Source organism: Asterias rubens, chromosome 11 (assembly GCF_902459465.1).
Source record: "Asterias rubens chromosome 11, eAstRub1.3, whole genome shotgun sequence".
Classification (NCBI taxonomy): Eukaryota; Metazoa; Echinodermata; class Asteroidea; order Forcipulatida; family Asteriidae; genus Asterias; species Asterias rubens.
In genome coordinates, this window is record NC_047072.1 from 13,103,055 (window position 1) to 13,247,233 (window position 144,179).

Below are 144,179 nucleotides of genomic sequence, written 5' to 3' on the forward strand. Positions count from 1 at the left end.
TGCAGTTATAAAGCACTAATATTTGTTGTTTTCCAAGATCAACTTGTAAATTTCAGTGAATAGAATCCCACACGAGTAATATGCCTGTGATATTTATTCACAGGACTCGGGAAAGTACTGAGTATACAGTTCTAACACACATCAGTGTATGGGTAAAAACCCAAAATTAATATTCTTTATCCCCGATGCAACTTTAACATCTATTAAATAGTATTCAGGTTATCCATTGGTAAATAACACAATTTTTTTTGACAGCTATGGCCGTCTCGGAGTTGGTGGCTACAACTACGGCTAGATTTCTGGGCAATACGTGTTGAGGTATAGCACACCCTTAGCAACACCCTGAGCCATAGCCGTAGCTGTAGACGTCGATTTGAATACGGCTTGTTACCAAAACACTTTTGGAGACCATATCTGAACTCAAATGAACAAACTTAATTAAATATATTTACAATGATAGAGAATAATTTAAGAGTACCGGGATTGACTGCATGTTGTCATACGACTAGATTTTAGTAATTGGAACATGATTAGCACACAGATGAAGAATATTAAACGACTAAAAGGCAGGTAGAACCAATGGTAAGACAACAAGTAAACTGCATTATAAGCTATGTTACTGTAACTAGTCTTGGTGCAAGACGTTTACATTTCATGGACAGTGCGACCGACCCTCTCATTCAACTCACTTAGCCCACACACTGCCCCCTGTCAATGTCAGGTTAGTGTATAGGGACGGTTTGTGCGCTACACTATGGAGCTTTAATACACAGGCTGGTGGTGGGCGCTATTGGCGAGTTAAATGAGCGAGTCGGTCATGCTAAGGGTGAAAGGTAAATGAGAAACGTCTTGTACCAAGACTATACTGTAAAAACATGACCTACATGTTTCATGGCTCTGCTTATGATCATCATTCCAAAAATTTCCCACTTAACCTGTGAAAATACACTTGATTGAGTAAGCGCGGAATTTCCTGCTTGTCAATTTTTTTTTTTTACAGTAAGCAGAGCCCCGAGTGCAGACAACCACTGCTATCAATGATATAATAAAAAAAGGTTGCTTACCAAAATGCCACCCAGGCCATACTTCATGTTCAAAACAAAAGATAGAGCTACAGTTGCAGCGTTATACAACCATCAGTCTGCTTGCACAGTAAGCGGAGAACAGTGGCATCTTATAGCACTTATACATGTATGTCCATCACTCAGTAACGCTCAATGCGCTTCAACTTTCAGTATTTTCCTTCTAGGATGTGGAAATATCTTTGAATTGTGAGACATACATGTCCTCCTTTTTACAAGCACCGTGTAATGGTTTACAAGGTGCTTTGGAGCAATATGCTGCCAATCAAACCAGGAAACACAGGGTGAACCTCTTCTCTTTACGATGAGTGCACTGGGTTCTTTTACGTGCATTTACACAACACACAGGACCAATGGCTTAACCACCCATCCGAAAGACCAAGCATCGTGGTTAAGTGTCTCGCTTAAGGACACAGGTGTTATGACCGGGACCCGAACCCATACTCTGCTGATCAGAAACACCCGAGTTTGATTCCGGTGCTCTTAAAGGCAGTGGACACTATTGGTAATTGTCAAAGACTAGCCTTCACATTTGGTGTATCTCAACATATGCATAAAATAACAAACCTGTGAAAATTTGAGCTTAATCGGTCATCGAAGTTGCGAGATAATAATACAAGAAAAACAACCCTTGCAACAACGAAGTTGCGTGCGTTTAGATGGTTGATTTCGAGACCTCAAGTTCTAAACTTGAGGTCTCGAAATCAAATTCGTCGAAAATTACTTCTTTCTCGAAAACTATGGCACTTCAGAGGGAGCCGTTTCTCACAATGTTTTATACCATCAACCTCTCCCCATTACTCGATATCAAAAAAGGTTTTATGCCAATAATTATTTTGAGTAATTACCAATAGTGTCCACTGCCTTTAACCGCTAGGCCACGACACCCCACAATGGTGATCATAAGCACAGAGCCATCAAATTGGGGCTTGAATTGAAATGAAGCCCTTATAGCCCATGAAGTTCCTGCCATTGACTTTGTCAAGAAAAGTATTGCAATTAAAAAGGAAAAATCAAAATTAAATCAATTATTACAAGTCTAAACAACAACCAGCTCTTATTGAATGGTGTAGATAAACAATGACTTTATACATCTGTTAAATTATTTGTCTAAAACATCATAAGTCACACACATAGCCATACATAAATCTAGCTAAAAAAATCCCCTTTAATAAGTCAAAATTAGCTTCATGTTTTTTCAGAATAACATTTTTTACATCTTAAAACTAATACATGTAACAACAAACAGTTAGCAAAGAATGCCTGGTCAGCAAAGACTTCTTTGTTAACATGAACACAAACATGCGTAAAAGCAAAAATTTCTTGCTAACATGTGAAATATGCTTAAACTGTTTCTGCATTTGTAAGCGCCAATTTTTCACATACTGTTAGCATCGCAATGAAATTAACAGAACCTGCACTAAAAATAAAGCTACAATACAACTAAAAAAACACACACAAAATAGAAATGTTCAATTAAGGCATGTAGTTTTTTTCTAGAATATCTCTCCTTATTCACAGTAATGTAGCAAATATCACAAATACATTGTTATCAATAACTTACTTTTTAAATTCTAATTTATTTTTATTTATTTTTTTACAAGCATGTACAATATGAATACAAGTCGCCATAATCAAATATTAAACAACTACATTTAATACAATTCAGTTTCACCAAAAGATCGAGTGGAATATGTAAAAAAAAAAATCGAGCACTGCTTCATCCAGTGTCAAAAGACGCCGAATGCCAAGCCATATATTGTACACAGATTATGCGCTTTGTTTTCTGAATTCCGCAAATATGCATGATAACAAATTGATCTTAAAGTAAACTTGACGCGCAGCCAGAGCAAAACACGAAGTTAGAGCAGCGCAATACGTACCGGTGTGATATGGATCATATACAAAATGTAGCACATGGATCAACCATTCGGAATCCATGATTCAAATGTGCTTAAAGATAGCGAGTATCAAAAGAGTTACTTTTAAATATAACATCAAATCACACAAATCACCGATGAATAAATCACACTACCAACGTAAATAAATTATTAGAAACTGCTATTCTGGAAGTTAAGGGCTTCATTGGACATGAGGCCCCCCCCAAAAAAAAAAAAAAAAAAAAAAAAACATGTTTAAGGTCCCTGCCCGCTTCCTTTTAAGAGGCATCCTCCTCCCCCCTCCCTTTTTTTTCTATAAAAAAAGGATAAATTTTACAATCGCAGACACAAATAGTTAGTTTGAAAAATAGCCCAGGCAGTTTTCTTTAAAAATATATTTCAGGCAGCCATTTTGAAAAAGAAAAAATTGCCTATTCTTCCTTGATTTGGGGTTCTTGGTTTTTTTTTGTTTTTGCGTTATGGGTACCAGCGAGGATAGAGGTTGATATGGCCATGGAGCGCTTGGAGCGCCACACCAGCTTAGGGCTGTATACTCCTCAGGGACCTGAGAAAGATTACAGGAATGTTATTGGCCCATTGAACAGCACAGTAATTATCGTTATGAGCACTGACAAAATATTGTATCAGTGAGAGACTCTGCTTCGGTCGTAACATCAACCCTTGGTCCTTTTGGTTTGTTAGTTGTTTGCAACAGCTAATTCTATTTGCTCAAAAATATTGAGTAAATAAACACGTGTAGTCGTTTTATTATTTTTAACAAGTTTTATCATATTTGCTATTAGGAACTAAATGTATCAACTCTATAATCACTTTGTATTGGTTTGCATTTTAGTTTTATTTATTTTAGTTCTGTTTATTTTTGTATTTCTTATATATTTTGGTTCCTACTACACACATGACATCATGCCCTGAGCCCACCTTCGCTCAACAAAAATTCTAAACAAAAAATAGCATGGAACCATTTAGAACTACAACAAGATAAAATAGGAATTTCTGTTTGTTACCTGATATTCCTGTGCATAGCTAGAAACAACCCTTACATCACTGCTGTTATTACCACAAAATTAAACAGCGCCTTAATTTACACTTATGCCAAGCGCCCCCCCCCCCCAAGTAGAAAAAAGTTACATTTTGTATGATGTACGGCATGAACCATGTACAGTAAAGTCTTCATACATTCTGTCCCATGCCTTTGCAAATGTGTTCCCGTGCATCCATAAATGAAATTTACTGTTAAAATAAACGTTTAAAAACTTTTTAATTTCAGAGAAAACATGGAAGCTCTGGAGCGATATTCTTTGTCAAAATTTAAAAAGTAATTGCATTTCACACATTCTTCTTCAAGATATACATTGCTTTGGTTAGACTCAAACAAACTTGCGCAATACACGAACAGCTTGAATTGCGTTGTATATTGCTAGCATTTGGTGCGTCCTTAGTATCCTAAAGTAGGCTAAGCATTGAAGATAATTCTGACCCAAAAGGGTTTCGGTACTTTTTACACGACGACGACACAAAACACAAGTTCCACAGTTTTACATTTAACTTACACGGTTTAAAGATAATGATGGTAGTAGAAGGCTTCCCTTTGAATATTACTTGCTGAGTTGCTGACACTAGTGCTATATTAGGGCCTATAATGTAAGTAATGTAACGTACATACATTGAGATATTTTAAGTTATCACACAAGCGCGAGTGGAATACGGAATACAAGCAAACTTGGCCCGTAACCATAGTATACAAATATTGACTGCTTCGAGTGCCATGGTTAAAACTATGACTCCCGAGGTGATCCCCGGAGCGTTCTATTTTCCCGAGGCTAAGCCGAAGGAAAATAGAACGCTACGGGGATAACCAAGGGAGTCATAGTTTTAACCATTGCACGAGTAAAAGCAGTCAATATTTTTTTTATAACACCCCAAACATTTCTAAATATTGTACTACTATTATTAAGTTACAGACCTGAATGCTACAATCCACGGACGGCGCGAATACAAAAACTGTTACTGTGCTGCATGTAGTAGTGTCGTGCAATCCGAAATGGTTACAGACTATTAATTTATCATCCTCGTACACGCAACGGACGTCTGGGTACTGCATGCCGTGTGCTAGTCTTCGGACTAGCGCACGGCAAACCGACGCACTATCACACGGCCGTCGTCTAGCAAAACTAAGACATGTCATGTGACGCGCTCTAAACCAATGAGCAGGCAGAATACTTGTAAGGGGTGTTATAAAACACACAAGACGCAGGTAGTGATATTAGCTGTGCAGTATAGGTTTTTATCACCACTCCATTCTGCAAATCTGATTGGAGGATTAGCGCGTACTTGAAGATAACGTGGAATATCCCAAGCGAATATGTCCATGCAGGAAGAATAATCCCTCATAAAATACACAATCTGAGAAGCGTTTCAACGACGCCCTCAGATTCAAATTTTGGCATAAAAACTGTTATCTTATTACGTAATCACATTACTTCGAAATGTAATTCCAAAATGCTTTATAATGCTTTATACTATCGAAAACTGCTGTAGGTTTCTTGTTTTTATTGCCATTATTTTTTTCAAGTGTAAATACCAAACATTTACCTTCCCTTTAAGTTAGTGTTTTGCACTCAACCCATCATCATTCCCATCAGTATCCTTATCATCTTCAATTTATTCCAGCTGCTAGCCGCTTCTCCATCCTACACTCAAACCTGAGGGCATCCTACGTCCTACAACCCCCCACCCCCTCCGAACAACCCACCTACCCTCATGGTGGTGGTGGTGGTTTACATGGCCAACAGGGCAACACAGCTACTATTCAAATAAGATGCAACCTACCCCTAACATCGCAAGACACACTATAAGACAAATCAATCCATAATGGTGCCAGCCCTGCTTATCCCTAACACATATCGGTGTTCCCGCCAGATGAGATGACTGCGGAGTTTAAAAACAAGAAGACTAGCTCCACTTTCCAAGGATATGCAAAGAACAAGAACGAGCAAAGAACGGGACAGGCATATAGAAATGAGGCGAGCCTGTGGATGTAGAAATATCCAGGTTTCGCATTCGATATTAGACACTTTGGACCGATCAAGATATTGGACACTGCGGGGATAAATGTTACCGAATGCCCGGGCTAGTCTTGATGCTTTGATTGTTAAAGGGTTCGCAGATTTTTTTTGTAGGACACAAAACACAATGTCCACGGATATACATTAAACTACACGGTTTGATGATGAAGGTTATAGAAAGATTCCCTCAAAATATTACTTGCTATAAAGGTGCTTTGGTTTTTGAGAAACAAGTACATGTTCAACAATTTCTCGAAAATAATTTTCGTCTCAGGGGAGGAAAAATATCTCAGCATGTACAGCATATTTACCAGTACTGCAGCCGATTTCACAAAACTTTATGCAACTGTGTAACTGATATATTTTTCCTTAACCACATTACTTCAAAGTGCAATGAATCTCAAAATGCCTTCTACTGTTGAGACCTGATTTACTTCTAACGTTAATATTGACATTGTTTTTAGAGTGATTACCAAACGCATACATTCCCTTTAAATATGTAGCAACCAAATGGCTACTAACTTACTTCTGACAAAAGAACAACTCTCATGATGATAATTTCAGATGGTTTGAAGAGAAAATCTGGAGACGGCCTTTAGGGAGACCACGGACCTGGGGTAGCGGCTGGAAGCCGAACAGTCGACCAATGTATGAAATATAATGAATGATTCGAAGCTTCATCAGAAAGGATCAAGATTGGATCGGGGGGGGGGGGGGCTTCAAGCCAACGGTGTCCGTATCAAAAAAGATGGCAGAGCGGGAAAATGAACACATCACAACGACTGATCAAATCAATTAATCCTAAAAATAGGCCAGTTTTCCAGGCCGGCGACCGCGGCAATTTGAATAAAGGATCTTGGCGGCCGGGAATAAGATGGAATTAAGAAGGGATGCTGAGCGGTGGATGAGACGAGTGATTTGAGGATATACATGAGGTGAGGATGAATGAAATTAAGAAGAGAAGAGAAGAGGTAAAAAGGGAAAACAAATTCAGGGCAAGATGAGGACAGAGGAATCTGATTATAGGATTCGGGTACTTTTTCAAAACTTACAGGGTTTGAAGATAATGATAGTGGAAAGCTTCCCTTCAAATATTACTAACTAAGGTTGTGTAGTTTTTGAGAAATGAGTAAAACAAGTCACAAAATAATTTTGGTCTCATGAGACCAAAATTATTTTAGCATGTAAAATCCCTTTAGCCAGTGATGATATTATACCAAAACCATAGCATAACTGGTTAATACGTTTTTACATGCTAAAACTGAGATGAAAAATATTACTTCTTACTCATTTCTCAAAAACTACAGCACAGTAAGTAACATTTCAAGGGAAGCTTTCTACTATCATAACCTTCAAACTGTGTAAGTTTAATGTAAATCTGTGGACATTGTGTTTTTTGTTAGGAAAAAGTACATAATATCCCCACCCGAGTAACATGCCTGTGATATTTTTTCACAGGACTCGGGAAAGTACTGAGTATACAGTGCTAACACACATCGGTGTATGGGAAAAAAACCAAAATTAATATTCTTTATCCCCGATGCAAATTTAACATCTATTATACAAAAAAGAAACTTGTCTTGCTGTGATCAGAAATATCTTCTCGGGTTTTAGGGGGATGATCAAACATAATGAAATTGGTCATCCAAGTTGCAAGAGAACAATGAAAGAAAAAACACCCTTGTAGCACGAATGTGTGTGCTTTCAGACGCATAATAAACGACTTCAGCTGAAGTCTTTTATTATTTGAGTAAGAAATTACCTCTTTCTTATCAACGTTACTTCAGAGTTGGTTATTCCCCCATAAATATAGCTCTCCGTTGCTCCTACCATGCAAATCTTTTTGCAAACAATTATTTTAAATAATAACCAAGTGTCCAGTGCCTTTAATAATAAAAAAAAAGTCTGAGGGCCAACAAATAAAATTTGAAATCAGAGTGAAGTAGGATGAACACTATGCCTGTGTGTCTTCAACCGTATGTGAAGTAACCCGTATAATTTACGTAGTCTAATTTTTTAGTAGTTGCTCTATATTTGGACCGACATGACCTGCTTTGCAGAATCTCTATCTGATGAAGTTGTACCAGAAGTAAAAACTGATCCTAGTAAACTTGTGACAGTCCTGTCAGACAAGCAGACGTCAATTTATTGGACAATTTGTTTTTCTTAGTCTAGATCGAAATTGATGGAGCTGTAAAAGCATAAAATGTTCCTGATAACAAATTTGTTTGCATGGTATATTCTAATACCACAGAGTTTTCGGATTATTCGGGAGACATCTCAATTCAGAAAAGAATGTGTTTTTGTTTCCATTTGGCAATGCATGATATGTGAGAATCCAGTCCGCTAACTCCCCAGCAAACAGAACCCATCAAGAATGAGTCTAAGCTGAGACGAGAGATGCATGATGGATGACCTCAGATCTCATGCTCTACTTTCTCTACATTCCAGCAAAATGTGTCAGTGGGTTTTGTCTTCTTCTTTTTATGAGTCACGGGGGAGTGATTGGTCCATTTAATTTTCCGGGTTATTAATGTACATTGTTCATGGTCTAGTTATTTAGTTATAATTATCAATTTAGTATACTTTGATTTGCTGACCTTTCTATGTACTGAGAAATTCTTGAATTATTTTCCAAAAAAGAGTATAGAATAAACGTCATATTAAATTGAATTTTATCAAACTTAATGGAAAAACCTTGTAAAAAAGTATACAAGTGTTCCTAACGATTATTATAGTGTCCTACAGAAACTGTGATATGTGTTAGAGCGCCCTCTTGCAGCAAATACTATCACTAATAGCTTATTGAACTGAGACTACTACATTAGTTTCATCCAGAAAACTGACAGAAAAATTGTCACTAATACTATACCAATGATTCATGTGCATTGTTTTTTCTTCATGCAAATTAGCTCATCAGTTCAGATGTGTACAAAATCTTCAAATTCATCTCAGGTTCACCGATGTCCCTAAATCAGACTTTAGTTTTGGTTCCTCTGGTAGCCTGCCCGTGGGTCCCCTGCAAACATATTGATGCAATATGAGCTGGGCCGACACCATGGGCTTTTGACTTTTTGGCCCTAGTCATCAATATCTAGGATTGGATTATTGTGCTGAGTTACCGGCCGACTACAACAAGCTAATCCAAAGGGCATGGTACGAGTCGTTTTACCCTCTACTCTTTTTATTTTTGTCCTCGGGTCGGGTGTGCCGTGTTTTGGCAGAGTTTATTCAAAAAGGCAGGATTGTTTTTGAATGCGAGCGCTGACAAAATTCAACAGGGGTCTTTTTCAATTAAATTCTTGCATTCCTTCGGTTTGTTTATGAAGGAGGTATTTCCACAAACACTGGGGTTCGGCAAGTGGTGAACTTAAATTATCTGCAAATGCAACATAAAATTCCTACAAATCTTAAAATCTCAACAACAAAAACATGCTCCCCAATAGAAACTTAATCGTAGTTTCTTTAACAATCAAATGTACTTAAAGGCACTTGACACTACTGGTAATTACTCTTTAAATAATTGGTAGCATACAATTAACTTACTTGGTGATGAGCAACGGAGAGCTGTTGATAGTATAAAACATTGTGAGAAACTGCTCCCCCTGAAGTAACATAATTTTGAGAAAGAGGTTAACTTCTCACTCAAATATTAAAAGACTTCAGGCCTGAAGCCTTTAATTATGCATCTGACTGAAAACACACAAATTTTATTGTAACTTCGTTGACCAATTGAGTCAACTTTTCACAGATTTTTTATTTTACAAATATGTTTGGATAAACCAAGTGAGATTATTTATCTTTGACAATTACCAAACGTGTCCAGGGGTCGATTTCACAAAGAGTAAGGACTAGTCCTAAGGACTAGTCCTAACTTAGGACTAGTCCTAAGAGATATTAAAAACTTAAGTTAGGACGAGTAACCTGTCCAAACTCGGCATTAGACTAGTCTTAACTCTTTCTGAAATCCATCCCTGTGCCTTTAATGATTACTCTTGATACATTTTTTCTTCTTTCGTCCACCTCCAATATCAGGCAATTCCCCTGCAAACCCGACTTTAGCGTGGGAGCTGGGATGACAGTGCAAGATGGTGAGAAGAGTCCGATCATGATTTTAACCCGCAACTGAACCGCGGAGCGCCATGATTTAAAATAAACCTTGGGTTCATTTACCAACAAAATGCACATATTCATGGAGGCATCGCATGGAGCCATTTGCCGGTACTCTTGAAAAACAACTCTTAGCCAGTGTGTCGTCGGGAGCCTCCAGGTCACAGCTGAATTGATGATATGTCTTGAGGGAGAAAAGGTTTGAGGAAAATAGGGGGGGGGGGGGAGAGAAGAAGAGGAAGAGAGAAAAAAAATCCAAGGACGGGAACTTTTTGCTGCTGAATGTCAATGAGGAATGAAATGTCACTGTTTACAGTTGGACAGAATGATTGTGCTGCAGAGAATGTTTTAAAGGAAGAAAGAAAAAAAAAACTTAAATAAAGGAAGACCCCATTGGCAAACTTGAGAAGTTATAAGACTGGAAATGTAAAATGATGATCGATGGTTGTTTTAAATGGTTCTGATGTCTTTTGTAGATTTTGGCCATGACATGAATCCCTACTCACTGTGAATAAAGATGTATGTAATATAATTTACTTGTAGAAGTTTCATTAGTCGTCAAGTTTTTGAGAAAAAAAAGAAGGAAAAAAAAGTGAAAACAGAGCAATATTTTCGGGGGAGTTTGGTAACTACGTTGTACATTGCTAAAATAGTCTTCGTCTCACTGAGACAGAAATGATTTTTGTGACTTGTTTTACTCATTTCTCAAAAACTACAGCACCTCAGCAAGTAATATTCCAAGGGAAGCTTTCTACTATCATTATCTTCAAACCGTGTAAGTTTAATGTAAATCTGTGGACATTGTGTTTTGTGTGCAACGAAAAGTACCGTCACCCTTTAAACGCCGTACAAGTACATAGAAAGAACACCTCTTCAGAATATCAAACTCATCAGGGGACACAAAAATAGGAATGTAAAAAATAACCTGCATTTACAATTGTAACAATGTGCAGGACAGCCAACTCCATCAGTATAGATGTAAAACTCATTATAAGCTTAAGAGTCATTAGATACCACAAAAACCTTCGCTGCATATGTAAAAGTAATCACTCCTCACAACTACAACTCAGTGGAGACCACAAAACCCTTCGGTGTACCCCTATCAATGCTAGTCAGTGGGGACCACAAAACCTCTCGGTGTACCCCTATCAATGCTAGTCAGTGGGGACCACAAAACCCTTCAGTGTACCCCTATCAATGCTAGTCAGTGGAGACCACAAAACCCTTCAGTGTACCCCTATCAATGCTAGTCAGTGGAGACCACAGAACCCTTCGGTGTACCCCTATCAATGCTAGTCAGTGGGGACCACAAAACCCTTCAGTGTACCCCTATCAATGCTAGTCAGTGGGGACCACAAAACCCTTCAGTGTACCCCTATCAATGCTAGTCAGTGGGGACCACAAAACCCTTCGGTGTACCCCTATCAATGCTAGTCAGTGGGGACCACAAAACCCTTCGGTGTACCCCTATCAATGCTAGTCAGTGGGGACCACAAAACCCTTAGGTGTACCCCTATCAATGCTAGTCAGTGGGGACCACAGAACCCTTCGGTGTACCCCTATCAATGCTAGTCAGTGGAGACCACAAAACCCTTCGGTGTACCCCTATCAATGCTAGTCAGTGGAGACCACAAAACCCTTCAGTGTACGTACCCCTATCGATGCTAGTCAGTGGGGACCACAAAACCCTTCGGTATACCCCTATCAATGCTAGTCAGTGGAGACCACAAAACCCTTCGGTGTACCCCTATCAATGCTAGTCAGTGGGGACCACAAAACCCTTCGGTGTACCCCTATCAATGCTAGTCAGTGGGGACCACAAAACCCTTCGGTGTACCCCTATCAATGCTAGTCAGTGGGGACCACAAAACCCTTCGGTGTACCCCTATCAATGCTAGTCAGTGGGGACCACAAAACCCTTCGGTGTACCCCTATCAATGCTAGTCAGTGGAGACCACAAAACCCTTCGGTGTACCCCTATCAATGCTAGTCAGTGGGGACCACAAAACCCTTCGGTGTACCCCTATCAATGCTAGTCAGTGGGGACCATAAAACCCTATTGTGTACCACTATCAATGCTACGGCTGCCAAGAGCCACCTGTACTTAATGGGGTTTTAGCTTACCATCAAGGGGGTCTGTCCCAAAACAGTCTGCAGCTGTCACTTCAGATGGATTATAGATATAGTGACACGATGCAAGGGAGAGAAAGAGATTCTTAAGCCATTGGGAGGCAACTCGAGAAGGTTAAAGGCACTGGACACTATTGGTAATTATTCAAAACAATTGTTGGCATAAAAACTTTCTTTGGTAATGAGCAATGGAGAGCTGATAGTATAAAACATTGTGAGAAACGGCTCCTTCCAAGTAAATTTTTTTCGAGAAAGAGGTAATTTCTCACTCAAATAATAAAATACTTCAGGCATGACACCTTTAATTAGGCATCTGAAAGCACACAGATGAGTGCAACAAGGATGTTTTTACTTTTATTATTATCTTGCAACTTCAATGACCAATTGTGCCCAAATTTTAAAAGTTTTTTTATGCAATATATTGGGATACACCATGTGAGAATAATGGTCTTTGACAATTACTATACGTGTCCAGTGCCTTCATAGGTTTCTTCTTAGAATGTGTTGTTTTTAAGTTGTCAAATTTCAAGCCGTGTGTAACTATGGAAGCATATCAATCTCTTTTAATATACTGATATCTGAATTTTCTTAAAGGTACCCTTTCCACATATCAAACCGGACTATATTCACTCAATAAAAGAGATTTGGCGAATGTGGTTACTCCTGAACTGAGTTGCAGGCTTGGTTTCTCCCCTTATTCTAGACCCGGAACTTTTGAGCTGTTACAATTCAGAAAGTTTACAGACCCTGTGCATCACCAGAAAGACAAAACTACAGATTTTGACAGAATGTGGACTACCTATCCATGACAAACTGATATTCACTAAATAACTGGGATAAGATTTGACAAAATGTGAACATTCCTGAAAAACATTCTGGCGGCCTGGGTTTCACCTCTCTCCTAGATGTTACAATTTAGGCTGTTTATCTGAACATCACCAATAACACAAAACAAAAGGTTTGGATGAATCTGGACTATTCTACCTTCTTCAGTCAGGGTCAAGGGTCAGGGGTTAAGGATCCTGAATTCACAATTCTGTATTCACAAGCTGGAAATACAGAACAAAACAAAAAACAAAAAGCTTCTAGACAAATTCGCCTTCGAAAGATAGACATTGTCACTGCTAGCTCCATTAATACTTTGTAATTTCATACTTCGTAATGCCTCCCCAGAGTAACTACATAATATTGGTCATATCTTTAAAGGTGTTGTCTTTGCACATTCTCCCCACCTCACCCCAACCAATCAAATTTAACCTTTGACCTTCACATAGTGAGGGTCAAAACATTGGGATAAAAGCACCATATCCAAAGCCCCGAATGTCAAGCTCTATATTGATAACCAGAATCTGTTTAATCTGAGCGGTTTGGAGAAACAAATCTGACGGACTTAAACACAAACCAGGCAGCTCCTTTAAGCTCCGAACAGCAGATCCCACCACATAATAGCTGTGGATTTATCAAGTTATACTACAGACTGGATACAGTTACTAACGACATGGAGCCAGACAACAAGCATTGGAATTCTCCTCTGGCGATAGCAAACACCAAGGGAAATAAGGAAGTTTAGTAGCTTCAATTTAAAGATAGAAAGAAAAGGAAATAAAACACCTGTGCAGCAGCAATACTTGAGACTTACATGTGAGCCAATATCTATAAAAGCACTTGAGCAGTCTGTGTAGAAACCATTAACGTTTTATTGCGGAGCTAAATAAGGGTGTATAATCCTTAGTGAATTTAGTTATTATTATAAGGGGGGGCGGGGGACTGGAGCCCCCTACTCAGAACCATAGCCCCTCCCCCAAATGGCATCAAGCAATCAAGGTAGAAACCATATATCAGAGGAATCGTTCCTCCATGGTAGAAACCATTGGTATTTTTTTTTAGGAGCACATGTGGAAGCCAAAGCAATAGCCATACATGTAGCCATAGCCGCCAATTGCGGCAGCAGGGCCTTGCATTTATGAATTTTGTATCGAAGAGGATAGTGTGAAGCTGAACAGTAGCTACAGCTGTAGTCGTAGCTGCCAATACTGGAGGGATCTTGCACTGAATTTGTAACAAAGAGAAAAGTTTGAAGCTGCAGCAGAAGCCGTATCGGTAGGGTCTTGTGTTTATTTGCCTCAATGAGGAGAATTTGAAGCAGCAGCCATAGCTGTAGCCCTAGCCGTCAACAGTGACAGGGCCCTGCAATTTAATCAATTTGCCTCAATGAGGTGAATTTGAAGCAGCAGCCATAGCTGTATAGCCCTAGCCGTCAACAGTGACAGGGCCCTGCAATTTATTCAAGTTGTCTCAAAGAGGTGAATTTGAAGCAGCAGCCATAGCTGTAGCCCTAGCCGTCAACAGTGACAGGGCTTTGCAATTTATTAAAGTTGTCTCAATGAGGAGAATTTGAAGCAGCAGCCGTAGCTGTAGCCCTAGCCGTCAACAGTGACAGAGCCTTGCAATTTATTCAAATTGTCTCAAAGAGGAAAGTGCTCCACATGAATAATACAAGATTCTTTTTGCATAAATTTACTTCCAAATGAAAAAGGCGGCGGCTTTGTGTTTCCACTTCATATCTGCAACGGTGTACTTCAAACTTTAAAATGTGGTTTTTTTTTTTTTTGGGGGGGGGGGTGTATTTCATGTTATCAAGGGGAGCTGGAAACCTGTTTATTGTAAAAAAAAGTTTTCATCCATTAAAAAATTCAAGAAGAATTTGAAACGTTTCGGATTCAGCCTGGAGGCAGAGTATAGATTTGTAATAAATCTTTGGCTCAAAAGCTTTCTGCAGCAGAAATGTCATTTTTTACATGCTTGTAGTTCAGTGGATTCTTAAGAACACAGGATAAGGTTGGGCAATTTGTCATGGCTGACATTTTGTGCCTGAAAAGATGAAAATCAATCAAATCCTTGGGTTGCATTGAATGTATGTGTAACTGCAGTTTAAAGGCAATGGACACCTTTGGTAATTGTCAAAGACCAGTCTTCTCACTTGGTGTATCTCAATATAACAAACCTGTGAAAATTTGGACTCAATTGGTCGTCAAAGTTGCGAGAGAATAATGTCACACAATCTCACACAAATTATGTGCTTTCAGATGCCTTGATTTCGAGACCTCAGCTGAGGTTTCGAGTTTGATTCAAATATTATAGTGAGAAATTACTTCTTTCTCAAAAACTACGTTACTTTAGAGGGAGCCGTTTCTCACAATGTTTTATACTATCAACAACTCTCCATTGACCGTTACCAAGTGGTTTTCATGCTAACAATTATTTTGAGTAATTACCAATAGTGACCAGTGCCTTTAAGTTTAAACTTCTAGTTAAAGGTAGGTTCATTGATTTTTTGGTGGAAGTATAAACAATAAAAGACGCATTTGAAATCTCAGTGTCAACTTGTTGAGAGAACAGCAAAAAAAAAAACGAAAAGGAAAATAGTTTTATTACTTTCTCATCAAATATGACATTTCAGACAGAAATATTTTCAAGGGATAATTTCTACTCTCATCATCATTAGACTGTGTAAGTTTTATGTAAATCTGTGATCTTGGACTTTTCTTACCAATTCTGTCATGTTCCTTTAATAAAAGAAATGTTTATGTGTAAACAAGCACTTTAGAATCCAAAAGATCTATAAAAAGTCTACACTTGGAAATAATTTGTTGTTTATGACAGTGAGGTTTAAGTATTTAAATAAAAAAAAGACTTGATAGCTGGAATGTTTTCTCGTTCGATGCTAAAATCACCGGCCTCGGGCGGTTCAGTGTTAATCTCAAGCCCTGTGGGTTCTGAATACATATACATGTACAAGTGTACATATTTTTAAAAGATTGTGAGAAACGGCTCCCTCTGAAGTAACTTAGATTTGAGAAAGAGGTAATTTCTCACTCACATAACAAAATACCTCAGCTGAAGCCTTTTGTTGTGCATCTGAACATGCTGAAAGTACACAATGTAATGCAACAAGGGTGTTTTTTTCTGTCGTTATTCACTTGCAACTTGCATGATAAATTGAGCTCAAATTTTCACAGGTTTGTTATTTTATGCATATCTTGGGATACACCAAGAGAAAACACTGGTCTTTGACAATTAACAAATGTATCCAGTGTCTGTAAACTCTGTCTATCATTGCGGAAGTGTGCGCTTTCAGTGCTGAGCTTTCACTACATTAGGCGGAGCCTAAGCCAGCCAAAGCCTAAGGCTCCTTGATTTGGTTTAAATAAGGGTGAATGAAAGAAAACGAACGATAAAGGCATCAACAGTCAGTATGCGGTCGTGCAAACCAGTAAACTTGGGTTAGGATATGAGCCCAGTTTCTTAAGTTGGTAAACAAATATCCTATTATGAAGGAAATCTTGCTTAACAGAATTAGTTACCAGTCCAAATGCAATAGAGCATTTAGAATGAACATTTCTGCGGCTAGTGCCCCCCCGCTTTTGTTTATGTATTGTTATTGTTCCTTTAGCACAGGTCAAGTGCAGTACAGTAGCAAGCCCCAAAACACACAGTACATATAAGACATCTGCTTTCCCATTACACCAACACAATGTGTTATTTATATACTAGGCCTGCTAATGCATTCGCAGTTAAGGGTGCGTGGGCATCGTACGGACCCCCCCCCCCCCCCCCCCCTTCTGCCACGGTTATTTCTCTTCTGTGCTTAAGCTACTCAACATTGACTGAAAGGCTCGTGGTATGACGAGAGGGCAATTTGCTGTGAAAACAAACGCACGGTTGACATATATATCAAATAAAGATCTTCTGAACAACAACACAGTTTACTGGATTTTATTTTTTCGTAAAGGCGGCTACATCCCTGCAGTTGTTTTGTCACACTTGACTCATCTTTCATGCATGTATTGAGTTTTGCTTTTGTTGTCATTGATCAAACAATTATTACAGTGATCTCACTCTTAAAAGATTTGCATGAAAGCCTAAGAAAACAGCGATGGGAGACAGGTTTGTATGTTTAAAGCCTGGGCAACTAGTGCGACTAGTGTCGCAGTGGCGACTGTTGGTTGCTTAGTCGAGTCGAAACTAATGTTTTTTTGCAACTACTCCGTTAATCATGCCGCCACGACTACTACCAAAAAAGTCGCGACTACCTGTTTGGTGAACCAACTGTGTTGCTCACGACTATTCACAACAACATAATTTACTTTAAAAACACAATCAGACATCAGTGACACAATCCTTTCGTCATGAATTTTACTATATTGCGCCTGCAGCAAACAATATGCCGGATGCAGAAATTGATGCAGAAAATGATGCATTGAGAAATGAGTAAAACAATGTCACAACAAAATTTTTTGTCTCAGTTTTAGCATGTAAAAACGTGTTAGCCAGTTATGGTATGTAATGGTATAATACCAACTGGTTAATACATTGTTACATGCTAAAATAATTTTTGAGTCACTGAGACGGAAATTATTTTGTGACTTGTTTTCATTTCTCAAAAACTACAGCACCTCAGTAAGTAATATTTGAAGGGAAGCTTTCTACTATCATTATCTTCAAACTGCGTAAGTCTAATGTAAATATGTGGACATTTTGAAAAAGTACCTGAATCTTTAACTGACAATTATGACATAAAGAGTGAGGTTGTCCAACTACTTGTACCATAAGTTATAGGAAAAAAACTTGCTTTACTCAATAGAGGCATTCTCTTAAATTTTGTATTTTGTTTTTATCCATTAATATAAAAGAAAGTGTTGCTAATGGCTCCCAAATGTTGTCTCTGTATTTAAATAAATATTCACAGATGCATTAAAACTCTTAAAATATATCCTAGAGGGATTGCCGCATTCTCCAAAAAGGCGAAAAAATACAAAATTTGAATACTTAAAATTGTACTACATGAAAAAAAAAAAAAAAAGTAATACATCATTAAAAAATACGAACATATGCAAGAATGGGATCACGTAGAATTAAAACAACTCTTTTGAATCCCTCTTGCAAAAAAGAAAACCACACAACAAAAAGTAACACCAGACAAATAGTAAAACTACACCAAAAAGTGATAATAATAATATAAAAAGTAACACCCATTTCAGACAGGTGCGCCAGAGTCGCGCCGAACCAAATAGATTAGGAGCGACTCCAGGTCGACCCAAATCAGTTTTGATTTCAGACAGGCAAACTTAACAAAACAATTACATTGGCTCGGCTCCTGACAAGATCGACGCCTGAAACCACGGCGCTCCAGAGTCGTTTTCAGACTGCTAACTATTTTAGACGTGAAATTTTTCATGAACTTGATTCAGAATTTGGGTCGCCGTGACTCTGGAGCGCCTGTCTGAAACAGGTATTACACAACTTAAAAATGTAATCTATTCACCCATGATCATTCTACTCCCACGCAGCTCCGTCGTGCTCATTCTCGCCATCCACCGCAGAATGAACCACTGCCATACTCTTGAGGGCGATCTTCATGCTGTCCAGCAAGGACCCCAGGCCGCTCTTTCCGGCGGTGGTCAGCGAAGGCATGGACGAGGCACTCAGCTTTCGGTGTTCCTGGCTAGTCTCCAGCTCTGACACGGCTTCTTGCCTGGAGTCTCTCCTTGCTCCCCTCCTCCTGATGTCCTCCATCAGGTCATTGCGAGACAGGACGGAGTCAGAAGCCGACTCTGTCAGATGCCGCGGCTTGGTGTTTAGAATCCCTGGACCGTTCTTAGGTGGTGGTGTTTTGCTCTTAAGCTCACTGGGTTTGGTGACTTTCTTGGATGTACTTGCCTGTGAGTCAACCGAATTGTTACTATTTACATTGTTGGATGCTTCTGCGGTACAAAGAGTTCCTGAACTGTTTGACATACTTTCATTCTTTGGTCTTTCATGCGGAGAATCAGGAGCTGTTTTAGCCGCTGATCTTTTCTGTTCTCTGTTTGCTTCTGGATTTGCCAACTTGTCAGCACAAGGAACAACTGACAAATCCCCATTTGAAAGCCTTGTCGGGCCTGATGATGCTTTACTCGAGTCGCCATCAGAAACTGCATCTGAGAAATCCAGCTTAAATTTGACTCCTTGATCTTGTCTACTGAGGCTTCCGCTTGGACTTGTTGCTGGACTGCTTCTCATGTTCCGGTTCTGAGCTTGCAGCTCCTCGTACGGTAGACCCAGATCCCCCGTGACGGAGTTAGTAGCAGGATTGGCCATAGCTGTCCTCAAGTCCTTCAAAGTGACAATTGTCCGAGATGGTGCACTTCCTTGTTTAGGTGCTTCCTGTTTGTTGCTTGTGCTCATGGACCCTGAGTAAAGCAACTGCGCATTGTTCTGAACACGGTGAGGTCTGGGCTGAACATTGAGGGCACTGCAGGCTGACTGCCCTCTCCTCGACCCCGAGTGTTGCTGGAGAAGCATCTTAAAGTCGTCCATTGGGGTTTGTGGCTTTCCAGACACGAGGCATATTTTGACGGGTGTATGCTCAACGTCTACCATATCAGAGAAAGTGATACTCCTAACAGAGTTCAAAGAGCTGACGGAATCTGTTGGACTCATAGCCAAGCTGGTGTGCCTGCCTAAAGACCAATGCCTTGTCCCGTTGCTCTTGGCCTCGTTCAGGGATGTCTCTCCCTTCCGCCTCACTTTTAGGATTGAACTCTTTGGTCTTTTGTTTGGGTCATAGACGTAGCTGTCGTCCATGAGCATCGAGGGGACATGACTGAAGGAATTCCCACACATCTCCGTGTCATAAAATGAATGATAAGCTATGCTGTTCCTAGAGAAGGGGGTGGAATTTGGCAACCATATGTTAGTATCCTCAGACTTGGACGGGGCCGACACGGCAGGCATGTTGTACTTCTGTCTCTTTTGTAGGAGCTGCCGCTCCATCTCCTCAGCAGCACGAATAATGGCCAGATCAGGGTCAAGGTTATCGGCTTCAATACCTAAATGGTATGAGTTCCTGAAAGAGGTTTCTTTGTCCATGTCCTCAATGAGTTTCTGCTGCTGTCCCGTCTGATCAGGAAAGACAACATTCTCATTGATCTTAGTCAACTCATGCCTTTGGTGATCCTCCGGGCCTTTACTGCTGGGCTCTGTCAGTGTTGGAGAGCTGCATGAAGCTGCTTTGTTGTTCTTTGATTTTCGCATCATGTTTAAGATCTCCTCTCTCTGCTCTCTGGTCATGGCCTGGGAACCGTTTCCAACCACCGGATCTTTCACACTGTTGATAGCATTATAGTTCTGAGGTGCTTGGTTCTGAACACTGCTGACGTAACCCTGAAAGCGCTGTTTCCGTTGGAGGGTGTCCAGCCCCTTCTTAGCGGCAACCGTCAATCTCTCAGACTGCTCATTTAACTGTTCTTCGGACACAGACAAAGGAGTGCTGCTGCTGTGATCCAACGCCTGATCTAAGTTCTGCTTGACCAGGGCTTCTGTTTCATGCCTCGGTCGTCGCTTCAAAGTGTTATAATTCTCAGGGTACACCCCAAGAGGAGAAACAACACAATCTCTATCTGAGCCGTCCTGCTCCAAAGTTTCTCCACCGTCTTGAGGTAGAGAATCAGTATCTTCGTTCTCAGCTCTTGATATACCGAAAAACCTATCCCGGGCGTTCATGATCTTCACTTTACCTTCATGGGTCGGGGAGGAGGATTGTGAGGAAGTAGGTGATGGTAACAAAAGAGGCTCAGCTTTGGATCCCGCCGGAAGGACTGAACTGGAAGGTTGGATGACATGGGTGGTGAAGGTTGGCACTGATTCCTGGACAGGGGCAGTCCTGACAGAGGTACTCCCTGAAGAAGTCAAACTATTTGAAGACACCACCTGTTTTTGATTTCCAGACGCCTTACTCCTTCGGTTTGCCTCCAGAATATCCGGCTGCTGTTTTGTCGAAAAGTTCTGCGAGACCTCCGAGGTCCAGGCATCCACCCTGGAAGCTGGACGGCTTCCCCCTTGGATGCCGCTCAACTGACTGTCAAGGCTCTCTAGGGATTTGGAGCTGCCGCTGAAGCAGAGTTTATACATGGCTGGGTCTGTAGGCGTCTGAACAGGAGTGAGGGTTGGGGTTGTTGTTGTGTCACTGCTGATTGTGCTGGTTTCGGAGGCAGTGTCGGTGAGGGAGGATGGAGAGATGCTACGGTTGTCTTCGGAGAGGATTAAGGGCAGCAGATGATGACCTCCTGATGAGACACAAACAAATCAACATTTTCTCTGTGAGAATTTAACATAAAATGTTTAATATGACAATACAATTGTTAAAACAATTTTGGGAGTAGAACTTTGAAGTTTGTCACAAGGCCCAAATTCAGAGAGCTGTTCGGAAGAAAAAGAAGCACAACAAAATAAACATGCATATCAGAATACTGTTACCAGCCAAATTGGCATGTAAACATATGTGACTGGTATCCAGCATATTTTTCGCCTAGCAGAATTTTTTGAAGCAGTTTCTCCTGCTTAAGAAGCTCTATGACATTGGGCCCAGGGCCTGCTTAAGTAGAAAACATTTCTGAACAATTTTCTGCTTAGCAGAAATGAGCAGGATACCAGTTGATATTATACATGTGACATGGTATTTCGGCTGGCAACCCTGTTCTGGTAAGCATAATTTTGTTATACTTTTTTTGTGCTTAAGAAGCACAATATGCCCATATATGTCTTCACTGTACACTTACCTGCTTTGTTCTGATTCACAGGTGTGTTCGGAGTACTGCTCAATTCGTCTGCAACCACAGACTCCACTCTGATTGGTGGAGGAGGCGGCCTCCTTTGATTGGACGATTTGGGCATAACAGGTGGCGCAACAGCCAATGACGTCCTTTTGTGTTTAGACAGGACTGCGGGTGGATCTTTACCCTGGTTTAAGTTAACAGACAGCGGCTCTTTTGTGAGACTCGACCTGCGTTTTTTACTAAGGCGACGGCTTGGAAGGCCACAGTCAGAGTGCATGGACGTCCAGTATCCCTCATGGTCGACTGAGTGACCTGATGTGCTGTCAGAGTCGATGTAGTCACTGTTGATGTCTGCGAGGTAGACTTCCAGGTCGATGCTACCGTTATCGGAGAATGCTGTTGAGCTGGCGGGGTTCTCAGACGACGATGACGAATCAGATAAGTTATCTGAGGTGAAGATCACTTCGCAGTGGCCTTCCGGAGATTTCCTTACCAGGGACACATTCCCGGCCTCTGGTGGCATTCGACGATCGGTGGCCGCCCCGACGCTCTGCAGCCACGAGTCTGTGTCCATCTGAGTGAAACCGCTCAGTACGTTGTTTGGACTGTTCGTCGGGGTCGAGGAACCGCTGCTGGAATCCCCCGTCGAAGCGTAGGACAGACTGCTGGGGCGATCCGATTTCCCACGGCTATGCTTCCGATCCAGGCTCCTCAAACCGCCGTTGAACTTGGGGAAACTTAAATTCTCACTCGACAGAGAAACTGCCGAATCTGATGGTGATGTTGTCGTCGAGCTCAAAAATTCATACGAAAGGGCGTTTCCGAGGTCAGAGTTCATGGAGGTCCTTGCACTGTCTGTTCCACTCCAGTTGCCAGAACTGGACTGACGTTCTTCCTTTCTTGCCGATGACTTGGAGTTTCGTAACCGGACCTTCGTTGTTGGGAAGTTTCTCTGTAGCGTGTTTATCGGGAGACCAGTCTCTGCGTCCCCGCTACTATTGTTCGCTGTCCGTGTGTTTATAGTGACCGTAGTGGCACTGGATGAGATGACAGCATTCGGTACTTGCTTGTTTGAGGAGACGTAGACAGTTTTGTTGGAGGCTTGGGCTGGGGATAGGGGAACCAACGAAGCGATTTGGGATTGGGGAAGGGATCCCGGTGGAATGGCTAATGAATGTGGTCGTCTTCGGGGTGGTCCAGGCCAGATTATATCAGAACTTGAGGAATAACCTGCAAAAAAAACATAAAAAAAACACATTATTTACAGATGTCTTTAAATTTGTATAACCATGAAATAAATTAAGTAGGGGATTAAGGAGTTTTGGGTTTGGTCCAAACCAGACTGGTTTTTTTTTCATATCTATTTTTTCAAAAACAATTTATGAGAGAACACTTAACATCACAAGGCCTGACGACCACTTCATAGTGAGGGTTACGCTTAACTAATTTGGGCTATCCACCCAAATCAACTGCTACCAGGGGCACGTTGCCACCTACTCCTGGGGATGAAACAGGGTTACCCCTTCACAGTCTGTAAGGATGTAGACATGGATATCATAGGAGCCTGGCTGGTAGAGCAAAATGCACTACTTGACCTTCCCAACTGTTTACAAAGCAATTATGGTTAAGTGCCTTGCTTAGGGGCACAAGGGTCATGACAGGTTATTGAACCCACACTCTGCTGCTGACAACAACAGAGCTTTGGTTGGGTGAACTCCATGTAGAACACTCGTCCACCACACTCCACTTACATGGAACGATAACTGTACCAAGGAAACTGACCACGGCCTAGACTTACATAGAAACAAAACCCTCTGTTGCCCTCGCTTGGCCATGATGCCCCTACAAAAGTTTCCAAAAACTTAAAGATTTTCCAATGGAAGTGCCCTTTGCAAAATGAAAATGGCCTTGTCAATTCAAAGATACAATTCCAGGGCTGTGACTGCCAGAGAGTACATGTGGAAATTACATGTACCCCAAGTTTCTTAACCCACAAATTTTGCTTTGAAGCGTCCAGTATCCATTCATCAGAATCATTCATCAATACATGAACATAAAATCTTTTTGAGTTGGTGGGGGAGGGGGGGGGGTTCTGTAAATAACAGTGGTGTAACAACTTTTTTCTATTCAGAACCCTCACAACTTGTGGAAAGATTATTTACTCAGATACGTAGATGGTGTTACTGCAAACCTTACTGATTGTATCTCTATCATGCAATTTGCCAAATCCTCCTAAAAGGCACTGGACACTGTTGGTAATTACTATATAAAAAAAGACCGAAGTCTTTTATTATGCATCTGAAAGCGCAACAAGGGTGTTTTTTCTTTCATTATTGCTTTTCAAACTTTGGTGACCAATTGAGCCCAAATTTTCACAGTTTTGTTTAGTTATGCATATGTTGGGATACACCAAGTGAGAATACTGGTCTTTGACAGTTACCAAAGGTGTCCAGTGCCTTTAACAAAAATGTGGACTCTGATAAAACCTGGCGGGACTTCATGGATTTGTCATACCTTGACTTGGACTTGGCGTTGGGACAGAGTCCTGCAGAGGTAAAGCCACCGAGTGTCGATTCCTCCCAGCTAACTTTTCCTGTGCCTTCTTCTCCTGATGCTTCATGTGGCTCTCTCTCCACTGCTGGAGACCGGGGAAGATGATGGGACCAGGAAGCCGCAGCGACTTCGGCCTCCGTCGAGTCCTGACAGGTTGAATCACGGCGATGCCCGCCGGCGACTCTTTAGGCTTGACCTGCCGGAATGCCCGCCGGTCAAGACTAAGCGTCTTCAGTTCCTCAAAGTTGCTCTCCGGGTCGGTGGAGCGTTCGTCCCCTGAGGCGGACTCGACCTGGAGCTCCGCTTGAACCTCGTCCGGAATCCCAGACACCGTTCTCCGCCAGCGTTTCTTCTTCGCCTTCTCCAGTTTGCGACCCATCGCCGTGAGGGATCGACGGAAAGTCTGCATCCGCTCAAAACCTGTCCCCGAGGTGTCCACACTGACAACAGACGACTGGGCGATGTTCTTACGCATGACTTCCTCCGGTGTCGGGAGGGTGCCGCGGTTTGGAGGGATGTAGTCATCGAGGAGGTCACCTTCCGACCGGGGCCTGGATGGTAGCTTAGAGTACGGGAGGAGTGGTTTGCGTCGTCTCTTCTCAAGCGAATCCTAATAACGGAAATAACGACGGAAACAGGTGTTTAGTCAAATAGTTTGGGTTTCCAATCCATTTCCATTATTCCCAATCCAGTGAGAAAAACAGGAACGTTAGGTATCAGAAGCTCAAACTGGACCCCATTGAAAAGAAAATTCACACAATTTATCACATTTTTGCAACATACTAGTCCCCATTTAGAAGAAAATTTACATACAATGTAATTGAACAATTTCTTACAACATACAAAACCCAAACAAAAAGAAAAATCACATTATTAAAACATTTCTTGCAACCACAAAGAAAGGGTTTTAAAGTTGTTCACAGCAACAGTTTTATACATATGTCATTATTGGAAAGATTGAACAAACACAAAAACATGTGTTAATAAGGGGGAGGGGATGAGTCGGTCAAACATTTTGAAAAAGAAAAGTGCAACAATCAATTCAGGTGAAACGTTAAAGATTACACATAAATTTTAACACAACCACAACGGAAATTCTCACATAATGCACAAACAGGATCAGCGTTTATTTATGAGACGCTTTTCGAACAAATTTGTGTTAATGAACTGACAAACAAGCCCCCCCGGTGATCTATAGTTCTGCAGTCACTAACATGCAGTTGGAAAAACAACTTCGCTTTGTTTTTTTGGGGGTTGATTTTTGTATTCTGTTTTTGTCCTCGACTTGAAGTTCTTTTTCTCCTGAAATGCCTGATTCAGTCAAGAAGCAGCCTGTGGCAGTAACCCATGGCAACTAGTTCTTTAACCAACATCGTACGGCCACGAAGGGTAAAAAATGTGGTACTCAAATGGATATTACCGAATTGGTAAGAAAAAAATTAGTGAAGATCACAGATTTACATCAGCCTTTACACGGTCTAATGATGATGATAGTAGAATACATCTCTAGAAATATGTCAGATTTGATGAGAAATAAATTATCTTATTTCGCGTTTGGTGTTTATCGCTCAGTTCATTTATTCATTTTTTTTTTTTTTTTTTTTTTTTTTTTTTTTTTTTTTTCAGTCAACATTTTTTGTTTAGTTCCAACATTCACATGGCTGCAATTGCAGTTTTGCAATTTTGTTCCCCGAAGTACATATATATGTACATGTACATTTACGGGGGGAGCCCTTTTGCAAAATGTTCTACAGCGTAACATTGATCGGTAAGGCAAATTGGACAAGAGGACTTCTTGAAAATTGCTCTAAAGATTGTTCGTCTCCCTTTTCCACTTTCTTGTTGAAGTAGGCATAATTGTTGTGTTGTACAGTGGATCACAGTGCATAAATTGTTGACACAGAACATCCGGAAAAAAAAGTCTTTGGCTGACCATTTTTTATTTTGAATATTCCATCACAAAATAAACTCAACATCTGGATTTGTTAAGATTTTTATTTTATTTTTTCCCCTCTGTGTTTTTTTCTTCAAAGGAATGTGTTACATGAAACATTGTTTTTCTTTCTCCTGACAAACTGACACCATAAGATGTAAAGACGTAGCGCCGTCAGCATTCTAGTCGACAAGGAGAGGCCCAAGATGTCAACATCTCACTTGATAACCTTATACTACACTGACATGTTCTCAGGCATCTTCCACATATAAAACCACTCTTGTCTTCGTGCTCCGAATCAAGCAGCCCCCCCCCCCCCCCCGACCATCCCGCATGGACGCTGCTTTCGGAAAGACGCAACATTTTCATTTCCAAAACTAGCTCTTGGCTAAGGTTGTGGCTTTTGAAGAGATATATGTACTTGTCAGTTGTAACCTTTCTGTAACTTGCATAAGCCCCCAAAGATAATAAACATTTTGCAATGACTATGCTTCCCGAAAGATGCAACATTTTCATTTTCAAAACAGCTCTTTGCTAAGGTTGTGGCTTTTGATGAGAAACTTGTGAGTTGTACCCTTTTTCCATGTGATACACAGGGTGTTTTCAACACTATGCCACGGGTTATAGAGAAGTAAAGTTGAATGTGCCCTGTGCCCTGTGCCCTGTGCCACAGAATGTCTCAAAAAATATGGGTGAATCACACTTCGTGTGGTTACAGATACTGTATCTGTATCATACAAGAAAAACAAATCTGTTAGCCGTTTCGTATTGCCGAACACCTTGTGCCTCTTTGCTTCTTCGTCTTGCCTTTTTCTCCTTCTTAAAATCTACTTTTCCTTTTTTTTTCTTCTTCCCCTTTCTTGTTTACAGTCAGTGGACACTATCGGTAATTACTCAAAACAATTATCAGCATAAAACCTTACTTGGTAACGACGAGTAATGAGAAGCTACATGTATTGATAGAAACGGCTCCTTCTGAAGGAGTGATTTTCCACCAATTTGATTTTGAGACCTGAAGTTTAGAATTTGAGGTCTCGGAATCAAGCATCTGAAAAAGCACACAACTTCATGTGACAAGGGTGTTTTTTCCACAGGCTTGTTATTTTATGCATATGTTGAGATACACCAAGTGAGAAGACTGGTCTTTGACAATTACCAATAGTGTCCAGTGTCTTTAACTATTTTCATATGTTCTTTTCACATTTTCTTATCCCTTTTTTTATTTCCCTATCTTTAAAGAAATATTTGATTTGTTATTTTTTTCCATTTTTTTTTTTGGGGGGGGGACATTGTCAGCTTTTCATCTTCAACTATTCTATTTTCCCAAAAGCTTGAGCAAGTCTACTCCCGTCTTAAAAAAAACACAATTCTGTCCAAATTAGCGTCCCAAAATATTGAGGAATCACAATCATTTATTAAATACAGATTCTCAAACACCATACATACCATTGAAACCAACAAGTGTTGTGAGTGCATGATGAACACAGGAATGATGAAACATCGCCATGGAATCATGCGAGTTTGAGGAAAAAGATGAAATACAAACTTGGGTTAGCAACATGCAGGGTCAGTTAATTTGTTTGAAAGGCAGTGGACATTATTGGTAATTACTCCAAATAATTATTAGCATTAAACCTTTCTTGATTACGAGTAATGGGGAGAGGTTGATAGTATAAAACATTGTGAGAAATAGTTCTCTCTGAAGAGATGAATTATGTTTCCACGAATTTGCCTTCGAGACCTCAGATTTAGAATTTGAGGTCTCAAAATCAAGCATCTGAAAGCACACAACTTCGTGTGACCATGGTTGCGACAAGGGCGTTTTTTTTTGTGTTTTTTTTCATCCGATACGACCAATTGAGCTCAAATTTTCACAGGTTTGTTATTTTATGAAGACTAGTGAAGACTGTGAAGACTAGTCTTTGACAACTACCAATAGTGTCCAGTGTCTTTAATAAAAGAAAAAGATGGAGAAAACTTTCAGTCAAGAGGATTTACTGCAATGGAAAAAAATAGCAGCACACCACATAATTAATACTGTTAGGGAACAAGGTTATTTGACAAAAACACTGCCACAATCTCAACAAAAGAAACACGTGTGACAAACGCGTAGGAGTAAGCTTCAAATATAATATTAAACATTGACCAATATTGAGTAACGAATACACTGTGAAAATGTGCAGAAATATAAGGGCGTGTCCAAAACGGTAACTTCGGCTACAGCTATGGCTAGATCAGTGCGTCTGCCAGTGTTGAAGAATAGGCAGACGTGCGGAATCTAGCCGTAGCTGTAGCCAAAGTTGCTGTTTCGTACACGGCCTAAAACATTCGTACTTTCCCGAGTTCTGTATTTATAAAAAAGAAATTAAAAACTGAAAAAAAACACAGGCATTACTTGGGTGGGATTCAAAACCAGTTCTAGATTAGGCACTTTTAAACACTTTATCAAACTTAGTACCGAAGCAGCTTGCAGCTAAATGAGTGCACAGGTTTCCGGTCATTAACATAGACAATCTCTACCCTCATAAAAACCCATTTACTCCTTGGGGCGAGAAGCAATTATAGTTAAGTGTCTTGCCCAAGAACACAAGTGTCATGCCCGCGATTCGAGCCCGGGATTCGAGCCCGGGACTCGAGACCGGGTTTCGAACACCGGGATTCGAACCCCGGGATTGGAGCCCGGGATTGGAGCCCGGGATTGGAGCCCGGGATTGGAGCCCGGGATTGGAGCCCGGGATTCGAACCCTGGGATTGGAGCCCGGGATTGGAGCCCAGGATTCGAACCCTGGGATTCACCCGGGATTCGAACCCTGGGATTGGAGCCCGGGATTCGAGCCCGGGATTCGAACCCTGGGATTGGAGCCCGGGATTCAAGCCCTCCCTCTGAGGACTCAGTCAGTAGAACTTGAGTTTGATGCTCTACAGATCTTTGGCAATGCCACATTCACCATTTGCAGGATGCATACCTTCACGGATGCAAAACTCAAGTGTGCTACCAAGACTTTTCCCGGAAACTTCAAGTTGGACGAAGCTTGAGGAAGGTACTTCGCGTATACAATCAATCAATTGCGCATAAAAATATGGAAATATGAGTCTGCTACAATGGAAAACTCATAAAAGAGAAAACTCCTGACAGAGAAAACACCCAACAGAGAAAGCTCTCAACATGGAACAGTCCCCCCAACGGAGGAAACACATTGTATAACAATCAGGGAGATACTTGGAATAATATTTAAAATTAAAAGTAAAAAAAAAAAAAAGGTCTCAATATTTGGGGGGGGGGGGGGGGTTCAAAATTATTCATCAGAAAATCGAAGGATTGGTCTATTTTCAGTGAACTTTCTGCAGAATCAGAGAGAGTATGCAGCTCTGCCAACACAATAAACAGGGGCACCCCAGGGGAACCCCAGGGCCACCCCAGGGGCACCGCAGGGGCAGCAGAGGCAATTGCTTCCATTGGCATCGTGAAGTACCAAGCCTTAATAAACCCAGCAAACTTGCCATGCTGCCCACATTGCCACACCTACAGCTACTACGTTGTGATGTGCTCAGAGAAAGTTATCACCCAGTCCACAGTCTCTGAGGTGCTCGAAGAAAATTATCGCCCAGCGCACAGTCTGCGACAACTCTGCAGTCAATTCATACACCAACTACAATGTCAAAACCCGGCAAAGGGTCCAACTGCACTAATGTCAAAAACCTAACCACAGGCGGTAAATTTCAAAGAAACAACCACTTTCCCCTTACACTTTTTGTTCTTGTTGTTCAATCCGATTAACAGTGATTAAAGAGGTTTTCAATATAGATTCTACATAACCACCTCCCATGGGTTGGGACTCTCTGGAGTAGAAACTGACTGTGACAAATAACACTTGACAAATCTGACCTCACTCATCAGTCCACAAAATCCACTTAATATTGGCTACATAAATCCTGTAAATATAGAGGAGGGTTGGTTTACAGAATCAGTTATAACCCGATTTGTAAATTCAGTTAGTGGTCCCTAGCTCATTGGGTGTGACAAATAAGTATAAGTACATTTTTACTACACTTTGATCCTATTTTAAATGTACCGAGAAAGAATTTGACAGAAAGGTTTAAGTATCTCTCGTACAAGGATGTCAAAAAGACTAAGGCTTTAATCTGCTATAAGGCAAGAACTATGTGCATGACATCACAACTCTGCCAAGATAAGATTTTCTTCAATACGAACAATTTTTTTAAAATTATAAACATATCGAAATTGATAAATATTTACAGGCTAGAACTGCCTTAAAGGAACACGTTGCCTTCGATCGGACGAGTTGGTCTTTAAAAAGCGTTTGTAAACATTTGTTATACAGTCGGCCATTTATGGGAGTTGACTCAACAAAATGGCCGACCGTGTTAGCCGACGAGGTAAAAGGAAAACCCCCCATTTTTGAGGCATATTTGTGTGCATCATTGTATTCTACTGTAAAAACTTTTTTCCAACCGTATGCATTTTATAACAAACGGTTACGAACACTTTTCAAAGACCAACTCGTCCGATCGAAGGCAACGTGTTCCTTTAAAGCAGGCCTGGAATTACACGGAGTAGTGAGGCAGTGGCTTCTGTTGCCCTGGTCTTGTTCGTTGTGCGAGGTTGAAAAACCTGTCGACCCCACAGTAAACCGTTTATCCAGTACTATACATGTTAGTATGCAGTACCAAGTAGTTCATCGTCCATTGAGTTATTCATGCTACCTGGGCCCAATTTCATAGAGATGCTAAGCACAGAAATTTGTTGTTACAACTGACATCAGCTGCTAGGCTTACACGTACATCTGTTAAAACTTGTTCTTAGGTCTTTAATTAACATGTTTCCAAAACAGTTTTCTCAAATATGACTCCGTTTCAGAGGGAAATTTTTCACATAAAAAAATGGTTCTTTATAACCAGTAAGAGAGAACTTTATAACCAGTAAGATTTCAGACTAAAAATTAAACATAATACTACCTTTACTGGCTTCTTATTTCTCTTGAGAATTTTTCAGCTCAAATTCTAACATGGCCAAGCTGAGAGGAGTGGGGGGGGGGGGGGGGGGGGGGTAGACGACCATGACACAGATTTCCATAAAGGATCTCCACACTGACTCTAATGATTTACAGCTAACACTTAAATGGTGCAAAGCAGAAGGTTTAGATTTACGATGGTTTTAGCCTGGTGAGTTGCCAGGGTTCAAGGGCCCCTCAGAATCGAAACCAGCCGATTAATTATCAAACAAAACTATAAGGAAACTTCCTGCAGGACAACTAAAATAACTCACTTGTTGGTTCAACCTTAGGGGTTTTCTCAAATATTTGTTGGGTTTTTTTCCCTCCAAAACTCCTGTCCTAGTCCCAATTTCATAAAGCCTGTAAGACACAAATTTGCTTAGCATGAAATTTCTTCCTTGATAAAAACAGGATTACCAACCAAACTACCACATGATTTTCAGGATAAGCAAACAACAGCTGAATACTGATGGTAAATCTGTGGATATTGTGTTTTGTGTTACAAAAAGTACCCAGACCCTTTAACTACTAATACCAGTAACAAAACAATGTAGCGGAAGATTGAATAGTTTATAGGAGTTGACCCTCACAAAGACCTCCATGCTCACACCCAACAAAACCTAACAATTCCTGTGTAGTTTCGATTGCCATTCAGTCTATATATATATTGCATGCCTTCCTCCACAGTCCGTCTTTATTTTCCACACATCAAGGCATTAGACACTAGTGGTAATTACTCACTAACTTACTTGGTAATGAGCAATGAAGAGCTGTTGTTGATAGTATAAAACATTGTGAGAAACAGCTCCCTCTGAAGTAAGGTAGTTTTTTAGAAAGAGGTAATTTCTCCCTCAAATAATAAAAGACTTTGCAGCTGAAGCCATTTATTATGCATCTGAAAGCACACAAAGTTGTGCAACAAGGGTGTTTTTCTCTACAATATTCCCTTGCACATTCAGTGACAAATTGAGTCCGAATTTTCACAGGTTTGATTTTAGGCATATGTTGGAATACACCATGTGAGGATACTGGTCTTTGACAATTAGCAAAGGTGTCCAGTGCCTTTAATATAATGTTTCTATTGGTGGTTGGTTGAATTACAGTTTATCTGGCCTGTTTTTGCTTTGTTTTTGAAAGGGCATCAAGGCAGTTTCTCCTTGGTAAAGGGTACCCTCCAGACGAAAAAGAAAATGTCACTCTAGCATTTCAAAGGCACCAAGGCAATGATTACGACCATACCTTTCACAAAAAGGTTTTAGTGAAACTCAATTTTTCATGTAGTTGTTTAAAAGTAAGTGAAGACTTTCACGAATAAGTAGTAGTTTCAGCAAGTATGAATGTTGTAGAAGATAAGGCCGAGTAAAAAAAAAGAAGATGTTTCACGTCCGGGTTTTTCAAAAAAAGGAGGAAGAGGGGCTTTTTATTTTTTATTTTTTATTTCAAGATGGCCGCCATTCTTTGTTAAAATGTCAAATATCCATTGTTTTTTCTACTGCTGAAATCCACAAAACATAAATGAAACAATTTAGTCGAGGCATTCAGACAAGACATTCAGAATGTTTTTGCTGAGATCATTTAAAATAACCCTATTTAAGATTTAAAAAAAAAAAAAAAAAATGTGCATAAAAAAATAAAATAAAAAATAAAATAAAAAAGGAGGCGGCCTGTAAAAAGGAAGCGGGCGGGGACGCGAAACATCGAAGAAGTGCCGACTCTACTTTTCATGATACGCAGTTCTTTCAGTAAATTACTACTCTATCTTTTTCACAGATACCTAGTTGTTTTAGTTAATTATAACTCTGCCTTTCACATTATACATAACGGTTTCAGCAAATTACCCCTCTACTTTTCACGAATACGTAATTGTTTCAGCAAATTGGCGACTCAACCTTTCACAACTACGAGTATACTGCACATGAACGCTTTGCCAGTGCACACTGGACATGTACAGTACTCCAACGATACATGGAGTGGGAAACTTAATTGGTAATTTTTCTTAAAACCTGATCTCCTGGTGTGAGAGTAATTCTTTAATGTGTAAGGCTGCTGTGCAAGCTGCGTGGGGTGTTTCCTTCATGATCCAATACTTCCTACATCTGTGCACCAGGGCTGTAATTCAGCTCAAGAGTCGACGACGATAAAAATGTGGCACTGCTGTTTAAAGGAATATTACAGAATTGGTTTTGCTAACAAAACAGTTCCTGGCAGTGTAAGCACTTTATGTAATCCACCATATACATAAACTGACAAACTTGTAGAAGAAGTTTGAGATCAATCGGCCGCCTTGGTCACAAGAAAATAGTGAAAAGCTGATAGCACATTTTGCGTGACATTGATGGGAAAAAATGAATAAAACGCTCACTGAGCGATAAATTCCAAACGCAAAGTTAAATTATTTATTTCTCATCAAATATGACATTTCAGGCAGAAATATTTCAGGGGGTGTTTTCTACCATTATTAGACCGTGTAAGTTTGATGTAAATCTGTGATCTCCACGATTTTTATTTCTTACCAATTCTGTAACGTAAGTTCCTTTAAGCACAAAAATAACCTATGTATACATGTACAGACAATTATCTTTACCAGAATAAGGTTACCAGCCAAAACACAGTCACATGTACCATTTGTGACTGGTATTCTGCCTATTTTTTGCTAAGCAAGATATCATTAAGCAATATTTTTTTTTGCTTAAAGACAACTTCCTGTAGAGGATTCTGAGGGATTTGGCGGAGGGCTCTGATGAAAAGATTTGGCATGTGGACTTTACAATATTATCAGCAAACGTTCAGATTCAAAGTAACCATTTGCAATTTGAAAGTTATAAACCCTGTACTTGTGTCACAAAAAAGTAAAACTGAAAGGGGTGCCTTGATGGAAAATTGAAGCATCACTTTTATAGCCTACGGAAACTTTTCTAACATGAGTACGATTTCACTGATCAACCCTAGTTCAACTTGCCGCACAACATCAGAACTGCTCCAAACGAGAACATTTTCGAGCATCTACTGAAAACTTACCTGTTTAATCATTCATTTTTGTTAAGCGCTTCAGGACTGTTGTGTGAAGCGCTATATAAGTGCCGTTCATTAATATTACTATTATTATTAAAGGCAGTGGACACTATTGGTGATTACTCAAAATAATTATTAGCATAAAACCGTTCTTGGTGATGACTAATGGGGAGAGGTTGATGGTATAAAACATTGTGAGAAACAGCTCCCTCTGAAGTGCCATAGTTTTCGAGAAAGAAGTAATTTTCAAGCATTTGATTTCGAGACCTCAAGTTTAGAACTTGAGGTCTCGAAATCAACCATCTTATAGCACACAACTTCGTGTGACAAGGGTGTTTTCTTCTTTCATTATTATCTCTCAACTTTGATGACCGATTGAGCTCAAATTTTCACAGGTTTGTTATTTAATGCATATGTTGAGATACACCAACTGTGAAGGCTTGTCTTTGACAATTAACAATAGTGTCCACTGCCTTTAAAACATATTATATATGCTGTGCACAAATTCACCCGCTGCGTGTACTCATTCCACAGCCCTTGATCAGGAGACTTCTATCCAAGCCCACTGGTACACCCAAACAAACAAAACAATTTGGGGTGTTTTTGCGTGCCGGCAAATTGCCCTATAAATTTGACCCACTCAATAAGTACAGGCACACCTTAGTATTGACACAAGCTTCAGTCGACAAGTCAGTTCTCATTTCGTCACAACGGACAATGGTTTTCAAGCACAGTCAAGGAAAAGAAAACAGCCAGAGCCCATTTCTGTTTTCTGTCTCTTTTGTAGCTTTGCATAGCCCACATTTTTATAAAGACCACTTGTTAAATATTAACAGAACGTAAACATGGCATTACAAATGGCCTCTCTGCAAACAGACTTTTTATGATCGTCAAGGCTTCACCCATGTCATTGCAGTATCTCAGTGTATATGGGTTATGAAGCATTCAAAAAGGCAAAATTTAATAGATTTGCTGGTAGGGGAAGAGAGTGGCTGGTTTACCTTCATAGAAAGGCAGAGTTAACCCACGAATGGTTGAATTCTTTGTAGTCCATGTTCTCCTCAAAAATCACGGTTCTGCCAAGGACTTCTTTAGAAAATGTTTCCCTGGAAACCGTTGTGATATAGATGAGTTACATGGTAGATCATATAAACAAAACTAAAACCAAAGAAGTGCTCAAAATTAATGGCTTTTGGATACCGTTTTATTGGTAAATAGTATTAAATACCCAATTTTACATTTCGTTGAAACCTTGAAAGGAAATTGCAAGTATAATATTAAAAATTTAGAAAATGTGCGGTGGTAGAATTCAGAGGAAATTCTTGCAGTGGTGGTTGGGGAATCATGAGTGCCAGGAGGGTTTTCCGGCACCGACCACTGTGGACAGAACCCAGATAATCAGTCCTGATTTGCCAAGATGAATTTTTTTTTTTTTAAGTACTAATATTTTTTTTGTAAAACACACGTACATTTGTATCTGGGAAAATGTTAAAATGGGTATTTAAAGGGAAGGTATGGCTTGGTAATCACTCTTAAAGGAACACGTTGCCTTGGATCGGTCGAGTTGGTCTTTGAAAAGCGTTTTGTAACCGTTTGTTATTAAGTGCATATGGTTGGAAAGATGTTGTAAAAGTAGAATACAATGATCTACACAAATATGCCTCGAAATTGCGTGGTTTTCTTTATATCTCGTCCAATAACACGGTCGGCCATTTATGGGAGTCAAAATTTTGACTCCCATAAATGGCCGACCGTGATAGTTCGCGACGTAAAAAGAAAACCGTACAGTTTTGAGTGATACTTGTGTGGATCATTATATTCTACTTTTAAAACATTTTTCTAACCATATGCATTTCATAACAAACGGTTTCAAACGCTTTTTATAGACCAACTCATCCGATCCAAGGCAACGTGTTCCTTTAACACTACCGGTAATGGCAATACAAAGTTATTGGTTTAGAAGCACACAGCAGCCTTCGATTGTTCAGGAATTCAATTTATCAAGTAACATGTTTTACTAACAGGGGAAACGTTTTTAAGAATATTTATAATTATATTTCTTATTTTTTAATTTGTCCATACAATTGAACTTGCTTCGTGTTTTTACTAGTGCCATGTGTTCTTCAGTGCCCTAGAGCAAGTCAACATGACTAAAGGCGCTATGTAAGTGTTGGTATTATTTTATTAGATAAAACATTTTGAAAGACATTTGTTTTCACTTTGAAGTACTATGGTTATGGAAAAAAGATACGTTTTTTATAAATTTATAAATTTTAATCTGAATTTGAACCTGAAAAAAAAATATTACTGTCAGATACATTTCTCAGATTGTGTATTAATGAAATTGATTGGTATTTTTTCTCTAGCTACCATGTAATCTTTGTGGTGGTAAGACACTGCTCTAGAATTGCAAGGGTCGTGGGTTCGAATCCAACCCGAGTAACATGCCTGTGATATTTTTTCACAGAACTCGGGAAAGTACTGAGTATACAGTGCTAACACACATCGGTGTATAAGGGTTAAACCAAAATGGTATTCTTTATCCCGATGCAGATTTTATTAAATTGTTGCAGTACCCGCTGCTAAAACGTTTTACGTACAATATACATATGTAGTCTACTTAAAAGGTCAAAAAATAGTTATATTTTCTGCAGTTTGTACAGCTGTTCTGTTAAGGGCAACCTACACAGTTCATAAAATGTCAGCAACCCATGAAAGTGCACGTACAATAGGAGGTTAGGATGCTCAGTCACGATCCAATCAGAGCTGAGAGTTAAAGTGTGCAGATCACGAGGAGGGCTGAACAGAAATGTTGAAACATTTAACCACAAACAATTTTTTTAAAAATATAAACTCAGTGCAACAGCTGATAGGGATAAAAAATGATTCTAACTTTTACATAAATGTGCCGTATGTTACAAGAAAACTCAAAATAACCAATAATTAAATGTTGATTTTTTTTTCTTCAAGCTTGTGACAAAAGAATGAAATTTGCAATGAGGCATGGAGGCAATTGCCTGTGTTGCCTGTAAGTATCAAAGCCCATTTTCATGGCTCTGCTTACCATCGAATTCTGCGCTTACGATCACCATTCTCCGCTTACGCAATGTAAGCATAGAACACCTAATACAGTGGAGTACGCACGCGCACAAGCCAAAATTCCCCGCTAACCTGTGAAATATCTTGACGTAAGCACAGAATTCCCTGCTTCTGTAAGCGTTGATTTTGTGCTTACGGTAAGCAGAGCCATGAAATCTGGTCCTGGCATGCTGACAGTGACACAGTATGCAACATCGTTAGTCCATCCTCCAAACAAAAGTACATGTTATGGAACTCCATTTGATTCAACCCACATACAATGTGCTCTATGCTGGCCTTAAAACAATACAGTAAGAAACTGTGTGAAAAAACATGGTCTGGGTAGAAACCGAAATCACAAGCATGGGCATATATCATATTCACCCCGTACCCCTTCCCTACCCTTTTTATTTCAGAGCTGCCAACATTTGCATCTTGCAATCAGGGAGATTCATATTGAGCACACTTTTGCACAACAGTCAAATTGCGCAAAAGTGATGGCGCCCTCTGTTGCTCAGTCACGCTAAGGAATGAAGACAGTCAACTCAATATGCTGTACAGCAATCAGAGAAAAAGTTTCCATACTCGGGGAGAGTTGGCAGTTCTGCCAAATATACAGTAAAAACAATCCCCTCTTGAACTTAAAGGCAGTGGACACTATTGGTAATTACTCAAAATAATTATTGGCATAAAACCTATCTTGCTAACGAGTAATGGGGAGAGCTTGATAATATAAAACATTGTGAGAAACAGCTCCCTCTGAAGTACCATAGTTTTCGAGAAAGAAGTAATTTTCCACAAATTTGATTTCGAGACCTCAGATTTAGAATTTGAGGTCTTGAAATCAAGCATCTGAAAGCACACAACTTCATGTGACAAGGGTGTTTTTTCTTTCATTATTATCTCGCAACTTCGACGACCGATTGAGCTCAAATTTTCACAGGTCTGTTATTTTATGCATGTGTTGAGATACACCAACTGTGAAGACTAGTCTTTGACAATTACCAATAGTGTCCACTATCTTTAAATGATGAGGAAATGCCTAAATGATGAGGAAACAAACTGCATGTAAATGCAATGGCTTTTGCTTTCATTCACTTTGATGAGGAAATATAAACTAATTATTTTATCTTCAAAATGATAACAAATCTAACAACAACAATATTTCTTGAGGAGATCTGATATCATCTTCAAATTGTTGATCAAGTCGTGAAAGGAATTCAAACAGAAATATACAAAACAAAGTACAAATTGTTCTACGTTGTTACGCTTTGTAACATAAGGAATACTGAATGGAAATAAGAGAGAGAAGTGACTCGGTCTTAATTTGCCGTTTAACGGGAACGAACACCTATTGGTTTGTCAAACCATTTGATTGTTTTAATCTTCGATGAAGACATTAAGAATAAAACTAACCCTAAATTCAGACAAGCAACTTTCTAATTGCGAACAAAAATCAGAGGAAATTAATAGCCGATAACTTTTGTACAGCGTTTTTTTTTTTTTTTTTTTTTTTTTTTTTTTATGGCACTGTTTTGAAACGAGGAAATCAGCTGATCAGCAGCGTTTTTTTTTTATTTATAGTTTTTTATGGCACTGTTTTGAAACGAGGAAATCAGCTGATCAGCTGCCTGTAAATTACATCATGTTGTTTGGAAGAGGATGTGAAGAAGTGTAATGTGCACTGACAATGAGTTGGCAAGTATCGCACTGATTGCCGACACTGTTTGAATCGTGTCATCAGTTTGTTTCAACATAAAGGTTTTGGGTACAATGTACTTTTTGTAGGACACAAAACACAATGTCCACAGATTTTACAAGATAGCGATGGTTGAAAGCTTCCCTTCAAATATTTCTTACTGAGGTGCTGTAGCTGTACTTGTGCTGTGGTCTCAGTGAGACGTAAATTATTTTGGCATACAAGGTATTTACGCAACTCTCCTGAAAACATTGCTCTGTGATTTTCACTTTTTTTTCTCCCAACTTGATGATAAATGAGGCTGAAACTTTTACAGATACATTAACTTACATACATTGTACATCTTCATTCACAGTGAGTAGGGATTGTGTGATGGCCATAAACTTGATCTACAAAAGGTATCAAACCCTTTAGAGACAGCGAACACTATTGGTAATTGTCAAAGACCAGTCTTCTCACTTGGTGTATCTCAACAATATGCATAAAATAACAAACCTGTGAAAAGTTGAGCTCAATTGGTTGTCGAAGTTGCAAGATAACTATAAAAAAAAAACCACCCTTGTGAATTGTCAAATTCTAAATCTGAGGTCTCGAAATCAAACTCGTGGAAAACTACTTCTATCTCGAAAACTACCTCACTGCAACGACAAGGGTGTTTTTTTCTTTCATTATTATCTCGCAACTTTGACGACCGATTGAGCTTAAATTTTCACAGGTTTGTTATTTCATGCATATGATGAGATACACTTAAGTGAGAAGACTGGTCTTTGACAATTACCAATAGTGTCCAGTGTCTTTAAAAAAAAACATTGTTTTATCAAAACTACCAAATCTGTATAACACCTTTAAATTGAACTATAAAGGACTCCCATGATTGGAGTGTATTTTAAACGTTCTGAACAGACGCAGAAACTATTCCCTCCATCCATAAAAACATCGTTTTTATTAAGACCTCATTCCCAAACATTCTAAGCATTCAATCACAAATAAACAGCCCTCAGGCGCAGCCTCTTCTATCTGGCGCATGATCCCACATTTTTATAAACAACGCCTGTCCGGTAACTATCGGGAACGTGTCTTTTGATCTCCGCTACTGCAGACCTAGAGTGTAATACGCCAACCATTATTTGATATGAGTGTGTTTGACACATGAAGGTTGGTTTAAATTATTCCCAGTTGAGATTAATTTCATTTATGACGGATCTGTTTAAGCTCTAACAACAACAGCTAAAAAAAAGGATGCTGAAAAAAATCTCTCTTGCTTAAAGGCACTGGACGCTGTTGGTAAATACTCAACAAAATTGTTAGCATAACAAAATTACTTGGTAACGAGCAATGGAGAGCTGTTGATGGTATCAAACATTGTGAGAAACGGCTCCCTCTGCAGTAGTTTAGTTTTTGAGAAAGAGGTAAATTTTCACTTGAATAATAAAACAATTCAGACCATGGCATTCAAGTATGCATCTGAAAGCACAACAAATTGTCCAACAAGGGTGTTTTTGATTCTTTTATTATTCTCTTGCAACTTTGATGACCAATTTAGTCCAAACTGTTTGGTATTGCAACATATACATTACTACACACCAATGTTTTCCCTGACAAGCCATACATAGACATACAACTTTCTTATTAAAAAACAAAAAGAGGAAATGGCCAATCACACTCAACTCTTGTACCAAAGTTTTCAGTTTTCTTATGGCAAAAGAAAGAGGAAATCAGCTGATCAGCTAAAAAAGTTGCATGCCTGGGATATGACTGGACATTAATCAACTGAAAGTAAAACTAACTTCAACTCTGAAGGAAAATACAGCTCTATGATGTCAGGCCAAGATGTACTGACTTCTAAAAGGTTCAAGCTCTTTATCAATGACATGGGGCTTTACATTTGCAATACGCATGACTTATACGCATGACGGTGATGATGTGTGGACAGTGAATTGCACTGAACTCAGTTCAGGTCTGCATCGAAAGTGTAACCTTGACAGAGTATGTGTACATGTGTGTAAACTGAAAAACTGAAACAACTATTTAAGTATCCTGTTAGTACAAGTCATTGCGTCAAATGTTTGCGTATCTGCTTCACGCCCACGGTTTTTGCTACTTCCGGCTCCGGAGCTGCCACACATTTGCTTGAAATTTTGTCTTGAATCGTTTCATCATTCAAAAGTATTTCTTATACGACAGAAACTTTTAGTTCCGAGAAGACCCTGAAGGATTGGGGTATTTTTTGTAACACATTTAACACAATGTGCCCAGATTTACATTAAACTTACAGTTTGAAGATAATGATACTGGTAGAAAGCTTCCCTTAAAATATTACTTGCTGAGCTGCTGAAGTAAAACACATCAAAAACTCCCGCCTTAATCAAATCTGGCGTCATGATACGCACATCAGACACAACCATCAAATTCTAGTCGTTACATCATTACTATTCGTTGATCAATAAGACATGGCAGCCTCCTGGGCTGATCTGCTCACAACAAATTCAGACAATCTCGGAGGTCTAGTTGGTGAGACACTGCTCTAGAATTGCAAAGGTCATGGGTTCGAATCCCACCCAAGTAAAAGGCCTGTGAGGTGTTTTTTTCACAGAACTCGTGGAAAATACTGAGTATACAATGCTAACACACATCGGTGTATTTGGGTAAATTGGCTTAATACCCCTGATGCCAATTTAACATCTATTAATCTCAGAAAAGTTAATGGAATAGTTATTGAGCCTTCAACCAAAAGAGAGAGGAAAGGTATGCAGGGGTGTGGGGAGGGATGGGGAATGAACAGAGCTGCCAACATTTACATCTTGCAATTAGGAAGATTCTGTTTGTACAACAATCAACAGGCCTCGACATAACCCACTGCACCGGGAGCAATTGCCGCGGTGCCCTGTGCTTTTGCTGTGGTGCATTGTGTACACAATTTACATTTTCCCCGTAGAAGTGCCCCGGTACCAGAGGGCAATTGCTGTGCCCCTTCAAGGGCAAAGCCCAAGCCCTGAATCCGGGAAATATTTAGAATTACACAAGTATGTACACAGACCAGGGCCCAATTTCATAGAGCTGCTAAGCACACAAATTTGCTTAGCATGAAAATTTTGCCTTCATAAAAACAGGATTACCGACCAAATTTTCACGTGATTTTCAGGATAAGCAAACGACAGCTGAATACCTGTAACAAGCAATTACGCAACAAATGGAAATTTGGTTGGTACATGTAGTCCTGTTTTTATCAAGGAGGAAATTTCGAGCTAAGCAATTTTTTTTGCTAAGCAACTCTATGAAATTGGGCCCTGATACTTCACTGAGGCAATGGAGGTGATTGCCTCCATGCCCCCTGGTCATTGCCTTGGTGCCCTTGAAATGCTCCAGTAGAAATTTACTATTTCCTCATAGGGTGCCCTTGACCAAGGAGAAAATGCCTTGGTGCCTTTGCCCTTTTAAAAATGAAGCATATAGGCTTGATGTACATTCAACAGAATACACTGTAGGTAAAAAAAAAGGTTCCATACTCGGGGAGATTTTCAAATTTGCTCCTCAAAACATTGAAAATTTTGTGTAGTTTCAAGAAAACTTTTTGCAAAGAATCAAGGAGAGTTGGCAGCTCTGAACTGAGGGGAAACTCGGACAAGACAAAGAAGACGATACTCACTCTCGGAAACTCAATGTCATACTCGGAGGAGTCCGTGTCACAGTTGAGTCTGGAGAGACTGATGCTCTGGCAGAGATTGGAGACGGTGACTTCATCTTCATGGTACTCCTTCAACTTCTCAAAGATGTCCTGAGCAAGGTTCAAGATTTTAATTTATTTTTTAAACTGTTGAACTAGGGTTAACATTGTGTTAAAATCATTTTTAAAACAAATGAACAAAGAACAGCATCTTCCCTTTAGTTAAAAAAAAAAACATACACCCTCAGCATTAATTAATTGAGAAATTGAGAATTTCTTTTTTAAAAATGTTTACATCCTGGGAAACCCAAACCGCCCACAAGTCCTTTTTAAAAAAATCCATCGTTTGTCCAGCCAAAGTTTGTCCGGTGAAGTTCCTGCTGCAAAGACAGGCTCAATCTATGGTTGACTCGAGGTCAAACCAATATTATCAGCGTCCATGTGTACAGGTTTGGCAGTTGGGAAACTGTGGTATACTATTGCATTTTTATGGATTTTTTTAATGCGTTTTTATGGATTCCTTTATACAATTTCAAAACCAATCAATTGCTGGTAACCATAAACAAAGTTTATTATTTTAACCAGCCCCCCCCCCCCACACTTAAAAAAAAAAGGAGATTTGTGACTCTCTGCTTAATTAGGTGATTAATTAGATTGCTTTAAAGACACACTTCTTTAACGTATAATTCATGCATTTTTGTTTGATACCTAGTACATCTCGAATCTTATATTTGTTTTCTGATGTGTTTTTTCTCTACAGCGAATAGGGACATGTTTAATCTCTAGTGGGATATGCGCTATATAAAAGTGGTAAAAAGCCATTGGACACTTTCCGAACCGAATTTTTTTTTAAAGTTCACGGATTTACAATTAACTTACAGGGTTTACAGAAGGTAATGGTAAAAGACTTCTCTTGAAATCATATTCCATGAAATGCGTCACTTTTTGAGAAAACATTAAAACAATATAAATTCTCGATATTGAGATTTACGGATTTATTTAAAACACAGGAGATACAGCAAGTGAGAAGACTGGTCTTTGGCAATTACCAATAGTGTCCATGTCTTAAATTATTATTATTTATTATTATTAGGTGTTTTTTTTTCTTCAAACTGGTAAACACCTATTAATATTGTTCTCTTGGTTTTGGAGGTATGTTTTGCCTTATTTATTTGTTTTTATTTTATTTCATTCAACATCCAACAGCTCAAGCGCCAATTAAAGGATGTATTTTTGTCATTTTATTCTAGTTACAGACTGTGTTTTTGTAAGATTTTACTAAAAATGCTTTAATCTATACTGTCCATAGAGCGGTTAAGAGCACCGAATTCAAACTCTGGTAATTAAGATCAGCAGAGTGTGGGTTCGAGTCCCGGTCATGACACCTAACCATGATGCTTCGTCCTGTGGATGGGATGTAAAGCCATTGGTGCTGTGTGTTGTGTTAAAGACAATGGACACTATTGGTAATGTCAAAAGACCAGTCTGCTTACTTGGTGTATCTCAACATACACATAAAATAACAAACCTGTGAAAAATTTGAGCTTGATTGGTCATCAAAGTTGCGAGATAAATATGAAAGAAAAAAACACCCTTGTCACACAAAGTTGTGTGCTTTCAGATGCTTGATTTCGAGACCTCAAATTCTAAACTTGAGGTCTCGAAATCAAATTCGTGGAAAATTACTTCTTTCTCAAAAACTACGTCACTTCAGAGGGAGCCGTTTCTCACAATGTTTTATACTACCAACCTCTCCCCATTACTTATTACCAAGTGAGGTTTTTTGCTGATAATTATTTTGAGTAATTACCAATAGTGTCCACTGCCTTTAAGGGACAGGGACACTGCTCCCATGGCGGACCACAAAACACCCATTTGAACACCTTTGAGCTGGACCTCTGGCCTGGGACGGGAAGAGCTGCGTACAGCATTGGAGGACCATCATCCAATGCTCCACGTCGACTGAATGAATGAGTTCTTACCTTCAAATCAGTGCTTGCTTGGCTGTATTGGACCTGGATGCATTGACTCCTAGAGGCCGGGGTAATGAGATTGTTCTGCACTGGTGTACGGTAACGGTAATGATCTCTGAGGGTCTTAAAATCACACAGGGTGGACACAGCTAGACAAAAAAAGAGAAAGACAAAAATGAAAAACAATGGTTAGTTTTATTACTAGATCTCTTATTCATTTAAAAAAAATTAAATACAGTTTTGCCGTAGACCATAGAGGAAATAGAGGGCGCACAAGCCTACTTATGCAGCTTGGCGTGCAGCCATTTTGTAAGTTCTTATATTAAACTCTATGCTGTAGTTTGTGGTAAGGCCAAATAAAAATTAAAACATGTTTAGCGTCCCCACCCGCTTCCATTTTAGAGGCACCTCTTTTTGTAATTTTTCTGTTTTGTTTTCAACAACAACAAAAAAATGATTTTTGTTAACAATCTCTGAGGACAAAAAAAATATATTGAAAAAAGGCCTAGGCGGTTGTCTTTAAAAATGTGTCAGTTTGGAGCATTTTATATGTGCACGGTGTTTACAACAATCAAACGAAGTCCAAAAGCCAGAAACAGTAACCATGGAGCCTACATACAGTACATGTAGGCTCCGTCAAGGTTTGGAAGCAGCCCCTGGACTATTTCCCAGCCCTCATGACGTCAAGAACGTGCTCATGCAAGTTTGATTTTGTGTTTAACATCACCAGATGCCGCTAACTGCATTCAAGTACATTACATGTAGACATTGAAGTACATGTAGATCCATACAGGTTGCTGGCCTTCATTTAAATCGCACATTCACTTCATGTGTGTGGCTCGTTCGGCAAATAATGAGCTTCAAACCAGTTATTGTATATTATACAACTTCCAACTGAACACAAACAGTAAGGTATAATTAAACAGCAAGGCTCAGGCCAAATAAAAACAAATTCCAGTTGATCGTCCCCGCCCGCATCCTTCTTTTGGGGCGCATCATTTTTTTTATTTTATTTTTTTATGTTTTTATAATGAAAAAAATAATAATAATAAAAAGGTTTTTTTTTGTTTTTTGTTTTTTTTTCTATCCTTTCAAAAAGACTGGCCTAGAGGCTTTTTCCTGATTCTAACGTGATGCTCTCGAACACGTGTAACCGTCTGTTTCATTTAACAAAATTAGTGAACGCCTATTTAGCAAATCTTTTTAGTGTAATAATTGTCCCTGTTGACCTGGGTCCTCATGCAACAAATCGATATAAAATAAGTTTGCGGTGGGTTCAATCTGAAGAATTGTTGCCCTGTTTGATTTGAAATACTAAGCGGCCATCTTGTAGAAAAAATAATAAATTTTTTTTTAAAAAAGGCCCTCATCCTCCCTTTAAAAAGTAAATAACAAGCACACAAAGAAATATACACAAATGTACAATGAACAAGTACGAAAGCCAGTCATCTCGCCCACTGGAAAGCTCACCCCGACAAAGTCTCCCCAAAACAAGCTTGCCATAGTAGCATTCTCGCCCCTAGAAAATGAAGCGTCATGTATATAAAAACCGACTATTGTTATTATTAAACTATGTACACTTTGTACATAGTTTACTCCACATCATAGCTACATGAATGAACACCACATCAAGGTCCCTATCACATTAGGTGTAATCGGTAACATACAATGATGCAAGTGTCAGTTGCGGAATATTGCATCGTGAATCAAAAATCCCTTGTGTATATTTCTGTCCTTTTAATCTGTATGATCATGTTGTGATCATTTGTCTTTAACTAATCATCGTTTTATTGTTATGTGCATGTGAAAATGAAAACTAACTTTCTGTATATTTATGATGCGGATGTAGTAGGGGTAGAAAATCCAAACCCTACTACACAGACAATAAAACTCTAGTTTACAGATTTTTTTTAATTTTAACTATAACATGCAAATTGGGCCCCTGTTGCACTTCATCCTACCATGGATTCTAATTTATTCCTCCATGATCCTACATAGCTTGATTCTTACCTGTACTTTAACATTTACATTGGGCATCATTACACATGGTCTATTGGCCCATAGAGCAAGGACCATGGTTGGCCACATCCTACCAACCACAATACAGTATCCCCATTACAAGGTCAACCACCATAAATAAATAGAACCATTAGCAACAGTTTATGGTCTCAATTTAACTCAATTTAACCACTGGATATCTTAAATTACACAGGATTAGCTATTGGGGACCCAATTTCAGGGCCCAATTTCATAGAGCTGCTAAGCACACAAAATTGCTTAGCATGGAATGTTTGCCTTGATAAAAACTGGATTACCAACCAAATTTCCATGTGATTTTCAGGATAAGCAAAACAGCTGAATAACAAGCAATATATAACAAATGGAAATTTGGTTGGTAAACTTGTTTTTATCAAGGCAGAAACTGTATGCTAAGCAAATTTGTGTGCTTAGCAGCTCTATGAAATTGGGCACAGGTGTGATCCCTTATCAGGGTCTGGATCTAATGTGTTAACGCGAGGTTTACCTTAAAGGATTTCTGGATGGGTAGCTATGGAGCTATCTACAAGGTCCGGACCTGGACAAAATGGAGCGAAGGAGACTGCCATGCCCCCTGTTCATTGCCTTGGTGCCCTTAAAATGCTCAAGTAGAACTTTACAATTTCCTCAAAGGGTAGGGTGCCCTTTAGCAAGGAGAAAATGCCCTGGTGCCCTTGCCCTTTCAAAAACGAAGCATACAGAACAGACCTGTATCTATTCATTCAATATTGTTTTATGCCTCTGAAGAAGGTCCGGTTTGGATCGAAAGCTTATAAGGCCATCTACCCTATTTATTATTCATTCAACATTGTATATTTCTGAAATTAATCCATGATTCCACAGAGGTGAAAGACACGGAGAGAAAAGTACATTGTGTGCATGTTTTTGTATGGTTTAAACTATCAGTAGGACAAAAGTGATGTACATAATATTCAATGGAAATGGAAAAGGTGTATGACAAAGCAATTCAGCAAAACGTGGATAAACAAGTATTGTGCAATGTGTGTTTGACAATTAACAATACATGTAGACCACAAACATCTGGTCCGTGATATTTTTGGGCAAAGCCAGGATTTGTGAAGAATGCATGAGCTCTGAGCGAGTGTAATTCACTGAGGCAAATAATAATAAAAACATGTTTAGTAACCAGCCTTTTTGAAAAAAGGAAGGTGAGGTTTTTTTTTCTTCTTCAAAATGGCTGCCAGACACATTTTTTAAGACAAACGGTTGGGATGTTTATGAGATCGTTTAAATATTATTTTAATTTTTTTTCTCTGTTATTTTAAAAAGGAGGTGGCCTCTAAAAAAGAAGCGGACAGGGTTGCTTAACATGTTTTTGTTTTTTGGGGGCCTAAAGTACAAATTTAAAACCCACATGCTGTGAAAAATACAAGCAGCAAGAATCCTTCAATCAACATGTGGCATTGTGTGCATTTTCAATGCAGAGAAGAAGAAGAAAACCATATAATTTTAATCGCTTGTTCAATTGAATATAACTCGAAGGTATAAATTGCCCTTGAATGCTGCCTTGAAGTAATCCATTAAGAATAGGGGCTGTTGCATTAAAGGAACACATTGCCTTGGATCGGGCGACTTGGTCTTTGAAAAGCATTTGCAACTGTTTGTTACGAAATGCATATTGTTAGAAAGGTGTTTTAAAAGTAGAATATAACGATCCACACAAATATTCGTGGTTTTCCTTTTACTTTGCGAACTAACACCAACACGGTCTGCCATTTTGTGGAGTCAAAAATTTGACTACACAAATGGGTATGCCAGGTCATGACGCATAAGAAAAACCGTGCAATTTGAGGCACATTTGTGTGGATCATTTTAAACTTTTTAAACATAACTTTTTTACCAATGCATTTTATAACGTATCCCTTTAAAGACACTGGCGCTATTGGAAATTGTCAAAGACTGTAGTCTTCACACTTGGTGTATCTCAACATATGTATAAAATAACAAAACTTTGAAAATTTTAGCTCAATTGGTTGTCGAAGTTGCGAGATAACTATGAAAGAAACAACACCCTTGTCAGACGGTGTTGTGTGCTTTCAGATGCTTGGTTTCGAGACCTCAAATTCTAAATCTGAGGTCTGGAAATCAAATTCGTGGAAAATTACTTTTTTCTCAAAAACTACGCCACTTCAGAGGAAGCTGTTTCCCACAATGTTTTATACTATCAACCTCTACCCATTACTCGTAATCAAGAAAAGTTTTATGATAGCAATTATTTTGAGGAACTACCAATAGTGTCCACTGCCTTTAAGAATCAGAATGAAATTGTTGTGAATTTGTAGCACTGTGTGTAAGACCTTGCTGTAGGTTGTGGATATAAGGAAGGACATATCATACTGACTCTCAAGCACAATCCATGACTGACCATCAATATGTATTCTCGAAGCCATAAAATTCTGCAAGGTAACTTCAATAAATGAATGTTTGTACGACAGCTACAAACTGGCCATTGAATTTAATACTATTGATCCATGACTGACGTGATTGACATGACAGAAATAAACCAGCGGAGATCAAAAAAACTTTTTAAAATATCACACTTGAGGAATATTCAGGGAATTTCCTAGAAACATTTGGTTGAGCTTTAAATCACACTTGAAGGGAAGGCACTGGTAATCACTCTCTTAAAATATGTGCCAACAGAAGCCTCACTCACATGAGCTTTCGATAAAGCATTTACCTCAAAGTAATTTGAGCCATTACCTGGTTACTGTGGAACATGAACCCATTTCCCGGGTACTATGGTCACCACTTCATGGGGGACTACTGTGATAATGTTCCCCTTTTCCTGGGCACTACAGAACCTATTTCCTAGTTATTATAATACGCATTTCCCAGGCACTATAATACCCATTTCCCGGGTACTATGGTACCCATTTTGCAAGTGCTATGGTACCTATTTTCTAGGTACTACGATTATTTCACACACACACACACACACTATGATCTTCATTGGAACTATGGTACCCATTTCCCAGGTATTGTAATACCTATTTCCCAGGCACTATAATACCCATTTCCCGGGTACTAAACTATGGTACCCATTTTGCAAGTGCTATGGTACCTATTTTCTAGGTACTACGATTATTTCACACACACACTATGATCATCATTGGAACTATGGTACCCATTTCCCAGGCACTGTTGCCGCCCTTCCCTCTGGATGTATGGATTTATTCTTAGAAAACCTTGAAGCAAAACACCGCTGGGTGAAGCAAAACACCGCTGGGTGAAGCAAAACGAACAATGACACCTCCTGTGGAACGTGCTTTATAATTATTATAATAACTATTTTAAATCTTTATTATTATTAAAATAGTTTGATGAAGGTCCTGAAACTAAGACTACTGGCGCCTGTAAACAAAAGCCACAGGGGATACGGAACTGACACAAGTTATTGGACATTGGAGAGGTTGATCACCAGATGCGATAGTTGTGATGCGTTTAACCTTCATACATTGCACTGGCCGATCAATACACAGGAAGGTGCTGCAGAGTTCAAGTTTGGCTGGCAGTTTATTAAACATGGTAAAACAGTAGCCTACATGTGTGAACTCTAACAAGGTAACCAAAGTACGTGAAGTAATATATTTTGTAGTATACACAAATATCTCTAGGGATAATTCTAGCAACAAAAATGTATCTAGGGCCTAACATTAATCACGCTTTTTATTTGTTTATTTAAATTTTATGTAAAAACAAAAATTACTCTACCCTTGAAGCTTTTTTTAGGCATCTGACAGCACAGGAATTTTAGTGTTTTTCGTTCATTTTTCTCATGCAACTTTGATGAAAATTGAGTCAAAAATTTCACTAAATTTGTTCTACATGTGTCTATCTATAGTCAAGGATTTTATAAGGAGAGCCTGGCTGGCTTTTGAGCATTAAATTATTTTTCACATGATGCAATACACATGTGATGTGTGCATCCAAATAAACGCGTCATGATTTAAACAAGAATGTCATGTCAATAATAATATTAAGCGCCTACAGAATGTGGGCGCTCTGGTTAAACGCCAAACAGCTAAACCCGTTAAAGGTCAACCCCGCCACAAACGTAATATACACATCTCATAACGCCGCAGCTCAGCAAAAAGCACTTCGTATTTTATTCTACAAATGCCCTCAACCAAATCACGTCGAGCCAAAGAATCTGGGACAAAAAAAAATAGAAATGTCAACAACAAAAAAAAACAAAAAAAAAAAAACAGGCTTTGAAGAAAGAAAGAAAGAATGGGTTTCGGATTTTTCCCACAAACATTGAGTGAGACTCTTGAAATGGTCTCATAGGTAGAGCACACTGAACTCAACAATGGGAACAGGGGAAAGAGTTGATATTTAAATTGCTGTCAATAAGACAGGAGAATGGCCCCTGCAGCAGGGGACCCATCCCCTGGGTGTTTGCTTAGTGGGAAGTCAGAGCTATTTCAGGGGTCTTGGGGTAAGGCCAAAACAAACGAAAAACATGTTTAGCATTCTCCCTTTTTGAAAAGAGGAAGCACTGAGGGTTTGATTTTTTTTATTTATTTTTCAAAATGGCTTCCAAACACTTTTTTTTTTAGACAAGTTAAAACAATAAAACATTTCTGCTGAGATTGTCCAAACATGGAGAAAAAAAACTTGATATAAACAAAATTCAAGGTACTTTTTGTAAAATAAAACACAATGTCCACAGATTTACATTAAACTCACACAGTTTGAAGATAATGATAGTAGAAAGCTTCCCTTAAAATAGCAGTTGCTGAGGTGCTGTAGTATATGAGAAATGAGTAAATATAGTTTAAATGTTAAACATGTTTTAAATGCTGAAATAATTTTCGTCTCAATGACACAAACAATGAGACAAACATTATTTTTGTGACTTGTTTTACTCATTTCTCAAAAACAAGAAACATTTTCAGGGAAGCTTTTTACCGTCATTATTTTCAAACTGTGTAAGTTTAATGTAAATCTGTGGACCAAAAAATTGTGTTTTGTCTCCAACAAAAAGTTCCCAGACCCTTTAAAAAGGAAGCAGGCAGGGGCGCTAATCTTGTTTTAATTTTTGTTTGGCCTTAGGGGTTGGTTGGTGATGGAATATTGTATCATGGTGTGGTGAGGGAGTACATGTACATGTATAGAGTGCAAATATTGGACGGGTTTATACAGTAACACTGTAAAGGTTTAGGGGAACGGAATATATGTGCGAGAAAAAATAAATTAAAACCCAGTTCACTGTTGGGCTTGTGTGCTTAAACTGTGCGCCTCATGGTGGAGGAAATAGACCTTCATATAAAGGAAAATTACAGAATTGGTTTTTACAAACAAAACAGTTGCTGGCAGTGTAAGCACTTGATGTAATCCACCATTATGAATCAACCATGTACAAACAAAAACTGGCAAACCTGTAGGAGTTTGAGATTGATCAGCCATCTGGGTCACGAGAAAATAGTGGGGGGGAAGACGATTAGGCCTAAACATGTTACATCCATTTTTTTTGTAAGCTCACTGGATGATAAACTCCAAACAGGAAATTAGTCTCATTTATTCCTCATAAAATAAGACATTTTAGAGAGAAATATTTCAAGGGATGTTTTCTACATGTATACATTTATCATCATCATCATCTTAAAACCATGTTTTTTTATGTAAATCTGTGATCTTAGACAAGTTTTTTTTCCGTACCAATTCTAATTTTCCTTAGAGATTCTGGACACTATTGTTAATTGTCAAAGACCAGTCTTCTCACTTGGTGTATCTCAACATGTGCATAAAATAACAAACCTGTGAAAATTTGAGCTCAATTGGACGTCGAAGTTGCAAGATAACTATGAAAGAAAAAAACACCCTTGTCACACCATGATGGACACACCACGAAGTTGTGTGTCTTCAGATGCTTGATTTCTTAACCTCAAAATCTCATTCTGAGGTCTCGAAATCAAATTTGTGGAAAATTACTTCTTTCTTGAAAACTATGTTACTTCAGAGGGATCCGTTTCTCACAATGTTTTATACTATCAACAGCTCCCCATTACTCATTACCAAGTAAGGTTTTATGCTATAATTATTTTGAGTAATTACCAATAGTGTCCACTGCCTTTAAGGCTCACAAAATGAATCCAAGCCCTGTGATCTAATAATAATAATAACAAATTCTTATATAGCGCATTTCACAATAACTGTATCAATGCGCTTTACATAGTGCCCTGGTCATAGGGCCAATAACATCGCTGTAATGTTTCTCAGCTCCCTGGGGAGTATACAGCCCTGAGCTGCCTGTAATGCGCTTGTGGCTTTTTCATACACAATATCAACCTCTACCCTCGCAGGTACCCATTTATACCCCTGGGTGAAGAGAAGCAATTATACATAGTAAAGTATCTTGCTCAAGGACACAAGTGTCACGACCGGGATTCGAACCCACACTCCTGTGAATCAGCACCAGAATTTGAATTTGATGCTCTTAGCCATGACACTCTAGTGGGTATTCCCCAAAATATGTATATACTACAAATAATATTGCAAAGTAATCAAAACATGTGACCCCTCTTCATACTACAGAGCCATTTCCTGGGAAATGAACTCCCGGGAAAATCCTGTTTTTTTTTTAACCCCACCGCCACCCCAGCAATCGTTCTCACCATCCCAATTTAGTAATTCCCGGGAGTACTACTTCCAAGAAATATGCACAGAAAAACGTCTCACAGAAAAACGTTTTACCCGGGGCTAACTCCCTTAAACCTACGCCTGAGCGGGGTTAACTATTTCCTGGGAATAAGTTATTTCCTGGGAAATTCCTGGGAGTATTTTTTTAGTGTGAAAAGATCGACCAAAAGTTTCCAGGAATCTCCCGGGTAATAACTATAGTTTAAAAAGGGCTAAAGTAGTCCTACATGTAGGAAAAGGGCATCTAAGGTATTCTAATTAACATCGCTTGAGATGATGGTTCAGGCAGATTGAAAACTAGTCAATGAAGTATTTTCCAATTACAAATGACATTCATAGAGTCAAAAGTATTCGTAGACCACTGATTTAAAATCAAGATGCTGTGACAAAGTTACCTGAAGTCAGTGTTAAGAGATTTAAATTTACACTACGGTTGTACATGTACCTGCCATTGAACTTCTTTTATACATGAATCAAAACCGTGTGCATCTTCAAATATCACTTGTCTACAGTGTGTAGTAGTTCAGTTTTAAAGGCACTGGACACAAGGAATGTGGTAATTGTCAAATCTTTGTGTCAATGGGAGACTTTCTGGGACGATAGAGGGCAGCAGACTTACCGGGTAAATCCATTGTTCTCAGAATTATGCGCATGTTCAGAACTACGTAAACAATGGAAATTTACCCGGTATGTCTGCTGCCACCTAGTGTTGGAAAGTCTCCCATTGTCAAATCTTTGTGTATCTCAACATATGCATCAAATAACAAACCTGTGAAAATTATGACTCAATTGGTGGTCGAAGTTGCGAGAGAATAATGGAAGAAAAAGTAACTTTGTCAAACAAGTTCTGTGCTTTCAGATGCCTTGAATTCGTGACTTAATTCAAATATTTCAGTCAGAAATCACTTCTTTCTCGAAAAACTAAGTTACTTCAGAGCATGGAGCTGTTTTTTACAATGTTTTATACTATCAACAGCTCTCCATTGCTCGTTACCAAGTAAGGTTTTAAGATAACAATTATTTTGAGTTATTACCATTAGTGTCCAGTGCCTTTAAAAAGCATCCTTATTTGATAATGTGAAATCGGCATCGCGAAAAAGCCGGCAGCCTAATAAAATGACAAGCTAACTCTATTTGTAGTACCGCTGGCAAATCACTGAAGTATAGTTCAGGGTAATCCCTACACACATACAAGACAATAAGCCCCAACTGTGAGATCTCATTAGCCAGGTAAAGTGCACTGACCTCTTGCCAAACCAAGCCATCCTAATTCCTACAGCGCTGCCCTCCTACAGTTGAGACCAAACAGGCTCTCCTATCCGAGAGTCGGTATCACAGAACAAATAGCCCAACCCCGCCTCACGCACACATTACACAGAAATAGGCAATCATTACTGAGGATCGGCAGCCATTTCGTCGGCCCTCAATCAACCGGCGTGCCTTTGATTAAAAAGGAAGAGATGATGGGGAAAAAAAAACACGAGTGTGTCTGTAGGATTTCATTAAAAGCTATGCCGCGGGGGTCAGATGCTGGATCTGTTCTCCTGCTCTCCCCTTAGACCCGTGGAATCCAAGGGAGAAGTCTTGGGGGGGGGGGGAACTGTGACGGCGGCTTGAGGAACACTGATAACCAGGCAGCTGGAAATGACTGGATCAGGGGGAGGATCTGTAGTCTAATTTCTATGGATTGATGCGGTTTTAGAGCAATTCAGACATGTAGTGAGATGAATCGTGTTGCGCTTTGTATAGTACTTATAGATCATGATCTTTATGTACTGGCATTTCGTTATCGTATCCAATCAGATTCAGACCTCCTATGAAGAGGAATACATCAAATAAACCATATTTAGGAGGATGGGTTTATGTATTACATGCACGTACAGAATTGGTAATGAAGTGAAGATGTAAGAATGTGTACAATGAACAATCAGGGGTTTTCATCATATTTTTCCTTTTTTCTATTGTAATGCTTTTAATATTATTTTTGGGGTTGAACAAAGAATTGACTAGAGTGGGATTCGAACCAACGACCTCCGGATTAACGTGCCGGCGCTCTACCAACTGAGCTATCTAGCCCTATATTGGCGGTGTCCCTATTTTGTCAATATCTTTGTTCGGGGGTGCCAGTCAGAAGCCATACAACCGTTAACTGCCGTGTAGCCAGGGATCACACCCAAATTACGATACAACCTGGGAAGCGGCAGCTAGGGGATCACCTTAAGGGGATGCGACTTATTGTTTCAGATATCAATATAAACCACAAGGGAAACTGACTGGGTAAATTTGTAAATGATTTTTGGGGTTGAACAAAGAATTGACTAGAGTGGGATTCGAACCAATGACCTCCGGATTAACGTGCCGGCGCTCTACCAACTGAGCTATCTAGCCCTATATTGGCGGTGTCCCTATTTTATCAATATCTTTTAATATTAATAACTTCTGTCATATTTTTAACGATTGTGAATTATGTCGCAATTCAGCAGGAAGCTGCGATGACATTTAAAAAAGAAATAATAAACCATAGTTAATTATGAAAGACATACATGTATGTCCAACTTGGACAGTACATACATTTTGTCATAAATCAGACTGGATTAGTAAGAATATCATTTCTGAATCAAACAATTCACACTTGCCTTTAATGTTTTTGATACAATAAAAACCAGATATGATTGCCCCAAATCCTTTTTTTTTATTTTATTTTTTTATTATAGGCAGTACCCAAATTTAATATTGTAAATTTTGATATCATAAATCCATTTTATAACTTTCATTCAGTCCATCCAACAAAGGAAAGTTAACACTGACATCTGGATTTAAAAAAACCCAATCATATGACAGTCAACGGATCTTTCCAATTATCTCTAAAATGTGATGATCTGGAACTGGAACCATGGGTTATTCAAGGTTTTGGTTCCAACTGACGAATCATCCAGATCCAAACTATTGACGAGCCTTCCTCACAATGAATCCAAATGAACCATTGACTTTTTATTATAACTTAATCACAATGAAGTTATGGCGAGACTTTGCCTGCACAATTAGTAGAGGTTGACATAAAAACTTGCGTGTGAAACAAAATTTGCGTAGCGAATTTTTTTTTTTTTTACACACTAGTACACAACATTTCTTCATGTTTGCAAAAAGTTTAAAAGGAATGGTGGACATGTTTTCTGCTACAGTAAGCACAAAAATTTGCTTACCGTTCAGCAGCGCTATGAAATTGGGCCCAGGTGAAGGGTCAAGATAAGAACTTATTATTAGTATTATTATTATTATTATTATTATTATTATTATGGGTACACAATCACTCATTGTGTGATGACACAATCACTCATTGTGTGATGAGGTGTAATCTACAATTAGCATTATGCCACATACAAATTAATAATTAACCAGGATCTGTACCAGGACGTTCACATAAAATAAATATGAATCATGTTATGTGTATAAAGGATCGTTAAACCATTTCATTACACAGTTTAAAACTGAGGAATGCAATACTTTATTGCAAGGCATTTTAATTTTGAATGGATTAATACTATTAATCTGCAGTATATTAGTTCACAGATGAACTAGGTATCGACTTCACAAAGATATAGTCCCAACTTAGGACTAGTCCTAGGACTCTTCAGGAGTTAGTAAAAACTTGCTCTCTTAATGTAAAAGAGTGAAAAACCACTTGTTTTGTTCGCCATACCACTCTTGCAAAGAGCCATATGGCGAGCAACTCTTTTTAGAGTGAAAGACGGGTACTTTCAACTCTATTTAGAGTGAAATTCGTTCCAATTTCACTTAAAAAGAGTGACACAGATTGACTTTCACTCTCAAAAGAGCAAAACTTACACCACTCAGACAACAGAATGAAAGTTTCACTCGTTTACATTAAAAGAGTAAGGCTAGTCATAAGTTAGGACAAGAAACCTGCCTAACTCTTTGTGAAATCCACCCCTGGGAGGAGGATTGGAAGAGGAGGACGGACGGATGGGAGGTGGGTGGTGGGTATAAGGAAGACCAAAAGTGGACAACCCATTTTCCCAAAGATCTGGTGGAGTAAAACAAGAATTTCTGTTCAAATACAGGACCTTTTCAAAATTTTCATTTATTTTCTGCCATCAGACATTTGAATTTTTACACTTCATTATACACCAGCCGTCTGAAAGTGAACAATGAATAAATTTCCAAATTGGTGGTCAAAGTTGCAAGATAATAATGAAAGAAAAAACACCCTTGTCACACGAAGTTGTGTGCTTTCAGATGCTTGATTTCAAGACCTCAAAATCTAATTCTGAGGTCTTGAACTCAAATTCGTGGAAAATTACTTCTTTCTCGAAAACTATATTACTTCAGAGGGAGCCATTTCTGACAAGGTTTTATACTATCAACAGCTCTCCATTGCTTGTAAACAAGTATGGTTTTATGCTAATAATTATTTTGGATAATTACCAATAGTGTCCACTGTCTTTAAAATACAAAAAAAACAACAGCAGCTAGTTTATTACATTTTTTTGTCATTGGGTAATGATTGATACAGCGAGTGATTCACACACACACACTCTCTTAGCCCTTTTCCCCTATTACTTTTTATTTTAATCACATGAAGTGTTTAGTAATCAACTCTCTGATGGCAAAATAGATCAATACTGCACGCATGTTAACGCGGTCTTTGTGTACACTCTAGTATTGGACGTGTCCTTTGCAGGGAATGTGCACGTGCAATTGTGAGTGTTTCTTCTTTATCAACGTACGGTTCATGTTAGTTCGGCACTTATACAACAAAGAAATCATCCACCATTAGACGTCTTTGTGCTTTACAATGTGTATATATCAGCCATTGGCTGATGGAAATAAGAGGGGAATTGTGTTGAGTACACAGGCTGGCGTCCAAATTCATAGCCATAGGTTTTTCCAAGCAAGAGCTGCCAACATTTGCATCTTGCAATCAGGGGGGATTTAGTCCAAGGCGCACACGTAATTATAAAAAAAGTATGAATTCAGATAAAAAGGTCTCAAAGTCTCAATCCAGTGACACTTCATTCTTGTTGGGTTGGGGCAGGGCTGTTTTTTCTTGTACATGTACATCTCTATTAGGAACATTTAAAGGGGCACCAAGGCACTGATCAGGACAACATTTTGGAGCTGCTTAAAGCACAAAAAATGATAAAGCGCAACATAAGCACCAGAATAAGGTTCTAGGCAAACTATCATGTCCTGCATTATATATGGTGGCAACTATGCATTTTTTGGTACTGCGTCATGTCCAACGAGGGTCTGTTCCGCAGGAAATTACGGTACATAAAAAATACATGACAAATTCAACACCAATAGCGTGTATAAACATTGTTGTACATTGCACCCACAGGAGACTACACTTGGATTCCTACGAGTTGTACAATCCCATGAAGGCAAATTTGTAAAAAAGCTACCGACTGTAAAAGCGTTTTTTTTTTTCTTTTTCTGTGACTTCTTTGTCAGATGCCAGCACAAAACTGTTCCACCTAATGATCAATGAGCCCTGCTCTCAACAAAGTCCTTTGTTGAGTGTACCATCATGGCCTGTGTAGGAAATTATTTGTTGATGTACAGAGTTCGTGGACCATAAATTGGTGAGAAAGTCACCATTGTGAGAGTTCTAGTGAAAGGTTGCTGCACAGGATTACCACAAAAATAAAATATTTGTGATGCGTGACGTGTTTTGCTTTTTACAGTTGAACAGAATATATTAAAAAAACTGAGAAAAAAAACATTTTCAAAAGACACCAAATACATAAATACATCTATATACACCACACACTAACAGTCAACAGATCATTTGTCCGCTGCACCTTTTCCAATATTTCCAAAGTTCTCCACCTGTTTCCTTTTTGAATCCTTTCAAGCAAGCCTGGAATTTCATCTTTGAGATGGCAAGGCAATTTTCATTTTGCAAAAGGCACTTCCATTAAAGTCAATAGGAAACTTTTGAAGGGGCACCAAGGCCAAGACATGGGCAACGGAGGCCATGGCCACGGTGAAAGTCCAGGCTTTGGTGATGACCCCGACAAAACGTTTGTGTAATTCATTTTTCTGAAAGCATTCTTGTTATAAAGATAGTTTTGGTAGTAAGTACATGTACATCCCGCAGAATTATTTTCAATCGAAATGCACTGTCCGTTGAATTCGGGGGAAAAATAAAGAACCTTAAAAATTTGAATCTCCAGTTTGAGGTTAGGAGAATATTTCTGTGTTGTCCGTTTGTGAATGCTTCGGCCAGAGATGCGTTTGGTACCCTCTGTCACCTCGCTAAAAGACCCTTCCTATGAAATATGTAAATTGAACATAGCGCGTGCGCACTAACGTTTTGGTTGGCAAAATGAGGGAACATCGCGCTGTTTTGTACACCGCTAATGAGTGCGTGACGCAGACGCGATTGCGCGTCTGCTTAGTGCACAACTCTATGGCATTTGCCAACCAACAGGGTCTGTACGCATGCGTGAATGTGATTAGCATATTTCATGGGAAGGGTCCATTGTGGATGGATCAGCATTCTTGATGAAAATATCGGGTTTTTTTTTGCTGTTTTCTCAACAAGAGTCAGGTACAGCTAAAACTTTCACATGTGACTTTCATTTAATTTTTCTTGATAATTTTGACGATAAATCAGCATCACCAAACGATGACCCTAGATAAACCCTTTACAGGCAAAGTAAACATTTGGTTTGTGGCAACGATCGTTGTTTTCTAAAGAAATGTAAAACTAACATCTGAAAATTTCATGTCAAAAAGTGGTGACGTTTTTGAGATATTGCCAACAATCCGGAGACAAATATTTCCACTAAGGAAGAATAATCCAGAATACACAATCTACATGTAAGAAGCGTTTTGTGGTAACACTTCTCATATTCAAATTTGGGGCATAAAATCTGTGTTAGCAAAACCACATTACTTTGTACTGAAATGTTTCTCAAAATGCTTTATACATACATGCTGCTATAGGCTCCTAACCAAACTTTTGTGTTGCCAATAGTTTTAAAAGAGTGATTACCAAATGTATACCTTCACTTTAAAATTCCTTTATTTATTTAGGGAATTGACACTGGCAAAGCCAACCACACAGCTGTACTGCATGTCACTTCCCTGATCCTCCCCCCCCCCCCCAAACACACTACGGAACATTCCCATCATCTTATTAAAATACCGATCATTCATTCCGATCCGATATCGCTGCCTGGGCTCGAATTCGAAAGAACTCAAATTCATTGTAAGATAAATTGTCAGTTCTACCATAGTGGTTTGTATTGTGACATCACACTTTACTTAGCAACTACGATTAACTTGCAGTTAACATCGGTCTTAGCACTTTGTGAAATCGGCCCCCTGGTCATCTCCTTTTTTTTTTTTTTCTTTTTTTTTTTTTCTTTTTTAAGTGATCAAAGATCCGTAAATACCTGCTCTTCATACCTGCCCCGAGGACGTTACACTGAGAACATCTTTTACGAATCCTTTATTCAGAAGTTCCACCATTTTGATGATTTTTGGGGTGTCGACTTGCTTCTGATTCCTGGGGTGGATTTCACAAAGAGTTAGGACTCGTCTTATCTCAAGTTAGGACGAGTAACTTGTCCTAACTTGAGATTAGTCTTAAGGTCTGCACGCTACAGTGCAGGGTTGGGACTTGTCCTAAGTCCTAAGATTAGTGTAAAGTTAGGAAGAATTTTGTGAAACCACCGGCTGATCGCCTAAATGCTCATTCATGTATCATCATAGACACTTTTCAGATATATCTCGTTGTCTGCAACCCTTGACAAAAAGAGATTTCAGCATCTTTTTGATTTGAGTTCTCACCCCAGGGCAATTGCAACGATCATGCAGGTAGCTGTCAATCAGAACTACATGGGGTAAGTGGCATTCTATACCTGTACAAGATGCCAAGTAGCAAGTAAACTAGCATTTGTTGCCTCCATGAAGTAGGCCTGTACTCTCTTAGTATCTCTGTGACCAGTCTGTTTCACAACAGAGAAGCAGGTCACATTTCTTGGTGGGGTGGTTTTTTTTTAGGACAATGATCAGACTGTGAATACAACTCCCAAAGGGAGTGCTTCCAAGGGGCCACAAGGTGCAACAACTTGATCCATGAACCATGCAAGGTCAACAATGAGCTTGGGTACACCACGGAGAAAACACACTGATTATTTACATTTTACAGACACTATTTTGGTCTGTGTGTTTTTAAGTAATTCGAACACAGAACTTTCTTTTTACAAAAGAAGCTTAGCACAACGTAAGCACAACTAAGCACTATGCTTACAAGTAAGGTTGCCAACCAAAATACCACACCCTACATATGATGTACATGTGTGCCCTCTATGACTGGTATCCAGCTCATTCTTGCTTAGCAGCAATGCTTATTATGTCAAAAAGCAGTACACCAATGTGTAGGCCCAACAGCGGTTTTTCTTCCTAGTTGTTGACACTAAAAATAAAATGTTACACGAGATTTGTAACGTTTGTACATGTAGGACTACACTGCAACTCCATAGACCTTTTCGCAAATACTGGGGCGCGCGCGTAAAGCTTGTAATTGGACCTTGTAATTAGGTGCATTATGGTCCAGCTGGTATCCAAATTTGATCCATATCTATCCCACAATGCACCTCATTCAACAGTCTGCGCTTGCGCAATGGTATTTGCGAAAAGGTCTATGAGTAACTATAAATCGCAACCAACGAAGATCCCTTCAGATTCAGGCACACAAATATAACATACCTTGATGGCCCATGTTTATATTGCACAATGAACACAGTGCACTAGAATGTACCCATTGTAAACAGTACAGTGTACAGTATTGACAACAAGAAGTAATCCAGCTAGTGCTGATTTATTCCACAACCAAGGTCTTCTAATGTGATTCCCAAGTTGTAAATATCAGCCTTTTTTTCTCCCGTCAACAATAAGATGGGGCTAAGCCGACCCTGTACAATGACTGACATTTGTAAGGACGAGTCAAAAAAGAAACATGTTTAGCGTTCGGGTTCAACAAAAAAGGAAGGAGGAGGGGCTTTTTATTTTTTATTGTCAAGATGGCCACAATTCTTTTTAAATTTTCAAGTAGCCATTGTTTTGTTTTACTGTTCAAACACACATTCATAAATGCAACATGTCGGACAACAACATTGAGATTTTTTTGCTGCGGTTGTTACAAAAATCTTTTTAACAAAAATTTTTTTTTAAAAGGAGGCGGCTTCGAAGAAGGAAGCTAAACATGTTTCTTTTTTCACTCGGCCTAAAGCCCTGTTGAGCAGAGCTCTACTTCGCCCCCGCTTCTCGCTGCGACAAGTCCGTCAAGGTTACCTGTTTTACAACATTCTGAGCTTGCGCTTGCGTCAATAGAAAGTGTGAAAGAGGTTGGGGAAAAAAACTGGGCTTCAAGATTAAGGTGGTTTTGAATATTTGAGTATATTTGACAAGGATGTGAGAGAATAGTTACAAAATTGCATACATGTACAATTACAAATGGGTAATTCTTTACCATTATCACGTACTTCTTCCGTTTGTAAAAGACAATTTCAAAAGAAAGGAGTCTGTGATTAGGGCTAGGTAATAAGCGTGTTAGATTAGAATATCATAAATACCTAAGACATTTTATCCATTCTGATTGGTCGAGAGGGCATCACGAGGGGTTGTTTGATCGGATGATTAAACACCAGTAAAACGTGTTGAAACATGGGCGTGACACGCGAGCTTGCACCTGCTGCGCTTATAAGACAGTTTCGTCATTCCTATTGGTCGAGAGCAACGGCTGGAACAGTTGTGCCACATCACGCGATACCCGTGACGCGCACAGCAATATCCTTATTAGGAGTTGTTTACCCGAGGGCCTTACCATTTCATAGCTAGAGGGGTATAGACCGATCCAGTAGGCTCCGCCCACAACGCACGTGTGAGCAAGCACAGGTGGGGCTCTCCAATGCCTTTCTGCACAACTCTGCAGCGCGCGCCAAGATACACGCACGCATGTCGGACCTTATATGTCGAAACTTCGTTGCGCTGTGATTGGTCAATTCGCAATGGGCGGAGCTTAGTGGATCGGTCTATTGTCATGAACCACGCACTACAGAGGCTGTTGGGCAAAGAAACCCTAAAGCCAAGACTGCCGAGAGTCGACTGAAATAGCACACAAGTAACAGTCACTGCAAGCCTGGAAGTAAATTCAGGCTACAGACGCCATGGACTCCGCTGCCCCTGGTCTTGGCCTTAGTGCCCCTTCAAAAAATTTACTAAGATTTTCTAATGGAAATGCCCTTTGCAAAATGAAAATGGCCTTGCCCTCTCAAAGATGAAATTCCAGGCCTGTCACTGCACTGAGATTTCAAAGGCAGGCCACTACACTTGGGTTTTTTTTTCTTTTTTTTTGGGGGGGGGGGGGGGCCATTTTACACAACTTATGAGACTCTGACTTTGCAAAGTCACTCAACCCGGCGGTGTCCATTTATTAGGAGCAAGTCATCATCGTGGGAGTTACATTACTGAAAACACAAGGTTCAATCACCTGAAGCTGACAACGCACCAAAAAGCAGGCAGACCCCGCTGGGTCAGCTCTCGTAGTTGGCATCGGCTGAGACAGATTTATGATCGACGAACTAATTCCAGACGCTAACAGGTCCGCTAATGGCTTGCCAGTTTACCGAGTAATTCACCCTCCCTAGTTTCTAGTATCTAAGGTAGAGATATAAGGCACCAAGTGAGTGAAGCTACACTACAACATGCTTTGGGTGTCTGGCGACTTGCATAAAAAGAAGAACAAATTCAACGTTCTCAGTTTTAGCGGAGGGCCCTGGAGGATGCAGTATCCTCGGCAAGAAACATCTGCAGTGTCAGCTTTGTATAAAAAAAACTTGGTTGCGCTGAAATCTGAGAGCTGAGTAGGTGCTTAAGTACCACGTAGCAGGCTCCCCACTAGGGGGATTCATGTTATGATGGTTATTTGTGAGGAACCTACGGCACTCAATATTATGCAGATTGTGCTATTTCATCCATTATGGATTAGTAGAGGGGCCTAGAGCGGTTTACAACCTGGACAGGGTTTATGCTCGTAACATGACGAGTGAAGATACTCAGTGCACGCTACGCCAATTTGGGCTATACGGCTTATTTTAATAAAGGGTTGTGTACAGCGTGAATTAATGCAGCACACCAGGCTGGGGCAAATTTTGATGCGCTTTACAGTGCATAAATTATTAACGTTTGAAATCAATTTGTGATTTAATTAGCAAGCAGTGTCAATGAAAATTCCCACACTGTGTACATTATCCACTATTGTACATGTTCACTGTAACTGAGCATCATGCAGGCCTGTATGCTTAGTTCTTGAAAGGGCAAGGGCACCAAGGCATGTTCACTGTAACTGAGCATCATGCAGGCCTGTATGCTTAGTTCTTGAAAGGGCAAGGGCACCAAGGCATGTTCACTGTAACTGAGCATCATGCAGGCCTGTATGCTTAGTTCTTGAAAGGGCAAGGGCACCAAGGCATGTTCACTGTAACTGAGCATCATGCAGGCCTGTATGCTTAGTTCTTGAAAGGGCAAGGGCACCAAGGCATGTTCACTGTAACTGAGCATCATGCAGGCCTGTATGCTTAGTTCTTGAAAGGGCAAGGGCACCAAGGCATGTTCACTGTAACTGAGCATCATGCAGGCCTGTATGCTTAGTTCTTGAAAGGGCAAGGGCACCGAAGCATGTTCACTGTAACTGAGCATCATGCAGGCCTGCATGCTTAGTTCTTGAAAGGTCAAGGGCACCAAGGCATTTTCTCATTGGTGAAGTGCACCCTTTGAGGAAATTGGACGAGAGCATTTCAAGGTCATCAAGGCAATGATCAGGGGGGCATACGGTAATCTAATGATTTCATAATGTTTTCTACATATTTCAAGTATTTTATTGCTGTGAGGTTTTGATGTTTTTAACGCCTGAATGCATAAATTAATAAATTAAATCAAATCATATACACCCATTTCCATTGCCCGCATTATCTCATTTATAGCCATTCAACCCGGTGCCAGTAGATCTCAACCAAAACCACAACCAATCATCCAACGATATCCTGTGATCAAAACCATGGTAAAAATCAGCGGAAACCAAGATAGTAAACTACTTCCCCCCCCCCTCCTCCCCTGACTGCAACCTTAAAACCCTCCCAGGGCAATCCAACATCAAGATCGATTCTCCTCAACTCTAAAACTGTTAAAGGAACATTACAGAATTGGGAAAATAAAACGCTCCGGGGATTACCTCGGGAGTCGTAGTTTTAACCATACATGTAGCACTCGAAGCAGTCAATATTTGTATACTATCAACAGCTCCCCATTACTCATTACCAAGTTAAGCTTTATGCAATTTATAATTATTTTGAGTAATTACCAAAAGTGTACGCGACATTAAAGGAAGCTTAAGAGCACACAAATCATGTCTGTCAGAGATGGTCAGAGAGCAAGATCGCATCAAGGATCAACCTTGGAATCAAAACACTAAGAGAAGACTCTTTTGTTAACGGTGATACATGTAATCTGCAGAACTGAGAGATATTTGTGAGACTCAGACTCGACATTTTGAGCATTTTTTTTTTTGGAGACAAAGATGTTGAATTCAAAAAATAAAAACAAGACTTGTCTTGTCATGAGTTTACTGGCCCGACAGTGAAATCACTGGCCTCTGGCCCCAAGGCCAGTGTAACATTCAGGCCTGTATGCTTCGCTTTTGAAAGGGCAAGGGCACCAAGGCATTTTCTTCTTGGTAAATTCGAGCCCTGATCTTCTGGCAGCGCCTGAATATCACTGACTAGACGCTTCTGGGACAAAGTAACATCGACATGACAGCACTCAGAGCTAGATCAAAGACTAATTTTGCTTTATATTCCTGTCTTAAAAAAAACCCATTATTTACAGAGTAGACTAAAAAATCTCCGACTTCAGATAAAAGGCTGAAATTAATCATTCTTGATTGTTTCTGGTAAAAAAAAATTATTGATTCAAAAAAATGTTGGCCCTAACCTTTGTACTTTAAATTTTTTATAGAAAACTAATACAAATGTAATTAAACTCTTTTTGAACACAGAGTGATCTGGCACTCTATAAAATAATCAATCAATCAAAAATGAACTGTGCATTGAAATGCTTCACAAAATGTATGTTATCTTTTATTTTAGATAAAAAAGTCTGAACACTTTTAACTTTATCAAACCCCCAATGATGCAAGAAGTATTTTATCAGACAGTGCAGTGGGAGTCCACTGGATTCTAAATTCTAAATGCTTGCTCCAAGTCACGAACAAAAATCTCTTATCGGTCAGGGCCATCAATCTTCATTAATTATCATAGGAGCTCAATGGCGCTGATAACCGGTAAGCCTTAAAGGCAGTGGACACTATTGGTAATTACTCAAAATAATTATCATCATAAAACCTTTCTTGGTGATGAGTAATAGGGAGGGGGTGTTGGTATAAAACATTGTGAGAAACGGCTCCCTCTGAAGTGCCACAGTTTTTGAGAAAGAAGTAATTTTCCACGAATTTGATTTAGAGACCTCAGATTTAGAACTTGAGGTCTCGAAATCAACCATCTAAACGCACACAACTACATGTGACAAGGGTGTTTTTGTCTTTCATTATTATCTCGCAAATTCGATGACCGATAGAGCTCAAATTTTCACAGGTTTATTATTTTATGCATATTGTTGAGATATACAACTGTGAAGGCTAGTCTTTGACAATTACCAATAGTGTCCACTGCCTTTAAATAACTGGCTCCTCTCTGCTTGTCACTGTCTGTGCTGTACAAGTATGCAAGATTACAGACAGAGCAAAAATATAATAATTTTTTTTTTCCATAAAAGCAGGCAGCCTCTATAAAGGAAGCAGGCAGGGACGCTAAACAAGTTTTATTTTTATGTTGGCCTTAATAGAAGATGAAGATCCTTGCTGAATGGTTTAGCCTACAGAGTACATGGTTTGGATGCTTTAACGCCTCGCCTCTCCCAACAGTCTCCAATCCTATCATTACAACATGACACCTCTTCACATATAATTTGACCCAGGAGAGAATAAATAACAGCATGGATTGTTGATTACACTTGACATGCTGTGTGTAAGGTACATGTATGTATCCCAGCATAGTATTTCATCTGCTAGAAATGCCCTGGGATGTACATATGTACAGTAATTATGTACGTCAAGGTCAATCTTATTGTAAACAAAGGTTTACAAAATGGCCGAAAACCAGTTCATGTACATATTGTTTAGTTTAGTTTTATTATACTTCACACTGGCATAAAAATGTAAATTAAGATACACGTATACAATGTACGTACAAAGAAACAAAATAGATTCTAAAGTAAAATTCCAAGCCAGTGAGTGGCAAGGAGGAACAGGTGACCAGCACCACTACAAGCATTTAATGCCTGAAAGCAGACACTAAGGGGTGAGAGAAAATGGCTCGATCATGCTTCATGTTTGAAAGGGCACATTCTCCTTGGTTACATGTAAGTGCACCCCATGAGTAAAATTACAAATGTCTGCTGAAATTGTAAATTTCTACTGCAGAGTATTTCAAGGGCACCAGGGCAATGACCAGGGGGCAGCATGGAGGCAATCACCTCCATTGCCTCCATGAAGTATCAGGTCTGCATGGAGGGAGAATTCCAACACAGTGGGGAAACCCCCCTCACTATTTCTCTGGAACTTAACACATGAACCCGGGTAAGCATTTTTCCACATGCAGCAACGATTTTAGTATCACATTTCCAAGCCTGATCTACTAGGCTGCAAAAAGACCTGTCCTCTTCCCCACCCCCTACCCCCCCCCCCCCTGGCGATTTGATTAGCAGATGGCAGCCCATCGATTGGACACTGTCATAATTCAGAGATAATTAAATGAGGTTCGTATGAACTTGACCTTGTATTAGACCCAATCAAGTAATTGAGTGACTCTGGTACAAGTAGGGAAACATCTCCACCGGACGGGTGTTAAGCTTGCTCTGATGAATAGCCGAGTCTAACTCAGTACAAGTGTACAAAAAAAGGGAGTCAAATTACATTTTTCTGTGACAAAATGATGCAGGGCTCGGACTTTACACTGGACCACAGGCCTAAAGGCCGAGTCACACTGCAGCGATAACAAAAACGATAACGATCACGACGCAAAGAGAGCGCATTGTATTGGTTAAATTGCTCCACGCAGAATACGCACACGCTCATTCAACCAATGGAATGCGTTCTCTTTGCGTGGTTATCGTTCTTGTTATCGCTGCAGTGTGACTGGGGCCTTTAGGCCAGTCATTTCAGTGTCGGTCCCGTAAACTCAAGAAAGAACAAGTCCAGTGGTCTCTTTTTCAATATCTTTGTCTCAAAAGAATGATGTTCAAATGTTGGGTTTTAGTCTCGCAAAGATCTTTTAACCTTGCTCAGTATCACCCGTAAAAAAAAGAGCTGAGATTAATCTTTTCTTTAGTTTCAAAAAGGCTTGAAAATGTACCAGCAGACAGACCAGCAGGTTTATTTTCCCGGAGTGAACATAATAAGATATGAAACAATCTACCAGTGTACACTTACACTATCGACACCCCAGCCGATTAATAATGTGTAATGGAGCTCCACAATGAACAAAGACAGTTTTTAACTCGCCCAACAGAAGAAGAAAAAAAACGTCATTTTGGGTCATAAATCAAAGTTCATGTTCTGAAGTAGTGGATGTTACATACTGTGAGGGTTTCCCACACACCTGCCTGACCTCTGACTCTATGATTGTAGACTCAACATGAAGCCTAAGGGTTGGGTGGCAAATCTGGGGCTTTTACTTAGAGCCTTGTTGTCACACGAGGCAAAGGCGACTTGGAGACGACCAACTATGGTGCTTGTTACGGGACCAATGTGGTAGCACATGAGTAAAGCCTGTTGCAGACTTCCTGCGAATGCAAATGCGAAGCGAATTTATGTGACGCAATAATCGGCACGCACCCCTTTTTTGATTGTGACGCAATGATAGCAGCTGCGCACGAAGCATTCGCAGTGGCTTTTCTTCTTCTTGGAGATTGCCTGAAACTGGTTGCCTGTAAATTGCCTCATGTGATGTATAACATAAAGACAGTGTAAATTGTGTTGAGTATCAATGATCCTCCACAGATATATCCAAACGTTGGCTCAGCCTTTTTTTCGCTGTGTATTCAAAGGAATACCGCCATTATGAGATTAATCCACTAGGTAAATTGTCCCGTGACATTCTAACCACTCATAAAAACCAGTGTTTTCAACTCGATGGCGATTGTGGAAGAACTATTAGGCCAAATAAATTAAGCTTGGGCGATATCACGATATTATCGAATATCGGGATATTTATTTGGAAACGATTTCGATATCGAATGGATTTGGTTTTAATCGAAATACCTATATATCGCGATAATCGCGATACCGATTAAATATCGCGATGTATTTGCTAGCTGAGACATCTTGCACCCCATAGGTTTGGAGTAAAACCAGAAGAATAGGTCATTAGAACACCTCTCTTATGCTATGACTGTCTCTTCTACAACTTTCACTGGGAGTTTGAAGACTGATGATGTCAAATTTAATTAATCGCGATTATATCGAATATCGCGATATATTGTCGGCGATATATCGTGAATAAAATAAATCGATATCACCCAAGCTTAAAATAAATTTTAAAAACATGTTTAACGTCCTGCCTTTTTGGAAAAAGGAAGGAGGGCCCTTTTTTTTTTTTCTTTTTTCAAAATGGCCAGCCAACACATATCTTTTCTAAAACCAACTGGCTGGGCTTTTTTTTATCAAGATTCTTTTTTTGTTGTCTGAGGAAAAATTAAAAATGTATCTTTTTTTTATTCTTAAAAAAATATATATATATAAAAAAAAAGAGGCGCCCAGGACGCTAAACAATTATTATTATTTTTGTCCTAAATCCCTAATCATCATCATCATCTGTCTCAACACAGCCCATTACATCACCTCAGTTGAAGACTTATCATCTTACAACGCAATCCTCTCAACAGGCTTTATTCCTAAGAAGGTGACAATACCCCCACAGCATGGATTTTGAAACTTTAATCAGAGGGTCAATTCACACGTCTAGCCAATCTGATTATGCCATGAGCACAAGCCTTTGTTAGGGTATTGGAAATAACTGCTACACTGTACATTTCAATGGACAATTCTTTTTCACAGAACTACATGTAGGCCCTACATGTACAATGTAGGGAACGTACTGAGCTTAAAGCCATTGGACCCTTTCGGTACAGAAAAAAAAAAAAAAGTTCACAGATTTACAAATAACTTACAGGGTTTACAGAAGGTAGTGGTGAAAGACTTCCCTTGAAATATTATTCCATGAAATGCTTTACTTTTTGAGAAAACAGTCAAACAATATCAATTCTCGTTAACGAGAATTACAGATTTATTTGAAACACATGTCATGACACGGCGAAACGCGCGGATACAAGGGTGGGTTTTCCTGTTTTTTTCTCCCGACTCCGATGACCGATTAAGCCCAAATTTTCACAGGTTTGTTATTTTATATATAAGTTGTGATACACGAAGTGTGGGCCTCAAGACAATACTGTTTACCGAAAGGGTCCAATGGCTTTAATACATACACAGTGCTCTTCACAACCAGTGAGAGAGCAAAAACCAAATAATATTTTTTATCCCCTGTGCCAATATGGTTAAATGTAATGTAGGTAGATTACATGTCAAAAGAATGTGTGTGTTGATATTTAAGATTCTGCTAATCTGGAATCGACCCATAACACAAATAATGTAATGTACACTCAAAACTGCATCGCATTGCATGAAAACATCTTCATTCAACTCAAAATTCTAACTTATACAAGTTGATTTTACCAAGAAACATTTGTTGTGTACATTTAATTCGTCTATTACTCAGATCAATGTGTACAATGGTAGTCAAACCGAGGCTGGAAACTAGTCAAAATAACAAAAGAGGGAAGTTATTTTCCTTTAAAATGGCCGCCCGAAACATTTTTTTTTAAATACAAACAAATTTTCAATTTTTTTTTATTTTATTTTTTAAGAAACAAAAAGGGGAAAAAAGGGGCCTCTAAGAAGCAAGCAGGCGGAAATACTTTAAACACGTTTTTATTTTTATTCGGCGGCATGAGAATAAATCATGATTGAATTAGCCAGAGCTGGGAAATAATTTTCATCTCAGTTTTAGAATGCAGTGAACGATCTCCCTTGTAGCATAATGTATCAGTTGCTACTCAAAAATCATCAGACTTGGCTACTCAATTATTAGCATTCACTGTGCACAAAATCTGTTCAGTCAAAATATTTTGCCATGCAAAATTGCTGGATGAAATTGTTCCCTAGAATGTAAAACGTATTAATTTTATTTACCAGTTTTGGTATTACTTCGTGCAATATTTTACCATTTCTCAAAAACTACATCACCTCTTGATAGCAGGTAGCATTTTAAGGGAAGCTTTTTACCATATTATCTTCAAACTGTGCAAGTTTAATGTAAATCTGTGGACATGTGTCCCACAAATAGATAGTACCCGAACCCTTTAATGTTCTGACATTTTGACCCTATTTTAGAGTCTCTCTTGAAGGCTAAAGTGCAGGGGCCAGACCATCATCTATCTTTTGCATTAATAGCCTATAAAGGGGAAAAAACAATTTTGCTTACTAAAATGTGTGTCAATTAATGTACATAATGATAACCACATGTATCATTTCATTGTAAACCAAATTTCAATTACAAATTTGTATGGAATCACAAGGATACCATATGGCACATTTCATTGTACATTTTTGAATTTAGAATTAGCCCAAAGCCACTCAAGTTATTGATTATATTCCTTCAATATAATTATTGGGTTGTAAGTCAATTAATAAAGTCACTGTTGTTAACCCATACATGTAGATGTCACTGTTAGCTTGATTAATTTTACATTATCAACACGCATGTGATCCATCCAGTTACATCCACCTTTGCAGCCAAATGGGCAACTTCACTTGGTAAAATAACTCAAGCCTGCTACCTTTTTTACTTGAATTGAAAAATGTGTTCAATAAAAAAGGTTTCTTGTGGCGGCAGTGTAATTCCAAGCAATTGCAGGCCTGAGCTTTAACATTATTGTCAAGATCGGAATAAATGGTTTTTTTTGGTAAAAACTAATAATATTTACGTTTGTTGTAGCCCGTCTAGTCTACATAAAGACTTGCCAAATTTTGTAACAAAATTAATATACAGAACCATTTAAAAGGTAAATATTTCTGGTAAAATAACGAGTACAAATGTGCCACTTGGTGATTTTTCCTCCCTTGTTAATGATTGTTAACTCTCACAGCAAGGGAAACAACAAAAGTTCATGGTTACAACTAGGCCTGGGCGACTGGTGCAACTAGTGCAACTAGTGCAACTAGTGTCGTATCCGTGACATTTGTTGATTGCTCAGTCGAGTCACAACCTCCCTACCGTTTTTCAAATACCTGAATAACCGTGCCGCCGCGACTACTACAAAAATAGTCTCGACTACCTACACGATAGTCGTGACTAACTGTTTGGTGAACCAATTGTGTCGCTCTCAACTATTCATGACAACATAATTTACTTTACGAAAATATCACAATCAGACATCAGTGACACAATCCTTAGCAATCCTTTCAGCGTGAATTTCTACTATTACACCTGCGGCAAACATTAAGCCACAAAGCATCTTGGGAATTAAAAAATAGTTGCGACTAGTGTCAAAGTCGTGACTATTTGAGGCGCGACTAGTCGAGTAGGAAATTTCAGTAGTAGCCCAGCCGTCGGTTTCACCATGGAGGTAGGACCAAACCCTTCCTAACTTTTTAGGATAAATCTTAGGACTTGGGATGAATTTAGTTCCGTATCCGAAGACGTTAGGACACATTTAACCCATCCTCAGTTAGGACGGGTTACTTGAGATAGAATTAATCCTAGCTTTCGTGAAATCGGCTGCTGGCCAAGGATTGTTAACTTTTGGTCCATGACTGCAGGAGGCTAGATGATTATTATTGGACTCCTTATTATTGCACCTATTCCCTAATGTACAAATGATGTATACACCTCTGGTTTCTTCCTATCTACTAACAGAGTGTAGAAAAGCGATCGCTAAATTTTGTCACTTTTTTTTAAGGTGACCATCAATGAAAATGGGAACACCCACGGCTGGCAAGACCAAAGGAAGGGACTCGCAGTCACACTGTCAGTGTCACAGACTCTTGTTTGGTTGGATACCCCACATAAAGCCAAAACCACAATCTAGTGCCCTCAAAATGACTCATTTACATAGTTAAATTTAAAACCTTGGAAGTTTACTCCAACATGTAATTCGATATGGCCTCTTTTTCTTCCAGCAGACACCCCCCACCGTGCCCACCTTCACAAAAACCGCATCCCAAAACAACACGTCCCCCCCCCCCCTTTGTATTGTGTGTACAAAACAATGCACACTATTTTTGCCACACGTTGAACACTAAACCAACACACACTTAAATTGTGAATAATTCGGCCACCACCTGCGTTGATCGGTTTAGTTAATAGCTCCATGGATGGATGGGTTCCGTTTAATTTAACTCTAGTTTTCGAAATTGCTAAAAAAAAATTAAGATCTGTTGTTAATATGAAAATAATAGTGTTTTTTAGATACTTACGAACTTTCACAGCCCTTGCATCAAGAGTTCCTAATATATCCTCCAAGTTGGCTGCACGGACCGTCAGGCGGGTTGAACGGTCGTAAATGTCCCGGGACTCGGCGCAAATCTCATCGAAAATACTGGTGGCGTGGTCGGCGATATGTGCTAACTGTCTGACCAAATTTGCCAGGCTGTTATTGGAAACATTTTCCAACTCCGTAGAACATCCGTTCGGTAGGACTTTGTTGCTCACGTAAAGAGGCTCCACTCTTCTGTTGACGAAAGGCATCTTTTTGGGGGACGTGGTCTTCCTAACATGGATAAGATGCCAAGTCAAAAAAATGGGTGTTCACATGATCGATTTGGGGTTCATTTTGTCTACAAATGTCTCTCGTGCCATGCCATTATTCCTTCTGCTAGCTGCACAACAAAAACAGCATCATGTGTGTGTGTACGGCGTACGTACGTTGCCAATCCGATCCTCACACACAATGTACACAAGCGAACGTACATTTCAGTACGCACAATGCTAGATTCATACACTGCACACTGCAATGAAGTACGAACTACACGTTCTGTTCATGAAATCCCTCACAACTCGTCGATATACACACACGCCACCTGTGTCCTCTCCACATCTTATAATTTTTGTGGTAAATTTCACTTAAATTTCTCCTTATTAAATTTATTTCGAAAATATTCCATACATGCTGTCTCAAGACGAATAATTAAATTCAGAGAGCTTCGGTTAACAAAGAATTCCATTGTGCCCAATGTATGGACCAATCAGGGGGCGTGAAATTATTGATTTAGATTTCATAATTATATAGGGTAGAACCCATTCACAAAAGCTCATTGATGGGGGCGGTGCGTGAAGGTGAGAACCAACGGCAGATGGGCCATGGACTTCGGTCTCTTGGATTAAATATTTAGACAAAATGGACGAGGGTTTCTATATATCTTCCAATGAGTATACACATCCCTCCGGAGGAGTATAGTCGTACTTGGTTAAAGATGCAGTGCCGTAACGTATCGCCGTTGGATGAAAAAAAATCGTCTAAGATCACAGATTTACATAAAACTTATACGGTCTAACGATGATAATGGTAGAAAACATCCATTGACGAAATATTTGTATCTGCAACGTCATTTTTTATGAGAAATAAATAAAACTAGTTACCCGGCGTTTGGAGTTTATCGCTCAGTGGGCGTTTATTAATTTGTCTTCAAGTTGAATCGATGTCGTGCAAAATCTGTAATCGGTTTTCACTATTTTCTTGTGACATGGCTGATCGATCTCAAACTTCTACAGGTTTGTCAGTTTATATGTATGTGGTGGATTAAATAAAGTGCTTACACTGTTTTGTTAGCAAAACCCAATTCTGTAATGTTCCTTCTACGATGTTTTTTTGTAGTATTGGGTTGCCGTGGATGAACAAAAACAAAACAGTATGGTGGCCCTTCAAAGCAAGAAATGATCCCCTAAAAAAACTACGTTCCTTTATAGGAAGGCACTAAAAACTAACCTCTACAGCGGTTCGGAACTTTTCGTGTGCTCTCGGAACATTCCGGCACGGTTCGCGACGATCCCCCACGCAGCAGGTTCGGGGAGTTGTCACATAAGAGTGGACTAACCACTAGGACCTGGTTGTTAATGATTTCATGTCTAAAAGATGCAAGTACTGCTTCAGACCTCTTTATTCAAGTACATTCAAGTCAAATCGGCCAAAAATCTGACATAGCATCTTTGAGTAATGAAAAGTATATTCAATATAACAACGTGCCGAGAAAATGAACATAAAAAACGGGTTTACAAAATAAAGATACTTAAACAAATACTTGTAAACAATATGGGCAATATATGGCAGTCATTAAGTTATTCAAAATAATAACATTTCACAGTAAAAGAAGGGACATTCACATAACTAAACAAAGTGACAAAGTATTATTTTGTATCTCAACGAACATTAAATTATTAATGAATTTTTAATGAAGGTACAGAGTGACTCGGCTGAGGGTACGAAGCGACTCGGCAGCTGATGATCACTTCCGCCCACGGTACGAAGTGACCAGTTTGGTTACGGTACGAAGTGTCCCAAAGGTATATACGAAGTGTCCATAGTACGAAGTGGCGAAGTGTCCGACATGACGTCAAAGTATTGTCCATTTGACGCACCGCCAACGGCAGAAGTGTTTCTAGTTTTTCAAAACCTTGAAGTTGGGGACTGATTTTGTAATCGATAATTACGAAAAATTCAGAAGTGTAATATCAAAGTTGCATTTGACTGGTAAAGAGACACTTTATACACAAATAATTCCCGTAAAAAAAAAATCGTTCATAGTACTTCGTTAAAGTTATAGGACCCCGAAGTTACAATAATTTTAACCGCCTGTTGTCCCCGCGCGGTCATTACACGCCTGTATCGAGCATTGACCTCATTGAAAACATTGCCCGATTATGTTTTTTTTATGAAGCCTGGAGGGTCAGACACGACTGCTATAAAAAGAAAGCATTCGCCTTGGACGGCTGCGCAACACTCAGCAGGTCCAGGATCAAATATCGTGTCTCCGTGACTAAATAAAAACGAATATACTTATTGAACGAGGTTTCGAGATTAATTTTGTCCGTAACTTTGTTCTTCTGATTTTCGAGGTTGTTTTATTGGCTTACCGATCTTCCTCTAGAAATGCATTATTTTGTCAGCCTTGCTGAAGGAACTTTTAATCTTAGCTCTTGGTAATTTGGATGCTTTGTCGATAACGAAGATGTGTCAATCTATAAAATGAAAAAGTGTTTCCGTGTCAATATGTTATCGTGTTCTCTATATCGGCCTACTATATTATGCGTTTCATTACTATTTATGCGTTTTATGTTTTCTACTGGGAACCCCCATTAGCATAAAGTATTCAAGAATACACGAACATAGTCCCACAGCTGTTCACAAGTAAAGGGGAAATTATTCAAGTTGATATGGGGAGTCCCAAAGCCCGTCAAGTTATTCAACCTCCAAATAAAAACACCCCACACTGGTGTAATTTTTCCAAACATCAGAGCATCGATCTTGAAACATAGGACCATTTATTTCTTCAGAGCAGTCATCCAAAATACCTCTCAAGTTGGAAGTCAATAACCCACAGGTCACAATTTTGGGAACTGGGGACGGTAACTTTTCTTGGGCTCAGCTCTCAAATCTGTAAAATAATAATATAATATTTTGATGGCATACCAAAATATTAATGAGGCCGACTCTCTGTTTTCTCCTTGAGGTTGGGTGCACCCTAGACTTAACTCAAGTCCCAAAAACTCGTGCCATCGCCAGAAAACTATTGTTTTGTGATGCATGCTCTGCATTTTCCAACCAATATTCTCGGGACCACGTTTTGATGGCGCGATATGCTTGGGGACCTCTCACACGAGAACGGGACTTGAATCAAGTCTAGGTGCACCCCTGAACTAATTGGAGTTCAATACCCGAGTCGGTATTGAGCTCGCTTGAAAGACACGTTTATTGTGTCTCAAGTTCATTCCAAGAAATTAGCCTTTCCAGGTATGCGGACACTATGGGAGTGCACGGTACGGGTGGATACAGAAAGATTTACCACAACTATAGTGTCCTATGCAGCTAAACAAAATGGCTTCCTAGAAAATTTTCACTGACGAATTTGCGCAGATCTTGTGAATTGCTTTTAATAAAGGAATCTTAAACTGCCGTTGAAAACCGGCAGGGTCGTGACAGTGCGATAAAGGCCCGGGAGCCAAACGCGAGGGCCTTTTCACAGTTGTGCAGACGTCTGACTGGCATTTTTAGATAGCGTCTCAAGGTGTCATGGCAGAATTATCAGATAATTATCTTGTGCTTCTTCTTATTTATTTCCATCCATCGGATTCGGGTTGTTTGTGTGGCCAGTACAGGATCTCCATCATGATTTGCAATACAAAATGTCGGCCGGTGTCCCAGGGAATTCTGTCCGCCGCCGGAGATTTAGCCTTTAATCAAGACGCACGCGCCGGCACCCATAGATGATGTCAAGCACAACCCTATATCACGCAACGAAAAAAGAACAGCGCGAGCGGCGCCCCAGCCGCGTGCGCCTTGACTAAAGACTACCGGATATTTGGTCCCAGAGGACATTGACCTTGTCCTCGACAGAGGGCGGTATTTTTGTAGTACCGTGACTTCGAGTCGAGGGTGCACCATAAAGCTATATGGGGTGCACCCACAGATACACTAAAATAAACTCCCATATAATGAAAAAATGTTAACAAAAATAATCAAAAACTATTTTAAAGTCCCTCGGCTTCTTGAAAACTAATCAGATATGTTTTCAGATCCCTTAACTTCTGATTTATATTCAATTGTTGGCAGGTCAGCCGTTTGAAATTGTTGAAAAAGGTGTTTCTTAATAGTCTGAGTCATTGCCGTCATGCAGTTTTCATGATGAGACTCCTCGACAAGCTAAATAGTAGGGATTCTACCTTTAAGCGCTATATTAGAAACTAGTATTATTGGGCGCTTTGGGAAATCAAAACATTTGTTGTGAATTGAATATAATGACCCAGATAAATCCCGACCTCGAAAATGTATGGTTTACTTTTACTTGGGAACTAACAGGGTTCGCCATTTTGCAAAAAGAATTGCCAGCTCTCAAGTAAATGAGTATGTACCCCGAGGAAAGTTAAACATTTAAGTTGATCACAATGCATGTTCCAGGCGCAGTGTTTTTTTTTCTCTGCATATTTAAGAATTGCCATCCTAAAGAGATTTAATTTTTTTCTTCTTCAATGATTCCTTTTTTTGAATCAATTTAGAAGAAAACGATTCATCATTGAAAAACACCTACGACAGTGGATATTCTAATGTGCAGAAATATAAATTGCCTCCCGGGCCAACTTGAGGTCCTCCTTTTTTGTTTTAAACATATACATGCTGTCTGGTGCAATCTAGGACAGTTCAGAAGCGTTTTACACACTATTTGTTACTCCTTTTGAAATAAGGAATTTGAGTTACTTGACATTCAATTGATTTTGTTTCAGTTGTCGGGAAATAAGACTAAGTGCCAGCAGCGCCCACCCCTAAGCCTGCCACTGTCAATGCTTTATACTGTCGGCGTCAATTTCACTGCCTTAAAGGCACTGGACACTATTGGTAATAACTCAAAATAATTGTTAGCATAAACTCACTTGGAACGAGCAAATGGAGATAATATGTTGATAGTATAAAACATTGTGATAAACGGCTCTCTCTCGAGTTATAACGTACTTTTTGAGAATGAGGCAATATCTCACTCAATTAATAATAAAAGACTGCAGCTGAAGCCTTTTATTACGCATCTGAAAGCACACAAAGCAATAGTGATTTTTCTCTTATTACTCCCCTCTTGCAACTTCGATGACCAATTGAGCCCCAATTTTCACACGTTAATTGATGCTTATGAAGTTATATTGTGATACACCAAGTGAGACATGGTCTTTGACAATACCAAAGGTGTCCAGTGCCTTTAATCCATGACAATAGTCCAGACAAGTTAAAGTGACAACAAAGAAGCAATGACAGACAACATGTTTAGTATGACACAGCTTAGTATATATTAGATTAAGCCTGCTTGTGGAGTACAGTGTTCCCTGTACAACATAGTGCAGAAATCGTTGTAGGTAAACGGACCATGGATGATTGTTGATCTAATACCAATAATTCAGACATGTTTGCCTCCAGTCCTACATCAGGAGTAATACAATTAGCAATGTAAACTTGTTAACAATAAAGTCAATTGATCATTATAATTATTACAGATGATTGTACAATTTCAAAGCCTAATCAAAGCCAACCTAAACACAAGGACTCTAGATGCACCTTGTTATGCAGTGGTAATACTTTACTATACATAAACACCAACTGAAAAAGGCCATCACAGTTTAATAAATAGAAGATATTGCACATTGGAATGAAAAGTAATTTAGTTGAAATAGGCATCAATGACATGCAACTACAGTCCACACTAAACATACTTGAACACTCGTACTAAATGGTTGAAAACATGAAATAGGCCCATTGCACAACACGCAGCGCACAGCACGTCTCGTGTCCAACATTTTGGACGTCAAAACATGCACAAAAGAATGGTACATGTATTTACGCACCTCCAAACAATGCGCATCTACCATTTCTGCCTTTTTGGCGAGTCCATTCCTGTTGAGCACATTTTGACACTCAAAATGGCGGACATGAGACGCACGTGTGTGTGCGCTGCGCGTTTTGCAATGGGTCTATAGATTGTCATTTTTGAAATAAATTCTTCACTTCCGAGACATTCCGAGACAAAAAAAATTGTAGTAGATGCGAGACAGTCAATGAGTGAATGTCAACCTAATCCTGAGTGCATCATTCTCTAGCTCTGCACTGACACAATTCCGATTCGAATTCTACACCAATTCCTAACATTTATTATGTCGATGTGCACCTTATACAAAATGTTTCCTCAACCAAATATACCCCACATAATGATGGGATGATAGTCTAACGTTTAATTCCTTAGTTGATGACACCAAAAAGAGACATTGTAAAACATAACACTCTAAGGTATAATTTATATTAGTATAATCGACTTTAGGTCTAGTGGTAGGACATCTGCTCTAGCAATGAAAAGGTCATTGGTTCGAATCCCACCCGAGTGATTTGCCTGTGAATTTTATTTCACAGAACTTGGGGAAAGTAATGAGTAAACAGTGCTTGATACACGTTGGTGTAAGAGTACAAACAAATTACACTCTAAGGTATGCATATACAGGGTGCGTTCGTTTAGCTTCCCTTGGTCGACCCGGGTCTGCCCCCGGTGCGTTCAAATAGCTTTGACGTCGTTCCGGGGGCTCACCCGGGTCAGCCCCCAGTGCCCTGCTTGTGGAGTGGGTCACTTTGGGGCAGACCCCAGGTGAATGACGTCACTACGAGAACGGTGGGTGATCGTTTGTTTAGCTCTTGTTAGGGGCTCGCCCGGCCGAGTGAGCACCGCGGGGTAGACCCAGGGAAGTTAATCAATCGCACCCAATGTCAACTACCATTCAGTGAAGATGTCTTGTTAACTCTGTGTAGATGTCTTGTTTACTTGCAGTAAGAAAACCGAGTTCATATTGCAAACCTCTCTACATCCAACCCTCCTCTCATTTTTTTAAAACAACCAATACCCAAATACAAAATAGGTCATATATAAAATGCAGTTGTAGTTATCAAGGGATTGTACATCATTGTTTTAAAAAAAATCTCCCACTTTTAGCAATTTATCGGTGCGGTGCAAAGGCTTTTCAGGACAAAACGCAGGTATAAAGCTTGTGATGTACTTGTAAGACTGGTTTAAAATATAGTTTTGTATATATCACAGCACTGTAGATGATATTTTTTACATAGGGTGATATAAAATATTAGACCCAATTTCTTACTGCTTCAGAATATAGCTGGCCAGTTGAGAATTGTTTTTGGCCGATTATCAACTCGGACTCCATTGAACTGGAATGGGGAGGGAATGTTCTATACTATACTATACTATGGTATGCTATACTATACTATACTATACTATACTATACTATACTATACTATACTATACTATACTATACTATACTATACTATACTATACTATACTACAAAAGCATTTATAAAGCGCTCTTACAAAAAAAATGTATGCTTTACCAGACATTTTCAATGGGATGAAGGAAGATGGAGAGGGAAGGGGGGGGGGGGGTTATCTACAATTCCTCTGTGCATTCCTTCTATCTATTTTGTTGGGGGGGGGGGGCAAGGGTTCTGGGTAACAGAGCCATAACATCCAGGGGTCCTATGAAACTGGTTTAAAGCGTTCCACCCACACCCACAAATGCAACCCCAATTATGCCAACATTCAAGTAGGGCCAACAAGTCAAAGCTTTAGAGACACTGGATACCTTAGGTAATTGTCAAAGAAAAGTCTTCTCACTTGGTGTATCCCGACATATCGAAAAATAACAACCCTGTGAAAATTTTGACCCAATTGGTCGTCGAAGTTGCGAGAGACAAATGGAAGAAAAAATAACCTTGTCCGAGGTCTCAAATTCAATTCAACTATTTTAGTGACAAATTACTTCTTTGTCAAAAACTACAGTTACTTCAGAGGGATCCGTTTCTCACAAAGTTGTATACTATCAAGAGCTCTCCAGTGCTCCTTACCAAGTCAGTTTTTATGCTAACAATTGTTTTGAGCACTTACCAATAGCGTCCAGTGCTCCTTTAAACCAAAATCCAACCCTGAAAATGTTCATTAAACCTACAATCAATCAGAATACTTCAAACCTTTTCTTATTAACATATTGTTGACTGTAGAACCAAATTGTATGAATTTTTCTTTTTTACAATAGTTTAAGAAAAAAAAACACAAGGACTTAAGGGTTCAAATGAATATTTATTTCTAAATACTAGTGGTGTAGTATTATCAATACTAATTTAATTTAAATAAATATAAACAACTTATGGTCAAATAACCATGAATTTATGGAGCCATTTCAAGGCAGGGTATGCTTTTGGTAAGTGTCAAAGTCCAGTATCCTCACTTGGTGTATCTCATGCATAAAATAATAAACCTTGGAAATTTGGGCTCAATTTGGTCAACAAAGTTTTAAGGAGATAATGAAGTAAAAACCACGTTCTTGTGGTGGAGAGCGACTTCATGCCCGAAGCCCTTTTTAAATTTTGGGTTGAAAAATTACCTCTTTCTCTAAAACTCTTTACCAAGTAAGTGTTCATGGTCATTAATGTTGAGAGTAATTACACAAGATATAGGCCTATCCCTATACCTTAAAAGACTGTGTAACTTTGGTGTGTATTCAAACCCCAATACATGATCGATATTTCAAGAAAACAGGAACCCAATTGTCACAAAATGTGTAAATACAATGAAACTTGCACAATCTATTAACTGAAAGTGAAATGGTGTCAAGATTAGAGTAAATTATATGTATAAATCCTCTGCTAAACAAGCGAACACTAATCCAATTTCATAAAGTAGTTAAAGGATTTGGGTACTTTTTGTAACACAAACAGAACACCATGTCCACAGATTTTTTGAAGGTAATGATAGTAGAAAGCTTACCTTAAAATATCACTTGCTGAGGTGCTGTAGTCTTTAGAAATTAGTAAAACATTGTCATGAAAATACATTTTGCATGCTAAAATATTTTTTGTCTCCCGAGATGAAAATTATTTACGAGACGTTTTTTTTTTATACTCATTTCTCAAAAACTACAGCACCCCATTAAGTAATATTCCAAGGGAAGCTTTCTACCATCAGTATCTTCAAACTGTGTGAGTTTAATGTAAATCTGTGGATTTTGTGTTTTGTGTCATACAAAAAGTACTCACCAGACTCTTTGAACAAAAAATACTGCTTAGCAAATTTCTGTGCTAAGCAGAATATGAAGTGGGCACCAGTTGCAACAGTGTAAACTTCATGTTATGCAGATCTTCCTGTGCTTAGAACGTTTTTGTGCTTTATACAGGCTTTATGAAATTGGACCAAGGCTTGGGGAATAGTCAGGTCACCCAACGTGTATTAAAGGCACTGGACACTATTGGTAATTGTCAAAGACCAGTCTTCTCACTTGGTTCATCTCAACATATGCATAAAATAACAAACCTGTGAAAATTTGAGCTCAATTGGTCGTCCAAGTTAAGAGATAACAATGAAAGAAAAAACACCATTGTCACACGGAGTTGTGTGCTTTCAGATGCTTGATTTCGAGACCTCAAATTCTAAATCTGAGGTCTCGAAATCACATTTGTGGAAAATTACTTCTTTCTCGAAAACTATGTCACTTCAAAAGGAATCGTTTCTCACAATGTTTTACACTATCAACCTCTCCCCATTGCTCGTCACCAAGTAAGGTTTTATGTTGATAGTTATTTTGAGTAATTACCAATAGTGTCCACTGCCTTTAAAAAAATAAGTAGTCATTAACGAGACGGTATATCAAGAACAAAGCAAAGATGGTGAGAAGGTCCTCTGCCAGGAATCATGTGAAGGAATGTTTGCAAAAAATTGAAATGCTTTGTTGCTAATAAAAACCAGGGAATCCATGGCTGGTTTTGAATCAATTAAATACAAAAATCATTACATACCTCAAAGACAAGTTATTATACATGGACAAAAAACTATATATTTAATGTTGCAAGTAGATTGAGAAAAATAAATGACTATAACATTCACCAGGGCTTTCCCCAAAGTAAGATGTGAGAAAAAGAGACTTCGGTTAATCAATCAATCATTCTATGTAATAAAGCAAATGGCCTTTGGTTAAATGGAATGTAATGTCTTTACCCATGTTTATCATCAGTGAAAATGCAGTGGGCTTGTTTCTTATTAGTATATACACACCATAGAATAGTTTTTTCCCTCATTAAAGGCAGTGGACACTATTGGTAATTACTCAAAATAATTATTAGCATAAAACCTTACTTGGTAACGAGTAATGGGGAGAGGATGATAGTATTTAACATTGTGAGAAACGGCTCCCTCTAAAGTGACGTAAATTTCGAGAAAGAAGTAATTTTCCACAAATTTGATTTTGAGACCTCAGATTTAGAATTTGAGGTCTCGAAATCAAGCATCTGAAAGCACACAACTTTGTGTGACAAGGGTGTTTTTTCTTTCATAGTTATCTCGCAACTTCGACGACCAATTGAGCTCAAATTTTCACAGGTTGGTTATTTTATGCATATGTTGAGATACACCAAGTAAGAAGACTGGTCTTTGACAATTACCAATAGTGTCCAGTATCTTTAAATTGCCTTAAATAGAGGCAAGACAAAAGTGTTAAGGTCTAAAGAATGAGGATAAAAAGTTACTGACAGACAACAAAGTTATGCTAAGATTTGAGGTTGGCTATACTTGAGCCTTTTATGAATGGTTACTGCAGAGTTATAACATATGGACAGTCAGTTAGGAGCTATCAGCTGGTAGATGCTAAAAGGTAATTGGTTAGCACAACTGAGCCTAACCCCCATCATTACTGCTCGAACCGGTTGGTAAGTGTGATTTAATTCACCATTGAACACGCCCATTTAACAGTTTGCCTCAAACTACTTTCTGAAGCCAATATGAAATACATATAGATTTTTTTTCTTCTTTTTCTGTTAAGAATAGTTTACTCGAGAAACAGTTGATTTTCAGACTTCCCGTTCATGTTTTGAAAAGAATCTAGGTTTCATTAAAAATATTTTGTGTTTAAAGAATCACTTTTCAACAATGAAACATTGGAGTTTAGGATAAATTATGAGCAAACTCTGGAGATAAAAGAGAACAACTTCAGGTTACACAGATAATTTCTTTTGGATCCTTCCGTATCAATACCAGAAAGAGACAACAGACCTTCATCATAGTGCGGCCATCTTGGTTTTCTCCCATACAAATCAGTGTAAGGCAATATCCGAATTGGCGGCTGCAGATAATTTCCGCGTCATCATGCATTATCAACACCCTTAGTAACAGCCGTAGCTGTAGACGCCAATTTCGGATACAGCCTAACCATAGAGTTATATATAACTCTGTGAGCCTAACCAAACCAAGGCTGAAGGGAGAAATAGTCTGGCTCCTATTTGTACAATAAATATTAGATACAAGGTTATTGGATACAAGGAACATCGCCAAGATGGTGGCAGCATAGTGTCACTTTGGCCGGCGCCGTGTACGAAGACTTCGGCTAAGGCTACTGGGCCCAATTTCATGGCTCTGCTTACCGCCGAATTATGCGCTTACGATCACGATTCCCTGCTTACGTGCAAGCGCCAAATTTCTGCGCTAGCCTTGTAAGCGCAGAATGCCTAGTAACAGGGAGTACGCAGGCGGAGAAGCCAAAATTCGCCACTAACCCGTGAAATACGCTTGCCGTAAGCACAGAATTCCCTGCTTCCGTAAGTGCCGATTCTGTGCTTACGGTAAGCAGAGCCATTAAATTGGGCCATATATGCAACAAAATTTGCTTAGCATGAAATTTATTCCTTGATAAAAACAGGATTACCAACCAAATTTCCATCTGTTGCAAATTGCTTGATACTGGACTTCAGCTGTTGTTTGCTAAATCCTGAAAATCACGTGGAAATTTGGTTGGTAATCCTGTTTTTAGCTTACAGGCTTTATGAAATTGGGCCCTGCTAGATTGCGCGCGTCTGCCTATACACGATGATCTAGCAGTCGCTCTAACCGAAGTCGCCGTTTCGTACACGGCCTCAAATAGGAAAGAGCGAGATATTGGCAAGACTGCAGCTGCGGTTCCCTTTTAGCCCCTGGGTTTCTCTTCATGCGAATGTGAATGCAAAGGGAACTTTTGATGCACCAAATCTATATTTCGCAGCAAATGTTTTGCAGGAGTTGAGCACATGTTTCAAAATGAGTGGGTTGTTTAATGGCAAAAGTTGGCTTTGTATTTGTAATACTGTGGGGTTTTAGTGTCTACCTGGCAACAGACATGATCAAGGATAACAATTGCACCAATAAAAATCAAAAGGAAATAACAAGATTTTCAACCATTCATCGCATGGGCATCTCAATTATCAATTTCAATATCATCATAAATAATAATGCAAAATATACAACGACATCTGATTCAGCTAATAAATAAAATTTATAACAAGTTTCAATTATTTTCACATGGCAATTTCATTAAATTTTCCTACCCTTAAGAATTATATCGCACATAGGGTATTCTCATAAATAAACTATAGAAACTACAAATGTACCAACTTTTTAAAAAGTGTTTCAGAAAAAAACAAAATTATTTCTCATGCAAATGATCAGATTATTTTATGAATAAAAATAACAAAACTGATGTTGATCAACCAAAATACACGAATGTTACCAATGCAGTGCATTCAATGAAACATCATCCCGGTTGAAGATACAGGCTCTATATTGTACTTGAGTAATGGATAATGTTAAAATAAGCTCAACTAGTTTGTTGTTGAGTTCATGTTATCTTACGGCACATTACAATTACATACCTGATTAAACTGTATATTATTAACACTAAATAACATCTGATCTGGGCCCAATTTCATAAAGCCCGTTAGCACAAAAACTTGCTAAGCACCGACAAGTATTGCTCAACAGAAACAGGCCACCAGCCAAAATTACATTAAGTTTACATTGTTGTGACTGGTGCCCCACTCAATTTTTGCTTAGCAAAGAAATTTGTCAAGCAGACTCAGGTGCCCCATTCAATTTTTGTTAAGCAAAGAGATTTGCTAAGCAGTATTTTCAGCTAAACAGCTTGAAATGGGGCCCTGTCAATACATTCTAAGCCCAATTTCACGACATTGCTTACCCGTACAAGAAAAACCACCAGCGTCAAAACAACGCTAATGGTGGCGGACCACTTGATGCTGATGTAACCTTGTTAGCGAGGAACTGTTCATTGTGAGTGAGTTAGTTTATCTTACTAAGCGTTCTTAGCTAGACACAGCTTAGCAGGGATAACCCTGTAACCTGAGAAGAGTAACCAGAAACATGACATGCCACAGTAAGCAGCAACATGCAGTTGGGCCGTGTTTGTTTAAATACACCTTTACAGATTTGGTAAGAATTTTTTTCTTCTTCTAAGATCACAGATTTACATAAAACTTACACGGTCTAAAGATGATGAAAACATCCCTTTAAATATTTCTGTCTGAAATGTCATATTTGATGAGAAATAAATAAAACTAATTTCCCGTTTGGAGTTTATCGCTCAGTGATAGTGAGAGGATGCAAACATCAGGAGCAAATCAGGAGTTGAGGAAGTATGAGCTATCTATTGGGCCCAATTTAATAAACTGCTGATAACAGAAACGGGCTACCAGCCAAAACACCATGTAATGTAATGTTTTATTGTCAAGTGTCTTTTCAGGTTGAATGACACAACACACCTACTCATCTTTTACCGGAACCTAATACACGTAAAATTGATAAACTGGCTTTTTTCATACAGACTTGCTCGTACGAACTCTCTAAAGTACTCTTGTTTTTTTTCCCTCCCAAAGATTTTGGGATACACTTCCTACTGATGTTCAGAATTTGTGCCTAGGAACTTCCCCAGTGAGGTGTCTTAATACTGTATATACGTGGTGTTCTTTAAACAAAACCAATCTTTTTAGCCATTGTACATGTATATAATCTATATTGTTGTGCTGTCATTTTATTTGTAAGGTGATTTTTATTTTATGTCTTTACCTTGCTTGTATGCCCCTGTATGTCTATTTTTATGCGTCTTTGCTCTTTTTTGCTGCTATAGAATACTTCTAAAAGTTTGCTTACCATTGAGCAGCGCTATGAAATTGGGCCCTGATGACAATATTACGGACAGATTTCCATTCTACAACCCATTCCGTTCCTACATTGAGATCTTCTCTGAAATATTGTACCACATGAATAATGACATATTTTTTGGGGCTGAATAACTAAAAATTTGGCGTTTGCAATTGACCCCCTACCACCTATATATAAATTGGATTCCTTGATCAACAGAACCAATTGCATGGTGCATTATACAATGGTTCTGTTAAAGGATTTAAAGACAGTGGACACTATTGGTCATTGTCAAAGACCAGTCTTCTCACTTGGTGTATCTCAACATATGCATAAAATAACAAACCTGTGAAAATTTGAGCTCAATTGGCTGTCGATGTTGCGAGATAATACTGAAAGAAAAAATACCATTGCCAAACGAGGTTGTGTGCGTTCAGATGCTTGATTTCGAGACCTCAAATTCTAAATCTGAGGTCTCGAAATCAAATTCGTGGCAAATAACTTCTTTCTCGAAAATTACTTTACTTCAGAGGGAGCCGTTTCTCACAATGTTTTATACTATCAACAGCTCCCCATTACTCGTTACCAAGTAAGGTTTTATGCTAATCATTTATTTTGAGTGCTTATCAATAGTGTCCACTGCCTTTAATCATACTGACTGCTAGCCGTACGGGTAACCTGAAATGCATGCAAAGCAAATACCGTCTTACAAAATAAATCTATCCACTGAAGTACACCCCATTTATGTTAAACTGAAATAATAAAACGCTTTTATATATATATTCCCGTTTTTTTCTGGATCCCTCCCTTCAGCCCTCTCCACTCTCCTTTTTCTATAAATGGATATGTATTTGGTTGTACTTGTTTATGCCTCTGAAGAAGGTCCGGATTGGATCGAAAGCTAAGGCCATCTATCCTACACATTATATGTATAAATATGTGTATAATATAACTAAAACAAAAACCCCTAAACCCAGAATTGTGTTGAACCGTTGGTCATACTCACTAATGTCAAGACTAAGAACCATAACCTCTTATAAACAACAAAGTATGGGGAAACCCCTTACACAAAATCTACCTGTTTTGACATCTGATGCAACTTAGCTACACAAAACACTTCACAAAGCTATGAAAAAGCGATTTTATTTTGAAGGGGGGAGGGAGGGGGGGGGGGGGGGTAAACTACAACGGCAGTTACTGTAAAAAATGAAAAATTGGAATGCTACTGGATATGGAGTCTGATAATGGCTGCTCGTACAAGTACAGCGACATCAACTCATTAAAATGTTGGGTTGATTGTGTGGTAATCTATTATAACACAGTATGGATTAATAATCATAAAGACAAAACAGCTACATTTATGCACCAAACCTCAATTTGCTTCCCCTTGATCCAGAAGCTTATATATATTTATATATTTATATTTTTATATAGGTACTGTAATTCATTTTATTCGCAGCTGAAATTCTAGTCTAAACACATGGTTCTATACAGTCATATAATAGTGTTTGTTTAGAGTTGATTATTGGAATTCTTCATAGTCTATTTACAAGAGGCCAGTCTTTGCTATCTGTCGTTTAGGCCTTCCGTCAGAAGTACCAAAAAATTGTCTAGCTAGAAAACCGAGTGGTTAGCTATTAGTATTCATTGTCTACAATGTCCACATTTCACAATAATCAATTTAGTCCTTTACAAGTATGCCCTGCAACAGCAGTGTAACAAAAAGAGGAATGAGTCTCAACATTATCATTAAATATTAATTTATTATCGTGATATTTTTTTTTTAGTTTAGTGAGGGACATATAACAGTCGCCTCTATAAAGTTTTTTTTTTTCTTCGCCCGGATCAAAGACAATAAATATATCTTCATTTTTGTTTAATGAGATGGAGAGATATACCAACAACTAGTGTTTTGGAACTTGAAGACCTATTGCACGTACCCTAAATGTCTCTTTGTCCACTATGCACATCTAAATCTAACTGTAGATATGCCCTCACAACATTTATATATACACACAACAAAAATATATGAAAACAGCGCCAGGTTTTAAACACTGTATAAAGAACCAGCTAGACCTTTGGACTCTGATTTGTCCGTGTCTGGCATCACATCATGATGGTTGACTCATTATGACATTCAAATAACAAATGGAATGTTTAGATCTCCGACAATGACAGCCCTATAATCAACGTTGAGAAAACCAACAACTCAACTACAAAAATGCATGCAAAAGAAATGATGTTTTCATTATACATTAGAACTCCACGTGTGAGTTGGTCGTTACTCTCGTCATTTCCCGTTTCACAATTACCTTGGTTCAGAAACTACAAGTCCCATAACACACAATCTTTGATGCGTAACTACTACAAAATGTGTGTTTGTTTTTTGCACTTACAGCAAAGGAAAACCAACACACGTTCCAGTTTGCACATTGTCCTACAACACAGGGTCTCTTCTGTGTGCTACCCAAGAGCCAGCCAAATGCTACATCTGCGTATCATATCGCACGAGCTAACCATATCAAATGCATTGCTGTTATTTTGATTCATTATGCAATTTAATCAGAACTGACAAACTCCAATATGAAAAGACGGCTTTTACCAATTCATTTCCTGATAGCTATACGGTAACCAGTACAAGTCACTAGACTGCTTACAACGCTACACGATCCCCGGTCGCAATGTCAGTCAATACTGACAATAACAACTTGCCATTCACTTCTCTGTACACTATTATGTCAAGTTCATCCCTGTTACACAAATTCGTTTTCAGCATGATCGAGGAGAATCTTCTTGCCTTCCACTTTTGGTTGATAAATCGCTTTATACATGTACACAATTCCCCGTAGTACTGAGTGGATGAAAGGTGACCATGATGTACAAGTCTTCTTCAATCTTCATTGAGAAAGCTCCGAGATTGCGATGACTACATCAGAACTGATACCACTTTTTGTCTTTGTACTTCTGCATAAGTTGATGAGACCCAGTGGAGAAGTTCTCTGCGTTGGCCATCATCTGAGCAGTGCGTTCCTCGAGCTCACTCAGCTTCTCACCTCTCTCATGGAGGGCCTGAATCATAAGAAGAAAAAGAAGAAGAAGAAAAAGAAGAATCATGAAAGCGGGCAAAGTTGGGGGCAAAGGAGTACAAAAGAGTAAGAGAAAACACAACAAGATTGGCAGAACAAACTACTTCATGGTAGGTTCTTGAGGTGTACTACAAAAGTGGCTTGCAACAAGTCCTAGAATTGGTTAAAGAGTGGAGAGTTGAAGAAGGGGGCGGGGCCCACGCCCCCCCCCTTTCTGTCATTTTATGTGAAGGAGCATCAGTACACGATCACGGGATGTGCAATTAATGCAACAACGGCTGTTATATGTTTATAACATGGTTGTATTGATCAGGGCACTAACATGTAGGCCATTTACAAAATTGTCACTTAAAAAAAAAATGGATCGGCCGTTGATTGGAAACGCTGATTTTTTTGTTCATGTGAATTTCTCCCTGTTGATTTTAAAAAAATATTAAAAAATGTCCAATGGGTAATCTTGAAATTTGGCCCTGCACATGCCTGGCGGCAATTTTCCCCCTTTTTTTTTAAAGGATTCCTTAAACAAAAATTTATTAAGAAGAAACATCACCCCATTGAAAAGCACTTCGACAGTGGCAATTTCGTAGTGCAGAACAAAATTGCTGTCTGGTGCGCTCTTTCATTCTGAACAAAAACTCCAAATAACAATGATCATCATGTTGTACGATAACGAAAAGAAATGTCACTTACAATGCGTGCTTTATAGAGTTCCCCAGCCGCTGAGCTGGAATTAGCTTTGACACCTTCTAAACCTCCAGTACCGGGGATGTGTCTGGCGATACTACGTGATGGACGACCACTTGACTCCCCAACTGCAAACAGCAAAACATTATCATAATTAGCATCGTCATGGTTTGCCATGAACTTTTTCAGTGGCAAGCCAGCGGGACCGGTTAGCTTGTCATTTCACTAGTCCCTGTTTCATACTACAAAGAGATGCTTCCCAACACTGACCAAGCCAGACAACTACTTGGAGAGAATGCCGAGTGGTTCTTGGGTGTTTTAACTGACATTCGGCCAGCGGACCACCGTTAAAGGCAGTGGACACTATTGGTAATTACTCAAAATAATTATTAGCATAAAACCTTACTTGGTGACGAGTAATGGGGAGAGGTTGACAGTATAAAACATTGTGAGAAACAGCTCCCTCTGAAGTGACATAGTTATCGAGAAAGAAGTAATTTTCCTCGAATTTGATTTCGAGACCTCAGAATTTGAGGTCTCGAAATCAACCATCTAAAAGCACACAACTACGTGTGACAAGGGTAATTTTTTGTTTTGTTATTATCTCAGAACTTCGACAAACAATTGAGCTCAAATTTTCACAGGTTTGTTATTTTATGCATATGTTGAGACAATTGCCAAAGGTGTCCAGTGTCTTTAAGGGAGAACGCTGGCATTGTTCCAAAACAACTCATCCTGATAATCGTGGACCAATTTCCTAGAGCTGCTTAAAGGCACTGCAGCTGATTTCACGAAACGCTAGGATTAATCCTATCTCGAGTTAGGACGAGTAACTCCAGGCTAAGCTTTCACATAAATTATCTCTGCCCTCAAAGGTACCCATTAACCTCTGGGTGGAGAGAAGCAACGGTTAAGTGTCTTGCTCAAGGACACAATAAGGTGTCACAACCGGGTGTTGAACCACATCCTGATAAACCACAAGAACTTGTGTCCGATGCTTTTATCCGCCCGGCCACGGCACCCCCATAAAATGATAAATACTTACATAGGTTTTCTCTGTCTAACTGGCTGCCTCCACCACCAAACAAGCCTCTGAAGAAGCCTTTGGTCGGAGCCTCTGGAGTGTTGACTGGAAGGAACAAGTCCCCTAACATATCATGAAGATTCTCACTGAAACCACACAACAAAGAAAACAACAGCTTAGTACGTTATTAATGCTCTAGGAACAACTTCATAAACTTGTTGAGCAGAAAGTGCTGATCAAACACCACAGCTTGAATCTGGTGCTCTTTTAAGCCGCTTGGCCATGACACGCTATTTATTAGGGAATAAGTCTCCCAACATATCATGAAGATTCTCACTGAAACCACACAACAAAGAAAACAACAGCTTAGTATGTTATTACTGCTCTAGGCACAACTTCATAAACTTGTTGAGCAGAAAGTGCTGATCAAACACCAGAGCTTGAATCTGGTGCTCTTAACCGCTTGGCCATGACACGCTATTTATTTAGGGAGTAAGTCCCCAACATATCATGAAGATTCTCACTGAAACTACACCGCAAAGAAAACAACAGCTTAGTACGTTATTACTGCTCTGGGCACAACTTCATAAACTTGTTGAGCAGAAAGTGCTGCTTAACAAATTTCTTTGCTATATAAGACTTTGATTATTATTATAACAAATTGTTGTGTGAGGCATCACAAAAAAACACCCTAGTTTCTCGTATATGTTCAAAGGTTTTAAGGGCACCTCTGCAGGAATGAGCCAAGAAGTACCTTGACGATGACTAGAGCAAGCTAGTCGAAACGTTGAGACCTATTAAGAACTCACTACGTGGTTGCGAAGTTAATAGCGATCTACTATGAGCTAAAGTAGTAGTCCCAGCCGATTTTCTACCTTCCGCTCAGGTAGTAGTTAAAAGGCAGGACAGTTCTTTTCAGAACTCCTGAAAAATCCAAAAAAATCTACTCTGTGGTAGTAGAAAATACAGCAAGACAGTTCTCTACAGAACAAAATCTACCTGGCAAAGTAGACACACACATGGTGTTACCGCAAACCAAATATATATTGATACCTCACCATGCAATGCCACAAATCCCATATAAGAAGTACCTTGCTTCACTGCATATTGTTATCCTTTGTAGCTCTGTGGGACTAGCTTGGTAGACTCCTTTACCATGAGAGCTAAATTGGAATGTCCGTCCGATCCTAAATGAAAACAAATTCAAACGATGTTTGTAAAAAAGCTGTAGCTTTTTCCATGTTTTACCCTCCCTACCCAAGCTTGCCATCAATGGAAAAAAAACATTCGGATCTTTCCAATGACGGCAAAATAAACTAGGGTTGTTATTAATTATGCTACCACTTTAAATTGGAGTGGAAAGATCCGAAATGCCAAGCACATAAAGAGCACCATGTGGTTGTGTGCAAAAAAAAGTTCGACTTTACAGAACACATTGGGAAACAAAGACCAAGAACTTGGACATTTGTTGGGTGATTTCAATGATTTTTTAAATCGTATGAAAGAAAGCTCAGGGTTCTCCGAGTTCTATTTCTATGCAGCAAACTGACAGGTACATATACTCACCTGAGGTCGGTAAGTGGAAGGTAGTCGTGGTCCAGCAGAACTCTAAAACTGGGCAGACTGAACGCCATGATGTGGCCATTGGCAACATAGCATGCCAGACAAACGCTATCTGTAACCCGACAATTACTCAATCAAATTAGACCACTAATATAATAATTATAATAAATAATAATATTTATTTAAAATAAATATAAATAATCTGTATACACAAAGCACAACTTAAACTAAGAAAACCAAAAACAAACACCAGAAGTGAGACAAGCAAACAAATAAATAAATGAACAAATAGTTGATTAAAAAATATAAATAAAAAGACTGAACTTACTATGTAAGCTGATGACGTCTGCTCTTACTACATATGAGGACTCTGCTACCTTGACTCTATAAGCACATGTTTGAGATGGTAGCGATATTACCTGTAATAAAACACATCCATAGGATACGGTGATAGGTAGCAGCGCCCTCTTGTGGTTTAATAATGGCAACTCTACCATGTTTTATGATCACATTTTGTGGATCTTATTTTTGACCTTTTAATTATTTAGTTTTTGTGGTTAAAATGTAAGTTTTTATTGTTGTAAAGCGCCTGGGAGCATTTGTAATGGATTTGGCGCTACATGTATGTAATTGTTTTTCATTATATTATTACTATTATTACTAATATAATACAGATAGACCCTTCTTTTGCAACGTCACAGCCCGAGTTTTTGCCAACCCAGATTTGAAAACTATGGAAAGCCATAAGTAAAAATCAAGAAAACATTGTTATTTTTGGTAGCAATGTAACCAAATTTGTTGATTTTGTTTAAAACAAAACAACTAATAATGAGAGGTATTTTATTGAATTGAAAGTTTGCAGAAAATGTTGAATTTTGTTGAAACATCTGTTTTTACTGTTCAGTGTTTTACTAGGGCCAACGACATTCCTTTTAATGCTTCTCAGTATACAACCTGAGCAACAGTTAATATCGCTCCAGAGGCTTTTTCATTCACAATATCAACCTCTACCCTCGCAGGTACCTATTAATACCCCTGGGTGAAGAGAAGCAATTATAGTAAAGTATCTTGCTCATGGACACAAGTGTCACGACCGGGATTCAAACCCACACTCCGGTGAATCAGCACCAGAACATGAATTTGATGCTCTTAACCACTCGGCCATGACACTCCACAAAGATACCATGACTCATGCATTAAAGGCATATTTAACAGAAAGAAAATAACGTCATTTTTTCTGTGAAAGCCTTCACATGATAAAGACAGGGGTGTGACAGGCTGATAAGAAAAAAAACCTAAACTCTGAGCGCAAAGCACAAAAGCATGCGAGCATAAAACCCAATTTGAACTTTAATCTTTGGTTTTAAAAACCCTACTCTGCATCAGGAGCGTTATTACATGTATATGGTTTTATCTTAATTTGTTTATGAAATTTATCTTTGGAACAAAGCAGGCTTGAATCATTGATTCTGATTGGCCGATCCATAGCAACAAGAGTGTGATATAAACCTATATTGCACGGCCCATACCACACCCTGCGTCTTGTGTGTTCTATGTCACGCGCCAAGTTTGCTTCAAGATAAAAACGTTATCACACGCGCTCAGGCAATTCAACAAAATATAGCGCATCTGCATCCCATATCCAACTTGGCCTTCTGCCTCGTTGGATATGGGACCCAGAAGTGCTATACTTTTCGCCATTCCATTTGCGCTTGTGTGATTACTTATTATATATATATTTTTTTTTTGGGGGGGGGGGTTGAACAAAGAATTGACTAGAGTGGGATTCGAACCAACGACCTCCGGATTAACGTGCCGGCGCTCTACCAACTGAGCTACCTCGCCCTATATTGGTGGTGTCCCTATTTTGTCAATATCTTTGTTTGGCTTCTGACTGGCACCCCCCGAACAAAGATATTGACAAAATAGGGACACCACCAATAAAGGGGTAGATAGCTCAGTTGGTAGAGCGCCGGCACGTTAATCCGGAGGTCGTTGGTTCGAATCCCACTCTAGTCAATTCTTTGTTCAACCCCAAAACTCATTTCAAAATTTACCCAGTCAGTTTCCCTTGTGGTTTATATTGATACTTATAATATATTGAGACTTGGCCAACCTTTGCTTCTTTCTCAGAGCTGATGATAACAAACTGCCGATCTGCAATTTCAGTGGATGAGGAAGGAGACATTCGACTTCGCTGTAACAATGGTGGCCCTAGAGGTAGCAACAAAAAAAAACCAGTACAAGGCAAGTTAAAAATATGTTTAGCACCCCCGTCTGCTTTTTTTTTTTGAGAGGCTGCCTCCATTTAACATTTTTCTTTTTAATGAAATCTTTTTTTTTCAATTGAATTTTTTTGTAACGATCTGATCTCAAAAAAAATATATAAAAAATGTTGAAAAATATCCCAGCCGAATTTTCCCCCAAAAATGTGTCAGGTGACCATCTTTGAAAAAAAAAAAAAAAAAAAAAAAAGGTCCTCCACTTTTAAACATGGGAACACGCTAAAATGTTAATTTTTTTGGCCTTACTAGATAGAGGGCACAGTTGGTGAAGGGTTGGGATCCACATAACATCCTCTTTCCCACCATTATAGGTCTATAGCCACCCTCTGTCTTTAACCACAAACCACAACCCATAACCCACAAAGCATCAACCACAAAACCTCCATCATGTCCATAAATGCTCTGGTCAGGGCCCATTTTCACAAAGCCTGTAAGCACAAAAATTTGCTTAGTATGAAATGTTTTCCTTAATAAAAACAGGAATACCAACCAATTTTCCAAGTGATTATCAGGATAAGCAAACAACAGCTGAACACCAGTATCAAGCAATATGGAACAAATGGAAATTTTGTTGGTTATCCTGTTTTATCATGGAATAAATTTCATGCTAAGCAAATTGTTGTGCTTACAGGCTTTATGAAATTGGGCCCACGACTCCACACCTGCCGATGATGGCCTTGCCTTTTTGAGATTTGACCGTAGAGCTATATATATTGACTAGAGCGCTAACTTACTCTGCGTTTTGAAGCCACCCTGGGCGCAGACATGTTGCATGACTACGGATGTGTTGCGTGACTACGGAACGATTAAGAGAACACACATTGCCCAGATTTTTTTACATTCGGCGTGTGCGCTTACAGACTGCCCATTTGCGTACGTCCGCGCTACGAAAACCGTAAGTTTGACTTGATTGACATACTAAAAAAAGTCTACGCGCCTTTCAAACATGGCGCACATGACGCTCGCAGTTTGTACGCTCATCAGCAGATTGTGCGTTCACATTTGCTGCATTTTTTTGTTCGATGACACATAGAAAAGAACAAACGCACTATCACGCAAATAGCCGTACAATTGCCGTACAAACATTCAAGCTTTTGTATTGGTTTGTACATAAACATGGATGCGCCCACACGGCTTCAAAACCTTAGTGCGTGTATAACGGGGTGTTAGCGCTCTAGTCAATATATGTAGCTCTATGGAATTGACTTACTCTTTTCCCGGACATCTTTTGTTTCTCTGTTGATATCTTTCCATGGTTCATGTGGCGGAGTAATCAAGCTACCATTACAATCCAAGAATTCCATCAGTAATGTGCTTCCCTTTAGACGTAATATGGTTCCTGAAATAAACAACATTGGAACTAAAGGAACACGTTGCCTTGGAGCGGTCGAGTTGGTCTTTGAAAAGCCTTTGTAACCGTTTGTTATAAAAACGCATATGATTAGAAAGATATTTTAAAAGTAGAATATAATGATCCACACAAGTATCACTCGAAATTGCGTGGTAGGGCATTACAAATGATCGGGGCTCATTTTCATGGCTCTGCTTACCGCCAAATTCTGCACTTACAATCACCATTCTCTGCTGGTTGCACGGCAAGCGCTGAATTTCTGCGCTAGCTGTTTAAGCAAAGTAATGTGGAGTATGCATGCGCACAAGCAAAAATTCCCTCCTAACCCGTGAAATACGCTTTAACGTAAGCGCAGAGTTCCCTGCTTCCATTAAGCGCAGATTCTTTTCTTACGGTAAGCAGAGCCATGAAGATGGGGCCCAGAACCCGTCAGTGATCTGGGTTTCATGGAATTGGTTCATGGACCCCTTAACATATACATGTATGCTCATGAGCTCCTGTCCGCAATTGTGCAAGTCAACTGGATGTAAAAAGTAGGGTGAGAGTATAAAAGCAGCTCTCAGTAAAACACGCAAGATTGATTGTGGACGATAATGTCAAGTGATTTGGTTGAATAGGGCTAGCGTAACATACCACTGGGTGTGACGATAACAGGTTGAGTATAGCGCTGCTCTCCGGGCGGAGGCAAGTTAATAACAATCACGAGGACCGAGCCCAGAGTAGTCCCAACCCAAACACACGGTGACGTCACAGACTCTGTCGACAAAACAAATAAAGCGTTCATTAGAACTTGGGTCAGGTCTTTGCTGACAAAAAGGTCTAAAAATACAACTCAAAGTTTAGGACATACGCTAAAAATATTCTGGTTACACCTTCTGGTGACCCCTTGGAGGTTCTGGGAACGGTAGCCCCAGTACTAGAAGAGTAGAAGAATTTGATTTGTTTGTATCCGAGGGAGCATATTGTGTTATGTGTGCCACCACTGCATGGAATAATGTTACCCTCAAATTGGCTGTGGGGGGGATGACCAGTAACTTATCACTCACCTGTTGGTGGTACACTGTATCCACTAGTGGCAAACACTTCCCGATTATCTTACTAGCTGGTCGGATGGTGTCGCTGATAATTTGTTGCACTTTCTTATCAGTATTTCCAGCCCAACATAACAAAGAATAGTTCCACACACCACGAATAAACGAGTTATAGAATGTCATCTAGAGACGCATTTTAAGACTTTTAAAGGAACACGTTGCCTTGGATCGGTCGAGTTGGTCTTTGAAAAGCTTTTGTAACCGTTTGTTATAAAATGCATTTGTTAGAAAGGTGTTGAAAAAGTAGAATACAATGGTCCACACAAACATGCCTCGAAACTGCACGGTTTTCCTTTTACCTCGTCGACTAACGGTCGGCCATTTATGGGAGTCAAATTTTTTACTCCCATATGGCCGACTGTGTTAGTTCGCACAGTAAAATGAAAACCACGCAATTTCGAGGCAAATGTGTGTGGATCTTTGTATTCTACTTTTAAAACATCTTCCCAACCATATGCATTTTATAACAAACGGTTACAAACGCTTTTTATAGACCCACTCGTCCGATCCAGGGCAACGTGTTCCTTTCAGGCGGGATGGTTAAGGAACGCCAGTGTAAACGACCAACACAAAGCTCACCAGTTTTTCTTGTGTAAGACTCGGCAAATGTCAAGCACTGTACTCCTTCTCTTGCCTCCTTCTCAAGGCTGGACATACTAGAGCTCCTTGAACGGGTAAAAGAACCTTCGCTGCGATCTTCATATAACAAAGGCAATAACAACAGTCATGATTGTTAGCGTACACTGAGAAGTTTTCTTGTTAGTGTGAGTTTCCGCTGATAATAAATAACAATAATGAATAATAATAAACAGCACTTATAAAGCGCATAGTATCTGACAACAAATGCCGTTCAAGGGCACCAGTACGCACGGAGTAAAAAAGTCCATGATTTAAAATGCGGGTTGAAGAGTTTTGAGCTTTTGTTTGAAGATTGAAGGATTGTTCTCTTTTTCTGAGGTTAAGTGAATTCCATAGAGGTGCAATGTTACAGAAAGCTGCAAATTGATATCAGGTTACTTGTTTTAGTTCCTCTACCATGTCTTAAAGCTGCTTAAGCAGGCAATTGGTGCTTGACGTTTTTATTCTGCTTAGCAAAAATAAGCAGGATACCTTCAGCAGACAACTGGTGCTTGACGTTTTTATTCTGCTTAGCAAAAATAAGCAGGATACCTTAAGCAGACAATTGGTGTTTGACATTTTTTCTGCTTAGCAAAAATAGGCAGGATACCAGTCACAAATTGAATGTATGACATTGTATTTTGGCTGGTAACCTTACTCTGGTAAGCACAAATTTGGTTGTGCTTGAGCAGCTGTAGGAAATTAGGCCTCAACTTTACGTGTTAAAAACAACCCTAGCAACCAGACAAATTTTAAGTACAACCCATAAACCTGTCTCACGGTTTTGCTCAACCTGGACCACACAAGGAACATCTTTACGAGAGAAGATAAAAAGACAACAATAGCAGGACCCCACACACCGGATCAGTAAGGTTGAGTGTGTGTGAGCAGGTCCACCTGTTGAAACCGTGAGGACTTTAGCAAAAGGGATCCAGGGTGTTTGACAAAGCGAGGACGCCCTCGCTTCACTTTCAATCACAAAACCAATGGGGACATCGCTAAAGTCGAAACAAAGAAAAGTCCTTGATTAGCAGGATTCACAAATGCATGTGTGTGAGATTGGGAAAGTTGGCATTTTGGTACCGAGGACATTAACAAAAGGGACCGCAGAGATGCCAAGTCCAGAGACCAGCTATGCGTGAGATTTTTCAAAGCTCAACCCACGCTCAACGCCTAATGCGTGAGACTTGGTAGGTCTGGGACCGAGTGGTTTAAAAGTTTGAGGATGTACCTAATTGTGTAGAAACCAATGATGTAGATAAACAATGGGACAACAAAGAGTTGTTTACATGATCTGACATGGCTGTTTTTAAGGTTGTGACCATTTTTGAAATTTGCTAATAAACTACTAGATTGTGGAAAATATGAATTACAACTGCATGCGATAAAAAAACACATTAAGAAGTTCAACAGTAAAATTCTTTAAAATTAGCACTAAATATTTAAAATAAATCAAAGGTGCAAAAGAAGAGATGACAAATCAGAGTTGGATGTGAGAAAATCAAACTGGGTTGGAATAAGTGAAGGTGGGATGGGATGATTGAAACAAAAGAATGACCTGGGTTAAGACTGATGCCTGGATGAGAATTTACATAAATACATAAATGTTTTGAATATGTATTTCTTGCATCAAGCTGTCAAAGAAAGGAAGGTCAAGGACATGAAGGTCAGGGACAGGAAGGTCAGGGACAGACAAGGTCAGGGACAGGAAGGTCAGGGACAGGAAGGTCAGGGACAGGAAGGTAAGGGACAGGGAGGTCAGGGACAGGAAGGTAAGGGACAGGAAGGTCAGGGACAGGAAGGTCAGGGACAGGAAGGTCAGGGACAGGAAGGTCAGGGACAGGAAGGTCAAGGACAGGAAGGTCAGGGACAGGAAGGTCAGGGACAGAAAAGGTCAGGGACAGGAAGGTCAGGGACAGGAAGGTCAGGGACAGGAAGGTAAGGGACAGGGAGGTCAGGGACAGGATGGTCAGGGACAGGAAGGTCAGGGACAGGGAGGTCAGGGACAGGAAGGTCAGAGACAGGGAGGTCAGGGACTGGAAGATTAGGGACTGGAAGGTCAGGAACAGGGACAGGGGGTCAGGGACAGGAAGGTCAAGGACATAAAAGGTCAGGGACAGGAAGGTCAGGGACAGGAAGGTCAGGGACAGGAAGGTCAGGGACAAGAAGGTCAGGGACAGGAAGGTCAGGGACAGGAAGGTCAGGGACAGGAAGGTCAGGGACAGGAAGGTCAGGGACAGGAAGGTCAGGGACAGGAAGGTCAGGGACAGGAAGGTCAGGGACAGGAAGGTCAGGAACAGGGACAGGGAGGTCAGGGACAGGAAGGTCAGGAGCAGGAATGTCAAGTACCAGAGGGGAGGAAGTGTTTATGGTGAAAAGAGCCTGATTCCTCCTTGATTAACTTCTAAGCTGAAATCATACAAGAAACATCTTATGAAAAATCAATATCACAATAAATGCAAAAGTCATGCAGAAGTAATGGTTTAAATAAGCAAATAATTTATGTAAATTTTTTTCTCAGGCTCTTAAAATTGTCAGGTGATCACAAGAACTAAACAGCAATCACTCTTTCATCTTGGAAAACTAAATGTTTTTGTTTTGTTAATTGGGTATGTGACAGAAAGTTAAAATCCGACTGAAAGCTAGTGATGTTTAGATTCATTAGCACTGGTGGTGCAATATTAAAGATGATTGTATCGTCGTCTTTGTTTAACTGGAACACACACAAATTGGTTAGACACAAGCACAACAATTTGAAACTATTACAAAAGTGGGAAATAGAAATGTAAAACAAGTCACTAGAAATCGACATGCCGGATATAATCTTTCAAATAACGTGATTGCCAAGTTTCTGAGTAAATGATGGTGCAATTTTTGTCCAAGAAAATTGTGGTGCAAAAGAATTGATGAAATGCAAATGAACTTACACGGCACGTGGAGAACGGATGGGTCTATGGTAAGGAAATCAAATGAATGGACACACAAACCAATGAATTGTCAATAATGATGCAATCACCATGCTTATAGAGTTTAGATTCAAAATCTGATTGGTCACTATTAAAAAAAAAAAAATTGTTTTATAAAATTTACTTTTCTGAATGGCCCATAACCCTTGATAAAACTGAACGTGAATCTTGTTAGGTCGAACCATTCAGATAACTTAACAGGGCAAACGTGAAAATAATAATATTAATAACAATAATAATAATGCACATTTGTGATTGAGATACATGTAGAAGCTCAACACAACAGTTTCATAATTTCTACGTCCCAAAGACATTTGTTATAACTTAAAAATGAAGATGAGAATAAATAGTAGAAATTGAACAAATGGCAAAATCAAAGAAAATGTAAGTAAATAATTTCAATGAATTCCATGACAAAGTACACAGTGACAAATTGAAAGCAACTTGCAATAAGGGAGCACTCACTCATGCTAAGGCTAGATATGACATATTTGATCAGATGCCCGAAGTGGAAGGTGCTAGTGGGATCCACTCTACCCCCGTCAGGCCCCTCCTTTGGACTGGGAGGAGGGGTTGGCGGAGATCTGTTTGCAGCTGACCAATCACATGCCACCACATCAAACACAACGCCACATACGGATGAAAAGGGCACATCAAAAGGGAAGACAAACCAAGAAGGAGAAAAAAAGATAACAGCTAACAATGAGAAAGTAAACACCAATCATTGGCAATGAATTGTCTTCTTTGTCTGCAACTTCTTTCAAAAACACATGCTACAAAGCGTTGGCACGTTGTGGCCGAGTGGGTAAGAGCACCTGACTCAAGCTCCGGTGTTTCTGATCAGCAGAGTGTTGGTTTGAGTCCCAGTCGTGACACTTGTGTCCTTATAAGCAAGACACTTACCCATTATTGCTTCAGATGAGATGTAAAGCTGTAGGTCCCGTGTGTTGTGAAACGCACGTTAAAGAACCCAGCGCACTTATCATGAAGAGCCTGCCTGGTAGAGCAGAATGTACTACCTTCCGGAATTTTGACAAAGCAATATCAAGTGCCTTGCTCATAAGGACACAAAAGTCTTGACAGGGACTCGAACCCACACTCTACTGCTGACAACACCAGAGCTTGGGTTTGGTGAACTAGACCCATCGGCCACGACACTCCACTATGATGTTTGCGATAACATCTTTCAGATTTGCCAATGACTAGTGTAACCATCAGATTATATGTAACAAGCATGCATAATCAACCTCGTTCCCAATGGTTTCATAAATCAACATGCAGTGTCACCATAAGGCTTATCATGATCTAGATGTTAACGCAGGGAACGAGGATGTTCTACTCTAAGACATACCAGCACACAATAGTCACAAAACTAGCAATCTGTGACTCCACTAATGCTTTATGAGACTATTCAGTAGAATCAATAGGACACTAGGTGGCAGCAGACTTACCAGGTCCATCCCATTAAGTTATAAGAACTAGAGGGCGCACTGGTGATAACAAGAACGTAAGGAGACACGCGCACCATTTCGTAAGATGAAAGTTTTACTCGCTTTGAATATGAAGTAGGCCTAATGTACATGTCTGTGTGTGTATGATAAATACACACTATGCAATATTGTTTTTTCAACTTACAAAATGGCTGCATGCACACCAGTGCGCCCTCTAGTTCTTTTGTATAACTCTATGGTCCATCCATTGTTCTTAGAAATGTGCACATGCTCAGAACTACACAAACAATTGAGCTGGGGTGCGTTCCACTTGCGCAAACGTATGCACACTTGTCAATATGATGGCGCCCTGAAATGAAGATGGCGACACCGTACAAAGTTTTTTGCTGTATGTAGTCCTCTTTTGTACATCATGACATCAACTAGAAAACAATGGCAACGTTTGTGCAAGTGGAACGCACCCCTGGAATTTGTTCCCACCTAGCATTGCAAAGTCTTCCTCCTAGATGTATATAGACACTAGTGAATGGGTGCATAAAATGCAGTTAGTACAATCAAGTGGAAAGTGGCATACAATGAAGACAGACGATTAAGTCAGATAAAATCATAAAACCTGTAAGCACATTTTGTTTGCCCATTAGCGAAAAAAACAACCATAGCACTATTTATATCTCATACACATAAGCAAGGGAAAGGTATGCTAAATTGCATTTTTTAAATATTTTTTATAAGAAAATTAATCCAGCAATAACTAAGGTTCTACTGCGAACCAATCTTCACTGCTATCTTTGATCAGTGAATACATTTTATCTACTGGTAGATGGATGAGCTGAAATAAAATATTGATTTAATATTCAAAAGTGATACTAGGGATAACAGGAAAAAATATTCAATGACCTGCCCTTATGGAGACTTTACCAACTTCAAAGAAAATTAATGTGGCCCTTATTGGAAACAATAGGTTCCAATCTGGGTAAATGTTCCAAATCAGGGTATTTGAAGGCATCATGGTCACAAAGTATACCCTAATCGGGATAGATTGTTTATCAAGGGGGAAGTATAAACCAAAGGTTTTCCCAGACCATTAGAGTACCCTCATTAGGGGAATAACTCGAATCAGGGTATACGGTCCGCTAAATACAGGCCTTGCTGATCAATTTATCAGCCACACGTTGTTGATGCACCTTACCATGTACACCAACAACATGCATCCATACACATCAACCAAAGTGCATCTATATAAATAAATAAATAAATAAAATAAAAATTTCACTAAAATTCAAATTATATGATACTTACTACAGGTTCTTGCATTCTACTGCTTAAGTACATGTACATTCAAACGGCCAAATGCAAATGCAATTCATGCAGATATGAAACTAAATCAAGCGGCAAATCATCTCGACTTTGAGTTGTGTTTGATCTCTCATGAAGTCAGACCCTATCACACTGGGTCCCACCGCTGCCACCAATTTCTTATTTCTGCGCCTTGAACACCCAGCAGGGTGGATATGTGCGCAATACAAGTCTTATTATTATTATTATTTATTATTATTACCTCAAAAGGCAAGCTCAATAGTAACCAATCACATTTGTTCATTTCAAGAATAAGTAGGAGGAGCCAAGGCAAAGAAATTCAACCAATCAGGAGGCAGACAAGGTGGAAGGTACCATTCATACTAAAGGTGGACTCCTCAGGCAGCCAATAGGACCAGTCTATCCAAGTTATTGTTAGGGCGTGTCCGAAATGGTGACTTTGGCTACAGCTATGGCTAGATCAGTGCGTCTGCTAGTGTTGAAGAATAGGCAGACGCGCGCAGTTTTGCAATAGCCGTAGCCAAAAGTCGTCGTTTTGGACAAAGCTTTGTTGTATTTTGCAAGGATTCTGTGGTTCAATCCATAAAGGCATTTTGAATCAAGTGGTTAGTATTACATCATGCTTCATCCCATTGACCAGAAACAGAAGATCATCCAAAACAGGTTGAGTTTATGAATGCAATTTGCAAGCACCATTCCTGATGCACGAGACTTATACACCTTTAAATCAAGTCAGCTGTCCTATATGATCATGTCCTAACTCATCGTCATCGGATATTAAGCACACTTCATAAGTCCATTGTTCTATTTAGTCAAAGGCAATGGACACCCTTGGTAAAGCCATTTGCGTGCTAGATTTGAAAATTGTCTGGTACGCTGATGTGCAGGGATCACAAGTCCTCAGACTATTGAGACAGTTGCTTCAAGTCAAGAGACGGTGAGCACCCATACAGGATTCTGAATGGATGTGTATGGAACAATGGTACCAGGGTTTGCTCATCTGGAGGTTGCTATTGACCCCTTGCACGCACGTCACACGCGGCGATTGTCGTACACTCACCATTTTGGTTTGCAATTATGTTTACGTGTCGCGGCGTCGTCTAAAATGTGCACTTCACTTCATTTCACTTAATAATGCACAGTGACATTGCCCACCAGTATGGCGCCTCTAAGATTATTCTGATGATGTCAGGTGAACTGGGTTTATACAAAAGCTTGCACAAAACCATTTGACATAGCAACTGTCTCTATAGTCTGAGGAATTCAAATGTAAGCAGTACATTGTGACTAAGCAAGTCATTGTACCAGACATTTTTCAAATCTAACTCGCAAATGGCTTATTGTCAAAGACCAGTATTCTCTCATGGTGAATTCCAACACGTACATGTATGCCTAAAATAGCAAATCTGTAAAAATGTGGACTCAATTGGTCATCGAATTTGCAAGAGAATAAAGAAAGAAAAACAAAACGCCCTTATTGCACAAATTTTGTGCTTTCAGATACATAATCAAAGGCTTCAGGCCTGAAGTATTTGAGCGAGAAATTACCTCTTTCTAAAAAACTATGTTACTTCAGAGGGAGCCGTTTCTCACAATGTTTTATACAAACAGCTCTCGGTTGCTCATTACCAAGAAAGTTACAAATACATGAACAGGATTTCATCCTGACTGACAAATAAATCTGAGCCTACAATCCCAATTTTAAAGGCACTGGCATGGACACTATTGGTAATTACTCAAAATCATTGTTAGCATAAAAACTTACTTAGTAACGAGTAATGGAAAGCTGTTGATAGTATAACACATTGTGAGAAACGGCTCCCCCTGAAATAACGTAGTAAAGAAGTAATTTTCCTCAAATTTGATTTTGAGACCTCAGAATTAGATTTTGACGTCCCAAAATCAAGCATCTGAAAGCACACAACTTTGTGTGACAAGCGTGTTTTTCTTCCATTATTCTCTCACAACTTCGACGACAAATTGAGTTCAAATTTTCACAGGTTTGTTATTTTATGCATATGTTGAGATACACCAAGTGAGAAGAATGGTCCTTGACAATAACTTAAGGTGTCCAGTGTCTTTATGAGGTATGGTAAAATAATGACATTGCCATCTTTTTGCGGCAACCCCATGAAGTAAAGATTTCAAGAGGCATATACTCAGATTCTTTGCTCAGTTCTAACTGCTCAGTATTCGTAGAATTGGATATGGTCGTTTCCACTTTCTTCCATTTGTCAAGATTTTTCTTGCACTTTGTGAAGGTCCATGTTTGCACGCTTGTCTTTCTATTTATTCTACTGCAGCAGAGTAAATTCCACAATTCGGCAGACTTCTTTGTTCTGAAAAGAACTGTCCTGCTTATTGACTATATTACCTGGATGGAAGGTGGGAAATCGGCTGGGACTACTACTTTCGCTTAGTGGATCGAGGGAACTTCTTGGTGTTTACTTCACTGGCGCAGAGCGAGTTCTAATTGGTCTCAACATTTTGAAATGCAGGCTCTAGTCATTACCAACTATTTGGGTTATCATGATTTTAAATTGGCCTTAAAATTCTTTGCCGCAACATTCATGCTTCTTGTTTTGTCAAACAACAACCATGATTTATTATCTGGACATACATGTACACTATACATGTACATGCAGCAGTGAATTCAGAAAATGTTTTTGAGTAAAAAAAAAAAATGTACGTTTGACAGTGCCAAGAATTTTGATTTGGTGGTTTTTATTAATCTAGGTGCAGAAAACAAGGGTAGAGCTGTGGTTACTCATAGTTAGTAGTGTGTGAAGTACATAAAGAACATAAATGTGTACGTGGAAATGTGCCAAACAAAAAAGCAAAATATCAAGACCCTTTTTTGTGGGGAATCTTTGCAACACAAAGTATGGACACTTTGCTGACATCTTTGTCTTGCTCTTGGTATTCACAAAGCATTGTAAAGTACCAGCCAGAGTTCTACAAAAAGGAATCCGACTATATTTTCGTTTGGTTTATGTTGATTTAAATGCGGGAGTAAATTGAAAGATGGCCGAGATATTACAACCTCATTCCCAAGGCCAAATTGTCATATCGATCCCGCCAATCACTAAGCAACGGAAGGAAGACTTTGACAACCTGATAAGCTCCCAAAATACACTGTTGAAAAATATTCAAGCATTTGTGGGGCACTTATGTGCTTCTTAATTTTGTTTCAAGACCTGGTTTGTCCAGTGTTTGCAAATAATCTTCTTACGGCCATCTTATATCATTCACTGTGGTTTTTCATTTACAGTTAGTTCTGTGGATAGTTGTGCCATCCTACAAAACCCATGTCGTTGGCTGGTTTCAAATGGTTGGTGACCTAGCTGGCAAACCATACCAAGAGTAGGATTTGAACTGCCGCTAGCTACCGGGCAATCTTGATAGCCTAGTTGGTAAGACAGTGCTCTAGAATTGCAAAGGGCGTGGGTGCGAATATACTACCCGAGTAATATGCCTGTGATTTTTTTAACAAGACTCGGGGAAGTACCGAGTATACAGTGCTAACACACACCGGTGTATTGACCCCTTGCACGCACGACACACGCGGCGACTGTGCCACGCTTCACCTAAAATGCGCACTTCACTGAATATCGCAGTGACATTGACACACCAAAAGGGCGCATCCAAGATTATTCTGATGATGAAGTCAGGTGAATTGGGTCAATATGGGTCAAATCAAAATGACTATTTTTTATTCGCGATGCAAATTTAACATTTATTACAAGAGAAGGAGGGTTAACCTTGAAGCCATGCTATATTTCTATTATATTCTACAGCTGTGGGATGCTGTCAACATGAGTAACAGGTGAAAGTGACTGCTAAGCTAGTCTAACACTCAATCTGACATCAAATTATAATAATGACTAGGTCTGAGCCACAGTACATTAAAGCCGCCGTTGACTTCTAAGTTTGTCTTGTAACCAACAAAAACATGAAGTGCTAAATCGAACAAAGGACTTTATAGAAAGTGTGCTGGAAAACGGTCACGACTGAACGGAAAACCTACAATGTTTTTTAATGTGTCTGTTCAACACCCAAACCAAAATGGCTGACACGGACTACTCTGCCATCAATGATCATGCATGGAACAGCTGGTTCCCCCCATTGATACTCAATCTGATTTCACTAGTAACTGCATAATGCTGGATTGGCTGAAGTTTGTTGGACTTACCACACATAAGAGCTTGAAGGTTCAGGATCATTGCACAATGCGCAACACAAATACACGCGCATCTCCTGTCCCCCATTTTGGGGGTCAAAATGTGCACAAAAGAATGGTACACGTGTTTACGCACCAATGTGCGTGTGAACATGTGCACCATCTATTTGTAATGGTTTTGACCCCCTAAATGGCAGACAGGAGACGCGCTTGCAAGTGCTCTGCGCGTTGTACAATGGGTCTATAGTAAAGATAACACAGAGATTACGATGTCTGGATATTTAACATTATCAAGATAGCTAGAGCAACGCAAGACGGAGGAACAAATATATGGAATGGGGCAGGATTATGGGGTAAAGACAAGTAATGGACGATGGCCGAACAGAACGAACAGAAAGACAATAGATGATGGATAAACTGATGAATACAGATCTAATACGAAGGAGTGATTAAGAAAACAACAGCCAGACATGGTACAATGGATTCATAATAGGTTATAAGATTAACAGTATGAATCAACTGATGATCCTCAAAAATAACACAGGTACCGGATCAAAAGATTTAGAGACTTAACGAAAAAGCACTAAGCATAAATGTCCGATTCGCAAAATGGTCAAAGTAGAGTAGATGACAGATTCACAAAAAGATCTGATAGAAACAAGATAAACAGATGATAAGAATCAGGAAACAGATTAACGGATGATCAGAATCAGAAAAACAGATTAAAGGATTATCCCATTCAGGAAACAGATTAACAGATGAACAGAATCAGGAAACAGATTAACGGATGCACAGAATCAGGAAACAGACTAACGGATGAACAGAATCAGGAAACAGATTAACAGATGAACAGAATTAGGAAACAGATGAACAGAATCAGAAAACAGATTAATGGATGAACAGAATCAGGAAACAGATGAACAGATGAACAGAATCAGGAAACAGATTAACGGATGAACAGAATCAGGAAACAGATTAACGGATGAACAGAATCAGGAAACAGATTACTGGATGAACAGAACCAGGAAAGAGATTAACGGATGAACAGAATCAGGAAACAGATTAACAGATGATCACAAAACAGGAAAGAGATTAACAGATGATCACAGTTAGGAAACAGATTAATGACGGACAATGGATTTATAGATTATTTCAGAAATACAACTCAGACGGACAGAGATTTAAAGATTAAGAACCACGAAATGACCAGGAATTGACTATGTAGTCGCAGCAGATGTCCTCCAGGATTTGTTTTCAATTAAACTTTCTATAGCATTTGCATGAAATCAAAGTCTCAGAAAAAAAGGGAACAAAATGAAAAGAAACAAAGCAGGATGGTTTGATACAGCTGAATGAAACTCAAAAGTCTGATAAATCCAACAATCTTATACAGCTCTCACACAGCAAAGTATAATATGCAATCACATCAACTAATACAACCACTGGTTCAGCTACATAACACAGTGGTCTACTACTAGGACACTCAGCTAGTCAAAGTATACCACAACAGACTCAACTCAGGGACAGAGTGCTAAAAAGCAAAGGTAAATAGACTGAGGCAGGAGTCCACCCATACAGTTGAAGTCAGTACCTTCCCCTGGGCCACCGTTGCCTGACTCGGAGCAGACGGACTGCGCTTTGCAGGAGATGAGCTTGCGAGAGCCCTGAGACTTACTGCGTTTGAGCTGGGCTGGGTCGTGGTTATTGCGGCCCTGTTTACGAGCATTGTTGCTACTAGTGGGACTCACACAAACACCGTTCTGCTGCAATGATAAGATAAAAGTCATGTCATGTATTGAGGACTGCACAAGTCTATTTTGGTTGTTAAGTTCTAAGCAATTTCAAAGAATCTCAAGTGAATGTTCATTCACATTTCTAATTGGTGTGACACTGCTTTAGAATTGCAAATGTCAAGGGTTCAAATCCCACACGAGTAATATGCCTGTGATTTTTTCCCCGAAAAAAATTGGGAAAGTACTGAGTATACAGTGCTAAGGCTAAGTAAAAAAAGAAACATGTTTAGCGTCCGGGTTTCTCAAAAAAAGGAAGGAGGAGGGGCTTTTTATTTTAAGATGGCCGCCATTCTCTTTAAAATGTCAAATATCCATTGTTTTTTCTTCTGCTCAAACACACAATACATAAATGAAACATTTTGGTCAAGACATTCAGATTGTTTTAGCTGAGATCATTTAAAAATAACCCTTTTAAAATTAAAAAAAAAATGTGCATAAAAAAATGTGTATAAAAAATATATAAAATAAGGCGGCGGCCTCTAAAAATGAAGCGGGCGGGACGCAAAACATGTTTCTTTATTTCCTCTCCCTTACACACATTGGTGTATATGGATAACACAAACATTAATATTCTTTATCCTTGATGCAGATTTGACGTCTAACATTCACATTGCAGTTTAAGGGCATCTAGTACACTGGTTGGAACCACACCGGGGTTACTAAGTGGACTAAAAAACTCAATTCAGACATGACTGCGTAGGTTCTCCATGAAATAATTCACTCAGGGTTTTCATCTCAAATTTAAACTTCCTTCCTTGTCTTCTCTCTCCATGAGTTTCTTGGCTAGTTCAGTGATTAAGTTTGCTTTTCTGAGAGCCCTTGGCATTTCTTCACTCTAGTCAACAGTTCCATGACAAATCTGTTCACCAACGCTTAGTCAATAGTTCTACATAAATGACTGATCACTGACGCTACAGTCCAGTCAATAGTTTGATAATTGTGACCTGTTCTGTTCACCAAGGCTACACTCCAGTCAATAATTCACAGTAATTGGCCAGTCTGTTCACCAATGCTACTCTTGAGTCAATAGTTCTAGGATAATGACCTATTTGATCTTCAATGCCACACTTGAGTCAAACGTTCTACATTAATGAACTACCTGTTCACTGATGCTACACTTGAGTCAATAGTTGTACATAAATGACCTACCCGATCACCAATGCCACACTTGAGTCAATAGTTCTACATTAATGACCAATCTGTGTTCAGTCAATAGTTGTACATTAATGACCTACCTGTGCGACACTTGAGTCAATAGTTCTACATTAATGACCAACCTGTGTTCAGTCAATAGTAACACTTCAATGACCTACCTGTTCACCAGAGCTACTTGTTGGTGATTTACATCTCTCTGGATCAGCCATGTACTGTTCCACAATATCGCCCAAACCCTGCGGTTTACTCTTCTTGGGCGACCGTGGGGTTCTTGTGTAGGGATCTGCCGAGCCGTACAGATCTGGGGTTCCCATGTTAAGTAGACATGTCTTCTGAAGGTAATCCACAATGACAAGGCCAGACACAGTACCAAAGGCAAGGCTGTAACAGTACAACACAAAAGGCATGAGTGTTTCTAAGTCATAAATATTTATCAATGGGTGCGTTCGTTTAGCTTCCCTGGGTCGACCCCGGTCTGCCCCTGGTGTGTTCGAATAGCTCTGACGTCATTCCAGGGGCTCACCTGAGTCAGCCCCCAGTGCCCTGCTTGTGGAGTTGGTCACTTGGGGGCTGGCCCCAGGTTCGGACGTCATTATGACAGCAGTGAGTGATCGTTCGTTTAGCTCTTGTCAGGGGCTCACCCGAGTGAGCACCGCGGGGTAGACCCAGGGAAGCTAAACGAACGCACCCAATATAAACCACAAGGGAAACTGACTGGGTAAATTTGGAAATGTTTTTTTTTGGTTGAACAAAGAATTGACTAGAGTGGGATTCGAACCAATGACCTCCAGATTTATGTGCCGGCGCTCTACCAACTGAGCTATCTAGCCAACAAAAATATTGACAAAATAGGGACACCGCCAACATAGGGCTAGATAAATAGCTCAGTTGGTAGAGCGCCAGCACGTTAATCCGGAGGTCGTTGGTTCGAATCCCACTCTAATCAATTCTTTGTTCAACCCCAAAAATCATAAATATTTACTCTAGGCATGTGCCATTGGCTTATTGTCCTTGCAATTTTGTCTTGTTATTCCTGTATTTTGTACTGTTCTTTTTGTTATGCTGAATACATGTACATAATAATATCTTCAAGTAGGCTTGAATCCATGATTCTTATTGGTCGATCCATAGCAACAAGGAGTATGATTGAAACATATATTGCACGGCTCACATCAAACACTGCGTATGTGTGTTCTAACTCCGTGTTGCACTTCTTTAAAATTACGCAAATCATAGACCTACAGCTACAAGATGTTATATCAATTCAAAAGCGGCGCATTTGCATCAATGCTGATCGTCACATGCGTTGCTTGAAGTTTGCTTGAAGATAAATTCGTTATCACACGCTGATATACGATATACGAGAAAATATAGAAAATACATGTGTACTTACAGTCCATAACATGAGTTGATTTCCACAGCAGTTATAGTAGATGGAGCTTCACCATCAACCCATACCAGCTGACAGCACAAATCAGCCTGAAATCCTGAAGACCGTTTATGCGCTCCACCTTTCACCTACAGTATTACAAAAATAAGGATTCACTATCCATCAGTAATAATAATAAGTTCTCATACATGTAATACAGTACATTTCACAAAAAATCGTCTCAATGCGTTTTTCATATTAGTGCACTGTTCATTGCAGGCCTGTGAGTGGGTCATGAAAAAAAAAAGGCGGAAAACCGTTGTCCGGATTTTGGGCCATCGGGAAACTTGTCCAGATTTTGGGCCAGCACTATGAACATTAAAGGCAGTGGACACTATTGGTAATTACTCAAAAAAATGATTGGCATAAAACCTTTCTTGGTGACGAGTAATTGGGAGAGGTTGATAAAACATTGTGAGAAACGGCTCCCTCTAAAGTGCCATAGTTTTCGAGAAAGAAGTATTTTTCCACGATTTTGATTTCAAGACCTCAAGTTTAGAACTTGAGGTCACGAAATCAACCATCTAAAACGCACAGAACTTTGGTGACAAGGGTGTTTTTTTCTTTCATTATTATCTCGCAAGTTCGATGACCGATTGACCTCAAATTTTCACAGGTTTGTTATTTTATGCTTATGTTGAGATACATGAACTGTGAAGGCTAGTCTTTGACAATTACCAATAGTGTCCACTGCCTTTAAAAGGCTTTAAACTGCAGCGTAGACAAAACATTTACAGAAACGTAGGCCACAATTCTTATACCTAACAATGTGTTGTGCATCCTCATTTTCAAGATATTTTTGTAGCATTCCTTAGAGTAATTCCACAAGCGCGATACGGCCTTGTCGTCGACTGCCATATTATTATTTACTTGTTGCAAAAATACACACACACACACAACGTATGTACATGTGTGCCTAGTCTCGTCTCAAGGTGTTGCCTTTTTAATACAGCTTTTAGTCTTCTTCTTATCGTGTCCACACACTAGATGTTGTGCTTCAGCCAGAACTGAACACAGCTCATAGCAATATCATTGTTCTCTGCAAGGTAGCTTTTAGTTGAAGTACATGTATAATGGACAACAACGGCTCCAATGAAAGACCAACGCGGAGCATTTTACTGGGTCTAGCCCCCCCGACTCACATGTCAAAATCAAATCGCAATTTAAGTGCTTTCTGATTCCAGGTTCGTGCTGCTTGACTATCTATTTTGGATGTAAAAAAAAAAAAAAAAAAAGATAAAAAGGGAACGGGAAAAAAAGCGGAGCCTGCAAGTAAACACAGAATGAGAAAATTATTTTTTGGTTATATCTCCTTCCTTTTAGAATTTGATCTTTTTAAAAAAAAAGTAAAAGGGGTGGATAAAACAAATTGTTTTTCGTTTTTGTTTTACATTTTTTTTAAGGCACAAAAGAAACCCAGTGTCCATTTTAAAACGGAGGAATCACATCCCTGCCTACAATATCAATCGTGTCATGGCCGAGCAGTCTAGTTCACCGAAGCCAATCTCTGGTGTTGTCAGCAGCAGAGTGTGGGTTTGAATGCCAGTCATGACCCTTGTGTCCTTGACCATAACCATAATTGCTTCAAAAGAGATGGGAAGGCAGTGCATTCAGGAAAATATTCCATACCTTTAAATTTGGAACGTTATCTCTTATTCCGTCTCCTGAGCTGGTACTCGTCACCTGGTTACCACTAGCTGGTCCACTGCCTGCTGTAGCCCCACCAGACGTTGTCTGTGTGACTAGAGAAGGTGCACTCATTGCACTAGCTACAGAGCTCGCGCTGACTGTACTGGTGTTGCGCTTAAGTGGGGTGGGTGGAGGAGGGGGCGGAGTCTCAGCCTCTGGGGTGTCCGGTTCCTCGGGTTCATACACAATAGCAATCTCCAGAACCTGTGAACAACATGAAATCATTTATATGATTTGAAAAATTGCATGGTGAGGTATCAATATATTCTTTAGTTTGCGGTAACACCATAAGCCCTGTTTGGTTTAGGTGTATACACACAAATTTACCCAAACCTTATAGTGTTGTTAAAAAACAAGTGGAGCGCTAGATAAAGCAACATTTTTTACTGCGTTTTCAATCTTCAACGACACAGTTCAGAAATCAGCTGAAACATTGCATGTCTGTACATTTACATGTACATGACAGTGGGTTTTTACAGTACAAAAACAATGGTATACAATAATACATAGACACATAGTAACCACTCAACTTGTTTTTTTTAAATGTTTTTATAACGGATTTTTTTAAGGCACCAGGTTTTCACTGTTACTGTAAGAGGTATTATACATGGATGGAGTTTGAAATTTGTTAATCACCACGCTTGAGAAAAAGAGAGAAATGGACCAGTAGGTGATTGATGAGCGTAACCAACACATTTGACCAAACGCGTACGGTTCTGATATGCGTATTCAGATCAGCAACTCTGTGAAACCCTTCTATAGGCAAAGTAAAAAAAGAAACATGTTAAGCGTCCAGGTTTCTAAAAAAAGGAGGGGCTTTTAATTTTTTAAATTTTTTTTTTCAAAATGGCCGCGATTCTTTTTAAAATTTCAAATATCCATTTTTTTTTCTTCTAATGTTCAAACACACAATATTTATACAAATGAAACATGTTGGACAAGACATTAAGATTTGTTTTGCTGAGATCAGTAAAATATATCCCTTTTTTCGATTTACAAAAGAAAAATCATAAAAACGAAATATAAAAGAAAAATGTAAAAATAAAAGAAAAATGAAGAACAAGAAAAAAAAGGACGCCGCCTCTAAAAAGGAAGCAGGCAGGGACGCTGAACATGTTTCTGTTTTTACTCGGCCTTATCATGCCTGCGTAACAGGTACTCACCGATAACTCTGTAGTGACTTCCAATCTACTGAACCTATACAAAATAACATGACCACTTGCTCCTGCCACCGCTAGTAACCTGCTTTCCTGACAAAGTTTAACCATCTGAATAGCAAAGGGCTCCTCATCACCATCTAAACTACGAGCTTGCTTCTTCTTCTCAAATACTTTGGCAGTCTTCAGCTTGTACAGTACTTGTAACATAACTGTAGAAAATACACAAAAAACAGTGATAATAATAATTTGGGAGGGGGGGCTATAATCATCCTCCCTCGCTTGAGCTAAATTGCGAAGGATGCGTCTACAACGTGTTCCAGAAGCAGGAATGCAAGGGCGCCTTTGGCTGCCAGCCACATCAACCCATTATGACCACGGAACACAGCCAAAGATCGAAAGTGTTTGATTTTTCCTGAGGGAGGAAAACTGGATAGTCTGGAAAACCCTCGTGGCACAGCAGAGAACCAACGCACAACTCAACTCACATATGGCCCTGGCCGGGAATCGAGCCGGGGTCACCTTGGTGAGAGGCAAGCGCTTTACGCACAAGCCAACTGTGCCACCAAATGATGGAACAACTTCTCCTCTCAAAAAGAAACCAAAAACATGTTTAAATTAAAAAAATTTGTGAAAGAATTTTTTTGTTGAATAATGCAACTAGCATGACAAAAGTTTAAATTACTTATAAGTTCAACAACTTGCTAATTAAAGAAAACCTTACAACTTGTTAGTCAAACTGGCTTAGCAAACTTGCGAAGTCGACATTGCACTTCAGTTTGCTAGTAAACTTTGCTTAGCATGTTTGCTAATATTTGATTACCGATAGCTTCCCGATCTTGCGTAATAGAAATCTTAATCTTGCTACTTTAACATTAGAACACAGCTGGTAAGTCAATCTTGCTTACAAAGCTTGCTAAGTCAACATTACATTACAGCTAGCCCGCAATCTTGCTAAGCAATTTTGTCCAGTCAGCGGTACATTACAGCTTGCTCGTCAATCTCGCTCAGCAACCTTTGCGGGTCAACAGTACAATACAGCTTATTAGTCAATCCTGCTAAGTAAGCTTGCGAAGTCATCGTTACATTATAATTTGCTGGTAAATATTTCCACGGTACACAGTGAAATCAGCGATCAGCTTGGTAGGATTCGAACCCACAACCTTGTAATTGCAAGTCTTGCATTTTAACCACTAGACCACGGTACACAGTGAAATCAGCGATCAGCTTGGTAGGATTCGAACCCACAACCTTGTAATTGCAAGTCTTGCATTTTAACCACTAGACCACGGTACACAGTGAAATCAGTGATCAGCTTGGTAGGATTCGAACCCACAACCTTGTAATTGCAAGTCTTGCATTTTAACCACTAGACCACGGTACACAGTGAAATCAGTGATCAGCTTGGTAGAATTCGAACCCACAACCTTGTAATTGCAAGTCCTGCAGTTTAACCACTAGACCACGGTACACAGTGAAATCAGCGGTTAGCTTGGAAGGATTCGAACCCACAACCTTGTAATTGCAAGTCCTGTAGTTTAACCACTAGACCACCATGACATTAAAACAATAACTCACCTCGCGATGCATCCCAGAATTTGATTGTACCATCTGCATGTCTGTACAAAAACAAAAATGAATTGCAAAATGAAACTTTTTTCTGCAGTCTGTCTACATTCAGATCATGAATGTGAAATGAATTTTACATGAATGAAGGCTTACATGATATTGACCGGGAAAACCTACATTAATAATAATAATATAGGTATTTATAAAGCCCTTTAACGTCGTTTGGCTAAATAAAAGTCGTGGAGGAATTCCCCTGAGACAGTGGACCGGTCTATGTTGTAAAAACTCCAGCCAGTAAACGACCTTGCCCTGGGTTTCACAAGCACATTCTTTTAGAAGCAAGGGACAATGGGATTTCACCAAGTATTCAGTTTGTAAAAAGCTTAATTAGCCAGCACACTATAGACCTTTATCATGCTGTCACCATCTTGGTCATGTTCCCTGTTTCCATAACAGTAATGAATGCTAACATTCATTGTGCAAAAAATGGTACCAGACTGTTATTTCGTCCAGCCTCAGTTTGGTTACAATGAGTTATGGAGTTACACCATGATAACGATCTGTTGTGTTTTATGAGATAACGAACAAGACAAGGATAACCTCGGGAATCATTAAAATTTAAAGACAATGGAGACTATTGGTTATTGTCAAAGACCAGTCTTCTCACTTGGTGTATCTCAACATACATGTACATTTATGCATAAAATAACAAACCTGTGAAAATTTGAACTCAATTGGTCGTCGAAGTTGCGAGATAATAATGAAAGAAAAAACACCCTATAATTATTTTGAATACAATGTAATTACCAATAGTGTCCACTGCCTTTAAACCACAGCACAAGTAAAAACAGTCACAATTTGTATATATTATGGGATGGAATGGTAAGGTTTGGCTTATAGTCATTCGGGCAATGACTTTAGACTCAGGCAGAGACAAACATCTTGTCAGTTACATGCAAAGTATTTGATAGAATGAGAAGAACGTACCCAGTGATAACAATTTCCTGCTCACTGCTTCCCCCACTTCCCCATCCTCCGCCTTTCACTGGCCAGTTCTGCACAAGAGGAAATGAAACAAAAAGACATGTCATATCGAAGATGATGCACATGAAATTGTGCACGTCAAATAAATGCACAAATCACTAATGTCTTGTTTTACAATACCATCTGCGTAGAGCATTCTTTGGGCCCAAATTTTCTACAGTTGCTTAAGCAGACAATAGTGCTTAACACTTTTCGGCTATGCATACGAAATTTAACTCGTCTTTAGTCCTAAGATTAATCCTTAGTTAGGAGGAGTTTGGTAAAAATCAACGGCAGGGCTTTTAATCAACTCTGTAAAACTGGACGTGAGCCTAATTTCATAGAGCCTTTAAGCACAAAAAGCATTGCTTAATAAAAACAGGTTACCAGCCAAAGTTACATTATGTTTCAGTCATGTGACTGGTGACCCACTCCAATTTTGCTTAGCAAAGAAACTTGCCAAGCAGCACTTTCTGCTGAAACGCTTTTTGAAATTGGGCCATGCGGATTACCTTTTTACTATAGAGTTGTTTCTATAGGTAACCAGTTATCAATGGTACCGATCTTACCTATTAACAAAAGAGATATTTCTTGGTTACCAGTAATCAATGGTTACCCGTTTTACCTTCTAAATGTAGAGCTTTTTCTCGGTTACCAGTTATCAATGGTTACCTGTCTTACCTTTTTACTATAGAGTTGTTTCTCGGTTACCAGTTATCAATGGTTACCTGTCTTACCTTTTTACTATAGAGTTGTTTCGCGGTTACCAGTTATCAATGGTTCCCGTTCTTACCTTTTTACTATAGAGTTGTTTCTTGCGATTGAGGCTATTAGCTCCAGCTGAATACAGATGTGGTATAAGATCGGATGGGCAGTCGGCGTAGTACTGCACACATGTAACTGGAGACTCATGTAGATCCATTGGGTAGGGATTCTCAAAGCATGGATAACTGATAAGACACAATCAATCAAAAGGATAAAGTCCAGGGTCCAATTTCATAGAGCTGCTTAGCACAAAAATTTGCTTACCATGAAATTTCTTCCTTGATAAAAACAGGATTACCAACCAAATTTCTATTTGTTGCATATTGCTTGTTACTGGTATTCAGCTGTTATTATCTTATCCTGGAAATCACATAGAAATTTGGTTGGTAATCCTGTTTTTATCAAGGCAAAAATTTCATGCTCAGCCAATTTTTTTGCTTAGCAGCTCTATGAAATTTGGCCCATGAGGAAGAATACAGGGCCCAATTTCATGGCTCTGCTTACCGTCGAATTCTGCGCTTAGGATAACCATCCTCCGCTTACATAACAAGCGCAGAATTTCTGCACTAGCTGTGTAAGCGTAGAATGCCTAGTAACATGGAGTACACAAGCCAAAATTCCTCGCTAAAATGTGAAACCCACACAAGATTCAGACTGAATTAAACACATGAGGATTCCCCCTTCGAGATGACCAAACTAAGACTCAACGTGAATGATGAGGGAGGTGAATTGTGTCGATACAGCACTTTAAAGGTACACGTTGCCTTGGATCGGTTGAGTTGGTCTTTGAAAAGCGTTTGAAACCGTTTGTTATAAAACGCATATGGTTAGATAAGATATTTTAAAAGACGAAGATAAGACGGAGCTTACCCTTGTGACGTTAGATCTACTACCACTAGATCACTCTCCAGTAACACCACCACTGCATATGGCTCCTGGGGATCTGTAACACAGAAACAGGTATTTATAAACAAGGCCCCCAAAAAACAAAAAATTGGAATACACAATCTGAGAAGCGTTTTGGGTCATAAAAACTTATATATTCTTACCTATATAAACCACAAGGGAAACTGACTGGGTAAATTTTTGAAATGATTTTTGGGGTTGAACAAAGAATTGACTAGAGTGGGATTCGAACCTAGTCAATTCTTTGTTTAACCCCAAAAAACATTTCAAAAATTTACCCAGTCAGTTTCCCTTGTGGTTTATGTTGATATCTGAAACAAAAAATCGCATCCCCTTAAGTTGATCCCCTGGCTGCCACTTCCCAGGCTGTATCGTTACCCGGGTGTGATCCCTGGCTACATGGCAGTTAACGGTTGAATGACTTCTGACTGGCACCCCCGAACAAAGATATTGACAAAATAGGGAAACCGCCAACATAGGGCTAGATAGCTCAGTTGGTAGAGTGCCGGCATGTTAATTCGGAGGTCGTTGGTTCAAATCCAACTATAGTCAATTCTTTGTTCAACCCCAAAATCATATTTTTACCTAGTCACATTACTTTGAAGTATATATTCATGGGACAAACTAATGAGTACTTCATAATGGACATGTCAGAATGTTAAGGACAAGGAAAATATCCGTTTTGCTTACGCAAGAAATAAAAAGGACCACAAAAAGAAACGGACTCAAACAGTTTCAAATGCAGCACCTGTTCAAAACGAAATCATTCCTTCATCTGCACTTAACATTCATAATCATGTGTTTATAACAATGTCTTTATGCAAAGTTACACTGTTTGTATTATGTAGATCCTATGTGAAATAGAATTAAAGAATGTGTAATTGACATAGAAATAAATAAATAAATAAATAAACAAACATATTGATGAACACATATATAATCACTGCCTTAGGAGACAGTTTAGTTTTTATAAAAAAAACATGTACGTATGTAGATGTCAGAATCCAAACATAACCGGCTCTCTTACATTATTATTTCATTACAGATGTTTTCCCGCATAATGACTATGACCTCTGACCCATGAAATGCGGCCATGTTAGCTGACAGGTATGGCCTACCAAGTGTGTCATCATGTACATTGATAAGCAAGTGTTTATTACTAGGAATCAACAAATGAAGATACATATCTTAGACTGTGTTTGAATTGGCAGCTACGGCTAGATCGACACGACAAAATGAATTAAAGGCACTGGACACTCTTGGTAATTACTCCAAATAATTGCAAACATAACAACTTACTCGGTAACGAGCATGTGAGAGCTGTTGAAAGTATAAAACATTGTGAGAAATAGCTCAACCTTGTGATTGTTAATCTAGAGAGCTCGAGGTACACTATAATTTCCGATATTTTAGGTTTTTAACTTTTTAACGTTGGCTGAATAAATCATTCTAATTCTAATTCTAATCCCTCTTAAGTAATGTAGTTTTTCAGAAAGAGATAATTTCAGACTCAAATAATAAAAGACTTCTGCTGGAACCTTTTTATTTTGCATCTGAAAGCACACAAAGTAATGTCTTTTTCCTTTCATTATTTTCTTGCAAATTTGACGACTAAGTGAGAATACTGGTCTTTGACAATGGGAGACTTTCTGGGACGATAGAGGGCAGCAGACTTACCGGGTAAATCCATTGTTCTCAGAATTATGCGCATGTTCAGAACTACGTAAACAATGGAAATTTACCCGGTATGTCTGCTGCCGCCTAGCGTTGGAAAGTCTCCTATTACCAAACGTGTCCAGTGCCTTTAAAGTATAGGCCGTCCTCAGCAACACCCTTTAGCAGATGCTAAACCCCCCAATTTGGATAGCCTTAAAAAACTTAATATAACCTGGGCAATAATCACTGACCACATGAACTAAAAATCCTATTATCACTACAAACACCAGTCCTCAATTTAATTCAAATACACATTTATTTCCATACTGAAATATTGAAAATTACATGTACTAAGGAATAAAGCAAAAATATCATTAAGTAACAGTAAACATAAATGTAATAAATAGAGTATGGGGCCGTTTTGATAAGCAGAAGCTTGTAAAAAATAGCCAGACAGACAAAGAAACAAAACAAACAGACAGACTTGCAGACAAACATGACACAGTGAGTTCATCAATAAAAACATGTCTGAAGCTATGCGTGTTGAAATGTTGGCGTTTCCACCAAGTCTGAAATACATACATTGGGAAGATTCTCGTCCCTGCAAACAGCACTTCTCAACATGTAGTTAGTCAAAACAAATTATTCAAATTTCAGATTTTTGGGAATGCAGATGTGTGTGGAAGGAATACAGAATGATGTACGAGGGAATACAGAATGATGTAGAGTGAATGCAGAATGATGTAGAGTGAACGCAGAATGACGTAGAGTGAACGCAGATTGATGTAGAGGGAATGCAGAATGATGTACGAGGGAATACAGAATGACGTAGAGTGAACGCAGAATGATGCATAGGGAATGCAGAATGATGTAGAGGGAATGCAGAATGGTGTAGAGAGAATGCAGAATGATGTACATGTAGAGGGAATGCTGAGTTGTGTAGAGGGATAGCAGAATGATGTAAGGTTAACAGAATGGTGAAGTGAGTGCAGAATGATGAGTCTTCTACAGACCAAACCAAAGCAACAACTATTGGGGCTACATCCCCCCACACCCCCAGGCCTCTCTGTTCATTCTATTCAAGTCAGCAATCACTGCATTAATAGCATCAGCTTTATTGGATCATTCTGGCCGACGCCGCCTCATCTCAACATAGAGCAAGGAACAGCTCAACAAGAAAATCAAATTGTAACCGATTAAGCAGGTAGCAGCTTTTGACAGTTCAACCCTGACGTTCTTAGAAGTGGGCCAACAATGCATGAATCCTCCCCAGCCATCAGCGGGTTTATAGATGAAGGAAATGGTGGCTAATTGGATCAGACTGAGGTTGAATTTACTCGGCAAACACCGATGAAGGTTAGAAGCCTATGGATTAGGGAGCATTTGAGAGGGTAGAAAGTCAATCTCCAGACCTTCACTACAATCACTTCAACATTATTCTTCCTATGTGGACATAAATGCTTTAATATCATCGCCGGTTCCACAAAACCAAAGGTATACTCGGGGGTGAGAGTCATTACTTACGAAAAAGTCTGAAACTTGGATACAAATACTGTAAGGTATCTTGAAATGATGCCATTTCTATCATTTGGTAACCCCTGGGGTTATAGATTCCAAGGAGCTTTTGGAAACAGTATCCAAAGCACCAGAGAAGTAGACAAATGAGCAGGATTTCTTTACTTGTGGAACAAATATTGTCTGATTTTCTTCACCAGGCCGACATAAAAAGTCTGAATTCATCCAAAAGTCTGAACAATCTCATCTTTAACTTTACATGTAATAAAAAACATTCTGATATTCCTGGTCGCCAGATTATCGGACATCAGATTAAAGTTGGAACAAGAACAACGTTTAGACAGATCCATCGGTGTAAAATAAATATATAAATAAAACAAATAGTGGCTTCTTATATAGCATGCATATCCAAGTGACGCAGTACAGTATTTCCTGCAAGGTATGTGGGACTATGTTTGAAGTATGAGACCTATTTCTTAGCACCATGTAATGGTATACAAGGTGTTGTGGCGCAATATGCTGCAAATCAAACCAGAAACACCGCGGTGAACCCCTTCTCTTTTCGATAAGTGCACTTGGCTCTTTTACGTCCGTTAAACACAGAGGACCAACAGACAGCCTCAGGTCCCACGAAAAACTACAGGATGGGAGGAAATCATTTGTCACTCTTTTCAAAACCAATGATGTCATTTTATATTGAAATCTTGTTGAACAAAGATAAATTGATTAGAGCGGGAATTGAACCAACAACCTACGGATTAATGCTATCAAGCCCTATGTTGCTGGTCTCTCTACTTTGGTGATATCTTTGTTTGGTGATGCCAGTCAGTAAGCCACCCGTTAGCTAGACTTGATTCAAGTCTCAGATCGCGGTTATTCTTCTGCATCTCAGCCACGAAAAAAGCCCCAACATTATTAGCTATCACGCGCCGTAAAAAAATCGTAGGCTAAATGACGAAGGTTGAAAAAGAAGAGCGCTGTTTGTAGCGTTAATCGGGACAACTAAAAAGCCACGATCAAAGACTTGGAACGAAGTCTAACCGTTAGCTGCCATGTAGCCAGGAATCACACCCAAGTTAATCATACAACCTGGGACGGCAGATAAGGCACTATTGGTTATTACTCAAAATAATTGTTAACATAAAAACATATTTAGTGATGAGCAACGGAGAGCTGTTTATAGTATAAAACATTGTGAGAAACGGCTGCCTCTGATGTAATGTAATTTAGAGAAAGAAGTAATTTCTCACTGAGGCCTCAAATTTAAGCCATCTGAAAGCACACAACTTGTTTTTCTTCCATTATTCTCTTGCAATTTTGACGACCAATTGGGTTCAAATTTTCACAGGTTTATTATTTCATGCATATTATGTTGAGATACATTGACACCAAGTGAGACTGCTGGTCTTTGACAATTTCCAACAGTGTCCACTGCCTTTAAAGACTTTTTAATATTAACCAAAACTGACAAGGTGAAACATAAAATACAGTCAACGAACTTACTGCTTGGCCAGGGGTTGTCACACAGACAAAGAAAGTCTATGACGGTATGTTCCATTTCTAGCACGGTGGTTGTCTTGCCCTGCATGATGGTTATACTTGGTGTACTATTAGCTTTATCGTACGGTAATCCCCCTGAAAACAGAATGAATGGGTCCCTGCAAAAAACATCACCAAACATAACAGTTAGAGTTTTACAGTATTCTCAAGTTTATTTATAAAAAGAAATAATTTTTTTTTTTTTAAAACAAAGTCATGTTTTTTTTTACCGAACACACAGATTGGCATTATTTTGCCATGTGTACTGCCACAACGCTCCAAAATTTAATATTGGAGTCCAGTATGGATTATTAATGAACATGCGCCATTCCCAAAACAATCGTTACCTGTCTGTTAGACCCAGCAAGGCAAGGCCGTGACACAGCATAAAAGGTTGGCAATGTTTGCTTAGCAAAGAAATTTGTCAAGCAGTAATTTCTGCTTATTATAAGCTTCATGAAATTGGGCCAAGTTGCATTTGACGAGGCTGCAAGACCCAAAAAGCCCTCACTGAGGTCAATGAAGACCTATCATTGGCTGCGATTTTGTGCGCAGCGCATGCGTGTTTCCATTTTTTGCCTTCAGTGATAACTGCCCTGGCAAGGGGGCTTTTCTTTGATAAAGTGGCTGGCTGTCTAGTGGCTTGCTATACAATATCACGGCTCTGCTTACTATGCAAGGAATAAACGCTTGCGGACTAGCAGAGCATTCCGTGCTTACGTCAAGGATAGTTCACAGGTTAACAGGATTGTTTTGCTTTTGTGCAGGAGTACTCCACATTTCTATGTATTTTTTGCTTACACAGCTAGCCCAGAACTTCGGGGCTGGCACAGTAAGCAGAGAATGGTGTTCGTAAGTGCAAAGTTCAGCAGCAAGCAGAGCCATGGAATTGGGCCCAGATTGGGTCAGCAGCCAGACCCATTCCCAGACCCATGTTTGACCCGTCCATGGCCTTTTGCGCGGACGACCAGCCACTTTGTGGCCCCCTACTGCTTGGCAACATTCCTGGCTGTGATGTCGCAATTTGTTGAAGATTCCCACCCAGTGATATTTAAGATTGTGTAGTACCCAACCCTCACGCAGTGACAGCTTACCCGTTTTTCACTGACCTCCATTCTACTTTGAGTACCGGTGTACACGGCTCAGGTTTCAGCCCTTTGACGGGCACTTTAGCTGAAAATAAAAATACAACCCATGTTAAGAAGAAACTCACTCAAAACGACTATGCACCCTGAGCAGAAACTTATACAAAAAATAAAATAAAATCTATAAATTTGAAAGCTTTGATAATTGCCTGTTAACCTCAATTTGGTAAGTAATATTCTCAGCTGCTTGTTTGGCTTAAAGGCAAAGTATACGTTTGGTTTTGATTATTTTAAGCGTGTTATTCCCTCATAAATGTAAATATATGCAATAAAACTAAGCTGTGGAAATTTCATTTGGTGGTAGCGTTTTTTTGAGATATCGCCAAACTGGAGTGGTTACATCTGCACAGGAAGAATAATCCAGAATTAGAATATTGAGCATCTTTAGAATCCCTTTAGAATCTCCTAAGATGGGAAATGGTTTCTCAAAATGTCCTCAGCAGCTGCAGTGCTTCTTATGAACCAAGTAAGGTTTATGGTCATGGAGTTTTGGAGGTAATTACCGAAAGTACATCCTCCCCGCGCCAGGAGTGTCTCTAAAACAGACATGGTGCAATAAAAATGGCCACTACTATTATTATTATTTATTATTCCAAGAATGGCTTTAAAGGGAAGGAACATGTTTGGTAATTACCCAAAACAAATATTAACTTAAAAACTGACTTGGTAACGAGCATTAGAGAGCTGGTGATAGTATAAAACATTGTGGGAACCGACTCCCTCTGAAGTAACGTAGTTTTTGAGATAGAGGTAATTTCTCACTAAAATAATAAAAGACTTCTTGCTAGAAGTCTTTTATTCTTATCTGAAAGCGCACAAATTTGTCTAACAAGGGTGTTTTTTCTTTCATCATTTTCTCCCAACTCCGATGACCAATTGAGCTGAAATTTTCACGGGTTTGTTATTTTATGCATATGTTGAGATACCCAAGTGAGAACACTGGTCTTTGACATCCACCAATAGTGTACCTTTCCGTTTAAGCCTTGCTTGGGGCAAACTTGCGTTGACAACATAAAGAAGATTATTACCATGTGGGGAGATGATATTTGCAGGTTTGGCAGCATTTTTGAGGTTCCACATCGTGAGGGTGCCATCAGTATGACTGACAATGAACTGCTTTCCTTCGTGGTGCCAGGAGACGCAGCGCACCGGTTGGCTACAGTTAAACCGTTGCTCCGCCATCTTGGTTGTCAGGTCCCACAGGACCACTGCACCAGTCTCGAATCCAATCAGTAGCTACAGATTGAGGGAAAAGTAATATAATAATAATAATAATAATAATAATAATAATAGTCAACATTTATATAGTGCCATATCCATCGAAAACAATGCTCCATGGCGCTAATACAGAGAAACATTTTAAAATATAGATAATCAGCAAAAACAACAAGATATAAAAATAATATATATTTGGTTTGCGGTAACACCATGTGTGTATCTACTTGCCAGGCAGAGTTGTTCTTAGGGAACTGTCTTGCTTTATTCTACTGCTGTGGAGTAGATAATCGGAGGCAGTAGAATAAAGCAAGACAGTTCCCTAAGAACAACTCTACCTGGCAAGTAGATACACACATGGTGTTACCGCAAACCAAATATATATTGATACCTCACCATGCAATGCCTCAAATCCTATATATAAAAATAAGTTTAAAATCAAGCGAACAATGACAAGCAATTAAAGAAATTATTAATATACAATGGAAAGTTATAAAATATACAAATATACAATTACAATAAGTAAAGATGAGTTACTATGACAACAATCAATATAGTAAGGAGAATGGAGAAAGAAAGTGTAGATTCGTGGATAGAATGTACGAGCCGAAGGCAAGTACATTGTAACCATGAATCTACACTTTAGAGTCTGATCTCTTACTCAAATTTTGTTCCCAAAACTTTGTACTTTGACAATCGACGTTTGGTCCAGTTCTATTTTGCAAAAGTCATAAGCATTATTTTATAGTGCTTGCAACATTATCGAGTACCATGTTTTGATCAGTTTACAATTATGTGTTTACTAAAGTAAATTAAGTAACTGGAAAATGTTAATGGAAACTGAAATAATACATATTTTCAGCTGTGTTGTGCACATCATGTTATCTTGGAAAGACAACCATTTCAAATTGAACAATCACTTTAGTTTGTAACGAATCTACAGTAACATGTAAGTGTAATGTAGATTCATTACAAATGTACAGTTGAAGGTAGATTTGTACAGTTGAGTGTAGGAGTCTACAGATAAGTGTAAAGTGTAGATTCAGAAAAATAATGCACACTTCCATCAATAGAGTGACGTCACAAAAAGCTACGAAAAAGACAACACAGTGTGTCGGCAGTAAGTCTCAGACATATTGAAGTGTGCAATGTTATGACTGCTTGTACTTAATGACTGCTTAGTGGCAATGCCTACCATGGACATATCTCCCAATAAGTAGATTATAAACTTCAATGACATGCAATTAATTATCATTTGTTAAACAGGCTGCTGGAGAGCCTTGCTAAGGAGGGATTAATGTTCATCTTCTAAACACGCACAGCTGATTCTAATTAAATATGCCCCTTTTTCCCCTCTTCAAATAAAGCTTTCAAGTTTCTCTATCAATGCGGTTGTAATAACTATAACGAAAGCTTGGAAGGCCAGTCATGCTGTTTTTGGTCGTCGGGAAAATATTAGGAATATACAAATGTAGCAATTTAGTTTCCAAAGGCACATGAGAACAGAACAACTGTTTAGTTACTACATAACACAGATTAAAAGGACAAAAAAATATACACACTCAAATAATAGAAATAGAACCCGGAGAATGCCGAGTGTCTCATTGTGTATGCGGTTTCGTTGTGAAACCATTTTTATGGACGCGCGTACGCCATTTTTGTTACGCGTGTATGGCCAAATATTTTGCCATACAGTGTGTCATCACTGACCAATGAACACACTAGAAACGGTCTATGTGCGCTGACATATTGCCATTTTGCCATACACGCGTGTCACGTGATCCTAATTTTGCCATACACGCGTGTCACGCAATGATAATTTTGCCATACACCGGTTTCGCATGGTATCGATACGCCGCATCTATAGACGACACAGAGGGCGGCCGAGCTCAGCGTTCTCCAGGTTCTATTTCTATGACTGAAATCAAACATCCATTTAAAGTTGTATAGTGTGTGAGGTACATGTACATGTACATGTACCAACGCAGGAGGTATGTGACTGCATGTACTTTTATCTTCCATTCATAAACACCTCAGACAGTTTCGCTATTCCTATTGGTGGAGAGCGCGTCACGTGGGGGTGTTTAAACGGTTGATAATAACCACCTTGAGCTGTTTATAACTAATTGTTTTCGGATACGCTTAGTCCACAACATCGTTCTCAGGGTGAATGATCTCGCCGTGCAATTTTGGCCCATGAATACAAGGATGCATACTACTAGTCATGCACATCCGAAAAACTGTCTCAGTCATAAAAATGCAATACACGTACAGAGCTCAAGGAAAGGCTGTCAGAAAACGGGTAAGTTTTACAGAGTTTCTTACTTTATTTTGCCTTTTAACCAAAAAGGCATTCATGAATGGGAATAAAAGAGTAGTGACTCGTTCTTAAACTGCCGTTTAAAACTTTGCAGGGTCGTGGCCGTGCGATTCGGCTCGGGCCTTTGTCACGCGGCCACGACCCTGCCGGTTTTAAATGACAGTTTAAGAACTCGTCGCTACCCTTTTATTCCCTGAGTACGTGCTAATCCACCAACCAGTTGCGCACACCTGAGTGTGTCATTAAGCTATAACCTACTCCCAGTTTTTAAATTGCCCTCTGCGTATTTTTAGTGTCAGGGCGTCACGTTCTGACTAAGGTCAGCGTAAAAATTACAATCTAACTTTTGCGCGTGCATGCTGTTCGTCATAATTTTAAACTTTGAGATTGACTAAATGAGGCTGGAAGATAAATTCGTTATCACACGTGCACTCATGGAATAAGGAAACACATATTGCGTCTGAGTCCCATATCCAACTCGTCATTCAGCCTTGTTGGATATTGGAGGCAGAAGTGCTATATTTTTCTGTATTCCACTGGCGCTTGTGTGATAACTTATAATGTTACATACGTAAGGTAAGGTAAGGATTGCATTTGCAACCATAATCGGGTTGAATTCGTTATAAAAATACATCACAAAAACTTTGAACAAACAATTCATTGATTAACTAATTCAAACCTTATTAGCATCTATGGGGTTATCACTCAGGTGAACAACAGGCCCAGGATGTGTCTTCCGCGACCTGAAATATATCACATAGTACAATTCTACTCTCAAGAAAATCAAGTTCAGTATTGTTATGGACATCTTAGAACAAAATGGGCACAAATAGTCCACCCGTGGTTGACTACTGACCAGCACACACATGCGCAGTGACGCACTTTTAAACAAATTTTCAGGATAAGCAAACAACAGCTGAATACCAGTAACAAGCAATATGGAACAAATGAAAATTTGTGTGCTTAGCAGCAGAAATTGGGCCTTGGGCCCAATTTCATAGAGCTGCTAAGCACAACAATTTGCTTAGCATGAAATTTCCATCCTGTTTTTATCAAGGCAAAAATTTCATGCTAAGCAAAATTTTCGTGCTTAGCAGCTCTATGAAATTGGGCTTAGGTCTTTAGCATTCAGATTGCTGAGCACGTGATCCTGATACAATGCGCCTGAAGGCAAATCAATCCAACACCCTCAGGCTAACCCCCTCTTTAGCAACACGAGGGGTTTAGACGGATTATCTCATATCAAACTACTAAACCCTATATTATGATGTTAGCAGTCCAGTGTGGTGACGACCACATGCATCTTTTTCATTCCGGTAAAAGACACACTCAAAGGCACTGGACACTATTGGTACATGTACATGTATTTACTTTAAATAATTGTAAGCATAAAAACTTACTTGGTAAAAAGCAATGGCGAGCTGTTGATAGTATAAAACATTGTGAGAAATGGCTCCCTCTGAAGTAACATAGTTTTTGATAAAAGAAGTAACTTCTCACTCAAATAATTGAATTGAATGAGAGACCTCAGCTGAGGTCTCGAGTTCAAGGCATCTGAGAGCACACAACTTGTGCGACAATGGTGTTTTTTCTACCACTATTCTCTCGCAACTTTGACAACCAATTGAGCCTAAATTTTCACAGGTTTGTCATCTGATGCATATGTTGAGATAAACCAAGTGAGAAGACTGGTCTTAGACAATTACCGAAGGTGTCCAGTGCCTTTAAAGCCAGGCATTTTAATAATTAGTCCTCAGTCATCAGGGTTTTCCTGAAACAAAATTTCCAAACTGTGGGGGCATTCTGGACATCAACATTTTGGAATTGAAAAAAGGTCTAAATGTTTTTGTGTGGTTTTGAGTGACCTACATGTACTGTGCAATATTTCGTGAGCAACTATTATAGCTATTGAATGAATTTTCAAGTTGTGCCAATGGTACTTCAAGGCAGTGGACACTATTGGTAATTGTCAAAGACTAGCCTTCACAGTTGGTGTATCTCAACATGTGCATAAAACGAAAAACCTGTGAAAATTTGAGCTCAATCGGTCATCGAACTTGCGAGATAATAATGAAAGAAGAAAAAAACCCTTGTCACACGAAGTTGTGTGGGTTTAAATGGTTGATTTCGAGACCTCAAGTTCTAAACTTGAGGTCTTGAAATCAAATTTGTGGAAAATTACTTCTTTCTTGAAAACTATGGCACTTCAGAGGGAGCCGTTTCTCACAATGTTTTATACCATTAACCTCTCCCCATTACTCGTCACCAAGAAAGGTTTTATGCCAATAATTATTTTGAGTAATTACCAATAGTGTCCACTGCCTCTAATAAAACAAACAAACAAACAAACAAACAGACAAACAAACAAACAAACAAACAAACAAACAAACAAACAAACAAACAAACAAACAAACACAAAAACAAACAAACAAACAAACACAAAAACAAACAAACAAACTTACAATTCAATTGCTTTATTCCAGTTGATGACATAGCCAGAGAGTACGAATGACTCGATGTTAACCACATGAACGTTGCCTCTCTCTGTGCCTATATACAACCACTTGCTTTGGAATGGAAGGGTGCAGTTTGTTATTCTGTCAAGACAAAGATAATTTATTAAAATTAATCAAAGTATTTACGGCATTAAATATACACAAGGTCTAGTGTGCACCATGGTTAACTAACCAGCTTCAGACAGGCGCATCAAATTCCCGCCGAACCAAATTCTGAATTACGTACAACTAAGTTAAAAAAAAATAAAAATTCCGGCCAGATGAAACTCGGAGTGGCAGAAAAATTCGGGGAAAATTTGAAAATTGCAATAGCCGGAAAACTAGCATCCCTGATACATTGCTTGGGACTGGTATTTAGCTGCTGTTTACTTCGCACAACAGTTGAGGGAAGTCTTGGCCGACAAACCAACTTTATTAAGCAAGGATATTTTTTAGCGTAAGCAACTTTTGTGCTTAAGCAGCTCTATGAAATTGGTCCAAGTGCTCTTCAACCTCTTGGCCATGACTTGCCACCCATTTCTATGGCACCAATCATATTTAAATTGGGCAAGGAGAAAAAGTGAAACACTTACCTTTCTCTGTTGAATTTCAGTGAATGAAGTATTGCTGGTCTTTTCTGTCTGAGGTTCCATAAGTGCAAACTGTCATCAGCGCACACACTGACTAAAGCACCCTGGCAAGAAATCAATAATTGAAATAACAATAAATAATAACATTTTTATAGCGCTTTCCACAGGCATATTATATCAAAGCGCTTTAACATTGTCTGAAAAGATGCGACTTGAAATGTCATACAATATAAGCTTGGAGACAATTCAACTAAAATAACCGCTTCATGGGAGGCATGAATGGCCCAGTCACACAGGCCCCGATAACGAAAATGAAAATGAGAACATTAAAAATGCTTGCCCTCGATTGGTTGAATAAGCGTGGGCATTTTCTGCGTGGAGCAATTCAACCAATAGAATGCATTCTCTTTGCGTAGTTATCATTATCGTTTTCGTTATCGCTGCAGTGTGACTCGGCCTAAGCCTGGTTCATAAACATACTTACTTCCTACGAATGCGGATGCAGAACTAATTTTGATGTCACATAATCGCAAACGAACAATTCGCAACAGTTGAGCTGTGCTCAAGCTCATGCAAAACTTTCACAGCGCTAACAGAGCTGTGACGTCAAAATTCAGTTCGCATTTGTATTTGCATGAAGTATGAACCGGGCTCAACTTTGTTTTACAGTGCATAGGGTATACTTAATAGTCTGTAAATATTTAAAAATTACAGTTTGGGGTGAATGGGTGGGTCAAATAAAATGTTCTTTTTCTTTTTAACCGATCACTCTGAATGCCTCGTATTTTTTATCACATGAGGGCGCTCTCAATAAAGCTATCACTTCCGGGGGTCAACGCAATTTGTTCGCACAGTTTTATCATCGGCGTTCTGTCACCTCTGGGCGCCGTAGTTTTAAGTTGCTTTAGATGTGGATTGTAATGGCTTCTTTAAAGGAACATTTTGGAATTCGTTTTGCTAACAAAACAGTTGCTTGCAGTTTATGCACTTTATGTAGAAGTTTGAGATTGATCAGCCATCTGGGTCACGAGAAAATATTGAAAACTTTTACACATTTTACATGACATATACAAATGTAGGCAAAAACAAAAGTGAATAAAACGCTGAGTGATAAGAACTCCCAACACGAAACTAGATTATTTATTTCTCATCAAATATGACATGCTCACTGAACGATAACAACTCCAGACGCGAAATTGGATTATTTATTTAGATAGATAGCTCAGTTGGTAGAGCGCCGGCACGAGCGCCGGCACGGAGGTCGTTGGTTCGAATCCCATTCTAGTCAAGTCTTTGTTCAACCCCAAAAATCATTATTTATTTCTCATCAAATATGACATTTCAGACAGAAATATTTCTAGGGATGTTTTCTACTATTATCATCAATAGACCGTGTAAGTTTTATGTAAATCTGTGATCTTCACGATTTTAAGTTTCTTACCAAGTCTGTAACATTCCCTTAAACAGCTACTTGAGCGGAAGGTTTCCAACGGAAATGGTATTTTAACTTGTTTATAACGCGTTTGTTCACCATTTAATGTAATTCTGATATGAGTACACTTCTGAATTTTTCGTAATTACTGACTAAAAAATCAGGCCCCAACCAAAAAGGTTTTGAAAAACTAAAAACACTTCTGCTGGTGACGGCGCGCGTCAAAGGACAATGCTTTGATACATTTGTGTGAGTTTGCTTTGTTATACCTCCACGCTGCAACAAGCGGTTTTACAAATTGGAGCTCCCACCTATGATGTTTTGAGAGTGATTACGTAACGGAGCTTTTCGCAAATCTCTCAGAAAAGCGCTGGATAAGGGTATTCAAAATGATTGTTTTTGTACACAATTAAAATCAATAATCACATGACTCCATTTCCTCATTCACTGAAAACATTTCAAATGAAGTTCACGCAGTCAAAAAGACGTAGCATTGACCCTAAGATTGATCAAGAGTCACATAATTCTTTTTACTATGTACATGTATACACATCCTCCCAAGTAAAATGCCTGTTTGTTTTTTTACAGAACTCAGGAAAGTACTTATTATTATACAGTGCTAACATATATCGGTGTACATATATGGGAAAATCACATCTACATGTATCAGATCGTTTGTAGTACCCGTGGCTAAAACATAGGATTTGCACTGCCTCGGGCTAACGGGCAATCTTGGTGGTCTACATGTACATGTAGTTGGTATGAAACTGCTCTAGAAAGGCAAAGGTCGTGAGTTCGAATCCCACCCAAGTAATATGCCTATAATTTTTTTCACAGAACTTGGGAGAATACACAGTGCCAACACACTGATCAGTGTTTGGGTACAACCCAATTGAATATTCTTTATCCCCGATGCAAATTTAACATCTATTATACGTACCTCATTAACAAGAAACATGAGTTGCAGAACTGCAGTGTCGCTATCATGACGTACGTGACAATCCACACCAGGACGACCAAATCTGAGCACATTAATGTTAAGGAAGCTCCAGGAAGAACAACAATGCCAAATAAGGCACCAAAAAAACACAGAAAATGTTTAGCATCTTGACTGCATTTTTGAAAAAAGCAGGAATGGTTATTAAAGGCAGTGGAAACTATTGGTAATTACTCAAAATAATTATGAGCATACATGTGTAGAACTTTACTTGGTAACGAGTAATGGGGAGCTGTTGGTAGTATAAAACATTGTGAGAAACAGCTCCCTCTGAAGTGTAGTAGTTTTCAAGAAAGAAGTAATTTTCACAAATTTGATTTCAAGACCTCAGAATTAGATTTTTAGGTCTCAAAATCAAGCATCTGAAAGCACACAACTTCGTTTGACAAGGGTGTTCTTTTCTTTCATTATTATCTCACAACGTCGACGACCAATTGAGCTCAAATTTTCACAGGTTTGTTATTTTATGCATATGGATAAACACCAAGTGAGAAGACTGGTCTTTAACAACTACCAATAGTGTCCTGTGTCTTTAAATGGTCACCCGACACAATTTTCTAGACAACAGGCAGGGGCCTTTTTCAAGATGAGTCCTTGGGAAAAAAAGGAAGAATAATTAGTTGAGTACAATGGCTGACCTACATGTACAAACATAGCTGTAGAGACTCTAAATACACATTTCCAGTAATAAAAAAAACAATCGTGAAACCAGAATAAGGCCAAATAAAAGAAAATACCAGTTCATCGTCCACTCACCCATCCTTTTTTGAGACCGCATTCTTTTTTTTTACACCATTTCTTATTTTACTTTTTTTTCTCTTCAAAAATTGTCTGTGTATGTCTCATTTAACTTACTTATATCTTTTGAGAACTTGTAACTACATAAAGTGGGTGGTTACTCTAGTTTGAAATAAAGTGGCCAGTTTGAATTGAAGTGCTTGGCGGCCACCTTTGAAAGAAAAAAAAGGCCCTCATCCTCCTCTTTTTGGAAAAACCCAGACAGTCAACTGCTATGCCTAAAGTAGGAAACTTATCATCCCGTATATGAACATCCCGTCACACTGGGGATGGGGTCAACAACATTTTCACAGAAAATAAAGGTTACATCATGACAGAAAAAACATTATTATGAAATAAATTATTATGAAATTATGAAATAAATGTCTATTACCCAAGGATTATTTCTGCACATTACTTCCCCTCAATTGACAAGCGAGAATGTAGGCAATGTTTGAGCGAGGTCAAATTTGTGAGAAACGGCTCCCTCTTAAGTAACATAGTTTTTGAGAGAGAGGTAATTTCTCACTCAAATAAATAAAAGACTTCAGCTAAAGCTTTTTATGCATCTGACAGCACACTGAGTAATGCAACAAGGGTGTTCTTTCTTTCATTATTCTCTTGCAATTCGATGACCGTTTGAGCCCAAATTTTCACAGATTAATATTTTATACATTATAATAATAACAATAACCTTACTTATAAAGCGCTTTTTACAAAGGCGATACAAAGCGCTAACGAAATACAATAGCAACAAAACAAAAGATAAACTACATGCTTTACAGACAAAACAATGCAATTAACAATGATACAATCTAGAGTAACTTAGGATAGAGGTGGGTTTTTAATTGGGATTTGAAGGAACTCAGGGAATTGGCTAAACGAACAGATTGAGGGAGACGATTCCAGCATTTTGGCCCACTTGCAGCAAAAGCTTTAGATCCTACATTGGTACGTGATCGTGGGGCATTCAATACAACAGCTGAAGTGGATCTTAAATTATACAGAGACTGGCGGGTGTGGAGAAGGTTGCCCAGATAAGTTGGAGCTTGGTTAGAGAGTGATTTATATGTGAGTACTGCGTATTACATGTATGTTTGGATACACCCTGAGTGAGAATAGGCTACTGGTCTTTGACAATTACCAAGCGTGTCATGTGCCTTTAATCAAGGGCCGTAGTGCAATATACGTCATGACACGGCGCATACGCATCATCAAGCACAGTAAATGGCTTAATAAGATACGAGGAAGAAGTAATCCAAGCCTAGCTACATGAACACTCCTTGGTCTATTATGCTATTCTCAACTCGTGTATAGTCTTAAATTGCCAGTAAAAGACCATTTAGATGATCATAATGCATAGAGTGCAGCACCTTTTCAAGATGTATTTCTTTAATGAATAGTTTTGGTGCTTTCTATTGTAAATTTGTGTGTATGTTTTCCCTAATTGTTATTTTGCTTATTTTATCTTAAACATGTTTAAGTGTGTGTCCGGTAATGTTATTCTCGCTCGGCTTGGCCTGCACGTTCTTGTCATAGAGAGACCGGCTTTGGGGGGGGGGGGGACTTTCTTTGCCTCAATAATGCAGGTCTGGTCTAGGTTTCCCTCTCGGTTTCTGATTTCTTTTCTGTTGTTGTTGTTGTTGTTGTTGTTGTTGTTGTTGTTGTTGTTTTTAAACGGTGCTATTATTAGAAGTATCTTTTATTATTCACTGGATATGTACGTGGTATTTGTTTTGGATATCAATATAATTCCACAAGGGAAACTGACTGGGTAAATTATGAAATGATTTTGGGGGTTGAACAAATAATCGACTAGAGTGGGATTCGAACCAACGACCTCCGGCACGTTAATCCGGAGGGCGTTGGTTCGAATCCCACTCTAGTCAATTCTTTGTTCAACCCCACAAATCATTTTGTATTTGTTTTGTTTACAAATTGTCTCTGCTGCATCCTGAATATCTATTAAGATTGATTTGGCGCATTACAAATGGCTATTATTATTATTATAATAATTATTACTATTATTTAGTGTGTGTGTATAAAGTACATTGTAGAAATGGCACGGCAAAATAAAATGGGTTACAATGTACTGTCAGTGGGTTAACTGGACAAGCATGGAGCTATAATTTTATAAATAAAGCTTTTTCATTTGTGCATTTTTTTCAATTTCATTTAAGGGGAAGGGGGGGGGCAGTTAGTTACATGACATCGACTTTATAATTGTGGCGAAGAACCCAGTACCACACGCGCTGTCCCTTCATGGAATTAGACTATGAGTTGACGTCATTGTCAATGTGTCAGATTGACAATGACGTCACCTTGATTCAAAGGACAGTACTTGCATTCACTCTTCACCCCATGTAATCATGGCCTGAACTATCTAGCGGAAAGATGTGCTTTAAACAGTATAAACAGATTTCACCATGATTTCGCAAGTAAGCAGAAAATTTCGAGGCGCACATGCAAGTTCACCATGGATTTGCATTCCGCGGATTTGCATACCGCGGATTAGCCAGCATTTACCTTTGTTTGCGATAAACAGCTTCATGAAATACAAATTCTGTAAACACGGCAGCTTACATATTTTATGAAATTGGGCCCTGCCTGCAGGGCCCAGTGTCATAGAGCTGCTAAGCACAAAAATTTGCTTAGCATGAAATTTCTTCCTTGATAAAAACAGAATTACCAACCAAACTTCCATTTGTTGCATATTGCTTGTTACAGGTATTCAGCTGTTGTTTGCTTATCCTGAAAATCACTTGGAAATTTGGTTGGTAACTCTGTTTTTATCAAGGCAAAAAATCCCATGCGAAGCAAATTTGTGTGCTTAGCAGCTCTATGAAATTGGGCCCTGACGTCAATCGGGTGCTTACAGCGGATTAGCCAGCATTTACCTTTGTTTACGATAAACAGCTTCATGAAATACAAATTCTGTCAAAACGGCGGCTTACATATTTTATTAAATTGGGCCCTGCCTGCAGGTGATGGTGATCCTAACAATAACAGGTTGTATTAGTCACGGAACATATCCATCAACCTCTACATTTAACCTCCTGCCAAGAAATCTATAAAGCTATTTGTAGAGGGGCGAGCTTCAGACACTAGGGATTCGATTCAATGTGTGTAATCGGACATGTTTGTTTATGTACCTACCCATCACTACACACATCACCCTGTACAAATCCCTCCAGATATGTTATGTCTATTTCCGGGAACCAGTGTGTGCTCGCGCTACGTACAGGTTGACAACCTTTACATCTCACACAGAAATATTTTGTACATTTGTTGCACACATTTATTTCATTGTTGCCCTACATGTACACTTATAAATTGGAGCAATTTTTACATTGCTACGTACATGTGCGTCACTTCACTCCAAGGAACATTACAGAATTGGTATGAAAAAAAAATCCTCTAAGATCAAAGGTTTACATGAAACTTACACGGTCTAATGATGATGATAGTAGGAAACATCCCTCAAATCTCATCTTTCATGAGAAATGAATAAAACTAATATCCCATTTAGAGTTTATCGCTCAGTGAGCGTTTCATTCATCTTTTTTTTTTTAAATTGATGTCATGCAAAATGTGCGATCGGTTTTTCACTATTTTCTCGTGACCCAGATGGCCGATTGATCTCAAATCTCTACAGGTTTGTCAGTTCATGCATATGGTGGATTACATAAAGTGCTTTAAAAACACTTTACATAGACTGCCAGCAACTGTTTTGTTTTGTTAGAAAAACCAATTCTGAAATGTTCCTTTAAAACATGGAATTCAAAATGAGATTCGAGTAGAAGGCATTTTGTCACTTTGTATAAAACATTGGCTGGTCACAGTCGATGACGTCAAAACCCAGCATCGTTCTACTCCATGATTGATGTAGAGACTACTAGAGGCTAGAGTGAGGGTCGGCAAGCGAACAGTATTCACGCTTCACCCCTTCCTTGCTTTCTCTCTACACTATACCTTAGAAGTGCGATGATAGACAGAGTTTTCTTTCATATCAGTGTCTCTAAACTGTACATCAATGAAAGGTTATACCATACGCTGATTCCCCCCCCCAAAAAAAAACAGTATCAATCTTGCACATCCTTGGCATGTCCCCTGAGTTCATTAGCAATATAAAAGTTGGCTGATTTTAATGAAAGAAATGGCTCTGACTAAATAAGTCCAATACGCTCAAAGAGTTATACATAAGAACTAGAGGGTACACTGGCCTAGTTACACAGAATTTCATAGAGCTGCTAAGCAAAACATTCTGCTTAGCATGAAATCTCTTCTCGATAAAAACAGGATTACCAACCAAATTTCCATTTGTTGCATATTGCTTGTTACTGGTGTTCAGCTGTTGTTTGCTAAATCCTGAAAATATCATGAACATTTGGTTGGTAATCCTGTTTTATCAAGGAAGAAATTTCATGCTACGCAAACTTTTGTGCTTAACAGCTCTATGAAATTGGGCCCAGAACTTGAATTCGATGCTCTTAACCACTCAGCCATACCCTACATGTATGTAGGATATGGGTGACTTCAAGTACATACACCTCAATCATATACAGTCTTTAGGGTTCTCTCCCGTATCACTCACACTGTGTCCGTAATTACGAACCTCCAAGACATGAGCATAACTTAACATAGACTTTAAAGCAAAGTTAACCTTTTGTTTTAATATAATGTTAAATTTGCAACGGGGATAAAGATTATTACATGTATGTTAACATGGTATTTTGGTTGGGAACCTTAATCTGGTTTAAGCATAACATTGCAGGGCTGTTTGCTTCGTTTTTGAAAGGGCATGGGCACCAACGCATTTTCTCTTTGGCAAAGGGCACCCTATGAGGAAATTGTAAATTTCTACTGGAGCATTTCAAGGGCACCAAGGCAATGACAAGGGGCAACGGAGGCGATTCCTTCGTTGCCTCCGTGAAGTATCAGGCCTGACATTGTTTTGCTTAGCCACAAGTATGAAATTGGGCCCAGACATGTTTTGCAATATTTAGATTTTAATTTCAGATAATCTTAACCCTCGGATCAAGGACTAGCAAATTTATTGTCATTTTGTTCAAACAATAGACTTTCTGAGGTTTTATTTATACTGTGAAGTCGTACAATATGTTTGCAAATAACCAGTGGCTAAGACGATCTTTAAAACTATAAGCCATGACTTGAGATGCAGCCGTAAATGCATGCCTAGCTCTTCCGTCACATGGAACAGGTGATCCCATTGTACATCAACCACTACTACCAGAAATCACTTATAAATATTCATCCCAGCAAATTAGCATAACTTTGAATAACAGTGCTGGAGGCTGTTTGACTAATCATCCGGAGTGCAGGGCACAATCAGAGTAGGTAATACGTATATAATATTCAGGCAGGTCAGCGTCGGTGCTATAATGATTATTGGAATGTAGGCCTATGGCGTTTGGCTGTTCAGCAGATTCAGCTAGACCCTATTTACATTTTGGCCCTTAGTTGAGTTCCTTGAGGCAGGTTAGTACAGTAGAGTCAGTGACGTCCCCTCACACAATTCTGTTCCCACAATACAGTACCGTCTGCTGGTTGGATATAACATATGGAACAAGTTTAAACCTGCACTGAACAATGTTAACACTCAATTCTTAATACAAAATATCACAACTTCATCGACATGTAGTCTGTAAATTATACATGTAAACATTACATTGAATATTATTTGGATTTTACCCTTACAGATGTGTTTTTAAAAGCAAACCCAATACTTTCCTGAGTGCTGTAAAAAGAAAATCCAAAGGCATGTCACTCTGGTGGGATGTTAAAATCAATACAATGTTGTGGAAACGCTTACAGAAAAACCAGGGACCCTTGCTTTGGCAATATCATATTGCATGCATTTAAAATCGGCTGGGATACTAGACTACCTAGCTTTTACTTTAATTGTGGATTGTTATAACTTCACTACTGCGGAGTGAGTTCTTAAAGGGTGGCTGCAGTGTTTTTTTTAATATTCATTTAAACGATTAAACATGACTTTTTAAACTTGAATTTTTTAAAAATATTTTTCATTAAATGCGCAAGTATTTTAAAAATGGTTTTCCAGAGATTAGGGGAACCCACCCCGCCTCTAAAAGGGGGACTTCATTTGCATAAACGTGACGTCATGTCGGTAACCCGAGCCGTCGGGCCCCCTGGCTGTGTGCATATAGAGACGTGTGCACTGTGTGGCCTGGTACCTAGGCGCGTGTAGTTAGGGACCAGACTCTTTTTGCCGACGATATGTTTGAATTCCCGACGGTAACAATCCACAAAAGGGGGGGGGGGCATGACTTATTCGCTAATTACGCAAGTCAGATATGTCGGGAATAAACACAACACATTTTATTGATGTTCAATACATATATCAAAAATAAATGACAGCAAAATTAACTGTTTTATTTGAATTCACTGCAGCATCCCTTAGATAATTGGTCTCAATGTTTTGACTAGCTTGCTCTAGTCATCGCAATGACTCAAATCCCATTAATACTGTACATCACATTCATGTACTTATAATCAAATCAAAACATTCAAAGAAAATGCATTAATTTATTTGATATCGCACAAAAAAAACTAAAGGTTATTTTTACCGTGCCTGGATGTCCAGGTGTGTTTATTTATTTATATATGCCTTAAGCTTGCCATTAAGTACACAATGAAAACAGATGTGTGCAATTTCAAATCTAGCCATGAAACGCGGATCAATCCGACAACACTGTATAAAAAAAACAAGACAAAAAGGGGCTTTTAGAAGAAACCAAAATTGAATCACATACCCATTTATTTAATTTGCTTGTGTTTGTAATGAATGTCCACTTTGGAAAAATAAAAATAAAAATCTTGACTTCTGGCATTTCTGCAAATGGCATTCAGCAAACAAAACCAGATTGTGTTTGTAATG

The 144,179-nt window shown here is 39.1% G+C and overlaps 2 protein-coding genes across 12 annotated transcripts; both read right to left on the bottom strand.

Annotated features, from left to right (window-relative positions):
* Positions 1–17,770: 17,770 nt before the first annotated feature.
* LOC117296505 (Nance-Horan syndrome protein-like) lies at positions 17,771–74,643 on the bottom strand. 3 transcript variants are annotated; one of them, XM_033779472.1, is made up of 6 exons: positions 74,198–74,643; positions 44,821–44,960; positions 42,821–42,949; positions 24,399–25,032; positions 21,888–23,114; positions 17,771–21,395 (listed from the first exon to the last, which is right to left on the bottom strand). In XM_033779472.1, the coding sequence occupies exons 1-6, from the start codon at positions 74,466–74,468 to the stop codon at positions 18,625–18,627; spliced, it is 5,172 nt and encodes a 1,723-aa protein (XP_033635363.1). In that variant the 5' UTR covers positions 74,469–74,643; the 3' UTR covers positions 17,771–18,624. The 3 variants fall into 3 exon arrangements, with proteins under 3 accessions (XP_033635363.1, XP_033635362.1, XP_033635364.1); XM_033779471.1 differs by having other exon boundaries at positions 24,399–25,047; XM_033779473.1 differs by lacking the exons at positions 42,821–42,949; positions 44,821–44,960; positions 74,198–74,643 and adding an exon at positions 27,817–27,894 and having other exon boundaries at positions 24,399–25,047.
* Positions 74,644–89,629: 14,986 nt separating this feature from the next.
* On the bottom strand, positions 89,630–136,504 carry LOC117296347 (syntaxin-binding protein 5-like). Of its 9 annotated transcripts, none has more exons than XM_033779230.1 (28): positions 136,424–136,504; positions 134,055–134,155; positions 133,429–133,563; positions 131,646–131,709; positions 128,460–128,667; positions 127,381–127,459; positions 126,251–126,405; positions 121,541–121,613; positions 120,699–120,855; positions 119,870–119,937; positions 118,892–118,932; positions 117,320–117,525; positions 116,097–116,360; positions 114,432–114,556; positions 113,197–113,419; positions 111,766–111,853; positions 103,608–103,736; positions 103,104–103,127; positions 100,138–100,254; positions 99,101–99,223; positions 98,327–98,455; positions 96,948–97,045; positions 95,160–95,250; positions 94,835–94,943; positions 94,360–94,455; positions 93,290–93,414; positions 92,251–92,372; positions 89,630–91,543 (listed from the first exon to the last, which is right to left on the bottom strand). In XM_033779230.1, the coding sequence occupies exons 1-28, from the start codon at positions 136,439–136,441 to the stop codon at positions 91,406–91,408; spliced, it is 3,306 nt and encodes a 1,101-aa protein (XP_033635121.1). In that variant the 5' UTR covers positions 136,442–136,504; the 3' UTR covers positions 89,630–91,405. The 9 variants fall into 9 exon arrangements, with proteins under 9 accessions (XP_033635121.1, XP_033635113.1, XP_033635112.1 ...); XM_033779222.1 differs by having other exon boundaries at positions 127,396–127,459; positions 136,424–136,499; XM_033779221.1 differs by having other exon boundaries at positions 111,766–111,850; positions 136,424–136,499.
* Between the last annotated feature and the right edge of the window lie 7,675 nt (positions 136,505–144,179).

Coding starts and splice junctions, on each gene's coding strand:
- LOC117296505 (XM_033779471.1), bottom strand. CDS start 74,468: ATGCCTTTCGTCAACAGAAGAGTGGAGCCTCTTTACGTGAGCAACAAA. Junction 25,048..42,820: donor ATGACATTGAGTTTCCGAGA/GTGAGTATCGTC, acceptor TTCCGTTATTAG/GATTCGCTTGAGAAGAGACG. Junction 23,115..24,398: donor AACGCCAAGTCCAAGTCAAG/GTATGACAAATC, acceptor TTTTTTTTGCAG/GTTATTCCTCAAGTTCTGAT.
- LOC117296347 (XM_033779230.1), bottom strand. Junction 133,564..134,054: donor CTGAAATTCAACAGAGAAAG/GTAAGTGTTTCA, acceptor TTGTCTTGACAG/AATAACAAACTGCACCCTTC. Junction 93,415..94,359: donor ACAATATGCAGTGAAGCAAG/GTACTTCTTATA, acceptor GTGTGGTTTCAG/TGAGAATCTTCATGATATGT.